General features: G+C 35.8%; 7 protein-coding genes, 2 long non-coding RNA genes, 1 other non-coding gene and 1 pseudogene across 14 annotated transcripts; 3 read left to right on the top strand and 8 right to left on the bottom strand.

Moving 5' to 3' along the window:
• Window positions 1–8066: 8066 nt before the first annotated feature.
• LOC114524223 lies at window positions 8067–10191 on the top strand. 2 transcript variants are annotated; one of them, XM_028545365.1, is made up of 2 exons: window positions 8067–8521; window positions 10137–10191. In XM_028545365.1, the coding sequence occupies exons 1-2, from the start codon at window positions 8128–8130 to the stop codon at window positions 10181–10183; spliced, it is 441 nt and encodes a 146-aa protein (XP_028401166.1). In that variant the 5' UTR covers window positions 8067–8127; the 3' UTR covers window positions 10184–10191. The 2 variants fall into 2 exon arrangements, with proteins under 2 accessions (XP_028401166.1, XP_028401167.1); XM_028545366.1 differs by lacking the exon at window positions 10137–10191 and adding an exon at window positions 9757–9839.
• A 2362-nt stretch (window positions 10192–12553) lies between these two features.
• Window positions 12554–17387, bottom strand: LOC114524177. Its single transcript, XM_028545306.1, has 7 exons — window positions 16987–17387; window positions 14789–14909; window positions 14453–14625; window positions 13607–13754; window positions 13334–13399; window positions 12873–13135; window positions 12554–12616 (listed from the first exon to the last, which is right to left on the bottom strand). The coding sequence occupies exons 1-7, from the start codon at window positions 17173–17175 to the stop codon at window positions 12554–12556; spliced, it is 1023 nt and encodes a 340-aa protein (XP_028401107.1). The 5' UTR covers window positions 17176–17387.
• Window positions 17388–18201: 814 nt separating this feature from the next.
• LOC114524288 lies at window positions 18202–18897 on the top strand. The gene is made up of 3 exons (XR_003687092.1): window positions 18202–18338; window positions 18446–18507; window positions 18819–18897. It is a non-coding gene; the product is annotated as an uncharacterized LOC114524288 (long non-coding RNA).
• Window positions 18898–19791: 894 nt separating this feature from the next.
• Window positions 19792–21162, bottom strand: LOC114524236. The gene is made up of 2 exons (XM_028545375.1): window positions 20404–21162; window positions 19792–20215 (listed from the first exon to the last, which is right to left on the bottom strand). Exons 1-2 carry the CDS (start codon window positions 21062–21064, stop codon window positions 19797–19799), a joined length of 1080 nt encoding a protein of 359 aa, XP_028401176.1. The 5' UTR covers window positions 21065–21162; the 3' UTR covers window positions 19792–19796.
• A 1700-nt stretch (window positions 21163–22862) lies between these two features.
• Window positions 22863–23763, bottom strand: LOC114524137. The gene is made up of 3 exons (XR_003687078.1): window positions 23606–23763; window positions 23391–23447; window positions 22863–22899 (listed from the first exon to the last, which is right to left on the bottom strand). It is a non-coding gene; the product is annotated as an uncharacterized LOC114524137 (long non-coding RNA).
• A 23229-nt stretch (window positions 23764–46992) lies between these two features.
• On the top strand, window positions 46993–47959 carry LOC114524221 (annotated as a pseudogene).
• LOC114524220 lies at window positions 47863–49817 on the bottom strand. Of its 2 annotated transcripts, XM_028545363.1 has the most exons (3): window positions 49042–49817; window positions 48710–48898; window positions 47863–47947 (listed from the first exon to the last, which is right to left on the bottom strand). In XM_028545363.1, the coding sequence occupies exons 1-3, from the start codon at window positions 49700–49702 to the stop codon at window positions 47937–47939; spliced, it is 861 nt and encodes a 286-aa protein (XP_028401164.1). In that variant the 5' UTR covers window positions 49703–49817; the 3' UTR covers window positions 47863–47936. The 2 variants fall into 2 exon arrangements, with proteins under 2 accessions (XP_028401164.1, XP_028401163.1); XM_028545362.1 differs by lacking the exon at window positions 47863–47947 and having other exon boundaries at window positions 48005–48898; window positions 49042–49815.
• A 22388-nt stretch (window positions 49818–72205) lies between these two features.
• On the bottom strand, window positions 72206–113265 carry LOC114524194 (unconventional myosin-X-like). Its single transcript, XM_028545330.1, has 59 exons — window positions 113153–113265; window positions 112892–112990; window positions 110729–110887; window positions 108489–108676; window positions 107822–107956; window positions 107361–107485; window positions 106892–106905; window positions 106466–106550; window positions 105861–105964; window positions 105331–105460; window positions 104879–104997; window positions 104351–104497; window positions 103476–103576; window positions 103189–103255; window positions 102749–102841; window positions 102105–102173; window positions 101988–102025; window positions 101865–101909; window positions 101630–101729; window positions 101086–101166; window positions 100736–100860; window positions 100488–100602; window positions 99321–99482; window positions 99162–99221; window positions 98224–98336; window positions 94175–94235; window positions 92782–92940; window positions 91888–91925; window positions 91543–91624; window positions 89007–89130; window positions 88370–88446; window positions 87594–87652; window positions 87228–87338; window positions 86913–87008; window positions 86677–86770; window positions 85924–85979; window positions 85652–85737; window positions 85197–85299; window positions 84856–84942; window positions 84546–84592; window positions 84060–84160; window positions 83139–83198; window positions 82781–82901; window positions 82562–82665; window positions 82113–82232; window positions 81808–81881; window positions 81605–81685; window positions 80548–80587; window positions 79974–80063; window positions 79172–79308; window positions 78860–78983; window positions 78391–78503; window positions 78133–78241; window positions 77680–77719; window positions 74992–75095; window positions 74421–74507; window positions 74084–74193; window positions 73644–73728; window positions 72206–73014 (listed from the first exon to the last, which is right to left on the bottom strand). The coding sequence occupies exons 1-59, from the start codon at window positions 113171–113173 to the stop codon at window positions 72928–72930; spliced, it is 5562 nt and encodes a 1853-aa protein (XP_028401131.1). The 5' UTR covers window positions 113174–113265; the 3' UTR covers window positions 72206–72927.
• LOC114524195 lies at window positions 75102–77673 on the bottom strand. Its single transcript, XM_028545331.1, has 2 exons — window positions 76314–77673; window positions 75102–76135 (listed from the first exon to the last, which is right to left on the bottom strand). The coding sequence occupies exons 1-2, from the start codon at window positions 77001–77003 to the stop codon at window positions 75830–75832; spliced, it is 996 nt and encodes a 331-aa protein (XP_028401132.1). The 5' UTR covers window positions 77004–77673; the 3' UTR covers window positions 75102–75829.
• Window positions 108928–109000, bottom strand: Trnas-aga. The gene has a single exon. It is a non-coding gene; the product is annotated as a tRNA-Ser (tRNA).
• Window positions 113266–118559: 5294 nt separating the features above from the next.
• LOC114524257 lies at window positions 118560–129002 on the bottom strand. 3 transcript variants are annotated; one of them, XM_028545402.1, is made up of 3 exons: window positions 128634–129002; window positions 123003–123372; window positions 118560–119708 (listed from the first exon to the last, which is right to left on the bottom strand). In XM_028545402.1, the coding sequence occupies exons 2-3, from the start codon at window positions 123109–123111 to the stop codon at window positions 118810–118812; spliced, it is 1008 nt and encodes a 335-aa protein (XP_028401203.1). In that variant the 5' UTR covers window positions 123112–123372; window positions 128634–129002; the 3' UTR covers window positions 118560–118809. The 3 variants fall into 3 exon arrangements, with proteins under 3 accessions (XP_028401203.1, XP_028401205.1, XP_028401204.1); XM_028545404.1 differs by lacking the exon at window positions 128634–129002 and adding an exon at window positions 124296–124375; XM_028545403.1 differs by lacking the exon at window positions 128634–129002 and having other exon boundaries at window positions 123003–123706.
• Window positions 129003–144179: the final 15177 nt, after the last annotated feature.

The following is a 144179-nucleotide window of genomic DNA, read 5'->3' as shown; positions in this document are numbered from 1 at the left end:
GTTGGTTTGGTTAGGTGTCTGATACCTACTATCACCGCATATATGCGCCAATTACGTTTCAATTTGATATGTTAATAAGCGTATAATTACGTGTGCATCGGGTGTGCACGAACAGTGTCCAAGTTTGCCAAATCTGTTCGCATGCCTACCTATTTGATCGCGTACATGGTATCCGATTTCAAGCATCTTAAAGATGAGGTAAAGTCCGTTCTGCGCATATATTCCGCGCATCAACACATTCCATCAGTGGGGGAGCAACTTTTGGAAATTGGAATGTTAATGATATGCGATATTAGCGCGTTGTATTACAAACGGCAGTTCGGGAGCACAATTATTTTATTTTATGTCGCAAGGCGAAGAGGCTTGAATTGCGAGTCAGGACGATAACTTATCTTATCATAAGGCTGCTAGAAAAAAGCAATATTATGCTGAAAGGAATGCTCCAAGAATTTATTTGTTGAATGAGACCCGAAATGGCGAGGCTATTTGTCGTCGCTACAGACGCCACCTTCTCGCTTGTCCTACAATTACAAATATATAACGTTATAAATAACGGCCGGTTTATTTACAAGCTTCGCTTTATATCTTCTTCAAAATATAACAATATTTTCTTCAAAATATAATATAAAACAAGACGCCTGTTCTGGCGTTAACTCCGGCGTGGCGCGCACATGCCAGTCTTCAATATAAAGCTTCTGAACATAAACAATACAGTTCATATTCATTTAGATGCCTTGCGAACCTAAATGTTGCTCGATCGCGAAATTCAGAAGCACATCGTACTTTAAAAAGTATAGAAGTTCAATTGTTTAAAAATGTAAATAAACGGCATGATACATTCGTTTTGTCTTACACTTTGCCTTTGGAATTCGCGCTTATATAGTTATATTAAATCTTCAATCCTGTGCAAACTATGACGAGTCAAAGCGCCCATACACGACCACATCATCTTGTTAAACGGCGAAATAGCAGCGATATTACTAAAATAGGACCAGAATCTACATGTATTAAATATATTCTTACCCCAATTCAATCTAAACTTAATCGAAAAGCATGAAAAGAACGGTTAATTTGTTCCTCTTGGAGGAATTGCCGTATCATGCGAGCGAAATCGAATCGCGCATCGGAAAATTAGCCAAAGCTGTGCACCACAACTCTTGGGAGACAAGACTGGGACATAGATAAATCCAATCACATACACATTCTAAATACTAGTATATTTCGTGCCATTTCAGACTTGCGACGACGAAAAAAAAAATACACATAAAAAACAAAAACAGAAAAAAAAATACACATAAAAAACAAAAACAAAACAAAACCGAGGTGAATTTTCAACTCCGTCGCTGACGCCGGAGTAATAAGCATATTCCACCCGATGCACACGTAATTATACGCTTATTAACATATCAAATTGAAACGTAATTGGCGCATATATGCGGTGATAGTAGGTATCAGACACCTAACCAAACCAACTGTCGGAGTACCTAAGATCAAAGCCTGGACACAAGTACACAACAGCTTTGGCGAATTAAATATGGCGCCAGTTCACTGGGTGACTAACTTTTTAAAATCCATAGTTTTAAATCGTTTAAAATCCAACTTTTAAAATATTTGAAATAAACAATGAATTGAGAAAGCCATGTCGTCTCGAAGATGTTTTAAAGCAAAACACATTGTTAAAGTGGTAAGCTTTAAAGACGGGAAAGTCAATCGGAGATCAAAGCTCAGTGTACCCATAAAGTATTCAGAAAGAACTAATGTTCACAAATATACGTCCTCTTCTCTACCTGAAACTTCAGCATGTGGGCAGCCAGAAGTCAGCTTTGGTGGAGATGAAATTGTTGGGCCAAGCTTCAAACCAAAGCGTGGTAAATGCGTTTGAAGAAGAAAATTAAGGCTTATCGCGATAGAAAGATTAAGTTGGGGAATGCTTGGCTTGGTATTCGACAACAACTCTTCTCTGCTTTTCTGGAGCATCAAGCTATGCCTGTCAACCAAGGTTGTGTAATTCCTGAGTGCAAAGAAAGTGCATGTGGTAGATGCCTTGACTGTGGCCCAGCACATTTTATGTGTGAGGAACATATAAACCTTGTTCATGCCTCTGGTCAGTCTTTCCACTATCCTGAGATTTGGGAGGTAATATAGCTGTGTTGGGTGTAATATTTATAAGTTACGGTCTCTCATTTTGGCAGAGGTCATGTGGGCTTTTTGAGGAGCTTATTTCAATGATTCTTTTATACTGCAACCTTAGTGTAATAGTATTGAAGTCATATATGATGACAGGATGTATGTACTGCGTATATGAAGTCATGTGATGAGAGTATGTTGCATTGTAGATTGAAAAGTATATTCAATACAAATTTAAAGAAGTTGTTGGGAGACAAATCACAATTTAGATCATGGTTATACTCGTGATGTTGTCGTCGTTAATAGAAATGGTTGTTTATGGTATTATATTGTAACGTTGATTGTCAGGTGTTTTCTTTTATCACATGAGCACACTTACAATATACATTTATGAATTTTGTATTATTGTGTAAATTCTGTGTCAATTTCCTTACCATACTCTGTCTCTTTACCTGCCAACATGACTACTTCTAAGATTCCATTTTTTCCTATGAATTAAATAAGCAATTACTATGGCTTATATTGATATTTAATACATTGACTGATAATGTGTCCAATTGTATTTTTTTGGAAAATAAAAGAAAACTGAGTCTGAAAAATAAAATCCTGAGAAATCTGGATTAAAACAATTAAGGCTATAAACACAAGTTTGCGACGTTTAGATGAAAGATATGGATTAAAACAATTAAGACTATAACACAAGTTTGCGACATTTGCAGTTTATTACAATCTATCTGATAATAAAATTGAAACATCACAAACTCATGTAAGTAGTATTATGTTAATCCATATCTTGGATTGCTCAGGATGTTATTCATACTCTGTTTTGTCATTTATTTTTTTACACATTGGTCTAGTGGCTATCAACTGGCTGACCAATTAAAAGAGAGAGTCTGTTTTAAATAAATAAATTGTGTGTTCTTTTCAACGAATTTTGTTTAGGTCAGCAGCGTCTTGTGAAGTTTAAATTCTGTTGCCATGAGCCAGAAGCAGTGACATTAATGAAACATGGTTTGTGGCCTTCATCACCCAAGGAACCACAAGCAGCATTTGAAAAAAATCTTATGGAATTGGTCAAATATATCTTCTTGGAATGCCGAACATCTTTAAAGTCGATATGTCAGGCAATATACTGGATTATGCCTTCTCTTTCACCAGTTTATGTGAGTATTTTAACCCAACCTCATTACTTCCAAAGGCTTCCCCTTTTATGACTGAATTTGCAAAGCCAAACTTCTAATTCATTAGTATGTATTAATTGCATATACAGTATAATAATTACTAAAGACAATACTAGTACATTGTAGGGTCTAATTATTAGTGTCTGCAACTTACTTCCAATAGAATAAAAAACAGTTAGACACATAGCATTTAGGTGAATTTAATCTAATTTTTTAGGTAAAGGACATATATCGGCTACTTGTTGGTGAAAATTTTGGAGAATACCGTTACCTTAGCTACATGCTGGATACATTTGGTGGGAAAAATGTGCAGTTGGATAATGTTAGTCAATGCCCTGCATGCCCTAAGGTAAACAGTACATTGTATATAAACAAACGTATATACAGTACTAGGTAGCATTTATTTGGAAATCCTTTATACTTGTTGTCTATACCTTAATGGTTTTGTTGTTTGTAAAGATAATAATGAAAATGTAGTATTGGCTTGAAGAAACTTTATTCTTAACACCAGACAATTTTCAAAGGGAATTTGTGCATGTCATATTTCATTTGCCAAGTTGATTCTGTAGGCTACAGTTAATGGCCATGAATTATTACTGACTATTTAAAGTTTAATTACATTTCTTTCATTTAGAAAAGTGGAAATATGTATGTATCTTTGAATGCTTTATTTGGCTGTGTGAGAAAGATAAGCGCTGGGACAAGTGTTAGACCAGCAAACCATGGAGAAACACTTTTCATAGAGCAAACAAAAGTGGATTCTTTTTTGAAGAATTACAAAGTTACATCATCATTAAAGTCACAAGTACGTACAATATATACATTTAGGTAATGAAATTCTTATGAGTAGCAAAATTCTTATAAATTTTATATTGCAGGTGTCCTGCCATAACTTCCAAGCTGGATCAAATCTCAGATCTAAGGTGAAGACTAAAAAATTAGATGAAACTGCAATATTTGGAGCAGGTTGCAGACATGAAGTGCCTTTAAAATTCTTTAGTCTAAAAAGAGGGGAAGAGTAAGTAAATTTGCCAAAGGTTTCTAGACACTTCACTAATTGTTGCATTGAACAAAACATGTTAATGTAATAAATTTCACTGAGCTGTAATTACATGTTTTAGAATTGGAAATGCAGTTTATTTGCTGAAGTGGTTGAAAGAAAGTACAAACAACAAGAATTTGAACATCTATTTGTATTATGATATAGCATGTACACTGGAATCTCATTTGAAGGTACAGACTGTAGGCATCAAAGTACAGACTTTTGAAATCTAACTGAAAAGTTTGCAAAAGCCTACACAGTACAACCACTTCATTTTAACCTGGGCACTTTCCTTTATGCAGCCAAAATGGTAAAATACCAATATAAATCATGTGAGCTTAAACACAAAAATCCCAGTAATCAGTCTGTAGAAAAATACATTAGGCCCAGACTGGCCATTTTCGGCATTTAAATGAAAGTGCCCCTGTACAGTATCAAGAGAACGGTGGTTCATTAAAATCCTCATTTCAAAATAAACATAAATTCAGCATGTGATGGTACAATATTTCCCGTGAAATAATGTTACAGTCAGTTATACAAGTTATTCCCAAATACTTAGAGAGCGAATTAGATGTATATCTGTATAATTTCGAATTTATTTATTGTGTATTTAGAGAACAAATCAGGAGGCATTATTGGAAAATGTTAAGGTGGCCATTCCTACATTTCACTGCTATGGACATAAAGTATCTTGTCAGGTACCTAACTTTTTGTATTGTATACTTTTTTTCCTTGTTTCTAATAGTTTTTTTACATTGAACTACAGCAGAAATGAAACTTCTAATATATATATATATATATTGTTTGTCAATGAATGTTCTCCGGATTTAAAATTGTTTTTTATTGAGCTTTCGACTTGGTACTTCGAGTCTTCTTCAGAATATCTAAATTATTTACATGTGTCTAGATTTATATATTCAAGTTTCGCGCTGTTCTTTAAGACTCTGTATACGTTGAGAGCGTCTGATTGGTTGTTTTGAAGTTGATCTGATATCAGTGGTAGTTGAGGGATGCGTTGTCATGGTTGACTGCATTTCGTTGTCAGGGATGGTCGCTGTGGAATGATTAGATTGTTGTGTATCAGATGCGGGTGGATTTAAGTTATTATTAGTTATATTAATGTGATTATTGATAGAGTCCTTACGTTTTGTCTTAAGTTGCAGATAGACTGCAGGAATGTCGATATGTCTGTTAATAGTATTGTCGTCTGTACTAAACCAAGCTTCTTTGAATTCACGTAAAAAATAAATATGCCTGGATTACAAATCTTTAAACATATATATATATATATCGTTGAACAAAAGGACAGAACTGTTTAGTAAATGCCGGCATAGATATGGTTTTAAGGTTTGTAATGTTAAGCGCACGCAAACATGCACGTTAAAACTCTCGCGTAATCAATCAAAAACGCGTGTGCGTAAACCGTTGTAAATAGTTATCGCCTGAGGATCGTACTAAAACTAGTACGTGAAACACAGTGTAGCGATGAAATACAATTTTATGATTATATTTTGTTGATTTATTTTGTTGATTTGTTTGTGTTTTTGCTCTACTATTTACTTGTATTGAGCACTCTGGTTTACTACGCACAAATCCAAGATTATATTATATATATATAATATTATATATATTTATAAATGTCTATTTTTCCACGGTTATAATTTTCAGTAGCTACATTGTTTTTCCATGTTTTTGGTGTATGTTAGTGTGATATTAAATTTTTATAATAATCTTTTGGCTGATCAGGTGTCATATAGTGGCCGGAGAATTAATGGGTTTGGTCTAAGCGACGGTGAAGTGATGGAGCGAATGTGGTCTTACCTTAGGCCAACTTCAAAAATCACCAAAGAAATGACCCCGTCACACCGAGTTGATGCTCTGACGGACTTTCTCTTACATTATAGAAAGAAATCTTTAGGGCAAATCGGTAAATACAAAATAATAAGTACTTTTATAATTATTGTATTCATCCTCTAATAATTATTTTTAGTGTTCTAATTCATTGGTATAAGTATCGGTGGTATCTATTTTCATACATTCTTTGTTACGGAATATCTCTACTTTCTGAGCATTTTTTATAATAAACAGTACATTGTTTTAATATCTTGACAAATCTAGGCGAACGTTTGTGCGATCATTTGAAGAAAGCATTGCACATGAAAGCCGACACAAATGAGCAGTTGAATCTGCTTCTTGAAAATCTTAGTAAAAGCGGTTTGTTAATTTTTTCAAATTTTGTGTATAATTGTTACGGGAAATACAAATTCAATCATGTACATATTTGTATTTTTCTTTGGGTATAGGTATACACCTGAATGTAACAACAATAGAAAAGTGGTCTAAGTCTGAGAAAGATCTCTATAGTAAGAAGTCGGAGAAGAGAGGTTAGCGATATAGAGCAGTTTACTCAATTGCTATTGTCTAATTTCACTGCAGGTCGTTCTGTGCCCACTTTATAAATACCCAGTTAACGTATATATAGGAACTTTTATCCACTATATACATAAACGACCTGTGCGATTGCTACACAATGTACGCAAGCTTGAATTGGTTTACTTGGTTCAGCATAAATTATAAGGTACTTAATTTTTTATTTGGATTTATACAATATTTGTAGCCACAGCGAATGTTACGGACGTCACAGAACAGTATGCGGAAAAGTTGAAAGAGTATTATGACACAAGGTTTGACTATTTCCATCATAATTAAATACCAATGTTTTAATGTATACATACGATAATTCATTAGTTACATTATGTTAATTTTTATATAAAGAGCCAAGCTTGCAGAGATCGAGATGGACAGTGAAGAATTTTCAATTTTAAGTTCTAAATTGAACAGGTACGTACAGTACAGTATATGTTTCATTTTTGCTATTTTGTTTCTTAAAAGTTGCTAACGTGAATGTTATTGCAATGTTAGTGAATGTTAAGTTTTCTTTGTTTGAATAATTTAGCAAAAATGAACAACTGAAGAAAATTGAGAACGGTCAGCAGCGTTGGAGTCAAGATCACCCAGCATTCAAATTGTATGTTACCAAAGCGGAAGATACACGTAGAAATGAATTGTTGAGTGATATGCGTGCAAGATGTTTGGAACGTTGGTTTTTGCTGCAGCTTATGAAAAAATATGCAGGTTTATATTATACAATTAATGAAATTACTAATCGAAGAGATTTCCACTTGATATATACTTAGCCACTAGCTCTCAGTGATATATACTTGGCCACTAGCTATTGTCGTTTTGTACATCGCGTGATACTGTACACGATAACTCAAAAATGATTTTATTAATTAACATGATGTAAAACACTGTGAATTTAAATGCATCGAAAGAAGTACTTTGTTTTATCATGGTAACAAACTACTAAAGAGAAATTAAACTTTAAAATAATTTTGGTCAATCCTTTGTACTTTGTTGTGATTGTATTTTCAAAACATCAGAGTGTTGTGCGATGAAATCTAAGTTGTTATATTTGAATTTACAGACGGGCAAGCCATTGCGAAAAAGATCTGTGGCCAAATAAATAAAACGACAAACACGATTAAGAAGCTGGTGAGAGAATACGATAAAAAGATTACCGAACACCACCAATCTAAATATCCTGCCAGTGTTACGTTTGAAGAAATCACCGATCTAAACTCGACTATATGGAATCATCTAGAAGAAGAGGCTGATGCTGATTTCCCAGTTCCATACTACATCCAACGCAAGATAATTGATTTTAACCACATCATCAACCGTTCTACTGAAGAAGTTGACTTAATTAAAAACGAAATGGCCAGAGTTCTTGAATTCTATTCAGCAAGAGTATCTGCACTTGCAACGTGGTCGGAAGAATTAAGAAAAGAGCAAGAGAGTCCTGAGTCAACAGGACTATTGGTGATGGTACTGAGCGAGAAAGACACGCTTGACATCGTGCTGCTGCATCTGAATTCTTTATTTGCACCTTACATGGATGAACATGCAGCATTACCAGAAGACGATGGAATATTTCTGACATGTGATGAGGCAGATAAATTCGAGATGGAGTTAGACGATGATGCTGGAAATGAAGATAGAGAAAGCGAGCTAGAAGAAGAAAATGTGCTAGATATTCTTGTCTCTGTACTGAATGAAGAGTATGGTACGGATTACGAATATTCCGACGAAGAGAAGTCTGATGAAGAAGAAACTTAAAAAGAACACCCGGCGTTGCTCTAGAACGTGCGGCAAACAAAGGTTTAAAACATAACTAATGATTGTGATTCTTTACTATAAATATAATGTGTATATATTTTATGGTAAATCGTTAGACATGAGTTTTCACACTGTTTAATTGTCAGGTGACTCATATAATAACACATGTGTATACACAGGTATATGTGTTTCATTTTGCTATTTTGTTACATAAAAGTTGCTAACGTGAATGTTAGTGCATTGCTTTGTTTGTTTTAATAATTTAAATGGAGTATAGGTATCTCTCAAATACTTTGAAGTAGTTTACTCAGTGACTCCGGTTTTCTCTGCTCTGCAAAATCAATATTATTTAATTTATAGTGAAAGCTTAAAGTGCTGTTTGAAAGCGTAGAGTAATACCCTCACCTCCAAAACCAACTAGGACTGTTCACCTTCTCTTTTGACACAAAGACCATGACTGGCTGTTCACGGTTGGTTCGATTCCAACCCATGGTTTCAATTATTCGGAACGATTCTATATTCTCATTTAATATTTCGGCCATGAGTTAATATCGATAAAAGACTCAACATTGCAAAATTTGAACTAATTTCACCAAGTTCTTCATTGTTTTCCAAAAATGCTGTAGCTTTTGTGAAGACTTAGTAGAGACCTACGACTTACGGCAAACGCCAAACCGCTAACAAAGTTTGTGTTTTAACTTCACTCTCCTTAAGTAAGCGGCAATTTCGCTAAACTGGCAAACGTTCTACATAAAACTTGTGATGTTCAGCAGTAATGTAAGAAAGCAATAGACTATTTCTGATGTATTTAGAAAAGCAGCAAACTCAGCTTTGCCGTATATGTTTCACGTTCGCCGTATAAAATTTAATGCTTGAACGACTGCATACACCCTCAGCCGTTCAAGCATTAAATTTTATACGGCGAACGTGAAACATATACGGCTAAGCTGAGTTTGCTGCTTTTCTAAATACATCAGAAATAGCCTATTGCTTTCTTACATTACTGCTGAACATCACAAGATTTATGCAGAACGTTTGTAATTTAGCGAAATTGCCGCACACTTAAAGACAGTGGAGTTAAAACACAAACATTGTTGGCGGTTTGGCGTTTGCCGTAAACGTCAAACTAAAGGTCTCTAGTATGTAGTTATATACTGGTACCTACCATGAAGTCGGGAAATGTATTTTAATCGGAACGTTTCCATATTTTGATTTAATATTTCGGCCATGAGTTAATATCGATAAAAGACTCAATATTGCAAAGTTTCAGCTAATTTCACCAAGTTCTTAATTGTTTTCCAAAAATGCTGTAGCTTTTGTGAAGCCTTAGTATGTAGTTTATATACTGGTACCGCCCATGAAGTCGGGAAATGTATTTCAATAAGAACGTTTCTATATTTTGATTTAATATTTCGGCCATGAGTTAATATCGATAAATGACTCAACATTGCAAAGTTTCAGCTAATTTCACCAAGTTCTTAAATGTTTTCCAAAAATGCTGTAGCTTTTGTGAAGCCTTAGTATGTAGTTATATACTGGTACCGCCCATGAAGTCGGGAAATGTTTTCAATAAGAACGTTTCCATATTTTCATTTAATATTTCAGCCATGAGTTAATATCGATAAAAGACTCAACATTGCAAAGTTTCAGCTAATTTCACCAAGTTCTTCATTGTTTTTCAAAAACGCTGTAGCTTTTGTGAAGCCTTAGTATGTAGTTATATACTGGTACCGCCCATGAAGTCGGGAAATGTATTTCAATAAGAACGTTTCTATATTTTGATTTAATATTTCGGCCATGAGTTAATATCGATAAAAGACTCAACATTGCAAAGTTTCAGCTAATTTCACCAAGTTCTTAATTGTTTTCCAAAAATGCTGTAGCTTTTGTGAAGCCTTAGTATGTAGTTATATACTGGTACCGCCCATGAAGTCGGGAAATGTATTTCAATAAGAACGTTTCCATATTTTGATTAAATATTTCGGCCATGAGTTAATATCGATAAAAGACTCAACATTGCAAAGTTTCAGCTAATTTCACCAAGTTCTTCATTGTTTTTCAAAAACGCTGTAGCTTTTGTGAAGCCTTAGTAATGTAGTTATACTGCTACCGCCCATGAAGTCGGGAAATGTATTTCAATAAGAACGTTTCCATATTTTGATTAAATATTTCGGCCATGAGTTAATATCGATAAAAGACTCAATATTGCAAAGTTTCAGCTAATTTCACCAAGTTCTTAATTGTTTTCCAAAAATGCTGTAGCTTTTGTGAAGCCTTAGTATGTAGTTTATACTGGTACCGCCCATGAAGTCGGGAAATGTATTTCAATAAGAACGTTTCCATATTTTGATTAAATATTTCGGCCATGAGTTTATATCGATAAAAGACTCAACATTGCAAAGTTTCAGCTAATTTCACCAAGTTCTTCACTGTTGTCCAAAACCGCTGTAGCTTTTGTGAAGTCTCCATCAGAGACCAGGGGCCTGTTCAAACCTATAATATTAATAACCCTGGGTTAAATTTTAACTCATTGTTTTACTCTTTTTTTGAACCACTGTTCGTTTTAAAACTTGGTAAAATATGACTTCTATCGGTCCAGACAATATTTATGAAAAAAGATATTCAATTTTGTAAACAAGCGATTATAAAAATTTATGTAGAGATTTGCTTTAACCACAGTTGATAGAATAGCTAAGAAAGCTCCTCAACCTTGACTTGAAAGATATGTTAATAACAAGATTGCTATTGGTTTATCTGTTGCAAAATACAATAGACATGTGATGAGAAAAGAACAATTTTTTCCATAAATCTACCTCAACATAGTCTCCAAACCATGTATATTTTATAACTGTGCTTTAACCCAGGATTAAGTTAACCGGCTTTTGAACAACCACCCCCTGGAGCCAGACATCTACTTATTCAAGCATTGAATTCAAACAGATCTTGATTAGTTAACCATATACTAAGGGGCTGTTTACATGAGCCCGTTTACCCGCGATTCAACGAAGCGTGAGATGACTTCGAGGTATTGAAATGAGCAGATAACATGTTCCTGGCAGTCGTATAATCACCACAACAATAGCATGTGCTTGTTTGGTGTCGTAATTCATAAAGTCTTATTTCAATACCTCAGAGTCCTCTCACGCTTCGTTGAATCTCGGGTAACCGGGCTCATGTATACAGCCCCTATACACTACTGTTGTTGTCATCGTAATCAAAGAGCATAAGTTCTAAGTTTGAAATGGGGAGGTAATTCACTGCGAGTTGGAGTCGAACCAACACAAAGTCAACCTGACGCAGTTTACGTTCCTGAATCAAAAAAATCATCATTGGTTAATAAGACAACAATGAATATAAGATCATATCAGAGGTTGAATGTGTAACATTTTAAATGCATAAAACTGTTCTCTAGAATACTAAATACTGTAAATCGTACCTCAAATATTTTTATTCAGAAAAATGCATATTGACAAGATACATTTTTCGTTTTTTTAACATAAAGAAACTAAACTACTGAGAAGAAATTTATAATATCAATGCCATGCCCACGTATTAACTAGTTAAGGGTTACTGCGCATGCAGAAGAGCTAATCTGTTACAGGGCCACTCGTAAAAAGCACCTACGACGACACATTCGTCCGTATCAAATGCACCAGGACAAAAAGGAAGCAACCCAGGTTGAATAATGCGGCGAATTTCGACAACAACATTTCCAACTCCCACGTTTCGCCCGTGGACGCGAGTTTGTCCCGATACTACTGCTATAGCCTGTACATCATTACTATTCTTCGCCATCAGACCAAACAACATGTCTAAAATTATGCAATATATGAGAAACATAGTTACCGTACTCGTACTATATGCAATGTTTCAAATTACTAAAAGACATTGGCACTTGTACATAATTCGAAATTTAAACAGGAATTAATATACACCTTTTGGTACTCTGATAGCTTTTGTTTTGTGAATTTCCTGCAAAGAAGCGAGGGTTGCGGGACTTGATACGGCCATAACAGGACTGGAATTAACAGGCAAAGAAACATTGGATGTGTCCGACAAAAGAGGAGAAGAAGTAGATGTAAGACAACTAGAGGTAAGAGGATTGAAAGCAGAAGGTTTTGAAACAGAAGAGCTAGAATTAGGGACATTAACAGAGGCAATAGAAATGCGAGGATTGGATGTTGAAGGAGTAGGCAGGGAAGAACTAGAACTGGGGGAGCTAGAGACAGCAGGACTGGAAGTAAGAGGATGGGAAGTCGAAGGTGTAGACAAAAAGTAGAATGTAAGGCAGTAGAAGTAGGAGGATTGGAAGTTGAAGCGTTGAATTTACAGTTAGAGACAACAGGATCAGAAATAGATTGGAGAGCAGAATGACCGGCATCAGTGTGAGCATTGGAAATAAGATTACTTGATGAAGTAATAGTTAATGACCAAGCATTTCTAGACTGCCACAATTCACGACGCTGAGCCGAACCGTACAGAGCAGGCTTTCGTGGTGTAGTTCCAATATCTATCTCCAGATGAGCTGGAAGTCCGATAAAAGCAATACCATATTCTTGAATTTTCGAATATGGCATTTTCCCGTTTTTCTTTTTCACAACTTCACCTATTAAAATCAAGCAATGTATCTGAAACTTTACCATTACATACAATAAATAAAGGTCTCCTTTTTTTTATACACCCTGTATACACTGTATAACAAACTCTTTATGCTCATGCACAGACATCACAGTATATACAGTGACTATGCCAACTACGCTGCCTGTACTCAAACTACAACTTTCAATACATAACTTGTGCTCACCGTATTTTTTATTAAAAAGTTCTTGAATAGCTTTTACGGAAATATTCTCCTTTCCATCCTGAGAACCTATACAGTCAAGTTTACTTAACGTTTAGTTAATCATAACATTCAATAGTAAATATTATTACTTAGGCCAAAGGGGGTGCAGGAGAGGTACAAGCGAAGCAATACAATATCATCTCATTTTCAAATATTTTTATCAAACTCCCCCTACCAAATCGCGCTGGACCCATCTTTGCTTTAGATCCAACTATATTTGTATCCGAAACTTACACTGCAGCAAATTGGCGAAGTGATGTACCAAATCGTTTTCGCTATCATTCAACATCTTATTGCCGACATCTGTTGAGCCATGGAAAACATGGCCTTCAAAGCCGCAGATCAATAAACAGTGGCCTCCTAAAGCTTCCAATTCTTGAACCTTTAACATAAACATCAAAACATACATATATATTGTATGTGAGGGAAATATAATAAAGTCTCTACACTACGAAACGTCTTGTACCGTACTGTACAATTATAACAACCAGCTGATAGAGAATAAAGGGTAGTTATTTACAGTACTTAGTTAGCTATTCAGCGAATTAGCCTGTATGTATGTATGTATATATGGTTGTTTAGTTGGTTAGTAAGCTATATTTAGTATTAAGCTATATTTAGTAAGCTGGTTAGGCACAGTAAGTCAGTATTTTGGTGTTCATTGACTGTAAAAACAATATATTTCTAAAGAAATGAATAATTATTGTAGACTCTCTGGGCATGGAAATGGCAACATATCGATATTCCAGACTACGTGTACGTTTCAAACCTACAATTATAATAACTCGAAATTTACATAGCGGGACAAAATCTTCGGGCTGGCTACGCCACTGGGTATTGCGTATATAGGGGTGGTTTGTTACAAAATACAAGACTAGTTTTCGGAGTGTACATATGCTAAATAATAACCCATTGCTTTTTGCACGCTCTAAGTTGTTTAAGGTTTACGTTTTTGGTAGGAAAACCCCTTAGCTGTATAGGATAATGAAGGTTTCAATATAAATAAATTTGTGAAATGAAATAAGTAATTACATAACAATAGAGACACGACGCTACATTTTATCGTACGATTTACTGTACCTCTTTCATCATATTGTTTATTATTTTTTTAGCCTTGGCATTGTTGGAAGGAAGGCAAACATCTTTATCTGATTCCAATGCTTTTCTTCTAAAGGTGTCTTTTTGTTCATCTGAAAGGGTTCTCCATTTGTCACCAATGTTTTTGAAGGCATTAGAGGAAGATCCACTGCTTTCTACAAAATAAGAGATAAAGTATTAAATTATACAATAAAGAATTCTGAAAAAGTACTGTAACTACACAACTTACATGGAATATTATGGATGGTTTTGCATAGATTTAATTATTACATAATAAATGAGCAGGTATTTCCAATTTACTATATTTTAAAACGTTACCTTTGAATAGGTTCTCACTGGCAAATACATTAAAGCCAGATCTTTTTCTCATTAATCTGCTTTTTCCTACTTTTCCTGATATCCGTCCACTCGTTTTTGCCCTATAATTACTTATCCAGTGCTGTAATTAACATAAAATATGGTAAATACTGTTCATAATGGCAATTCATTATTTTAGAGCAACATTACCTCGAGTTAATATGAAAGTCAAGCAACTGCAAGTTAACGTGCTTCAATGTAAATGTATAAGTATGTGAATTGAACAATTTATGCATACCTAAGGCATACAGTAGATAATTCAACGATTAAATGGCATGACTCTTTCCATGACAAGTAAAATTGTCTGATATTAGGGTGAACGAATGCCCCACAAGGAAATTTTCAAATGTTTTGAAAGTCAATGGGCTAACAATATTATTAATAATACAGCACCCAGATAACATCCCTCAAAGCACAGGAGAGATCAACTATGTAACTCTACCATCTCTGATGGTCTGGGGTTTTTCCTAGAGATGAGCGATCCAAGTACTACCTTCCATCAACAGTTTTAACCATTGGTAAAAGGCAACATGCTAGCCTCATAATGCCACCCATGCTTCCCTACACCACCAACTACACAATGAATAAAAGGTAAATCACTAATAACAGTACAGAAAATGCCAATTACCTAATAGGTTAAATTGGGTAAAATCACCCAGATTGCATAAGATAGTATGTAACATAATATGCCACAACATGTAGTTAGAGCATATTTATTAATTAATTGATGAGTTTGACTTTGATAGGTTTTAAAATGCAATAGCCATGCATATCTTGGTGTAGGACCTGCACATGGCTATTAAATGAGTTAATGTTTGGTTTTATCACTAAAAGAGTGTAGGTACTGTATAAAGATATTTTATCCCTCACATTTGAGAAATATTACCATTTCAGCAGAAAAAACAACAGAGAAGATATTTAAATACTTAAGATAAAATTACAGTGCATATTCAGTTTTATACAATTAACATAAAAACTATTTAATAATCATGTTCATTTACAGAAGTCTTTTCAAATATCTTGGATGCCAAAACTGATATTGACATATTAGTTAGGGCAAATAGACATTAGTTAGAGCATCCAAGGTATTCCCTAACTAATCACTTCACTATGAAACCAGGGATATGGCAAATGATATTCTTTAGTAATTTGTAGTAGTGCCAAATATCAACACTAATAGTTTATTTATGTTAACCAATCATCAACCAGCTACACAGTTTATATTTAAAAGTTCCCATAGTACATCACATGGATGCTTCAGTTTAAACCTCACATAATCACAGGACTATAGTTATTTAGAGTGGGCCTATATAAGCAAGGGCTGCCATCTCGGGATAACCTTTTCAAAATCAAATACCATAAACCTCCCATCACAAACCCCCCTTATAAGCCCTCTGTGTAAGCCTATCACATTTCTAGTGTTTATACACCATTCCAAATATAAGTCCCCGACCATAAGTCCACTATTTACAGGTATATTGAAACAATAGCTGCATGAACATGTTAATGTTTGATTTTCTGAACACATGTTACCAATGCTTTCCCTGCATGTGAAAGCCCACTAAAAACTGCCTTACAAACTTCATAGGTGCAGGACTTACAGTCAGAGGTTTAATACAATGTAAACATACTAATTTGAGTGACTGGCTCTCAATCAAACAGTTCTTCTGACAATATACAATGAACAGCAGAACCTTGGTCTAGATCCTGGCAATTACTTTTATATATAATTATATTGCTCTGATAATGTTTAGTATTGAGCTTTTATCTGTTAGTCTGCTACCAAAACTATTATCGAGCAGCAACACAGCCAAATGCATTAGATTTTAATCTTTTATTCTTTATGCTTGACAATTTTATTTATCAAAGGATGAGTTTTGCAGCTTTAAAAATGTGTTACTATATGTTGAGGAATTCTTTCCATGAGTGTGTTTATAATGACTCAACCATGCACATTTTAAAGTTTACAGTACATTAAAATTCAATAATCAATACTGTTGGACTGATATACACACAAACAACTATAAATTTAGCCACATAACAAAACTAACTCGGGGGCTTTTAACACAATACATTAAACCACAGCAACTAATTATGTATTTATAATAGCAGCATCTATTCATGTTTACTGTACTTTAAACAATATTATTTATTATCACCTTCACTTGTTGTTCTGTGAGCATTGTTTGGTTTGCACATTCTTTTATAACAGCGAGGTTCTGCTTCTTGGTTGAGTCCATATTTCTGCTTGTGAAGAAAGACTTTAAAATGGCAAGCTTTTCTTCGTCAATGATCAATCGACCTTGACCATTACCATTCCCGCCGTCGCTGCTTCTTTCGTATTCCATAGCTCAATTTGAATATTAAAACTCTTATAAATATTAATGAGATTTCCCAACAACTACCGTATAAAGATCACCTCGAAAGCTGTAGAAAATCGAAGAAGATATCTAATTCAGATCGTTGTTCCCCGACTATTAACACACAAAATGGCGCGAAGTCAGATCAACTCGACAATCGACATAGACTGGTAGTCTGGTACCTTGTTACTCAGTATATGCTGTTAGGTGTCTGATACCTACTATCACCGCATATATGCGCCAATTACGTTTCAATTTGATATGTTAATAAGCGTATAATTACGTGTGCATCGGGTGCATATTCATCACAGATCACAGCAACCTCGTACCCAGGGTCTTTACTCTACTCGAGTAGAGTAGAGTAAAGACCCTGGGTACGAGGTTGAGATCACAGCCGTCGAGCGAGAAGAAAATAAGAAAATTATAACGACCCAGACGTCATGTAAAGATTATATAACCAACGTAAACAAACATTGTTATGCGCAGAATATATGCTCAGAACGGACTTTACATCATGTTTAAAAAATGAAGATTAACTTGTGGTAATTCACAACCTTCGATGAAGCAAATAATCCCCGAGCCGGTGCGGAGCACCGTGCGAGGGTACTAATTCCGCTCGGATATTTACACCCACGAAGTGCGAATGCGAAATCAAAGTCGTCCGCCATTTAACAATAGGGAGATTTAGTATGAGGACGTGAACGTCAAAGACGACGTGAAAATGGCGAGTAAATGGCGTGGCATGTGCATATTTGGGTGCATCACGCCATTTACTCGCCATTTTCACGTCGTCTTTGACGTTCACGTTCTCGTGCTAAATCTCCAGCCTTGTTCCCAGGCGCTTTAAATAAAATAAAATATAGGAACACTACAGGCTTTTTACATAGATCAGTGGCTAAGCAGAGCGCAAGGAGTTTTGGGGAGGACGCAGAGAAAGAAGCGCCTGGCAGAAAATGCATACAACATGGCGGCTCACGATTTATGAGTTCACTTCACTGTTGTTAATAGCGAACTTAAGCAAGCAACGTTTTCACGACGACGGCGACGCCATTTCTCGGTTTAGACTGGGACGAGCATAATTATGCACGTCTTCCCGCCGTCGCGGTCTTGTCCAAGACCTGAAAATTTGATTTTGACGTTGTGGCTAAAACGTGAGTAAATATAATCGTTTTAACTTACTTATGAGTACAATTTTAAAATAATTGTTATTTCTCTGATCGTTTAGAAACGCATTAAAACTAACATGATGGTTTTATAGGTTTTATAGTACCAGATGGCAACCGCAAGTGCTGCTTCGAAGTCCATTTGTACAACAACAAAGTAAGTTCAAGCTTCATTGAAATTTTAAGGTAGCATTGCGGATAGTCATTGGAATAACTTTTTCTATCATACACGGTCATTCATAATTTTGGTTTATCAAGTGAAACAAAAAATCAGTGTTTTCTTTTTGCAATTTGCACTGCACTTTTTATACAGGTAAATTTTTTACTACAAAGTAGTTTAATAAATCGCAAAAAATGTGACATAAATTTGCTTTTTAGAGTCAAAATGGTTGATATACTTTGCCTATAAGATAGTAATAGGAAAACATAGCACTTATTTAAATGGAGACCTAAATTTACCGTTAACAGACCCATGAAATGGACTGAATCACATGATATACTTTTGGCAAGAGAGGTTTTAGTATCAAGTATATATGAGATCAGAAATGCAGTGTGGAGAGAGGAAAAGAGTGGGACAAAATAGTTGAAAACCTCAACGCATTGGAAAGTCCAAAATTCTATGTATCCAAGCGGGCAATACGGGATCGGCTTAATTTACTTATCAAAGGATACAGAGCAAAAGTCAGAGGAAAAGGTCAGTCCAGTGGAATAAGCCCAGATGAGATGAAATTGACTCATTACTAGAGGAAATTTGTGATAAAGAAGAAGAATGGATGCTTAATCCTCCTATTACATCCAAGGTAAAGAAAGCAGAAAATGACAGAGCCACAGCTAATGAAATAAGACTTCAAGCCTTGGAAACTGTAGGAGAGACTACTAAAAGAAAGGAGAAAAATGAAAGGGAGCATACAACAAAGAGAAGAAAGAGTACTGGTGAGGCTATTGAATATTTAAAAGAAAAAGCTAAAGCTGACCTGTCTCTGAAAGAAAGGGAGTTTGAGCTTAGAGAAAAAGAGCAGTCAAATAGTGCTTTGTTATTGCAAAACCAAAGCCAAATGCAACAGGACATGCTGATTTTTATGCAACAACAACATCAAGAACAGAAGAGACAACAGCAACTTCAGCAACAACAGCATGCACAAACCATGCAACAAATGTTCCAACAACAACAAATGCAAAGTCAGGCTTTGATGGCTCTCTTAGAAAAATTTGCTAACAAATAGGACACAAGGCATGTACACTTATGTAAGTTGTGTTATTATTTACATAGCTTTTTTAACTGTTAAATTTAGAATATAAAAGCTCTTCTATTTTATTTTCTGGACAATATGGACAATGACAATGTTAAAAAAATTGGAAAATACAAAAATATTAACACTTTTAAATTGATGTTTGCAGTTCAAATGTAATAAATACAAGTTTGTTAAACTCTTCTGTTTATGGTTCTTAATTCACAGCAAAGTATTCCTCCAGAGTAGGTGGTTCCAAGCCAAAGTACTCAGCTGTTTGGTTGCCATACATGCAGGTCAATGCATTTCGAAGAAGGGAACAAACAACATACATCTTACCAACGCTACTCAAACCAATTTTTAGATTTTTTTTAAAATCTAGGAATTTAAAATAATTTATTATGTCACCGAACAACCATTCGACAGATACTCTTGTGGCGCTCATGTTGGTGTTGAACATCTGCATTTGGTTGGTTAGATTTCCTTGTCGAAATGGTGCCTGTAGGTGCACCCTTAAGGGATATGCTGGATCCCCATACAAGCACATTGGATCTCCCCTTGTTGAGAAAGCTTCTGCCTCTAAGGTCTGCAGCAGTCCTGACTCAGCCAACATACCAGCATCATGTCTTTTCCCCTCTAGGTAAGTTAGTGTTGACAAAAAATGAATATGATAACAGTTATAAAATTTATGATTTCTCTCCTAGCAACATTAGATACAGTCCCATCCATTTTTAAATTACCCTCTTTAAAAATGGCTGAAAATAACTTTAAAACTCCAGTACGTTTATTATACTCCACTCTTCAACAAGGGTATTCATACTAACCTACAGGTCCATAAAGGTTTGCAATCATACCATTTGGAACAACAACAGACTGAAATTTCAGGGAATGTACTTTCTTGTGCCCATTATAAACCAGCCTCTGGTTTTGTCTAGGCCTGCAGATCGGACGGACTGTTCCATCAATGAACCCGAAACAGTTTTGTAACGGGGCACCTTTTTGATGAATGGATGTTGCATAAACTTCTAAGAGGTCAGGGCTCAGAAGGCCGTTGTTCCATTCAGTTATGCGGTGGTGATGAGTTTCGTAGATGTAGTTTAACACATGATTTGTAATCATGCATATTTCGGGAACAGGTCTTCCGAATAAGGTTATCATATCCCCGTACCTGCAAGGATAGGCGAATCGCTTCATCAGCATACACAAGCCCTCCATACCATCAGCAATACTTCGCTGGTACATCTTAAACGAGGGAGGAATCTGCAGAGCATTAGCTAATGAATGTAAATCTTTTTTTTCCACACGAAAATTAGCCTTGCTTTCAGCCTCCAACAACTCGTCGAAATCGAACTTGGGGGTGTCTTCGTAGGTGAAATCTGGATTTTTCGAGTGAAAATAATCGTACAGTAACACAAATTCATCGTTTGAGATAATTTCATCAGCATAAGAGTAGGCTATAATTTCACGAACTTCCCTAAATGACATTTTGTTCACGTCCCCGTTTGTTTTTGCTTAATGATTTGTTTTTCGCGCTAAAACGTCGTCCTCGGGCCAGTCTTTCGCGGTTAAATGGCGTCGCCGTCGTCGTGAAAACGTTGCTTGCTTAAGTTCGCTAATTACTCCGGCGTCAGCGACGGAGTTGAAAATTCGCCTCGGTTTTGTTTTGTTTTTGTTTTTGTTTTTTTATTTTTTTTATTTTTTATTATTTTTCGTCGTCGCAAGTCTGTAATGGCGCGAATCATTCTAGTATTTAAAATGTGTATGTGATTGGATTTATCTATGTCCCAGTCTTGTCTCCCAAGAGTTGTGGTGCACAGCTTTGGCTAATTTTCCGATGCGCGATTCGATTTCGCTCGCATGATACGGCAATTCCTCCAAGAGGAACAAATAAACCGTTCTTTTCATGCTTTTCGATTAAGTTTAGACTGAATTGGGGTAAGAATATATTTAATACGTGTAGATTCTGGTCCTATTTTAGTAATATCGCTGCTATTTCGCCGTTTAACAAGATGATGTGGTCGTGTATGCGCGCTATAACTATATGAGCGCGAATTCCAAAGGCAAAGTGTAAGACAAACCGAATGTATCATACCGTTTATTTACATTCTTGAACGATTTAACTTCTATACTTTTTAAAGTACGATGTGCTTCTGAATTTCGCGATCGAACATTTAGGTTCGCAAGGCATCTAAATGCAAATATGAACTGTATTGTTTATGTTCAGAAGCTCTATATTGAAGACTGGCACGTGCGCCGGAGTTAACGCCAGAACAGGCGTCTTGTTTATTATTCAAAGTGCAAAAGGGGAACTTGTTAAAATATTAATTCTGCCCGACTTTTTAAGAGCGATACACAGAATTATATGCATGGGGAAAATTTTATGCACGAGTGTTTAGGTATCGCACTGTCATCATTTCCAAATAAACAATTTTCAAGCGGGGCAAAAGGCGAATCCATTCGAATTTGCAAAATTCTCCATGAAGAAACAAGAAAATGTATGGATAAGATATTTGATTATCGTAGGACAAAGGTATGCACCTCTATATACATTTATTTTAACTCTTATGAAGTTCTAAAATATATCATTTTTGTATTTTTATTAGAATTTGGGAAACGTCCCTTGATAGTATGCTTTTCTCCTCACTGGACAAATCGAGGGAAGCCATCAACAGTGACTGTTCTACATATACATTTGGATCCATATTATATTCCACAATTCATTTCAAATCTGCAGCCAATCTGTGCCTTCTTTTATTGCATTGGCCACTTGACAAATTATATGCTAGAGTATAGTAGCCAGTAGGTATAATGCATTAATGCATTAAAAAAGATTCTAAAGACATTTTGTGTTAACACCCAAGTTCATTAGAAATGTGATAAGAGGTTATATATCAAGTTGAATACATATATTACAAAATGCTTACTTACATGCAAACCTATTGGACTTGGATTAAAATTTCAACAACATGCAGAGACAGTGGATGTTTTCCTGGTCTTTTATTAACTGCTGACTAGTAGCATCAGGCTCTAGATGTCTTTGAAAAGGTGTTTTAAAAACACAAATATGTATCATAACCTGTTGGACATAACCCATGAGGTTGCATGTAAATGGCAATAACACAAAGAACACTAAATATAATTATTGCCTAGCAATCTCTGTAACCCCTCCTCTCTATCTATGACAGTGTGTAACATCATATATACATGAATTATAATTGTAATATGGTATAATATAATTATTATATAGTGTATATATGAATTATATTTTAAATTAAATTTTAATCTCCATGTTATGGTGGTTTATTGACCCAGACATCCATCTGCAAGAGAAGATAGCTTTAGTTGGCTGCTAGACTACATTTAGAGTATTCAAGCACACACCTCCAGCAGGAGATAACTATATGAAATAGCTTGAAGTTCCTAACTAGCACAAAATCATAAACAAAAAATAGCAATTGTTGCAGGATTTTCATTCTGGTTAAAATGATCTCCTAGGTTGTCCAGTTATTTTACACATTACACATTGGTATATTACAGTGAACATGTGTACAGTATTTATTGTTAAACACAGGAACATGTTGGGGCATACAAATGAAAGACATACTGTGAGGCAAATCAATGTAAATGTCAACTTCAGGTTTGACTGGCAGAGCTGGCCCAGTTAACATGCATAAAAAGTATTTGAAATATACATACTGTATGACATTTAAAAACATAGAAACATGCGCATTTAATGTCAATTGAAAATATACCAGCTTAATGTACTCAGCAGATAGAATAAAATTCCAACGCTTATTACCAACTGACTTACTTGGAACATTTTGTCCCCCAAGCGACGATAAATCCAAATCATCAGAACTTGAAGATGCTATTGTAAGGATAATTTTATCATCAAAATATGATAACGGTCGACAGATATTATTATTAGCATATTTAAGAACAACACGAAAGATTCACTGACAGTCTACTCTAAAAACGTACTAAATATTATATAAAATGCAACCAAATTCTGTAATAAAATATTACCGTCAAATGAGAACTTCTTCAGTGATTGCTCCAGGTCATTCATATGGCCACAAACCACCTAAAACGCAAGAACGCACGAGTGAAATGTCGAAAAGCTCGATTTGCCAGAAATGGCATTTCTGGCAAAAAATATTTGCATTTTCTGCCAGGCGCTCCATTTCTCCGTCGCGTCCTCCCCAAAATTCCTTGCGTGTTCGCTCTGCTTAGCCACTGATCTATGTAAAAAGCCTGTAGTGTTCCTATATTTTATTTTATTTAAAGCGCCTGGGAACGAGGCTGCTAAATCTCCCTAATTAGACAACGAGTCCGAGTTGTCTAATTGTTTTAGTACACACCCTGTACCTAGATATATTAATTTCGAGAAAATAATCAATACACCGCAATTACACCGAAAAATAATTCAATTTTATACGGTCGCGCTAGCGAAATTTTCCCAACCGTTAGTGAACATATCATCTATACTTGTCTTCACATTGTACTATTAATACCTGTGGAGTTTGTTTTAATAAATACAGGGTTGGAAAGAGATTGGGACATTAATTCCTTTTTTTGTCTTTTTCACCCACCGCCCTCTGATATTAGAGAGCAAAATCTGTAATCCAACAAAAAATATTGGTCGGTTGGCCTTTTATATTATTTATTTGTTGTGTTTATAATAGACATCTGCACTAGCTAGTTCTGGCAAAAGTCTCACTGAGTTAATAATTGATGTCAATAAATAAATAAATAGACACATTTTGTGTAGTCGTATGGAGGTAAATTATAGTTTTATATTAATAACTTGTATTAATATTTGGCAATAAATATTCATGTTGTGTGTTCACATAAACTAAAATATATTTTATACTATGCATTAATGCAAACCTGCAGAAAATCTACAAAAAATAAGAAATCAAATTGTAAAAGTAAAAAAATTACGAAGTGGCTAATCGTGCTTGAACAGTATGCCAAAAGTCAAACCCATATATTTATTTAAAAGTTTGTAGCAGCACAGCCCATGAAAAATACTTGCACTTTGCAATTTCTTAGTTCTCATTGTTGTTATCCCGGGATGGATATAACCAAAGAGTAGATATGTATCTAATCATTGATGCTAAATTATTGGAATTTCGAAGAGTGAACCCTCTTTTATATCTACCCTTCGTATGAAATTGTATAGCCGACGGTCGATATATATCACCGATATGTTTATAGCTCCTTATACGAAAGTCTTGAGTAGAAAGTTTTGATATAAATTGATGCTAGAAGAGTTGCTTACCGTTAAGTTAAGAATAATCATTATATGGATTGACGGTAAATAACCAAAATTAAGTCTTTGTTTTGTGTACATTGGTACGAAATCATAAAATATTGAATGCCTAATAGTGTTTTTTGGTACTTTTTAGTGTTTATCTCCCACCTGAATAGTGTTTACGTATTCATTTCCGGAATGGTGTTTCGGTGCTTCCGGTTAGAGTCCACTTTTACTAACGAGTCCAGTCCACCTTTTACTAACGAGTCCAGTCCACCTTTTACTAATCGGGGCTTTATCGGTCCAGTCCACCTTTTACTAATGAGTCCAGTCCACCTTTTACTAGTCCAGTCCAGTCCATGTTTTACCATATGCCGGACTTCACGCCATGGACGGTCTTCTGCGTTATGCGCATGCGCCAGTGTTAACTACTAAGCTCTTGATTGGTCGAGACAAAAATTTGTATTTTCAAACGTCAATGAATAAAATGAATAACTGTCTTTTAGCAAAATTTTGATGAAATTTATAAATTTATACTTTTATAAATATGGAATATATGTATTTTTACTAAATTAGAGGGAAACTAGAATGAGGTCAGGACTTTTCACGGTTTAACAAATAACAAGACCAAATTTTCGACCGAATTCACCGTGCATAATGAAGTCGGAAGATTTTACACTTGATAATATTTCATCCGGCATCCGGCACAGCTTTAAAAAGTAATTCTTTTGTGGCAAACACAACTTTAATATTCTCAAATGTATTTCACTATAAATCTGAATATGTTCTGTGATAAACGACATTATAATTTTATTTATAAACTCCGTTTTCCTAATGACAAAAAGAAAACAAAATGAAAACATTCCCGTACAAAAACCAGTCGAAGCGCTGTATGAGACGTCTGATGTTATATTTCATGGTATTTAATAATTAAAATAATTTACCATAACACTGACTATAGATGAGTAACTTAACTTCCAGAAAAAGGTAAGAATCTTGTCGTATTTTTGCCAATTTTCCACAAAAATATTGTAAACTTTGATTCTTTAAAAATATACGGCCGTTGCAAGTTGCTATGACTACAGTGTTTCCACGTGCGGAGAAATATTTCTATACTTCCCCCAATTTCTATTTCTCAAATACCCTGTACCCTCCAAAAACCTCCAAGGCCCAAAACCACATAAAATTTCTAACAATCATTAACTAATTTTGTTTAACCTAGGCGAGGGGTTGCTGCATGCATGTATTTCTAGTACGGTATTTAATACTGCGCTCAAGACGTAAACGCTTCGCTGTTGAACTTTAATTACCGCGCGAAATGAAATATGATCTCGTCTTGTCCAAAAGGTTTATTTTGGCCGGATAATATCTTCCAGGCCTCCGGCGGTTAAAGCGCCTGGACACAAGGCTGAGCGCAAGGCGTGAAAGAAAAAAAGATGTCATTATCCTTGTATAATTGAGTGTCGTTGGTGACTTACAAAAAAGAGGGGTCATCTCCTGAAAAAGGGGGGTCATACGTTTGAAGCGCCTTCACAGAAATAACATTATAGTCATTTCTATAATAGATAGGCGTTTTTAGTCGATTTCTTCAAATTTTTTACAATTATATACATTCAAGATGAGTAAAAAAATTATGCTCATTCGTATGCAAATTTGCCGCCAACTCTGACAGTAACTGACCAAATTAAGCAATTCCCTTGTGTGGTGTTCATGATCAACAGGACACAGATGACAACAGTTTATTATCTCTTAGACGATTAGAATGCATTTTACTTTTAAACAAACAAAATTAAAACGAAATAATAGCAGCTGTGTGGCAAATGCATGTGAAAGGCATCAGGTTTTTTACCCAGCCTGTACTTTTTTTACTGGAGATATTTTTTCTTTCGTTTTCTGATGTTTTCTGATATAACTCAGCATGTCTAAAGATTAAAAAATATTATATATAAAAAAGTTGTTTACAGTGTCAGTGATATATAATGTACAATATTAAGTAATAAAGTAGTGCTATGTGTTCACAGTCAATAATGACAATATAAATACAGAATTACGACGAAGTTTTATCCGGGTTATCTCACATGACTTCTTCATGGCTAAATGGAATAGCCCTAGAAGATGTCGCACACGAAATTGTAAAGCCCAGTGACAGTGGGTGTTTGCATGACCCGTTAAGCCTAGATTAAACCAAAAGTTAAGTGACTTGAATTGAAATGAATATAAATATCACCATCCTGACACGATAATATTCATCATATTCATGAAGCGGTATTTTAATACTGGAAAATATCTGGCTTTGTTAAATTGCGTGTAACCGGGCTAATGTAAACACCCCCCGTTTATACGAGCCGGACTGCCTGGTTCACCGGATAGATTCACCAGGATCGCAATCCCGCATAGTGTTTTTACATATGTACAAATATATTTGATAGGTACAAATTTGGTATTTCTAATAATGATATTTTTTGTTCGGGCAATTTTCCCAGCTTCTTCGCTCTATAAAGTTGATTCATTTATGGTGGTGGTCTTCACTACCTGATACAGCGTAGCTCACGGCGCGAAACAAACAGTTTCCATCGCCAACTATGGGATAGATTTCTGATGGCGCCAAACTCTTGTCGTACCATTCCCCATAGGTACGGGTTGACATTATTTGGTCAATCAAATTTAAAATGTTAATGGAACGGCAAATGTTTCCCTTTAATATAGAACCAACTGGCACAAAAAGGAATTTTTTAGGTTTGGTAAACTGACAAACTGATTCGTTTGTGTTCGCGTGAAAAGACATCGTATGTCTTCGCTCACCTCATCTTCGCTGTTTTCGTCTGCTTCATCATCGTCTATATGAGAATAAAAAGCATATAAAAATAACATTAACATTACCATAATTGAATTTATATTGCGCATATTAGCATGCAGATATGTTCATATGCGCATTACATAAAAATCTAAGATTTAAATTACAGTTACCATTACCAGAAATTTGCGACATGATAATTTGCAAATATACTAATTTGCATTTAACTTTCAGCATAATGGCCTTCAACATTTACTATAAAATACATATGGTAAATACACAAAATCTAAAAATGCCGTTGACCTAGATCTTGCCCACTGTTTGCCGACCTCTGGATCAATAAAACAGCCGTTTCCCGACGTTTTAATGATCGAATTACTTACCTTAGGTATTTCTACGTTCGGCCAAATGATTGTGAACAAATGGGTATATAGCCTTCGTATTATTCAAGTTACAGATAAGACTGATAATATTTTTTAAAGTGATTGCAGTAAAAATCCGAGCCGTACAAGAAAGTTTATACACAAATACGAAAGACAATATCTTCAACAATTTTTTTGGTACATTATACGTCAATTTATCAACTATCTGAATCGAAATATTCGAATCAATGTGAGCGATTTTAAAAGTTCGTGGACAGAACACGGACAAAACTTTGAGCAATATATCTTTAAATTTGGCAGAATGCAGAAATGCCCAAGCTAAAAAATTCTGTCACCAAAACGTTTCTAAACAGCTGCTCTACCAATCTAGAGGTCGGCAAACAGTGGGCAAGGTCTAGCGCAACGGCATTTTTAAGTTTTGTATAATTACCTAATGTATTTTATAGTAAAAGTTGAAGGCCATTATGCTGAAAGTTAAATGCAAATTAGTATACATGCAAATTATCATGTCGCAAATTTCTGGTAATGTGTATTAAAATTATTTACATCTAAAATTAGAGTTAAGTTCGTAATATATATCAGCGTTCAAAGGCCATCCTAAATAAGTAGGTTTTCAATGCCTTTTTAAACGAATTTAAATTGTCCATATTTCGAATATTTGCTGGCATAACGTTCCAGAGTTTTGGAGCAGCTGATCTAAATGCTCTCCCACCAAGAGTCGTCAAACATTTTCCTGTTGGTGGCAATAGTATCAAACTTTCACATGATCTTAAACTGTACCTAGTATGCCTTCTAATGTCAATAAGATCCATTAAATATTTCGGGGCTAGTCCATGTATACATTTAAAAGTTAATAATAAAATTTTAAACTGAATCCTGTAAGCAACAGGCAACCAGTGTAAGGCGTCCAAGACTGGTGTAATGTGACTGAATCGTGAAATACCAGTGACCAATCTTGCAGCATTGTTTTGAACACGCTGGAGTTTTGTTACATGAACGGCTGGAATACCATAAAGCAATCCATTGCAGTAATCAATCTTACTTGAAATAAGTGCATGCACCAAACACTCCACATCTTGGCGAGTTAAATACTTTCGTATTCTACGGATGTTATAAAGATGGAAGAGAGCAGAGCTACATGTCTTGTTAATATGCTGTGACATGTTTAATTTAGAATCGAACCAAGATCCCAAGTTTTTCGCCACAGATGAGGGCGTAATTTGCCTGTCTCCCACTTGTAGACAATCAATGTTAACCTTTTCCAGCTGCTGCCTTGTACCAATGATCATAAACTCTGTTTTCTCAGGATTAAGCTTAAGTTTTTGAGAAAGCATCCACTGATGTACCTCGGCAATACAAGCTTCCATGGCTCGAACAGCATAGGCTTCATCCAACATAGTCATATTCATTAAAATATCATTCTTTACTTTTAGTAACGCCGTCTCTGTACTGTGATATTTCCGATAACTGGATTGACAAAGAGGAAACAAATCATTTGAAACTAGATAAGAGTGCGTTTGGTTGAAAACAGCCTTTTCGGTCAACTTTGACAAAAATTGTAAATTACTAATAGGCCTAAAATTTCCGAAAGCTAAGTCCAAGCCAAACTTCTTCAGTAATGGAATTATTAAAGCCTCCTTCCATCTATTAGGAAATATTCCTGATGACAAAGAATTATTAATAATAGATGTTACCACTGGTAGCAATTCATCCAAACATTCCTTTACTATGCTAGTCGGGATAGGATCCAAGGAGCATGATTTTATGTTTGACTCTAAAACAAGGTGCTTGACAGCTTCCATCTCCAAAGGTTCAAATTTCTCAAATAATGATATACATGCATGGATCACCAAGATTGCTATAAATACGGTTGTCTACACAAGCCAATTCCGCACGTAGGTTTGTAATCTTCCTTATAAAGAATGACCCCATATCGTCAACAAAGCTTGTCATATTACAATTAGGTGGAAGAACAATCTCGTTACTCTGATTGAAAAGTTTCCTTGTAATTGAAAACAATTTTCTTTAATTGCCAGAGTTCTCACTAATTAAGTTACTATAGAATTCACCTCTTGCTCTATTCATCAAATAGGTTGCCCGATTCTTTGCCTTTTTGCTTCGCGAATGCCATTAGTAAACCAAGGTACTCGAGGTCTAACAACTACAGATCTTACTCGAAGGGGTGCATGTCTGTCAAGAATTCCCTTTAGTGTGGTATTATAACTATGAGTCAATTCGTCAAGTTCCTCAGGAGGTTGTTGACATAAGTCAGACAGACGTAGATCTTCTTTAAATAATTCCATATTTATGCTCTTGAGTTTACGATATGACATCTTCTTCCGGAGATAGCTAGGCCTGATCACATTTAGATCACATAAAACAGTAGAATGGTCAGATAAAAAACAATCAGACACAGGCAAACATTCAATAATCTTATCCATCTTACGTGTAATAATCAGATCCAGCGTGTGACCAGTTACCTGCGTGACCGAATGAACATGCTGCTCAAGGTTCAAAGAATCAAGTAGATCTAAAAATGCTGAAGCATGGAGATCCATAGAATTATCAACATGAAAATTGAAGTCGCCAGTGATTACAATAGGCTCTAGACACATTATTAATGATTCCACGTAAGTAGCAAATTCATTAAGAAATGTATTCACACACGAAGAAGGAGGTCTATACACAACAGCTAATCGCACTCGCCAAGAGTTACTTGTAAGCACGTACTCTCCAACTTCGAAGGATTCCCTTGAAATAACTTCAATTTTCTTTGGCGAGATATTATTCCGAAATACTAACGCGACACCGCCTCCTCTACGATTGAGTCGCGAGTTCTCGAGTAATTTATAACCGTTTGGAATACATTCAGCTTTAACAGCTGCATCAAATTCATTAAACCAAGTCTCTGTCAACGCGATTATATCAATACTCTTTGCACTAATATACTCTACTAAGCAGGCAGTCTTATTTCTTACAGACTGACAGTTCCATACACAAAACTTTACTGGCCCTGTGGGATTTTGTTGACAGTCAGAGGGCAATCGATTCAGATTTATTTGTAATAAATTATTTCGGGCACGAATTCCAGGTTTAGCAACAATGGCTGGCCGTTCACGTACAATAACAGGTATCGACGATGTTGAAGGTATTCCATGAGTGTGGGTTTCAGCCAAACCCATGCCAAGCGAATTGTAAAAATGAGAATTAACACGAAAGTAAAAAGGCCAGCTTCCAACACAATTTCCGATGACACCACCAAGGGACGAAAGTCTCGAACAATTATAATCAAAATTACCAGACCGCAACGTCGAAGGCGAGCCACAAATAAAATTGTGAGCAATATTCAACCTCGTACATACATAAGCGACATTATTTGGGCCTGGATTTCTTGAAATGTCCATACAAACGGTAAGATCCAAAACAAAAGGCCGAGATGCCAAAACCAAACTAGTCGAGCCATGTTTAGTAGACTTATATAATAACAGAATGCCGTAATCGATATTTGTTTGCTAAAGCTCGCCAACGCCAAGATGAAGATTAGTATTTGCAAAATGCCAACGATATTCCACATGAAAGTTAATGTTAGCAGAATTTATTTTCAGCGAACATTCACTAGAACAACATGGATGTACCACAAGTCCAATCAGCCAAAAAATGACAAACAAAACGGCGAAAATACAGAGCGAACGAAACACACGTCCGAACAACATGGCGACTACGGATCACATAAAAATAAATTAAAACGCACGAAAAGCGTACACATAGATTATTAGATTAACTGAACTCAACTCACCAAATCTTACGTCCTCGTTCCCTTGCTTCAGCTTACTCTGGAGGCGCAAATTTATTGCTTTTGAAGCCTCCCGAAAGTTCGATTCTGGGATTACTTCAAAACACTTCCTTTTGGCATCGAAGGCTCCAAGTATGCCAGCTCCTATTTAAGAATAATATATATTGTAATTTTATCCTACGGGTCAGTCCGACATGCACAATTCTCTTCTTAGATTTATTATTATATGATTATCGTATGCAATTTTCCCGATGACTTCACCTTCACATTTTGATAAAACCCATTACCCGGGGTACGATAAGCAGTTCATTATAGACGGTAATTAACTCTTTTAACTGATTCTCTTCCTGGATGATGAAGGTATTGCTTCCATTTTCTGGATGGCAATTGCCCAGCTGCATTGCCCCGGTACTCGACCAATGCCCTACAATTATTGGGCGAACGGCCTGGCTAAATCGAAGACCTAAAAAAATATCCCGATTTAAGATGTCGATTTTAATACACGCCCAATTCCGGCAACGTAACGTCTGAAATTCACCGCAAATACCTTTTGGCACCTTGTTCGAAACATCGACGTAGTATGCCGTTTGTACGAAGTGGAACTTTTTTTCCACTGCTCCCCTTACATAATCAATGTCTTCTGAAGAGAAGTCACCATTCATGATCAAGGCGACGTTGTAATATAGGCAGTTGATTCAACATTCAGCGAGTGGATCTTCATGAACGCCGTTTTGAGTTCATCAATGTCCGATTTCTAGAAAAGTGTACAAGATAAAATATTTACACACTCAATATGATCTGTAGTTATCTTTTAATTATGGCGATGCCTAATACGATGTTTAAATACTTCAAAACTGTATGCAAATTTGTGTGCGTCTTAGTTTAATAAATAAAATGACGATAGTAACAAAATACCTTCTTTAACTCCAAAATGGACAATTCAAATCCTTTGAAATGTGTTATGACCGTTTTCAAGCTTTCTTCCGAAAGGTTTTCAATAGCATGGGAAGAAAGGATTCCAATTTCACCTTTCCTTCCTTCGATAACTTGGGTGTCTTCCTTTTCTCCGCTGATTTGTACACAGGGATGTTGTTGCTCCTTCTCCCACATAATTGCCCTATTAAAGAACTTCACCAATACCTTAGGTGAAATTATGGAAAAAATTCATCAACGTTGACACAAGTATTATTAATTCTCATTGGAGCTTTTAGGGCCTACAGACTACAGGGCAAAGTATATATATATATATATATATATATATATAAATATATATATATATATATATATATACATATATACATACATATATATATATATATATATATATATATATATATATATTTATATTACGTTTCGGGGCACAGCCCCTTCGTCAGACATATATATATAATATTCGTCATACATATATACAGGGTGTATCAAAAAAAATGTCCTAAATGTAAAATTTCCGTTTTGCAGGATATTTTGTAGAATTTGGCAAATTTTTGTGTTCCTAGAGATAGTTAAGACTTATCTGGTATACCTAGGCCAAGTTTGGTTTTTCATTAACAAAATTATGTTACCGGGGGGGTGGTTCCTTTCCACTGATACTGAGAGGGCTTGCGCGCGAAAATGTGAAGCTAAAATTGAGATATTATTTAGCTGTCTAAAAGTAGGAAAGCTTTTTAATAAACTGTCAAATTTTCAGGAAAAATAATGCAAACTGGGAGCAACGCGCGACCCCTAAAAGTGACAAATATTTCATTGCGCGCAGTGGATTAAATGCGTGGTTGATTTTAGCGTGACCGATCTCATGCAAAGCTGGGCAAATGAATAAATTAAAGCGAGAAACTGAACAAGAAGACGAAGCGATTTAATAATAAGATTCTTATTCTTGATGTTAATCCTCAACATTTCCACCATTTCTTTCTAAGCAAACTGCGGCTCGTCTGAGCATGGTAAACACTGAACAGCGAACCACATTTGTCTGTCCTGCCTCGAACTATCCATTTCGTTCGAAATTCTTTCTTGCAAATCGCCTACGCTACCACCGGCAAATCTAGGCGAATGGACAGACAAATGGTTCGCTGTTCAGTGTTTAGTATGCTCAGACAAGCAGCAGTTTGCTTACAATGAAATGGTGGAAATGCTGAGGATTAACATCACGAATAAATCGCTTTGTTTTTGTGTTCAGTTTCTCGCTTTAATTTATTCATTTGCCCAGCCTTACATGAGATCGGTCACGCTAAAATCAACCATGCATTTAATCCACTGCGCGCAATGAAATATTTGTCACATTTAGGGGTCGCGCGTTGCTCCCAGTATGCATTATTTTTCCTGAAACTTTGACAGTTTATTAACATTTTCGCGCGCAAGCCCTCTCAATATCAGTGGAAAGGAACCACCCCCCCGGTAACATAATTTTGTTAATGAAAAACCAAACTTGGCCTAGGTATACCAGATAAGTCTTATCTATCTCTAGGAACACAAAAATTTGCCAAATTCTGCAAAATATCCTGAAAAACGGAAATTTTACATTTGGCACATTTTTTTTGATACACCCTGTATAATATTATATATATATATATATATATATATATATATATATATATATATATATATATATATATATATATATATATATATATATATATATCACATATGCCAAACTTACTTCAGGCAAGGGAACTCTTGAAAACTTGACATCGGTAAAAGATGCAAGTTTTGCCTGATGTGTGATTTGGAAACCGGGCTACGACAGCTTCCCATGAAGTCTCGCCAACGTGCTGGCAAAACGACATTTGTATTTTTTTCTTTCTTTTTATAGAAACGCAAGTTGCTTGAAGCTCTTTTAAATTACACTCCCCTTTTACCAGGCGTTGTAAGACAACTTGCTTCGTGCTGTCATCAAGCCCTTGCAATGGCATTCCAAGTTGTTTTTTAAAGAAAAAAACGAAATTACTCATGGCACTGAATTGAGTTTGAGCGAGTTGAGAAGATAGAATTCAAAGCACATACTTGATTCTGGGTGAGCTCTGCCTTTTTTGAGCCTGGACGTTTCGGTTTGTTTTGACCCGATAACTTTCCCTCTTCGAACATTTCCACCGCCTCTTGCCATAGGTTAAAAACACCACGGGACAGCAAAGCTGTTTGTAATGTACTTTCCAATGTATTCACATTCTGCAAAGAAACAAAAATAAACTAAGAGGGCATGTTACTGAAACAGTGTTGGTATCGTTGAATAACTTATATTTTTATATTTTTTATATAAATACGTCTTTTTATGGAGATTGTTTATTAAAATAGAAATCACAATCTCTATGCCACAATTAAAAAATATCCCGCTGAGAAAACACACCTTCATTGGCTCTACAAACATGGTAATAATTCCATGTTCAGTATACACCAATATACATACAACACCCTTTTTTAAACATCTATTGTATCATATCATATCATTAAGCATCATACTATATCACACCGTATCATACTGCATCATATAGTATCGTACTATATCATACCGTATCATACCGTGTCACACTGTATCATATTGCATCATACTATATCATACTGTATCAAATTGTATCATATAGCATCATACTATATCATATCGTATCATATAGCATCATATAGTATCGTACTATATCATACCGTATCATATTGTATCATATAGCATCATACTATATCATACTGTATCATATCGTATCATATAGCATCATACTATATCATATCGTATCATATAGCATCATATAGTATCATACAGTATCACACCGTATCATATTGCATCATATCGTATCATACCGTATCATACTGTATCAAATAGCATCACATTATATCATATCATATCATATAATATAGCATCACATAGTATCGTACCGTATCATACCGTATCATACTGTATCATATAGCATCATATATATCATACTGTATCATATCGTATCAAATAGCATCATATTATATCATATTATATAATATAGCATCATATAGTATCGTACCGTATCATACCGTATGATATTGTATCATATAGCATCATACTATATCATACTGTATCATATCGTATCAAATATAGCATCATATTATATCATATCATAGACAATCCAAAAGACAGGGACTGGAAACGCTGTGATAAAAGCAGCGATGCTGGCGTGCAATCCGTGATGCGGCTAAATCACGTAGCAATTATCTGTTGCCCTGACAACCTGCCCTAATTTAACCAAAATAATCACAAACCTGTTTTATATTTTTTGCCTTTTGGCATTTTTTAAATTTTTATTTACATTGAAAATTTATATTACTGTAAAAATAGATATTATTCCTCAAGGTATGTATGATTTAATATTTTTTCCTCTAGTTTATAGCAATCAAATCTTAACTTTTATCGGAACCTTTACATCAAAATGGCACACGAAAAAAAATCCGCGAGAGTGTAAATATGTTTCGAACCCTGAAACTTGAAAATTAAGCAATCCCATATCGGTTATATCAGAAATTTGTCGTCTTAAATACACTGTGAGTGCATTTAGCGCATCAATATAGCTATGCGATTCGCCAGTTTGGTAAAATTAAGGCCTTTTTCACGCTACTACTTTTGCATCAACCGGAAATGGATATTTCTGTTTCCCCTACTCCGAACCCTAGAACTCTAGTTTAAATAAAGTTCAGGCTTCCTAATTTACATCTTTTGAACAAAAATAGACCCTTGGGTGCACTTAACCGAATTTTAAGCATACATTGGGTCAAACAGAACTAAAAACTCCCTTTGAGTGCTTGCGTATTGTTTTTGTCTGTAAAAACGTCGCCATTCTTGTTGTCAAAGTTTGTACTCACTTCGAACCCTGTAACTATAGTTTTAATACACTTCAGGCTTTGTAATTCACATCTTTTGAACAAAATTAGACCTTTGGGTGCACTTAACCGATTTTTAAACCTATACTGGGTCAAACAGAGCTAAAAACCCCCTTTGACTGGTTGGGTATTGTTTTTGACCGCAAAAACATCGCCATTGTTGTTGTCAAAGTTTGTAGTTACTTCGAACCCTGTAACTACAGTTTTAGTACACTTGAGGCTTTGTCATTTACATCTTTTTAACCAAAATAAACATGTGGATGCACTTAACCGATTTTTAAACCTATATTGGGTCAAACAGAGCCAAAAAACCTCTTTCAATGCTTGCGTAATATTTTTGACTGTAAAAACTGAGTCGCCATTGTTTTTGTCAAAGTTTGCACTCATTTCGAACCCTGTAACTATAGTTTTAATACACTTCAGGTTTTGTAATTTATATCTTTTTAACAAATATAAATCTGTGGATGCACTTATTTATGTGGATGCAATCTAATATCTATTTGGATGCACTCTATTATCTATTATTATCTATGTGGATGCACTCTATTACTCCGGTTTTTAAACCTATATTGGGTCAAACAGAGGCGAAAAACTTCGTTTGAATGCTTGCGTAATGTTTTTGACTTTAGAATTGAGTCGCCATTGATGTCGCTGCTGTCCGCATCACGGACTACGCGTGAAAAAACAATAGCGTTTCCAGTCCCTGTCTTTTGGATTGTCTATGATCATATATCATATAATATAGCATCATATAGTATCACACAATATCATACCGTATCATACTGTATCATATAGCATCATACTATATCATACTGTATCATATCGTATCATATAGCATCATATTATATCATATCGTATAATATAGCATCATATAGAATCATACAGTATCACACCGTATCATATTGCATCATAAAGTATCGTACCGTATCATACTGTATCATACCGTATCATATAGCATCATATTATATCATATCGTATAATATCGCATCATATAGTATCATACTATATCATACTATATCATACAGTATCACACCGTATCATATTGCATCATAAAGTATCGTACCGTATCATATTGTATCATATAGCATCATACTATATCATACTGTATCATACTGTATCATATTGCATCATACTATATCATACTGTATCATACTGTATCATACTGCATCATACTGTATCATATCGTATCAAATAGCATAATATTATAACACATCATATAATATAGCATCATATAGTATCATACAATATCATACCGTATCATATTGCATCCTTAATTATCGTACCGTATCATACTGTATCATATAGCATCATACTATATCATACTGTATCATACTGTATCATATTGCATCATACTATATCATACTGTATCATACGTACTGTATCATATTGCATCATACTGTATCATATCGTATCAAATAGCATAATATTATATCATATCATATGATATAGCATCATATAGTATCATACAATATCATACCGTATCATACTGTATCATATAGCATTGTACTATATCATACTGTATCATATCGTATCATATAGCATCATATTATATCATATCGCATAATATAGTGTCATATAGTATCATACAATATCATACCGTATCATACTATATCATACAGTATCACACAGTATCATATTGCATCATAAAGTATCGTACCGTATCATACCGTATCATGCTGTATCATATGGCATAATATTATATCATACTGTATCATATCGTATCATATAGCATCATATTATATCATATCGTATAATATAGCATCATATAGCATCATATTATATCATATCGTATAACATAGCATCATATAGCATCATACTATATCATACTATATCATACTGTATCATATCGTATCATATAGCATCATATTATATAATATCATATGATATACGCTGATATAGTATCATACAATATCATACCGTATCATACTGTATCATATAGCATCATACTACATCATACTGTATCATATCGTATCATATAGCATAATATTATATCATATCATATAATATACCATCATATAGTATCGTACTATATCATACCGTATCATACTGTATCATACTGTATCATCAAGAGCACATGGGTTTATATTATCACCATGCACCTGTCAAATACCTACATAAAGGCGTAACGGCGCGAGAACTAAAAGTTACGCCCCTTAGTTGTTGTAACACGTTCACAAATCAGATGAGATATATGATACAGTATGATATAGTATTGTGTATGTACAGTGATACGGGTATTGTATGGATACTATATGATGCTATATTATACGATTGATATTATGTATGCATGCAATATGATACAGTATGATACAGTATGATATAGTATGATGCTATATGACACAGTATGATACGGTATGATATTGTTGATACTATATGATGCTATATATATGATATGATATAGATGCTATTTGATACGATATGATATAGTATGATGCTATATGATACGATATGATACAGTATGATATAGTATGATGCTATATGATACAGTATGATACGGTATGATATTGTATGATACTATATGATGCTATATTATACGATATGATATATATGATGCAATATGATACAGTATGATACAGTATGATATAGTATGATGCTATATGACACAGTATGATACGGTATGATATTGTATGATACTATATGATGCTATATTATATGATATGATATAATATGATGCTATTTGATACGATATGATATAGTATGATGCTATATGATACGATATGATACAGTATGATATAGTATGATGCTATATGATACAGTATGATGCGGTATGATACGGTACCATACTTTATGATGGAATATGATACGGTGTGATACGGTATGATATAGTATGATGCGGTATGATATTGTATGATACTATATGATGATATATTATACGATATGATACAGTATGATATAGTATGATGCTATATTATATGATATGATATAATATGATGCTATATGATACGATATGAGACATTATGATAAAGTATGATGCTATATGATACAATATGATACATTATGATACAGTACGATACTATATGATGCTATATTATATGATATGATATAATATGATGCTATATGATACGATATGATACAGTATGATACGGTATGATACGATATGATACAGTATGATGTAGTATGATGCTATATGATACAGTATGATACGGTATGATATTGTATGATACTATATGATGCTATATTATACGATATGATATAATATGATGCTATATGATACGATATGATACAGTTTGATATAGTATGATGCTATATGATACAGTATGATACGGTATGATATTGTATGATACTATATGATGCTATATTATACGATATGATATAATATGATGCTATATGATACGATATGATACAGTATGATATAGTATGATGCTATATGATACAGTATGATACGGTGATGATGTATGTACTATATGATGCTATATTATATGATATGATATAATATGATGCTATTTGATACGATATGTATAGTATGATGCTATGCCGATGATATGTGCAGTATTGATATAGTATGACGCTATATGATACAGTATGATACAGTATGATACGGTATGATACGGTACGATACTTATGTTGATGCAATTGATACGGTGTGATACGGTATGATGTAGTTATGATACTATATGATCTAATATTATATGATATGATATAATATGATGCTATTTGATACGATATGATATAGTATGATGCTATATGATACGATATGATACAGTATGATATAGTATGATGCTATATGATACAGTATGATACGGTATGATATTGTATTACTATGATGCTATATTATACGATATGATATAATATGATGCTATATGATACGATATGATACCGTTTGATTATAGTATGATACTATATTGCTATATTATACGATATGATATTATGATGCTATGATCGATATGATACAGTATGATATAGTATGATACTATATGATGCTATATTATACGATATGATATAATATGATGCTATATGATATGATATTATATGTGATGCTATATGATGCTATATTATACGATATGATATAATATGATGCTATATGATACGATATGATACAGTATGATATAATATGATGCACTATGATACAATTTGATACAGTATGATATAGTATGATGCAATATGATACGGTATGATACGGTATGATATAGTACGATACTATATGATGCAGTATGATTACGTGGTGTATATAGTATGATGCTTATGATATGATATGATGCTATATGCTATATGATACGATATGATACAGTATGATATAGTATGATGCTATATGATACAGTATATACGGTATGATATTGTATGATTACTATATGATGCTATATTATACGATATGATATAATATGATGCTATATGATACGATATGATACAGTATGATATTAGTATTGCTATGATACAGTATGATACGGTATGATATTTTATGATACTATATGATGCTATATTATATGATATGATATAATATTGATGCTATTTGATACGATTGATATAGTATGATACGTTATGATACAGTATGATATAGTATGATGCTAATATGATACAGTATGATACGGTATGATATTGTATGATACTATATGATGCTATATTATACGATATGATATAATATGATGCTATATGATACGATATGATACAGTATGATATAGTATGATGCTATATGATACAGTATGATACGGTATGATATTGTATGATACTATATGATGCTATATTATATGATATGATATAATATGATGCTATTTGATACGATATGATATAGTATGATGCTATATGATACGACATGATACAGTATGATATAGTATGATGCTATATGATACAGTATGATACGGATTACGGTACGATACTTTTCTTGATGCTATTATGCGGTGTGATACGGTATGATGTTTATCTATATGATTGCTATTTATATGATATGATATAATATGATGCTATTTGATACGATATGATATAGTATGATGCTATATGATACGATATGATACAGTATGATATAGTATGATGCTATATGATACAGTATGATACTGATGTTGTATGATACTATTGATGCTATTAATACGATATGATATAATATGATGCTATATGATACAGTATGATACGGTATGATATTGTATGATTACTATATGATGCTATATTATACGATATGATATAATATGATGCTATATGATATGATATGAGACAGTATGATATAGTATGATACTATATGATGCTATATTATACGATATGATATAATATGATGCTATATGATACGATATGATACAGTATGATATAGTATGATGCTATATGATGCTATATTATACGATATGATATAATATGATGCTATATGATACGATATGATACAGTATGATATAATATGATGCACTATGATACAATTTGATACAGTATGATATAGTATGATGCAATATGATACAGTGTGACACGGTATGATACGGTATGATATAATACGATACTATATGATGCAGTATGATACGGTGTGATATAGTATGATGCTTAATGATATGATATGATGCTATATGATACGATATGATACAGTATGATATAGTATGATGCTATATGATACAGTATGATACGGTATGATATTGTATGATACTATATGATGCTATATTATACGATATGATATAATATGATGCTATATGATACGATATGATACAGTATGATATAGTATGATGCTATATGATACAGTATGATACGGTATGATATTGTATGATACTATATGATGCTATATTATATGATATGATATAATATGATGCTATTTGATACGATATGATATAGTATGATACGATATGATACAGTATGATATAGTATGATGCTATATGATACAGTATGATACGGTATGATATTGTATGATACTATATGATGCTATATTATACGATATGATATAATATGATGCTATATGATACGATATGATACAGTATGATATGTATGATGCTATATGATACAGTATGATACGGTATGATATTGTATGATACTATATGATGCTATATTATATGATATGATATAATATGATGCTATTTGATACGATATGATATAGTATGATACGATATGATACAGTATGATATAGTATGATGCTATATGATACAGTATGATACGGTATGATATTGTATGATACTATATGAAGCTATATTATACGATATGATATAATATGATGCTATATGATACGATATGATACAGTATGATATAGTATGATGCTATATGATACAGTATGATACGGTATGATATTGTATGATACTATATGATGCTATATTATATATGATATAATATGATGCTATTTGATACGATATGATATAGTATGATGCTATATGATACGATATGATACAGTATGATATAGTATGATGCTATATGATACAGTATGATACAGTATGATACGGTATGATACGGTACGATACTTTATGATGCAATATGATACGGTGTGATACGGTATGATGTAGTATGATACTATTTATATGATATGATATAATTTGATGCTATTTGATACGATATGATATAGTATTATGCTATATGATACGATATGATACAGTATATATAGTATGATGCTATATGATACAGTTGATACGGTATGATGTTGTATGATACTATATGATGCTATATTATACGATATGATTAAATATGATGCTATTGATACGGTATGATACGGTACGATACTTTATGATGCAATATGATACGGTGTGATACGGTATGATGTAGTAATGATACTATATGATGCTATATTATATGATATGATATAATTTGATGCTATTTGATACGATATGATATAGTATGATGCTATATGATACGATATGATACAGTATGATATAGTATGATGCTATATGATACAGTATGATACGGTATGATGTTGTATGATACTATATGATGCTATATTATACGATATGATATAATATGATGCTATATGATACAGTATGATACGGTATGATATTGTATGATACTTTATGATGCTATATTATACGATATGATATAATATGATGCTATATGATACGATATGATACAGTATGATATAGTATGATACTATATGATGCTATATTATACGATATGATATAATGATATTGATATATGATATATATAGTATGATGCTATATGATGCTATATTATACGATATGATATAATATGATCCTATATGATACGATATGAATATCATATATATAATGATGATACTTGATATAGTATGATGCAATATGATACAGTGTGACACGGTATGATACGGTATGATATAGTACGATACTATATGATGCAGTATGATACGGTGTGATATAGTATGATGCTTAATGATATGATATGATACAATAGATGTTTAAAAAAGGGTGTTGTATGCATATTGGTGTATACTGAACATGGAATTATTACCACAAACATTTCCTGGCAATCTTTGCGCCATTTTAACGATGACGGGGGAACTTCGTCAACGTCAATGTTTTTTCCTTCCATTTGGAATCGCCATTGACGACAGGCACGGACCCTTTCAACCCATGTTGTTCTTTTGCTTCCAACGTTCGTCATGTTATGCAAAGCCGCCAATCGTTTAATTTGTCCGTCTGTTAAATTATGGTCGTACAGTTGTATTCCAACTTTGGCAATTTCTTTCTTGCTAAATGACGACGCCTGAGGGAAAGATTTTTTGATATCAATTTTTTTAAGATTTATTGGATTGCAACGTCCCAGACTCATAGGCGTACGGGCGCAACTTCGTTTTAGCCACGTAACTCTTTCAGTTTACCCGAATTTTCAGTTCAAATGATTCTTCTTGAATTTGCAAGTGTTCCCTCTACCCCCCTAACCCGTACGCCTATGTTCAGACTTGCTCTTTCTCGTCGTTTATGCCTTTTTTCTCTATACACACTATCAACATTTAATTAAATTTGTGTTTTGCATTCGAGTGTTTTAAATACGTTGGTGTTGTCAACGATGAGCGCCTCCTAGTTAGAGTAACAACGCAATTTTATCTGAAATCGTACACCAACTTACTCTTTCATACGCTTTTTTCCGATGCAGTCCACCGATAAGCGTGACTTCGCAACCTTTTACGTCGGCGGCTTGCCGAATACCGTCCCTTGGTACTTGACAAATGCCAAGCCAAAGTTGGTTATTAACCATCGCACAGGGATTCTCCTTGAGTATGGCAACTAGCTCTGCCACGTGATGATCGTCGTCGATTGGGCGATCAAGCCATTTTGCCGGTGGTTCTTTAAAAGTTGACCATCTCAATTAAAATATGCCTTTCAAAAATGATAAAAAACATGGATTATATGTAGTTACAACAATCTCGAATCGAAATTAGAAATAGGCATTTACCTAATCGATAAGCATCCAGCTCACTGTCTTCTGTTCGTGGAACAATCTTTTTTTTTCCAGGACTGACTAATTCTTCAGTTTTATTGTCCTCATAATTGAGCTTTCGTTTGCCTGATTTTTTTCGTTTTCCGTGCGCAGTAGAAGTGGAAGGTACGCTTGTTATAAGCGCTGAGGACGGTTCCTTCAATGTTTCAGGAGTCTGTGGACGCGAAGATATGTTCCACTGTTTTTCAAACTGAGTTGCAGTTTTGCAGACACTGAAGACATCGCTAAACTTATCAACACCATAATATTGGTAATCTTTTAAACTATATCTGATCACACTCTTGCCCCTTGGTTCCTGAAGATTACTGAATATTACCTTCACAGGAACAGAACAAAAAATGTACAGTAGTCCCCCGTTAACTCGAACTCGCTTAACTCGAACTTCTCGCTAATTCGAACTAAATCCAATTCCCCTTGAATTTGACAGTGTTTTTTATAGTAATTTACTCCGCTTAACTCGAACTCGCTCAACTCGAACTCCTCTCTAATTCGAACAAATTTTGTTTCCCCTTCGTCAAATATATCCGGTTAACTCGAACTTTGGTTTCGAATCATAGATCAGCGAACGTTAAAATGTGAGAAGATTGAATTTTGACAACTGGAAACTATCAAAATAACAACAAGTTAATCAGTGTATAATTGTATATAAATGCTTATAAATTTTAAAAGATTTTGTGTGGTGCTACGGTCGTTATTGATCTAACTTTTTTAGTTCCTTTTGTATTCTTTCGATCTTTTTAATTTTCAGATGTCGTCCACTCTCGCTGACCATTCATAATGGGAGGCCTGGTATCCCTTGATGAATAATTCGATTGGATTTTATATCTTATTGTATTACTTATATAATAAACGTAATCTGACACCAACTCCGGTTAACCCGAACCCCCGGTAACTCAAACAATTTTTCTTTCCCCTTGGGAGTTCGAGTTAGCGAGGGATTACTGTAGCATGGTTTGTGGGTGTACAATATAGAATTTTTTAAGTTTAACATACCACAAAAATCCGTTGCTATTTCTTTTGCAAGCTCCACTGAGTTGACCAGGCTGGAAGCACTGATAAAGTGGATGTTGCTGAATTTTGAAATCTCTTTTCTTGGTAGGGATTCAAGAAACATGGAATAACTCTCCAAACGATTCCATTTTTTCCTTCGGTTCCCGCTCGTCTCGTCAGAAAAAATGACAAGTGTTAGAGTCAATTTTGGTTTACCAGCAGCTGCTATCTTAGTTGGATGCATGCGGTCTTTCCATCTCTTCCACTTCCTAGGTTTAACGAGAACTGTAAAACCTACTTTCGATCTGCGAGGTGAATTATATTAGCGCGGTCGCTTCTATGCTACTGAAGCTTGTGGTAGCTTACTTTTTTTTCAGCAAAAAGCGAAAATTGTATTGAAAATATTCTATTTTTTCACATTGTCTGTATTAAAATGGGTCATTGTTTACTGCCGACACTGGTATACATAGAAACAATCCATTAGGCAAGGCGCACACGACGCGATTTTTGTCGTATACCATTTTAGTCGACCGATCCTAAACAACATATCAAACTTTTCATATAATCCGCTTGTAGTCCGCCGACTAAATTCTAAAATCGGCCAAAAAATAGGCCAGGATTTACATGTGATTATGAGCATAAATTCACTGGTTCCAAGATATCATTGCTAACCAAACTGGTAACATTAACAACCATAGGCATGGGTTAATTTTAGCAATTATTTTTTAACAAAATATTGTGCCCTTATATATGATAGGATTAGCATCAGAATTTTCTTAATATATCTTAAAGTGACTCCATACAGTTTCTTGAATTTCAATAAAACTTCATGTAATAATGCATTATTATAATAAAGGCCTATTATCTATCTGCCTGCTGAAATATTTAACACTTATTTACTGCGACCGAAGGAAACATTGTGTTTTGTGGACCCGAGACCTGTCGATATTTCACGAGGCGAAGCCGAGGGTCCACTAAACATAATAGGGACCTTAAGATCTACGACGTCAATAATCTACGACGGCAAGCGGAAGTAGTTTTGCAATGTTTGCAGTAAATGCGCATGCGTTGGCTTAGACCTGGCGTCGTCGAAAAAGGTCGAGAACGTGAAAACAAGTAGTTTGGCGTCCCAGCTACAACGTGAACGCTTTTTTAAATTTTCTGGTCATTTTAGTTGCTGTAAGTATCATTTATCAGTATTTAAAACTTGTTTTTAATCACTTCTATACAAGTAAATAGATAATTTTCATACTTTTTTTTTCTAAAGACAAAAAATGCTAAATGACAGCTCTTTCATTTTTTGCAGTCGCAGACACGACTTATCTGATGGAATGGTCAGATGAACACGATGTTTTGCTGGGCCGGGAGATACTTTTAGTCGACCCATTTAAAGCTAAACCCCGAACAAATCTCCGTGGTCAGTTATGGACAAAGATAGCAGATTCTTTGAACGGTTTGAAGGTTCCAAAATTTTCTGTATCTCAGAGATCTTCGTGATCGTTTCAAACTTTTGGCTGAAAAATTTAAAAAGAAAATTTCAGCTGAAGAGCGCGGGTCTGGAATATCTCCAGAAATGTCAGAGTTAGATGTCTTACTGGAAGAAATCCTTGAACTTGAGGAAAAGTATAGTGAAGAGTATATGCAAGACACAGCAGAAAAAACAAAAAAAGACCAAGAAGACAAAGAAAATGCAGAAGATATGAGGTTGAAGGCCATGGAGACTTTAAAAGAAACACAGAAGAGAAAAGCATTAGCTGATGGGAATGAGAAAAGAGAAAAGAGAAGAAGCAATGGGTCAGAGGCTTTGAGTTTTTTACGGGAAAGGATGGATAATGAGAATGAGTATCGAGAGAAGGAATTAGACATGAGGAAGAAAGATGTTGAACTGGAAGAGAAAAAAATAGAGCGAGAAGAAAAGCAGCATCAAGATATAATGCAAATGATGCAAATGCAACAACAGCAAATGCAACAAATGCAAATGAACTTTTTCCAGTCACAAGCCCAACAGCAGCAGCTTTTGATGGGAATCATTGAGAAACTGTCAAAATAAACAATTGAAATATGGGTAAGAATCTTTTTAATGTTTAAATGTTACGGTGTTCTACCCAACTGTTTGTTAAATTATAACTGTTACATAAGGTAAACAAATTATGGCCTTTCACAAAGGATTTCTGATGGATTTCCCCCCCCTTGTCTAGCATTTTCTGAATTGGTGACCCCATTCCCCTCAAACATCTGCAATGTTTGCAAAAAGGTATGCATGCACCTTGTATATCTCAGTGGAAAAAGCTATTATTTCACAGCATTGTTAAATTCCTCATTGAAGAAAAAAATTAGTTAAAATAATAGAGTTAGAAATTTTAAATGGAGGCAAAATGATTGCTACACCCCCTATGCCTGCATTTGTTCTGACCCATGACTTGAACATTCTTTGTGAAATGGCCCCTAATAACAATCTTGAAATAACAGTAATAATAATAAAATGAATGTCAGCCTGTTAGGCTATCATATCTATTTGTAAGAACTATGTTATTAAACTTTTCTTGATGTTTCATAATGTATTTCATGAATTATTCCTCAGCAAGATACTCTTGGATTTTAGGTGGTGGAAGGTCGAAGAATTCAGATGTTACATTGCCATACATACATGTAATGCAATTTCTCAATATACCCGATACAATGTACATTTTTCCAACAGCACTTAAAGCAATTTTTAAGTTCTTTTTAAAGTCAACAAATTTAAAACTATTGACAATGTCCCCAAAAAGCCATTCTACAGAGACACGAACACTACTCATACTTTTGTTAAATGCCTCCATGTCAGGATTAGGTTGTACTAGTCTGAATGGAGCTTGTAGATGAGTCCTGAGTGGGTATGCAGGATCCCCATAAATGCACATTGGTTGCCCATTTGTGCCATAGGCATGCTCTTCCAGCATTTCCATTAGCCCCGAGTATCGAAGCATGCCAGCATCATGTCTCTTTCCCTCTACAAATAAAAAGAAACAGATTTTACACTTTAACACTTATTGCCTGTCCCCCCAGACTGGATAAATGCAAAGTAACCTTTAAAGGGATTTGTTAAAATCAAATTCAGAATAAAAAGACCAGGTTAAAAATGCACGTACTTACCCACAGGCCCATAAAGGTTTGCTATCATGCCATTTGGGGTTACCACAGATTGAAATTTCAGGGCATGGTGCCTCTTGTGGCCATTGTAAACATGTTTTTGGTGTTCGTCTGGCCTACAAATCGCTTTCACAGTCCCATCAACGAACCCAAAACAATTTGTAAGTGCTGCTCCTTTGTTTGTGATAGCCTCTGCATATCTTTCTAGTTGTATGGGGTTTAGCAGCAGATTGTTCCACTGTTTAATACGGTGGTTGTGGCGTTCGTAAACAAACGAAATCACTTCGTTAAAGATCATCGATAGCTCTGGCACTGGTCTGCCAAAGCGCGGAACCAGATCACTCAAACGGCAAGGATAAGCCAAACGCCGAAGCATGAGACAAAGGCCTTCTGTTCCGTCGCATATCGTTCCTTGTGGGCAGTAAAACACTTCAGGAATCCTCAAAGCCGCAGCTAGATCTGGAATGTCATGTTTTCTGAACCGAAATTCAGCAAAACACTCGTCTTCCCCCAATTCGTCAAGCTTGAATCGCCCATATGATTCGTATGGTAAATATAAGTTTTTCGGCGTGTACAACTGGCTTAGAATTGCAAACTCAACGTCGTCTATATCTCCGAGTGCATAACAAACTGTTATGAGTTCAAGCAACTCTTTAAAATTCATTTACATGATGAAAAATACCTTTTTTAATTGAAATTTTTTTAAAAATTTGTTTGTTTACAATATGACGTCAACGTTGTCAATTGCAACGTCGTGAATCTTAAACGGAAGTAAAACGACGCTCGACCGCGTCCTCGTCCTAGTGCTCTACTCGGATATGAGGTTGACGTCGAGGTCGACGTCGTAGATCTTAAGGTCCCTAATGTATATTGCTGTGAGCTCGAAAATCGCGAAGCTTTTTTTAAAAACAAGATCGTAAAAGTTTTCTAGTATTCATACTTAAGTTGCAAATCGCTTCATCGCAGCGCTAAGAAGTGAAAAGTATACTAAGTGGGTCTAGAATTTTTATTTTTCTTCAGTTAATTATAAAAGCTAGACTCGAATTGTCCAAGAACGCGGCATAGCAGAATTGTCCTCGCGACATAGCAGAACAGTTCAACGACAACACAACTCCATCAGTCAGTCCTTCTACGCCATTTGATTGCACCTTGTCAGAGTTAAATTTTTCTCCTGCTGATATTCTAGCTGCTCTCCTCAGCCTCGATACCAACAAAGCCACAGGTCCGGATAAAATACCACCAAGAATACTGAAAGAATGTGCTCACCAAATTTCTACGTCATTATGTCTGTTGTTTAATCGATCACTCCAAAATGGCTCCTTACCGCAGGAATGGAAACTCATCCCCATCCATAAAAAGGGTGAAATCTTCAAGGTTGAAAACTACCGTCCAATTTCGCTCTTGTGTGTAATATCCAAAGTCCTTGAGTGATGGGTTCTAAAAAAGCCGAGAGACCATCTGATGTCCCTGATTAACTCTTCCGAACATGGTTTCATCCCTGGAAAGTCGTGTACAACCCAGCTAGTTGAAGTCTTGCACCACATTGGATCCATTTTAGGCTGTGGTAAACAAACTGATATGATTGATATTCATGGACATGTCAAAGGCTTTTGACAAGGTCAACCATGCAGTCCTGGTAAACAAACTCCAACAATATAACATCGACGGATCTCTTCCTCAATGGTTCACCTCGTATCTTCATGACCGCCAACAGCGCGTCACAACTCTTGGCGCCACTTCCTTCCAAAAACCAGTGTGCTCCGGTGTTCCGCAAGGCAGTATCTTAGGACCAATACTTTTCCTCCTGTACATCAACGACTTACCAGATGTTGTGACCAATTCGTCAGTTGCGTGTTTTGCTGATGACACGAAAATCTTTCGCAGAATTGACTCCATCTCTGATGCCATTTTACTCCAAGACGACATCAATAACCTTGAATCCTGGTCCAAGTCAAGTGGTCTCGTGTTTAACGAAGAAAAATGCAAAAGTCTTAGCATCACCAGACGTAGCCAACCAATCAAACATCCATACAGCATCAAAAGCAAAGAACTTATACCTACCTCCGGACAGAAGGATCTAGGGCTCTGGATCGCGAGTGATCTAACCTGGTCGAAACATGTTTCTGAGCGATGTGCCCGAGCTAACAAACTTCTCGAACTTGTAAAGCGCTGTTCTGGAGAAACAAGCAACGTGTGGATCCGCCGGAATCTGTATCTGTCCTTGGTCCGCTCAGTTTTTTGCTACTCAAGCCAGGTTTGGTCGCCTAACCATTACCCTCATCCAACGTGTGGAGCGGGTCCAAAGGAGGGCGACGAAGTACATTTTAAATCTTCCGTACATGTGCAGGGAGAACTATCAGGAACGACCAGCCAGTTTGGGCCTCTTACCACTATCTTACTGGCATGAATACTTGGATGTCTTGTTTTTTTTCAAAGCAGTGAACGGCTTGGTAGACGTGTCCCATGACGTCCTCCCTGAAGTCATATCTCAAACCAGAACGACCAGATCCTCCCACGGCAACCAAATCTCCTTTCGGCCAGCCAAATGCAAAATCACTACCTACCAACACTCCTTCTTTATTCGTGTAACTAGAACCTGGAATTCCTTACCAACCACATTTGAAAATCTCCGGGCATTAATATTAAGCAACTCAAAACTGCTTTACTAAATTATTACCTGACAGCCCTGATTGAATGCTTCAATGAAGAAGATCCGAGGACATGGAAGACCATTTGTCTGAAGTGCAACACTAGCGGTCTCTTACATTCTAAATTAACTTGTTGTTTTTAGACTCCTGTCATATTGTATATTATGTTAATTGTGTGTATTTTTGTAAAAAGGTCCCACAGTAATTGGTTTGTTTTTGTCCAGACGCCTGTTCGACGTCCTGTCATTTGTATTGGCAAGATTGGGCTAGATCATTTGCTCGAATTTGCTCTTCACTCATACTTGATCTCAAGTTCTGCAACACCAGCTTGTTTTGGGCATGTCGATGATTAATTATCTCACAGCGCATATCGTAGATAGATGCTCCATTTTTATTTGCTGGAGCGTCATCATTCTGATGGATGATCTTGCTTGAGAGATTTTGACAGATGGTCTTTGAGTTCTCATTTTCTTCATCGCACAGGTCGGAGAAGATAGGTATTCCAAGACCCCCCATTCTCGTCGGCAGTGACAGTAACTTCCTCTCATGGATGGAAACACTACGGTTGTCTAGGAGCGCTGGCAGGAGCTTCAGGCTGATGGAATCATCTACCACTCGCATCGCAGCCTTGATACCTGGAACAGTGCGCATATGGTAATAAAATCTGTGCCGAAACCCTGATACAAATGCAGCATATGCAACTTGGGGCTCAAATTTAGCAATTTCACTTAAAACGTGGAGTTGCTGACACCATTTACTAACTAAAGCCGAAATGTACTTATCTTTCCCATCTTCAGAGCCAAGATATCCTTCAAGGTACTTATGTCCTTCAGTTGCTATACGAACACCAGTACCAGCAAACATCTCTTTGGCAGTCTGCTCCAGGTGCGGCTTCACAATCAACCAGGATTTGTCAGCACGCGGATAGTAACCAAGACGGAGACCATGAATAGCAATGTTCTTCCACCAGGAACGCAAATGAGCAAGTCTACCAGCACCACTAAGGTCATCAGCAAAGGCAACTTGTCGAACATCACTAGCTTCATCAGATTTAATCAACTGCAGCAAGGGTGTAATGGCAACAGCATACAGCGGCATGGCTAATGGATCACCCTGTGTGGTACCTTCTGCAGAAGTAATTTCTTTCCCTCCTTGGACAAACAATCTTGATGCTGTGACATAACAGTTGAAGGTGTCAATTGCCATGGCAGGACAAATGTACTGAATGTTGTGCAACATGATTCTCCGGTTAATTGAGTTGAATGCGTTTGTAGCATCCGCCAATAACACAGCATCCGCCTCATCTCCTGCAAAGATTTCTGACATGGCATGAACTGCCGCCTCACTGCCAGCTGGTTGTCCAGCACAAAGCTGAACATCACCTGCACTTTCCATGATTTGAGGCTTGATTGCAAAGATAATTGACTTCCCGATGATCCTACGAAGCACTTCACCAATTCCGATGGGACGAACACCTGGGTTCTTATCCAGTGGTATTAGGCGACACGCCAAAAACGCCTCCAAACTTGTGGTCTGATCTGGTTCAAAGTGTAAATTGCCATGGCAGGACAAGTGTACTGAATGTTGTGCAACATGATTCTCCGGTTAATTGAGTTGAATGCGTTTGTAGCATCCACCAATAACACAGCATCCATCTCATCTCCAACAGGTATTTATAAAAGCCTTCTGTTTTTTTGTTTTCTGTGTCTTCACGTTTTTTTTTCTACTTTTCTTAAACTTTAACTTTACCCCCGGATGCTTGACATGCACACTTCATTGGTTATTTTCTTGGCCAATCAGATTCGTTGCTCAAACCGCATTTTATGTCTTGCATGGTCCCACGATATTTTTCGGCAAATAGGCAAAAGTTTTGTACATTTTTTGTGCATTTTCATTTGTTTTTTAAAATTTTTTAATGGAATAATGTTGTTGGAGTATCTAAAATGTATTTGTGATAATTTATTTGAAGGATTTTCGTTGTTTTGATATGAAATTTTGCGAGTGAACTCAGTGGCGTAGCCAGCATCGATAATTGGGGGGGCCCATATTCATATATTCATGTTAACAGACTGTAATTGATTTGAAAAGAAATCAAACCTGCGCATCACGAATATATGAATATGGGCCCCCCCAATTATCGTTCTGGCTACGCCATTGAGTGAACTTCGTATGTATGCTTATATTAGTACAAGAGTTTCCATCCTTTTCAATAACTAATCTTATATGGTTCGCGATCAATGACCTCACTGAACTCGCAACGTAACTGGGCTATTTACTTATTATTTCAAAAATATTTATTGGGATTCCTATGGTATCCCCCACCAATATTGGGCCGAACTCCGGCGCATGACAGGATATTCAGCTCCAGGTTCGTGGCTCCAGGTTCGCAAATCTGGAGCTGGCTCCAGAAAGCATTAGAAGTTGATGTAAGTCACATAAAGCAGATAAGAAGTTGATGTAAGTCATGTAATTGTTTTCTCTGGTATTTTAATTTCATTGACAGTATTGTGCTTCTGACCTCTTCTTATATAATATCTCATTTACTGTTTTCCACGCATGTTTTGGACTCGTTTTGTTATTGAGGAATTTTGTTGCATAGTATTCCCTTTTGGCATTTCGCAAAGCAATGCCTAAGTAAGCTAGTGCGCGCAATATAAACTGCAAAAAGCGGAGCACAGAAATGTTTGCACAATCCCATACTTCACAAAGAATACTGACGACACCACAGAAGATTTTTTAGTAAACCCAGGTAATTTGAACTCGACAGGGATGACAGCTTCAGGCAATATACGCATTTAGCGCAAGTCGAGAAGTTTAAGCTCGGAAGAGCGCCGAGGAACGGTCAGGGCAAGCAAAATAGTTAACTTCTGCGTGAGCAATTTCAATGACAAATCCTAATTTCGAGGAAGCAAGCGCAAATAGATTAAGATGACGTCAACGCTCCATGTCTGCTGATAGCGTAGAACACCCTTGAGCAAACGAGTAGGTGTTGTCCCACCGGGAAGCCGTCTGGTCAAGGGCATCCAAGGCAATGGCTATCGGGTCTGGCTTCCAACTGAGGAACTGGGGCAATTGAGCATTCAGTCTTTCGGTGAACAGATCCTTGGCACAAGTTCCACGAATCTGCATCAGAGCTCGAAACACCTCTGGGCATAGCTGCCAATAGCGCCAAGTGACGAGAATGTCAATCCGCTGTGGCATGGAGGCAGCCGGAAAGGTGTTCGGCACTGAGAAAATGTTCCGGTTCAAGGCCCACTCAGGGCAAGTGTCGCAGCTCCTCGCAAGAATGGTTTTCATTGGCTGAACAATACATTTCTGTTTCAACGAATAGCATAGTTTCGTTCTTTAGAAAGCATAGAAAAGCATTATCCAATTGGACGAAAGCTTCCGAGACCGACCACGGCGACATGTCCCCCACAGAGCCAGAGCCAAATTGGACAGGACAAGAGTGTGCCCCACTGGACGGTTGACATAGGCTACTGCCGAAGTGTTGTCCATGCGAAACCGTACGTGGGCATATAATCGATCTTTGGCTGAAACTCTTCACTGCAAAGGAACCCACGAGAAGCTCTAGACAGTTGATATAAAGCCTCTGCTCCATCTGAGACAAAAGCCTTCCGGTTTTAACCCTCTTAACACAGCCCCCAACCCTGTCAGGAGAAGGATGTAGGATTTCGGACCCGATTCCTTTCGTATTTTTAGTTCTTTTACAAAACGATTTGGAACTGTACCTTTTAGTGTTGTTTTCCAGACTTGGAAACCGTGCTTAGTATTCATGACCGGGGATTGTAGCTTTGCCTTTCTCGGGCTGTTGGCGAAAAAGCTCGAACTGTTTATAGTTGTTTTTGCCGTTGCCATTTCCTTCGACAGTTTTAAATCTTTGAGAATGGCTTTCTTAAACTTTTCCCATAGGCAGCCCAGAAATCTTTTCGTTCTCGTGGCGTTCTTCGTAAACTCGAGTACACGGGGGAGCGCCACGAGAACGAAACATTACTAGGCTACCTATGCTTCTTCCCGAAAAGTTCGGCGGAACCAGGAACAAACGGCTCTGGATCATCGACTAGGTCTAAGCAATCTGGTGAAACTTTAGCCAATAGGCCCTTTCTTCGATCTACTAAAACACAATGCGATGCATTACCGATCAAGGAGAGTGCTCGGCGACAAGCTTCGATAACAAAGGCCGGGTCCACTCCTGGAGCCGGTTGTATCAAAGCCGGATAGCAATAAGCAAATATTCACCGGATGGTGATTTTTTGAAACTTCATAAAACTGTTCGTTGTTCAGTGGTATACCTGGATTAAATCTTATATTAGTTATAAATTGACGTTTCTTTCATTTAATGTGTGATTTATATCCGTAGATTAAAGCTTTTAAACCATTTTATGGGTGAAAATTGACTATTCGGTGGATATAGACTTTATAGTGCTATACTGGCCTTGATACAACCGCCCCTGACTCTGAGCCTTTCCCGGCAGCTGAAATAGCCGTTTGCCAAAGCTGAAAACGAGGGCCAATCGCGTCAAGCAATCCGCCAGCCGCGTTCAACTGACGGCGATCCATGGCGGTTTTAAAGTTCGCGCCCTTGCACTTCAAAAATTTTTCGACGAAAGTGTCAACCTTCCAGTTTGGACGCAAGTCCGGGTGGAAAATCCCTAGGATTTCTCCTACCATCGCGTTCCAGGCAGATTTAGATGACCCCAGCTTGAACACAATGATCGGCTTAGCAACCGACATAGCCGAATCATTTGGCTCCAACAGGCTCGACTCTTCTTATCCAAAGAGCTTGAATCACTGCTTGATGAAACCGAAATCGAGGACGAGCTAGATGAAATGGAAAAGAAAGCATTGTTCGTGTTACCGAGTGTTGGTGTCAGATTACGTTTATATTTACGTACATTGGATTGCCGCAGTTAATTGCTAAATAATCCTGCTTTATATAGTTTTATATAATAATGAAATACTGATTAATTAAAGTTAACTGAAGTTAGAATACGTAGAGATGTTACAAAAATAACAAAAAAAGCGAGATCAATAACGATCGTGCCACTACAGATAATCTTTTAAAATTTAAAATCAATTATACATTTATACACCGATTAATTTGTTGTTATTTCGATAGTTTCCAGTTGTCAAAATGCTATCTTCTCACATTTTAAAGTTTGCGGATATATTCTACCAAGGGAAAACAACATTTATTCGAATTAGCGAGGAATTTGAGTTAAGCGGAGTAAATTACTATAAAGAGCATTACCAAAATCCAAGAGGAATGAAGAGTTCAAGTTAAGCGAGTTGGAGTTAGAGGGCGACTACTGTATATCTTTTTTATTATTTCAAAAGTATTTATTGGGATTCCAATGCCAGAACTCGAAGACGAAGTTCCGTGTTATCAATCACATAAGCTGGCGGGGAGAGCAGTGCAGCGTACGTATTGCTCTGGGATTGATTGCATGTGTTCCTTTCCGACGAACAGAGTATTTTGCGCACTAGTGAACCCAAAGAAAGGTAATCCTACAGATTCTTAGGACAAGTGTGAACCAGGATTTAGCCATTTAGGATCAATCGCATCTGGGATATCGTTTTTATGAAAACCAGCTTTTAATGTAAACATTAAGTTATGCGGATTTTCCGGCTTTTATTCTATTGTCTTTACCACCATGCCTCACTTAGCTTGTACGTGTAAGTACATCGAGCTAGCTTTACGACGGGGTGATATATTGCATAAAAGTTAGGTTTAGTTATAAAGACAAGGAAGAACCCGCACTTGTGACAGTCAAAATTAAGTCAAAATTAAAGGTTGCGCGTTCGTACGGAATGTGAATTCCTGACTCCACCGGCGAAATTTTTCAGCGAAATGCGAATTATTTTTTTATGCGAAATAATGATTGTATGTATGCGTGATAAGACGAATGGGGCATTGAAGTGAACAGAAGTTCATTTTGTAAATCACTAGTAAATTGGCAATATTGAAGTCATAATCAGTCGACACCGCAGAAATTGGTGTTTAAGACGTTTCAACCCGAAAATCTAATCGCTGGTTCACAATTGTGCATTTCTGTATCGCCCTATCAAAGAGAAACCTTTTGAATATCTTAAAAAAGTTCAATTTTTCTTCTGAATACGCATTCTGCAATCTTTTGACAGCTCATCATACACATCTGACCGCTGTGAAATGGCCATTTTGAGGCTTAAAGTATACACAAGGTTATTAATTCAGACGATTCGTTTTTACCGTGAGCAAGCTTCAAATCTTTTGTGCAAGACATATTTTCTTGAATATTTATAAATCTTTTTCCTCACCAAGTTTGAAGTCTAAGTATCGAGAATTGCGGCTAAGCCTATACCAATTTCCGCGGTGTCTAATCAGTCATATTGTGCAGATCCCACGCGATAATATTAGCACGTGAAGGCCAGTTTTTGAAATTTGAACCAATCTCCTTGCTCTCTTTTTTAAGGAAAATTGTTACAGAAAAATTGTTTAACTAAGGATGGAATAGAAAAAAAACGCATGTGGTTTTTTTTGCATATTTATACCACGCACATTTCGTCAGCTTTCTATCAAATGCTCGGCTTTGAAATCGATATGTAGAAATTGAATTATGGATGTAAGCATTTGATATGTTAATCAAAACAATATTATAGTATTTTTTCAATATTATATATTAATTATCGGAGGATTTAATGAAGAACTTTTAAAAATAATTTCAAAATGATCTTCCATATTTTTTTTAACTTCCATTCTTTTTCTTCCACTCGATATGAATTCCAATTGTAAGTAAAATACACTGATTGCTGATAAAATCTGTTGCGAGTTGCCGCCATCATACCCCAAGTTATTGGATATTTGTGATTGGGTTCATTGCTATGGCAATAGAGCATAAGATAAATACTCTGGAAAACTCTGGAATCATTTGTACGTGCGACGTCACGCAGTAATTGCCGTCGTATAGTGGTGAGGCATGTATGATCAATATTTTTTGGCAAATTTTACTATCTGTCCATATTCAGTTGCATTGGATGCCTGGCGGTTACAGTCACATGCATTTTCAGTATGTCTATATATTTAGTTACTCTGGAACCATTTGTACGTACGACGCCATGCAGTAATTGTCGGCGTATATTTATAATGTCGTATATGTGTATAAATAATATAATAAACTAGTAGTAATCAAAGATTAGGCAAGTGCGTTCGATTTTTTATTACCAAATGATTTTTGTACTATAAATTTTCTATGGACTTTTTCTTGCTAATATACGGCGAGATATATATAACTCTAGTCTAGTGCATAATTATGGCAATTGCAGCGACAATGAATATAGGAGTAAACGAGACGACTACAAGGCTAGCGTGAAGTGTCTTTAAGGCGAAAAAAATACGATTGCAGAAAGACTGCAGACCATGTTGATTATAAACCGAGATGCAATATATCAACCTGTGATAAAGCTTTCTTAAAGTGTGGATTCAATTATGTAGGCATTTGATATTTTAATTAAAACAATATTATGATATTTTTCAATATCTTATTGTATTGATTTATTACTTTGAGAACTTTGAAAAATAAAGTCAAATTGATCTTCCATTTTTTTTATCTTCCATTCTTTTTCTTCTCCTCGATAAATTCTAATTGTAAGTTAAATACACTAATTGCTGATAAAATCTATTGCTTGGTTGCGGTTGCCGCCGTCATACCCCAAATTATTGGATATTTGTGATTGGGTTCATTGCTATGGCAATAGACCATAAGATAAATACTCTGGAAAACTCTGAAACCATTTGTACGTGCGACGCCACGCAGTAATTGCGGCATATGTTAATGATCAATATTTTTTGGCAAATTTTGGTATCTGTCGAAATTCAGTTTGATCCCTGGCGGCTACAGCCAGTTAGCCACATGCATTTCCAATTACTGATGTATAAACTGGTATAAATTAAGCGTAAAAGCATGCATTATAACTAAATGTACTCCATGTGGATAATGATGAATATTTTGAGGGACAGCGCTGGCCCTCTGCATGTTTTGTGTAAGTGACTAGAAATTTTTCCGAGTCAAAGCGATCAGCCAAAGTACTCATATTTTCAGGGAGTGTCTCCTAAGTGATGAAATATAGGTATGTATGAAACGCGGGCGTCAGTAGAAACGTTTTTCTGTGAATGAAGCTTCTCGATTACTGCCGAAAACGGCAATTTAGAGTGCTGGTCAGAGAAGATATTTATTATTATCCACTGTAAAATCAGTAGCACCTTACTTAATTAATTTTGTGCTCTGAAGATTATTTGCTCTGAGTAGTACATAGAGACAAGGCTGCCGAATCGATGATTGGGGTGTATATAAATCATGCATATAAAATATGGTTATGAAAGCAAATGCCGAGTTGGCAACACCGCATGTGTTGAATCTCGAACAGTGAACTCAAATAAGACTGGAACGCTCACTCTCTGACTTTCCCTCATTAATGAGTGAAGCCGAGATGGCGGATCATGAAGCCTTTTTGGGGGTGTAATATTGATAAAATTACAGCCACAGGCGAGTCGGTAACATACTTAGCACACATAACCAGGTTTACATGCACTAGCTAGCATTGGGGTGATTTCCTTTATACGGTAAAAACGGCCAGACCGGTCCTGTTAAATTTCAGTACAGACATATTACAGGTATAATGATATGTCTAGGGTGTTTCAAGAACTATATATATGCATCAGTCAAGTATATTGTTGTTCACATCTGCCTAGCACGGGTATATATGAAGTTTCGCCGCTTTATTTTCAACGAAATGCTCTGTTTGACTATTTCAACTGATTCAAGATATGACCGGTTTGACCATTCTGATCGCTTAAAGGAAAGCGCCCTGGCATTAGCATGATCTGTCAGTTCCAGTTAATAACTTGATTCCAAGATTTAAGATTCAAATCTCATGGACAGAGCAAATATTTTGTCTTTATTTTAGCTACATATAGTCATAGACGGCTTGTCTTCCACCCCCGCAGCCGGTTTATAACGACAGAAAACCGAGTTGTAGTATAAAAAGGCTATAAAGAGAATGTTGTTGATAGGTATTCTTGATTTTGTACTAAACAAAGGTGCAAGGGTGGTTGCCCTTTAGGTTTGCTGCGAGAATCGTTGCCCTTTAGGTTGCCCTCGACCACCGTAAATTTTCGCGCGTTCCCATTTAAATATAACTAAATATTCTAGGACAATTTGTGTACAGGTTTGCTCTCGTGAGACGGACTAGTTAAAGGCTGCTTTCCACGTATACAGTACGCTTTTTTTGCGCGCGGAAATTTATCACCTAGCTTTTTCAAATATGACATATATTTAACAGTTATTCTGCGAACTCGAGTCATATCGTCGCTTAATTCCCCCAATCTTGCCACCATTTTACGTTTCTCTACTAGACAGATATGACCAGGGCCGTAGCTAGACCGCTTAATTGGAACAATACGGTGGGAACAATAGCGTGTAATAGAAATCAGTTGGGCATAAGACGAATATATGAATATACCCCCCCCCCAATTAAGCTTCCAGTTACGGCCCTCGATGACCTTGCGTATATAATAAAAGGATTTAATTAGATTTTCACGTGCGTTGCGGATAAAAAAACGCGTAAGTGGAAGCATTTCGAAGCATTTATTTGAAAAAAAAATTGATGTTACTCTTGGGTTAACCAATCGAATTATCGAAGGGGTTTATAATTTGGTTTGTGAATGTGTAAAACAAAAGAAAAATATTGAAAAGGAGGCCTCTACCGCGTGACTTCGAGCTAATGACTTATGACTCGTTTTTTTAAGCACTTTTTTTAAAGCAAAATCCCGGCGAAGTAAGTAAACTGCCTTTAAATTAAAAGCTGCGTTGCAAGATGAAATTTTTCTTAGAGATGATGAGATTTTTCTTTAGAGATGTGAAGTTTGGCAACTACGAAACTTTTGTGTTACACGTTTCCTGAGGGTGGTTTTCCACTATATCCTATAGGCTGAATTCTTCGATCGAACGAAATTTTTTGTTAGATTATCTTTTTTTTAAATTTCATTCCATGGAAAAAATTGAAAATTGAAAAACCCAATTGAAAAACATATTACTTCGGACACTCGTGTAACGCGGCTTTGAGAGATTAATAGAATAATTGTAAATAATTGTAGTTGTAAATATAATAATAGTAATTTCTCTCCATGTCACCAAATTAATGTCCTCAACAAGCCGGTAATGCAACACGCAGTATGCCGGTAATGAAGAAGAAGAAAGGTAAAATACACATTTCAGCAATCGTCATTCAAGCTGTTATTATAAGCAAAGTTTAAGAACAATACTGTTCTTCAGCCAAAATCCGAGGGTTAATACCACGGAATATTTATATGTGGGCGAAACACAAATAGACAATAGCAATACCATCGATTAGCGCAGTGGCATGCGAGGTAAAGTCACAGTTGATTCAATCCATTTGTTTCCATTGTCATTGGATATAGCTGCATGCTTATGTATTTTGCGGGAAAGTGAGAACCGACAATTAATCGCGAGGTTACGTGCATAAATTTATGTCATGTACATGCATAAAGCCGGTTTTCCACTAGCGATATTTTTCGCACGAAGCGACATTTTACTTTTGTTTCAGAGCTCTCAACTGCAACCATCTGGAACAAATTGCTCAAATACAAAGGAATAAAGTCGCTTCGCGCGAAAAATATCGCTAGTGGAAAAACCGGCTTAAAGCCTCAGTTATCATATTATGGTATGGCATCTTAGATTCGATTTTCTGAAATAACGATAAAATGCATTTGATGATAAAATCTTCAGAAACACTTAGCTATACACTCTCATTATATGGTATAGTCCTTTTATAGCTATTTATTATATGCTGCAGTACATATGCAGCTATGCTTCTCGGGGGGAAAACGGTCTAGTGCCAATATCAAAAACTTTGATATATTAATTTTATCACCATTTTGTACTCCGGTCAGTTTTGATACATTTGCGTGGCCATTGTTGTTTCATGGTAATCCGTATAGATATGAACAGAATCGCACTTGAAAATATCTGTTAGAAATGACATCTCTGACATCTCTCAGTTCGTTTTGCTAACTCGTAAGATGTCATTCTACTCCTAACACTCAAAATAAATTTAATATTTTCGCGCACCCATGTCGTAAACCCTATTTACATATTTTGAAATTTTATGATTTTTATCTACAGCGACAAGATGTTTCAGGCTAATTATTCAGGTATTTACAAACGCGTGGTCGGCGTGGGCAGAAGCCTCGCGGAAATACTTCGACGTCAACCACAGCGCGCACACTATTGCACTCAGCATGTCACTCATGACAATTATTACTTATACACGTATTATTATTCCTGGTCTGCGGAAAATCCAATTATCAAATATTTCTATATTTTCTAAATATTCACGCGTGATAGTTGTTCCCACTCTCCAGTTGCCCTGAACCGAAATGCGATTAAATCACGCATTAGGGAATATGCATGCAACCAATGCAAGCTTACACTTACAAGCATACATATATGTAAAGACAAATTAACGCGGTAAAGTAGTTGCAGAAGCAAATTTCAAAAAAGTAAACCGTAGATATTTGGTGCGGATACCCATGCGTTTATTCTCTCATAAAGTCGGATGCCCTTTGAGCACGTCTCCTTGAAGTACATATAAGTGTGTCCTGTGCGGAGTAATAGACAATAGGGCTGAGACAAAAAAAATATATAAAAAATCGTCGCTTTCGTTCTCCAAGCAGTTTCGTTTTTCATATTTCTTTCTGTAGTTTTTAATGCGTTTAATTATCGTTTAGTTGCACAAAGAATTGCCTGAAATTAATCAAATGGCATACTTTGAGCAGGCTTTGAGACTTGAGTTAACTACAGTTCTACTGTTCTAACTCTTCAGGTTGTACATAGCTGATAGCTATATCAAATGCAATTAGCATTTACAAAGTATCAAGTTTTGCTGGATCACTGGATAGCGCAGCGCGATCTATTACGCATGAGGAAATGTGGCCAGAGTCCAGAGAAATGTTATGATGGCACCAAGGTTATAATGGCACCAACTGCTCAATGAACTGAGGAAAACTGATCAAAAAATCATAGTGGTAATTACGAGCTAAAAATTCTCCACCAGTTGAGTACAACACATGGTCGATATAAACATCTGATTCAGATAAATGAGACCGTACGTGCGCGTTGAAAAAAGTACTGTACAAACGCAATAAATTTACCATGTCATCAATTTAACGCAGTCCGCAAACTTGACCGCACTTGTGTTGCAAACAACATGTTTGGCAGCTGTCATAATCCATAACTTGTAAACAAACGGACGAAGAGTTCTGTTTGCGTGCACGACTTGCTGATTTCATAACCGAAACAGATTTAAGGAATCTAGAAGTTATGTATAGAGGATTAGCTCACTGAATAGTGACGCATCAATTCGATCATGCAACAAGCATCATGGTATCAATTCTTGTTAAAATTATAAAGAAAAACCTCTTTTAATTTTTGAAGCCTGAAATTTTTAATCATGTGCTTTCAGCCTTGAATACTCAAATATTACATCATGATCATTGGCGATGTTTGATGCAATCGGACCTAAACGACGCTATGGCAACCTACAAAGCAGCAGGGAAGTTCCTAGCTACCGTTCTTGAACCGGAAGGACGCATTAAGAATTCGGCAATCAAAATTACCACCCATTCCTTGCGTGGGCAGTGTATGTATGTGTTTATAAGTCGTAGCCAAAGACTTAGCATCATCTTAGCTCTCAGATCTTTTAGAGTCACTTTACGCTTATCCTCGTACGGTGCAACTATAATCCGGAGTAACAATGACTTTGTTCTCAACACGCAAGCAGGAAAGTCTTCTTCGACAGAGTTTTTTTAATCGTTTGAAAATAAGCGTTTTGAAAAACGACGGTGCAGCCAAACACAAAGAAAAAGTACACCGACGTACGTCCGATTTGTCAGAAATTGGCGAAAGAGAGCGGGCATGGAGTCTACCCTCGGAAAGAGAACTTACGAAGTATTTGGGACCAGTGGATGAGAGTTTGGTGCAAAACGCAGAAATTGCAAGACGGAATCGCAGAAAACGAACTGATCATAGGCGATATTCTATGCAACTTGAACCATCTGCAACTTTTGACAGCGAGCCACGAAGAGCAAACATGTCCCCATCAAAATATTTTTCACCAAAGCGAACGCCGTTTAATATCGTACGTTGTAAATGGTGCGAACCAATTGAGCAGCCTTCGTCACTAGAACACAACGACAGTGATGATGAGACATACATCGACGATAATGGGATATACACCACTGTGCTTTGTTTTACTGAAATATAAACACCCAACTCAAGAATGAATTGTATAGTTGATTCTATAATTGTTCAACTTTGAATATCCGTCATACGTGGCTATACGTGCAGGCGGTGCAGCACTTGGAGATGAGTCAACCTTCTTTCTTCGTTCTCAGACTTGGTTCACTTGATATTTACAACTGTGCGTGAGGTCAATGGAGGTCGACAACTTGACTGGTGATTGAATTAACCTATGAATTAACTCGAACAAACACTTAATTAACTTATTAAAAGGGCATTGTAGATATTCTGTATGATATGTATATGTTTATGTTGATAATGTTATCAGACGCGCTATAATCTCGACTTATATCGGCATGCAGACCAGGTATAATGATCCATATAATGTATTTAATTTATTTTTATGCCAATATATGCAATAAATATTTTCAAGAACAATATTGACAAATCTACTGAGTGATTAATGTTTTATTAAATTAGTTTCTCAGATTCCTAGAATTCTATCACGTATACGACACATTAATTGATTTTCCAACTCACTCGAGAATATGCGTGGAATATTATTAGACAATTTAGATTTGTAGTCTGAAGTAAACGAGTGGGACAGACTTTCCACCGCGACATGAATTTGCGATTTGCCAAAAATAAAATCGAATAGAAAATCTCCCGGATAATTTTTAGCCGCATGGCAAACTATTATTCCTTCCTCAAACATGTCGCATATTCTGCTTTATCAAACTTTCCATTTTCCCATGCAAGCGTGTTGTCGAATTATATCGTTCTTTTAACGTATAACGTTAGTGATGCGCGGTTATTTATTTGAATGGATTGCCTCTTTCTTTGCATTTTCCGATCTTATGACACGGTCAGAAGAAAATTTCATCAGCTTTTTAACGAAAATAGAGCATTATACAATATTCGAAAAATTTAAACATAAATTGTTCGAAAATTGGGGTGGAGAAGTTAGCTAAACAAAGTGCTCGACAAATATAACTTGACTGTTGTCATATATTTGAAGGCGATAAAAATCACTGAAACTGCATGTGGAACGTGAAAAGAATCAGAAGAAATATAGGAGAGTACTCCAGACTAGGCAAGGTAAAGAGCTCATCAGATTACTGACGGTTTAACCTTGCAGTTAGTCTTCTATCATTATATGCAGATTTCACCTTGCCTAGCCGGAATATCGCTCCATATAAACCAAACAGGTTTTATAAAATATCAGTCCAAAGGACTTTACCTAATATTAATGCCATAGCCAATAAATGCATGCAATGCAACAATAGCTTTCAATACGCTTATCTTCCATCAGAATTAATCCTATATGCCTTAACTGATATTTTATAAAACCTGTTTGTTTTATATGGAGCGATTTATTCCGGCTAGGCAAGGTGAAATCTGCATATAACGAAAGACTAACTGCTAGGTTAAACCGTCTGTAATCTGATGGGCTTTTTACCTTGCCTAGCCTGGAGTACTCACTCCATACAAACAGCCCTATAAGAATGATATACTGAGAAAAGGCAGAGCCCTGGCTGAAACTATTCCAAATGGATAACTGGAAGTCAAAAAAATTGTACCTGCATGATCTTTATGGCACTTTGTCACTCTCGTATTGTTTAATATATATTTCTCCTGATTCTTTTCACGTTCCACATGCAGTATCAGTGATTTTTACTGCCTTCAAATATATGACAACAGTAATATAAAGTAAGTAAAGTCATATAAAATGCGAAGTTTGATAAAGCAGAATATGCGACATGTGCATGGGGAGGAAGAAATAATAGTTTGCCATGAGGCTGAAAATTATCCAGGGGATTTTCTATTCGATTTAATTTTTTGGAAATCGCAAAGTTCATGTCGCGGTGGAAAATCTGTCCCACTCGTTTACGTCAGACTACAAATTTAATAATATTCCACGCATATTCTCGAGTGAGTTGGAAAATCAATTAATGTGTCGTATACGTGATAGAATTCTAGGAATCTAAGAAACTAATTTACTAACATTAATCACTTAGTAGATTATAGTCAATATTGTTTTTGAAAATATTTATTGCATATATTGGCATAAAAATATATAAATTAAATGCATTTCATGGATCATTATATCACGTACTGTATGCCAATATCAGTCGAGATTATAGCGCGTCTGATACAGAATATCTACAATGGCCCTTTTAATAAGTTAAGTGTTTGTTCGAGTTAATTCATAGGTTAAGTCAAGATGTCTGACCTGCATTGACCTCGCGCACAGTTGTAAATATCAAGTGAATCATCTCCAAGCGCTGTACGTATAGCCACGTATGACGTGAAGCGAAATAGAATGTAGTCATAGTCATTTCTCTTCCAATGGCATCAACTATTTATGCGGAAATCGCTCGTTTTTACGTGGAAACCTGTTAAATCTATACAAAGTGATACGTTTTTCGTAGATAGGCTAAAAGGTTGCATCTTTACGAAGTTACATATAAAAATATCAAAGCAAGGTAGCTAAGTTCAAGTTCAAGCCAGGTAAGCAAACGGTTGTAAAAAACGCGAAAATCCTCAAAAAACAAAGCACAGTTGAACTCTGTAGACAAAATTAATTGACAACCTGTTAGTTGTTTTTGTGTGCTCACCGGTGAAAATCGACTCTTTCACGATTGTCGCTTTTTCTGTAATTTTTGTCTGTTCTGCAACTTAATGCCGAACTGGGTTTGGCATTTTTTTGCCTCTGTGTGCTAATAATTGACTGTAAAATATGCCTTTACCCAAAATTTTAGTTTTGAATTAAAAGTTTTTTTGACAGATTTCTCACTCTTCGCAAGATTCAAAATGGCATATTATAAGGGCACGGCATGAAAAAATCTGGGACATCGTGATTCTATGTATGATTACGCATTCTATGTCTATTATTTCTATGGTAAAGTCCAATTATGTTCGCACATACGAGGGCCGGAGAATATCATCGAGTCTGCGATACAAACAATATATCCACCACAGATCCAGCTAATCTGAGATAATGACGTCATGACAAACCGAGTTATCACGCGACTGGAGTAATTAATTGTTTTAAAGGGCAAAGAGTTTAAATTCTAATTTACAGTTGGCAAAAAAGTTGTTTCCGCTTAAAAATGATAGAATTACTTAAAATTTTCCAGTGCCGAAGATATACTGTATATATATTTATATAGGCTATACAGTATATAGCTACGTACCAGCTATATAAACCATGTCACTTAATTGTTTTTGACTCAACGTTTAAAGTTAAATGCATGCCTTTATGCATGTTTGAATACTTAGTTTCACACGGAGGTTTAGATTCTGAGAACAATCACACATACATTGAATTATAGTCTATGCGCGTAGGTTGCTGTCAGACTTGTTTAAAAAATAATGCTCTTATGCCTCCCTCGTATAGTCATGCAGTTGGTAGCGAGCTGCGATCGCGAGCACGAATATCATACTCATTATACTGGCGAAAAAAATGCATATTATGATTCAGTCACAACTGGCGAGTCTAAACCAATAACTATGAATATGAAGGTTATACCTAGGGTTTCTATTGAGTTTTAGTGGATTCCAAATATTACAATCTTGATCGACGTACGATCAATCCCAGTTTTTTAATCCAGCAAGTCTGCAGCACTTAACTTGTTTTAAGGAAGCACATGTGGTCTTACATTTCAAGCTGTCACAGCGGGATGCATCACAAATTTGTTCCTTTAATTTTAAAGTTCAATCTTTATTAATAATAATACCTTTTGTAAAAAATATATACGAAATGCGTACATGTAGGTAGCCTCTAAAGCATGCATTGGCTGCTATAAAGCGATGCGTTGGCAAAGATCTTCAAGTTGTGTTCAATATCAAACGATCAGGCTGCAATAATGGCGCGGAAATATCAACTGATGCTTAGTTTGACGTTCTAATCCCAGATGGAAAGGCAAAAATGAGCTAGTTAGCTAGTTGGATACAGTTAACTAGCCAAGATGACAAAGTAAAACAAAACCATTTAACAATATTTTTCATTATATTAAATACATTTTAACGACAGAATACATTTCAACGACAGAAATATATATATAAAAGTATATTTACAAAAGATAGGAAATGCATATTTTTAAGAACAACATTAGCTGGAGATATTTGTATGATTTCATAAATTCAGCAGGAATGTATAGGTAGTTTGCAATGTTGAGTACCGATATCTTATCAGCGTAAATTTCTTGGAGATAATAGCACCTGTTCATGGATCCAATAAGACAACGTGGCTTAGTTTCATTGACAATAATTTCTTAGCGTTGTAATCAGTTAACATTGAATGCCATCATTCATCACTAATATAAACGCGTATTGTTGAGTGGTAGTTACCAGTGATCTATAGTAGTTGTATTCTAAGTCTAAAGCTAAAAGCACAGTGACATTTCGTCGACTGTACGTAAGTTTAAACTTCGCTGTTGTGAACCCAACACAATAAAAATTTGATTTATGTTACAACGCCAATCGAGCACGTCAAAAGCCACCGTTGTGAATACAGTGAACTCAAATAAGACTGGAACGCTCACTCTGTCGGAAGTTTAAAGCCAAGATGGTGGACACTGAAGCCTTTCTTGTAGGTATGATCCAGGCCTCCACGCGGTAAAATGGCGGCAAATATGATTTTACCTTAAGAATAATCAATGAAATAGCTACCATTTCTGGGAATAATTTATCTGAAAGTTTATACCGATCAGGCTGAAAAAAAAATCGGCTCTGCCCAGTCTCTTTCGTAGATAAACAAATTCGGCGGACAGACATGCATCTTCGCTCATCGTTTTTTGCGTATCAGCCCGCGAACGGGCTACCCACAAAAATTCGAGAAAGCATTTCCCGTAACGCATATAGTTTATAATTTATTATGGAATTTTGTTTCACGTATGCATGCCTGAGCAGTTCTACGGGAGTAGGCAATACTCGAGGCAATAAACGCTGTCAGTGGCAATAATGCATTTTCTACACGACTATGCATGTCTACATGTTGATTATAATTATTCATTGTTTTTCCATCAATGCGATATAAACATGATGAACCTATCCGATTAGCCCCCGTTTGTTTTTCTTCTCTGCATGGGACCGTTTTGAGGCACAAACGGAATTGAATCCTGGAACGGGGGCAGTTGCGAAAGTTCATTTTAGCTATAATCAGTTGTCTTGTTTTTCTTGCGGAGATTGAACCTTTGACCTTGCGCTTTAGGTAAAGCCCCACAGCAAACTGAACTGCAAAGCCGAGTTGCTAAATGCTGAACGTCATTTGTTGATATCTAATAGGGTTCTGGAAAGGAGGTAAATATCTAGTTTTTGAAGAGAATCTTGTTCGCCAGAGAACTATGTAACACTTGAATAAGTTTCTATTTTTCCCAACTGCTCCTTGTTGAAGTTCTGTGCGTTGCTCAGAGCATGTTCTCGAACTGCCTCGAATTTTTTTTCGCCAGGATTAGGATTATAAGCTGTTGAAATTGCGTTGTTTCAAATCTGATTAGCAAGGAAAAACGATAGTGTGTAAAAGGTGTGCTGTGACTGTATAATTATTCCTGATTCAACTTTGAACGGCCCAGTTTGTAAACACGGGCAAAATGATCAAATGTTAACAGTTTGAAGAAATGAAACTCTGTGTGATTTCTACGCGCTGAATTCGAATTAGGTAGTAGAGCGGTGGAACCACTTTTTCTCTCTGTCTGTATACATGTTTATACATGTGGATTCCCGTCTAATTTTAAAAATTTGACAAAAAAATTCCACTCCCCGCGTAATCGAAATTAATAGACTTTATGTATAGGAGCAATGCACGTGAACTTTCCACAACTCTTGATATTAAAATAAGAGTACAACTGATACCTGCTATCCAATTAACTGCGTTCGTAATACGTTTTACCTGTAAGCTACTGAGTTATAAGTACACTTCAGGCCTTCAAATGATTATACAACAATTAAAGGTATAAAAAATATCGGTACGTCATGGAGGCCTTACCTTTGCAACACATCTGAAACCCTTATCTCTGAAATGACGGCAAAGTCGGCTGGAAATATAATGGCCATACAAATTTGCGATTATTCTCACTTCCGAAAATGCTGGAATACTTTTGTAGATTTTTCTAAGCTTTCAAACTATACCAAAACATTGAAAGTTCCCACGTTTGTTATTGAGAAGTAACAACCGAAATCCCACTCACTACCCCAACGTCCATATGACTTTTTGCAAGGACGGCGGCTCACTGGGCCAGCAGCGGCCAACCTACACAGATCAGTGGGCGAACCTAACTAAAGTTTTTTTGTCATTTTTTACATGCGTGTGACGTACCACGTACACGACCCAGACGATGCAGACCACGTCTTGGGCATGCGTTGGGTACAAACGCCAGCTGTCAGAGATTTAGAATGTATGTTTATTTTTGTTGAAAGATATAAAAATGAGACCATAAGGTCGATTACCTAGATTGTCAGATAAGAGCCTCAGAAAAGACTCCAAACTTCTAAATATACCATTAAATACCCTAAACTTTGGCACCGATTTTCGTACATAATCCCCCAAATTTAAATTGATACCCAAGTTTGCACCACTCTTGCACCCGGCTGGACTAAGCTTGAGGGGTTGCGCACCCCTCCAGCCAGTAAATCCATCCCTTTAGCATGTACTGCATAGTACAGAACAATCGGCAACCTTTGGAGTCACCGCATCATTTTTGTGATTCGTGTTTGTTTCATTTTCGGACCAAACCTTCCCTCGATGGTGTATTTAGGGCCTCTTAGGGAATTTCGAATGGGCGGCAAGGGGCTTGCCAAAAAGGGACCTCGACGCCATGTTATCTACTTTCCCGTGATAAATAATTTACTACCAGAACGAGGTGGACGACGCCTGGTAGGTGTTAACTCGGGCTGTAAATACATTGCACTGAAACTGAGCTATATTGATACACTGTAAATAAGGCGACTGTCCGCGCGGAAGACTAAGCCTGCGACAAAAAAAATTAATCGCGAAACTTAGACTCGGCTACCACAGTATAGCCCGAGTAATAATAAAATACTATATTTGCTGAAATAGCATGGCACCGCTGTTTATACCGGGGCAGTGACTACCTATTTGAGTAGTCCCGGTGAGTTTACACGACAAAAATTAATTATGTTCCTCAAGCCCAATTGTGGTCCGTGCCAAAAATTCATGTCGTATGATTAATTATCCTTGAACAATTACACGTCAACAACCAGTGATCTTATAAAAATCTATTGCAGTTACATATTAGTTAAGTTACAATTCGTCAAATTCTAAAATATTTTAATACACATTTCTAAAACAATTTAGTCCGCAATAATTAATTCTTGTCGGAAGAAAAAAGTTTATCGTTCAAAAATGTTATGATTATACTCTTAGGTATAACGACATGCAAGAATTATCATGGTACCTGCGTGAAAACATATGAAGTAAGAACACTACATTGTCGTTACGATAATAAATAATTTTCCTGCAATTTGCGTACTTCTAATTACATCGTGAACGCACGAAAATTGTCGTATCATTAATAGAGAAGGAAGATAACAGTAACTCAGTAAGTGCGCCTATTGCGATGCATCACCCTATATTTGTGCATAATCTTAGTGAAACCACATTACTGGGTGTATTGAAGGTGATACTAATTTCAGATTATTTTCAGATAATTTTCCAAAACGAATTCGTCAACAAAATATCTTGTGCAGTAGCATATGTCGCATTTAGTAACCTACGAACCGAGGTTTTCAAAACACCATTATGTGGACTAATAATTCGGCATATATAGTAGCATATGTATAGCTAACATTAAAAGTTATAAAGCTAGTAGTGTTTTTAGACAGATATGCAAAAAACACCGTAAACGATCTAGTTGTATAGTTAAGCAAAGATTATGAAATCGAGCGGCAGTTCACGGATACACGAGGCCATTGTAGTTTAAATTTTATCCTTTCAATTGCTGTTGCTGCCTGGTGCGCCTTCGCACAATTTCGTTGATGTACGCTTTCATCAGCTTTGCTATTTCCACCACCTGAGAAGTTAAAATACAAACACATTACCAACTAATTAGCCAAGAGAGAAAGATTTTTAGGAGCGAATTTGCCTCTTTTAGTCATGGGGTGTAAAAAGAATAGAACATTCAACGTTGAAATGCATGGAAAGTACTATCCATGTCATAGATGAAATCAGATCTAATTTCCCTATGATGCATATTATGCATGTAAAATGAGGGACCGACTTGCAACAAATGTAGCTTCTATATTTCCTTATATAAAGCGTTTACAGAGTGTATAATTTGTTACTTATATATATATTCAGATCTGCCTTGTAATCTATCCAGTGAACTCCATGTGCACTGGAACGATAACTCCGCCGCCATCTTTGAAGCCGAAATGAGTAACAGTGCCAATCCCTTTCTACTGTTTTGGTCGTCACGGTCGACGATCGCGCCGACAAAAACAATAGAAAGAGACTGGTACTGGTACACATTTCGGCTTCAAAAATGGCGGCCAAATAACCATCAGTTATCGTTGCAGAGTTTATAGAGTTCGCTGAAACTATTTCACTCATAAAAGAAATCCATCAGACAGAACTGAATATATGAGTAAACACCCCTCCCCCAATTATCGTTTTAGTTACGCCCATACTCCATATTCGTACCTGACTTGTTTCAAATACCATTTCCCCTTTTTCCTCAGCAACAATTTTGTACACGTTGCCTTTTGGAGCACCGAATGTCAAGATGCTGTAAAAAGAAGGCGATAATAAAAACGATTTGGGAAGTTAGCAGAATTTTGAAGCACAGAAGGAGCGCCTACGACGTCCAAATGACATGCTGCTATACATACAGATATTTTGAGTTGTTGCCCCAAATTAAATAAGATCGAGTGAAAGTGATAAGCAAAATCGAAAGGATGGTAGAATGAAGATTAAATCTAACTCCTGGAATTGACTTTGTGCAAAGTAACATAAACAAAGAAACTGAGCATATCAAGAATAAACCGTCAGCCTGGCTTAGTCTACGTCGTAGCCTATGAATCCCCAGTTATAAGTCGGATATGTAGGCTAGCCTGGCTACATTACTGAGATGTATTACTTACTATTCATATTCACACGTCATTATTGCTCTGGATTCGTATCGTTTATAAATCGCGATTCCATCTAGACTGACTCCAAGCCATAGTTCCGGAGGGAAGTTGGCATTTGTTGACTGAAGAAGAGAAAGTTAAGAACATCATGTCATTGTAAAATTAAAGTTCAAAATAACAGGACTGGCTTACTGGCAATATAATGCTGCAAAATTGTCATTAGTACGCGTGAATGAGCAAGAATATGCACTGACATATTATAATGCTATCCAAAAAAAACGATGTTACGTCGTTCCTTGATAAAAAGGGGAAGGAAGCCCAAAGAACGATTTTTCATTGAAGCATTTACCTTTACATCAAACAAGGTTGAGGTATAACCAGGCCACTTCTGTAAGATTTCAATGTATTGTTCTTGAGCTTCTTGACATGTCATTCCCTGCGAAAGAAATGAGGTTTTCATCAGTCGAATGTTTCCTAAATATAGTAAAAGCACAAACGGCAAAATGGGAGTCATTCAGGCCTTGTTTGCATGCTATACCGGATTCGCATGGTCTCGGCATCAAAATTAGCCATGTTAAAGCGAGTTTTACTCCTAAAAGTATGATAGCATCATTGTTTTAACATGATCTACAGAATGAAAAAGTTCTGTGGAGAAAGATACTGTAAAATAACTTAAAACGATTTCGTGACCATGCGAATCCGGTATAGTGTAAACGGGGTCTAAATCACAGCTGCTTACCTAGCTTGATAACGTGGGGGCCTATATTCATACATTCATTTCACACGTCACAAACACATCAATAATTTTAAAAACAAATCGACAGTGCAGACTAGAGGACACGAATATATAAATATGACACTTTCTTTGAAATTTTTATAGAGATTTGCCGGAAGTATAGTTCAATATTACAATAACGAACCTTGTTTCCTTTCCAGTAATCACAAATGGAACTCTTTATAAATGATGACTCCGCTTTTTGTTCAGCTTCTTCGATAGCTTTTTCCTCTTGTTCTTCGCTTAAACCTGGATAGTATTAAAAAAAACAATTGACAAATGATTAAATATCAAATATTAATGTATTGAATCTTCTCAATTCACTGAATAATATGTTATGCGACATGTTAAGATGTTTAGATACGTCCTTGCTGCTGCAAACAAAGCACCTAACTATCTCTTTGGAAACGCGGTTTTCCACCAAGCTGAATATTTTCGATCGGAAAATGATTTTCTTTTTGACCGTCAAGAGAATCCGCTACGATCGAATTCTAAAGTGCATCGTCTGATCGTCATGGAAATTCGAGAAGGCAAACTTCTTTGTAAAGAAAAGGCTGTATTTTGCGCAGATTTTGCTCGTTAATGTTTCAACAGTAATCTGTATTGCTGAGTGCAATATTTGCCAAGATGGGATCACCGGTCACGCCCCATGGTGCAAAAAGATCACGTGGACAAGTTTGCATAAAAGTAAACAAAAAGATAGAACAAAGATTTCCCCAGGCTCCAAGAAAATAGTTTATAAAAGAGAATGTCTTTTTATATCAAATAGCAAACAAACATTGAAAAGTAGCACACATTAAAGTCACAAAGAAAAGTATACACGTGGGATTATTTAACATAAAATCTCGAAATTTTGTTACCCTTACAACTACTTATTCAAAAATATATATATATACAGCACAGAAATTATAGGAGTAATCAACTATAAAACGTAACACTGACAGTACTTTGCAAACAATATTATCAGCAGTCAACGACAATCGTCACGATGGGCCAGTGGAAGGACTACTCGGATATTGAATGCTAACTCGACGCCTTATGGTGGTCAAAAGTCGACGCATTTCTTCCAGTTTTTCTTTCATGGCTGTGTTATTTGTTGGGTACGTTTTAACCACGGCCACGTTTCTGAAGAGAAGGCTGTTCTTAGGTTGAACAGGTGGCTGTTTCGCGCTGTCGTTGACTTCTTTTTTGACTTTGTTTTCTTGAGGAAAATCCTGATCAATTGTTTCAGATTCTTGGTTTTCCAGATCATCTATAGCATAAAATCGTGGTCTTGCAACACGTAAAAGCTGCAAAAGAAATACATTACAATTGTCGGTGGTCATTGTTGCATAAAATGCTTTATCGAAAGAAACGACCAACTATCACTATGGATCGTACAGTACGGATATATATACCAAGTTATAAGCAGTAACATGCAGTGGTTGAAAAATTCTGTGTTTCGTGCCATCTATAAAAAAAACGTACCGAGCGCACATTCAATTGACGAAAGTCACCTTGAGTCGTCTCTTCATTTTCGTCGCTTGAAAAGGATTTTTCCGATATTACGTGCTCCACGTCTTCAGCGTTTTTACTTTGACCACTGTCACTTGCACTTGAAAGTTCGGTTAGTGATAACCCCACTGTGGGTGAAAACGGGACTCTTTCAGTCTTTGTATACAGCCATTTCATACATTTTTTGAATGCGGTTTTCAATGAAGATTCTGAGGTCTTCACAAGTTGATGCAAAATACACACAATTTTGCAGAGAACGTATACCAGGCACGTCACATAGAGACTGAAACATAAAGGACCAATCAAAACGGGGAAAAACACCAGTGCTACGAGGAGTCCACAAGCGAAACCCAGCGATATAATCATGCCAAGGGGAGCAGCGGCGAGTCCAACAAGAATGTATATGAAAACGCGAGAATACGACGTCCTATTAAACAAGGTCTGCACCCAATATGTGAAAAAATTGGCATGTGAATTTTCTTCACTGAAAAAGAAGATAAATTTATTTGAATGAGACAATTTCACGGCAATGATTATAATTCCAGATACACAAATCACAATACGTACAAAATGGTGAAATATTTTTAAATTCACCTTCAAACAATCGACTCGAAGAATGTATAGTATATCAATATAGAAATGCATACAATAGTGACGAAACATACCTGTTTTCCGATCCGATATTTCTCTTGTTCTTTTTATCGCCTTTCTTCCCCATACCACAACGTATTTCAAAAAAACGTCACAGCACGTCGTGTATCTGTGACGTCACACTAATTGCCCGCATACGCCAGTTTACAATGTCGCGTCCAATCACTGAGCTGCGATAAAAGCGCGCGCACACGATATGTATGTAGTACACGAAATATATGTTCAACGAGAACGAAAAAATTTCTTTACGCAGGCATATTCTTGGGCGTGTTTTATCTTATGACCCAGTGGAAATTTTTACTTTATATGTCAGTGCCGCTGCAAATTAGCATACGACAAATCAGTTCTCGCTATATTAAAACTGTACGTATTATAATCTTTTTGTAAACGAAGTTCACTTAATTTAAAGAAGAATTTAGCAAGAAATACAGACTGAGCCGTTTTCTGTTGCCGCGAACACTCAGCGATTTTTGGTGCGATATTCTTCGTTTCCCGGATAAAATGGAGTAAATAGTTATGAATGGTATAACTACATACAAGTGCCTTATTCGAACATCTGTAACATATTCAATCGATCATATCTTTAAAGGAAGAAAACCCTGAACTTATAATCGGAGCAAAAATTGCTCGTGTGAACTGGCCTTTTTATGCATATATTTTATTGAGCGATCTTAAACCGTTGATTTACCTCGACTAACAAGTGGTGATACAACTTTCCTGATTGATCCCTACATTGAAACAAAGAAAATTCCGTTTACTGCGTAATTCAATCGAGCAATATGCAGGGCCCTTTAACAACAATCGTCTATATAACGTGGTTTTATTGGACTAGAAATGAATGAAATACTACTTATGAGCAATTGCACAAAGCCTGTCATTTATTTATATAATACACTGCGCACAAGAAGCCCCATAGAATACATAAGAAATGTGGCTGATATCATTATAGTTAATATATCATTACATACAGGGCGGTGCGACAGTAGACCTTTCATTGATCGACATGTGATTCAGCAGTTGCCTGGCGCGAGTTTTTTTCCTTCTGTGTTTTCACAAAGTTTTTCGATATTTTCGCTCACTTGGAATAAATATATATTAAAAACAATTTTACAGCATGCTCATCTATCACCTGTCAACATACCATGAGAGTCCCGGAAACTTTTTCACGACCCAGGCTGCTTGCTTTCGATACACTTCTATCTCTGAGTCTTTTAATCTTTTCGACAGGAAATACTGACGACATGTTATCGCTGAGAAATACAAGAAGGTATAAACCATATGCATATCGTATTAAAAAAACTTTGTTGTGTAAACTAGCCATTCTAGCTGGCTATTTCATCATGAACTTTTGCATGCATGGTTACACAACACAGAAATGGTGTCTTTTTGCAGTACTTACACCCAAGCTCCTGCTTCGTAGTCTCCTTTTGTATACTGCAAACGTAATGAAGCTAAACGACACAGAATGTTTTCAGCAGCAGGAAACCTCCCTTGCGCGACATTTTCACAAAACTAAAATTAAATAGACAATTGTTGACCAGACAGCACTGCTGTGAGGCAGGGATGAATCCAGTGCTGGGGAGATAGTATAATTTCTTTACATATCCCCCCAAAATTTGAACAGATACCAAAATCTGCACGCTTTTGAACTCCCTCTGGTGATCAAATGCTAATGAATTTAAAGAAATAACTCATTAACATTAATATAGGTTCGGCACATGAAAAGTTCTACGTCTGAATACAGAGCAAAAAATAAGCAACAGAAATGGAGTCGACTTGTAGCATGGGTTGGGTTCATTCAAGTAAAATTAAACAAAACGTCGACCTGTTAGAATCCTTCGTGGAACTTTAGGTCAGCATATACCAACCTGCTCAAATAGGAACATGCCTTCCACCGAATCAGTCGCGACTTCAGAAGGATTGAGAAAACAGAAGATTTTGAAGAACAATTGCCATCTTTGTCCTTTTTCGTGAAGACGCAGTGCTTTGTACCTACAAAATCACATTCGCTCATGAGACGTGACTACAATCTTTTCTACATGCTACTACTGTCAAGGACAATAACAGAAAAGGTAACCGGTAATCCTCTGGTTTGGAATTGGTCATGCACACGATCATAACACAAAATGACTGCAATGAGACTATTTCATGCGTTAACGTAAGTCTCAGCGTTGACCAACCTTTCAAATTTGGCAAGCACGTCAGCGACAACCGTCCGTCCTTCAATGTGTTTTTCTACGGTGCCACATTTTTCGAACAGACCAAACAAGTTGTCATCTTGTGTGATGTTAAGTCCTTTGCATAATTGGCGTACAACCTGAAATTAACAATACGTCTTTCGTGTCGAAATGTCTTTGCGTATTCTGTGTAGTGGGAGAATTGATTATTGAGGTAGACTTCATGTTATACAAACTAGAACATGAGCGAATACGTTAAGGAGGGTGTTTCCACAAAGATTATAATGAATTATTGCAAATATACAAGATCTAAAATAATGCCCCCATTTCAAGCTCAGCAATAGCTAATATTATTTTTTTCCCTATACAGGGTGTCTCAAAAAACACGAAAACCTTTGAAATCACGCATAACAATGTAATTGTTAGAGTTTGAATGACTAAGCACCCTGTTGGCACCCACAGGTGTGCAAATGTCTGCCATAAGCATTTTTATGCATGCATGATGCAGTAAAATTTGCTCGAACGCGAAAATGATATTTATTAACAATATTTAAATGTGCATCTCAATAACCATGACCTTCGACATGTCCCCTTTCTCTAGCAACACAAAGCATTTAGCATTTTACTGAGTTGCATTAAATCCCCACGGGCTAAAATCGTGCACACGGCATTCAAATTTTAACAATGAGTGATTTCAATAGTTTTCGTTTTTTTGAGACACCCTGTAGTTCATCTCTCTCGGTAACGATGTTCGCAATTCACAAACATCAGCTTGACAATAAAAAGATGATGTAAATCTGCTTACAGCTCCAGCAGTCGTGGCAGAATTGATCTCAATTTTACAATAGGCTCCTTCGCCAAAAGTGTACACAATAGTCGCCAGATCACGACGACCCTATAACAAGAGATAGAAATATTTGAATGGTGGAAGATGAGGTCATCCAGTTTAAATAAAGGCCGTTAAACGTTTTTTGCCTACAGCCTGAAATTTGGTCAAAGTAAATTATTCTGAAAATAACGCTGAAATTAACTATAAAATATCATGATTCCCAGGATGCAAAAATAGGCATGATTTGCTGAATTTTACGTATTAGACAACTTTTACACGATATTATTGTCCACTTTTATATGCCGAACACAACTGTCAGTTATTTTTTGTCTGTAAAAATAACTTAACCAAATTGACTTTAATGTAAACGGGACATATTATGTTCCAACCCAATTTCTGGTTCTAAAGGGCCTGATTCTGCGAAAAACATTACGCGTAAAGCAGACTGGTCATTTCTTATTGTTCAACTGCGAACCACAAGACTCGCAGATATTCATAGGCAACATCCATGAGCCAAAAATTGAATGGATAAACATGGTCAATAACTTACCAGACAAGCAATTATTTCAGCTCTAGAGGGGGGAAACTCTCTAAGCACAAAAGCAAAAAAAAACAGGATTATGAGGAATGTTGTATTTTAATCTTAACACCTGTATTCTAAAAGCTCATTCGCATAATTTTGAACGCATTGAGTACGAGATTAAGTAGAATCACACTTTAAGCGATTTCTTTCGGGTGTTTTCACTCGAATAAGAGCTTGATTTTCATGCAATATATGTTTTACTTAAATCATTCTGTTGATCAAGAACCATCCAGTGAACTCTAATAAGACTGGAACGATAACTTGGCCGCCATCTTTGAAGCCAGCACTGATGGCCGCCATGAGGGCCAAGAGTTGAAATTACACCACCAAAACAACGCCGGTTTTTATACACAAATCCATCTCATCTGATCATGAAGAAAAGCTTAAAACAAGCATTGACACTTAGATTTTATTAAAAAACAAGTTTTATGAAGGTGAAAAGGTGCAAACCTATTTTTTTTGCGAGTTGAAGGCGAAGTTTTTTCCGGCCCGTTAAAATTCTTTAAATATTTCAAGTAGAAAGCTGGTACCTCGCCGGTTTTTACAGTAAGATGATGCGGATTACTTAGGTCTATCCAAAAAGGGTAAATTCGTTGTTTAAAGTTGAAGTGGTCAAATAAAAATTGCACTTTTCTGTCAATTTTTTGCCAAAAAATACGATTTTTGCGGAATTCTCACTCTCTCCAGTTCTTTTAAAGGCTTGATTTGCTCGCGCGGCTTCCGCCTTAATCAGCAAATTATATTCAAATCGCCTTTATCCAATGACTAGTCTTTATTGTTGAGTTATCGTTCCAGTCTTATTAGAGTTCACTGGAACTATCTCAATCAACAACTGTAATAACACAATTTCAATGTCACACTCAATAAGTTTAAGTGTCTCTTGTTGTAAATATTTGAAATGGCATCGGGTAGATACAAAAAAATTAAATCGGGTAGGCCTTTATATCAAATATTTTAAAAGCATATTTTCCACTAAAATGTATTTCCCACTGAAATATCCGTGAATGAACAATTTATCACCTACCTTGGACGAGTTCTCTTAATGCATTCCAAGCAGAATGTTGCAAATTTGGCCATTTCTGTGTCAGGATACTGATCTCGACTTCTATATAAATACAGTTTCGTATAAATATAGTAAGACTGGGAGGGCATGTAAAATGAGGAATTAAAAAAATGAAAACGCAAAAAGTTCCAGTAACTGACGCAGCCGATATAGAAACTGCATACCGTCGCAGGTGTGATCTCAGATATCGGAGAATTTTCCTTGAAGGTATGAACGTACAACACATGCACACAAGAACCTTAAAAAGAACATTGGAATATATAGCAATGTACGAGAGGGAGTCTATTATTCTATTTGAACAATTATGAGGGTTTTTAATCGCGAGCAAATATATACCTCTACGTATATATAGGTATGTGTGTAAACAAGGATATATACCTGTATCTTTCTGAAACGTATGTTGAAAAAGCTGTTCATGCAAGGGTTTATATAGAATCGTGATGTACAAAAGCAGATTAAGTTCACTTACTTGCCAGTTCTTCAAATTCCCAATCGAATCAATATTTGGAACACTTGTTGTTTGCTTCAATAACTGACAGAAAACTTCATCACGCAGTGGCTTTAAGTCATGACACGTTTGTAAGATGCCCTAATAAAAAAATAGAAAAACAGAGTTTAGTTCTACGGAGACAAGATGTGTTGGGTAGAAGAATTTGGAGGAGGCGAGTGCGATAAGTTAGCGACAATTCAAGTATAGCTGCATTTCAAACAAACATGCAACTGGTCCCAACGGATATTAAACGTGGTCAATCAAGGTAACGAGTTAGATGCTTAGAGAAATACTAATATACTGCATGGTACTGCACAAAAATGTCATCTCGAAATCATCAAAAAGGTAGATAATTGATATCGCGAGTTTTATTATATATTTCGAGACTGATTGATATCTCGAAATTTGAATATTTTATAGCGCAATACCTGTATGACTGGTATTGGGTCAGCAACGGATTCTTGCTCTTGCAACGATGAAAATATTCTGATAGCTTCCTCGTGGAATGTCCCATAACCTTTGTCTTTTGCTCCTGAAAAATCGAAATGAAATAATGTCATCAATATAGTGGCAATCGACAGTATTGAAAATTACACAGGGTGTTCGAAATATATAATATATGTGAATAAATACGACATTGTTCGTACTTATTGAAGTTGAATGACCATAAGGCAATGCCAGCAGCGGCGCTCGTAAAGCCAATTTTGTGTATCGCAAGATTGGATTCCTCTGGTATAAGTTGTCTACTTCTTTGCTGTCGTGGGCATTCTGCAATACATAGAGATCTTTAATAAAATTATAAAGTCACATACAGTTACAAACATAATATATAGAACATATATAAATTATAAAATTACAGCCAAAATAGTTTTGTTTAAGTATACGTTTGTATCAAAAAATAAAAAAACTTTACAAGTTGCTGTACACTTATCACGACAAAAAATTACCTATCAGGCTAAATATTATACTACGCAGATGTACAATTAAATACATGCAATACTGTACCTTCACTTCCACCATAAGTTTTGCAAATGGAGTGTCAATGGGCAGTTTGGAATCGATCACCTGAAATAAACAAATATTAAAACGTCAAAATATGTACATGTGTACAATATAGAAATAATATTACACGGTATCGCGGAGGCGTGGATTTTATGTTCGAGTGGCAAGAACAATCTATTATATGGACGGAAAATGCTGCGCCTGGTCCCGAATTTATTGGCGTATGAGTCTTACGAGTGTTTTAGTTCTCAGTAAAATACCCTTGTCCATATAATAGATACAATTATTTATCACGGGAATTATTGTTTACTCGGGCATTCTCTACTTCTTCCTATAAACGTAAATGAACGTGCGAATAATTTCTATCATATCTATAAAAGTGGTTTGCACGGAAAATTAAATCAACTCAATTTTTTTCTTTAGAAAAGAACACGTTAATTTTGTAAAATCAACCACGAGTACGACATCAAAAATCTGCAGTACCTACTACTGCATAAAAGGTTTTCTCGAGCCATGATTAAGGACTTTTGGGGGACTTTTCAAAGACTGAATTCAAGATTTCCCGTGAATTTTCTCGACCTTACACACTACATTATTAGGCCGTGTAACTTGGACGAAGGCTTTTTCGGTTGATTTTGACAAGAATTTTGTGAAAACGCATGCAGAATATGAAAAAAAATTCAGCTGCGAAGACACATTTAGTTTTACTTCAACTAAACGAAACCCACTAAACCATCTTAATATTAATGCAGCCGTATCGGAAATGAAATAAATACCATAAGTAATTAACACTCTCGAGCAACTGGTATTTTAAGTATAGAAGGAATCTAGGAATACCTTCATTAATCAAGTCATTTAAAGAAAATGGGACCGAGATTAAAAGTGAAAATTTGCATGAAAACTAATAGATTTCTATATACTTACGTCTTGTATAGCCGATGTCCATTTTGTGGCTTCTTCGAAAGATTTTGCATGAATGACATAAGAACGTTTTCTTCCATTCACAGTGAATATGATTAAGTCTCCTGATCAATGGGGAACAAATGGATTTCAAATTAGAAATGCGTAAGTGTGGGATTGTAGGCACATTTTCTGAAACGAATGGGGGAAAGTGCCTGTTGTATGTTTTAAGCTGGTGAGACATCATTAGTTGAAAGCACAAGTACGACAAACTTATTGCGAACGGTTATTGCAACAATGGGTTCAAGGTTTTTATTCAGCCGACTACTAGAAATTCTGAGAACTTCACAAGCTTCCGCAATATTCTCTAGCCAGATTAGCACAATCACAATTTCTGTCTTCGTTTGCCAGCCCAACTTTTGGACACTTCGTCAGAAATGGTTTTTACAGTCTACGAATATTGAATACCCTTAAACCCTTTAAAATGATATATAGTTATTTAATACAAACCGTCTTTTGAGTCATCCTGGGAACTTGGTGGAATCACTGAACAAAGGCTATAAAATATAAATTGTATTACACCTATGTACAATAATTTCACAAGTGGGACTAACTATCTACTACAATCAATCAAAATATATCACTTGGCAATCTATACAAAATACCATGCACCATAGGCAACTATAACAATGCAATTAACATATAGCAGATATATCATTTCGCAATGTAAACAGCATATACCTTCGACGATGCTCATAAAATAAAAAAAATATGTACCATCTGTTCACTGTATCGAAGCCACTGATTCTGTTGTGCATACCTGTTCAAAATGATCGAACCGAATCTGGGACTGCCTTTTACGTAGGATTTGAAGTAATCCAAAGAGTTTCCAGTTAGAACAAACCACCTGTTTCATACAAGAATGTTTGATTACTTAAAAACTTTGGCAGGATACAACAGGAAATAATGAAGCGACAATTAATATCACTCATAACAAGTCTCACTCGTCAGGGAACGCTAGAAAACAATATTGCTTGTGGCTTGGCATTTCTACCAGGAGGAAGCAGAAATTATTTTATGAAGAGCCATAAATTTAAGGCATTTTTGCCACGAATTAACTAACACACGCATATTGCAAATAATTTCAAATAGTCCATCAACCTCTTTCGTCTGGAATCGTTTGGTCCTTCTTTGACAAGCCATCCTTGTTCAATGACGTCAGCTAATCCTTCTTCAGCCTCCCTTTCTTTCGTCTTTTGAATTGCTACAATAACAAAACAACTTCAGTTGTTTGGCACATCAGAAAAAGTTATAGGACTTAATTGACTTAGCGGTGAAAGAATATTTGGACATTTTTCTGCATGATATTCAGAGCGAACAAAGCGACTCAGAGCGATTATACTCGGGTGATGAACAAACAAGAGTAATGTACGGTATATATTTTCCTATACAAATTAACTTAGCCACATCGCTCATGAAGCAACAAAATTTAATTTCATTACAACGACAATGTCGTTTTAGAACGACAGGATAACTAAATTAACTTGGGCAACAAAAACTGAGAAGTGCATTTGCTATGATTAATGCATCAAAGTAAAATCTGAATGAAAAATTACCATCAACCCAGCCGTCTGCTTCTTCTGCAGTATCAGCACAGAAACTTAGTAAGCGATTTGCTGTTATGATTGTAAATGAATTTGGCCTGAAAAGAAGTAGCTAGTTAGTAACAGTTGATTCCGTATTGTAACATTATAAGAATTTAAATACAGCGCATGACATGGATAGCGTTTTAAAAGGAGAATGTTGTGAGTGAGCTGTACACATCATGCATATAGATAAAGCATTCATAATTTGTCAACTAAAATATATGAACGATGATGTAACTTACTTCCCTGGTACACCCCCAAGAGTACATGATTCAATAAGTGGAACATCAATAGTGCCCTAAAACACGAAAATTATGTGAATTGTAGTGAAAAGAACTGTTTATTCAAATGAGAATATACTGTGAAAGCGATATATCTTTTGAACATATATAAACATCAATCAAGTGTCTGTATATTCGATATTTTAGTCACAAGTTTTTCTTTCATCCGACGATAAAAGAAGCAAAGACTATAAAGATGACATTCCCGATGACCTACAAGGTTTCCTCCATACCCGAAACTATTAAAACGATACAGTATATTCGCTTTGACACAGTTCGAGTAGAGGACTGGTTATAGCGAGATTGATGAGCTTTCTGTTAACGTCCCTAAAACAGCGTTTAAGTTCTGATTGATACTACAGCTTAGGAATTGTCAATTAAATATATAACATTTAAATGTTCAATTAGCAAAAAAATTATCGCATATTGAGACGTTAAAAACAAACAATGAACTTTTATAGTACCGAACTTTATTTCTCTTCATTTTAATTGTATATGTTCCAGGTTACATACTTAGAGCTTTCGAAAGCTCAAAGGAAGTTGAAACTTAAATTCAGTGAACTGAGGTTTCCCAGTCAATCTAAATATTACCATCTGAATAGGTAAAGACGACAGGTAGAGTTAATCGTTTGAAAATATGCCGACGTTTATTAACATGAGTTATGACACAACGGACGTTTTGTTTGACTACTTACTTAAGAAGCAAATACTTACAATCGCATGTTTGATGTTGGCCGATTCTTCTTTCATATCACGAAGTTCGTGTTCGGATGCTCTATGAACTCGGTTTAGGATATTAAACCATTGGCTGAAATAAAAACAGGGAAAAAATAAAATCACGGGGCCATCACAAGACCGTATACATTCAGTTTAAAATTCGGGAAGTGGAGCGTATCAACGTAAGAGTATAACATGCTTCTGAGCAGAGGATGTATTAACAGAACTCTTACTTCCAGTCATGCGCTGACTCAGCAATAACATGGTACGTCCTTCCATCAGTCACAATACTGAACGCATTTTCTTTTTCCCCGCTGTCCAAAATTCTCCTGAAATACGTATTGCTACATGTTCAATACCAACGAACAATAAACTATGTTTGGAATCTAGGACTGCGATGCTAGCAACGCCTATGTATATACACAGAGGTTTCTCGGAATTGTGATCTCGGAGAGCACGAATTTCATTAATTAAGGTTTGCCAGGCTCAGTGTAATCAGGTTACAGCTACATAAATTATGCTGTGTAAAAGAACTTGTGAACACTCACTGGCAATTCTTCAGGTCGACGCTACCCAGTACTTTTGCTCCTTCAGCGTCATTTTCGTGATAAGTCAGTATTGTATCTTTCAATACAAACCATCGCCTCTTCCAATTTCGTCTGAAACAAAATAAAGGATATATATATATATATATATATATATATATATATATATATATATATATATATATATATATATATATATATATATATATATATATATATATATAGCATACAGGGCTGATGTGAAACGGTGTATGATAAAAGACAACAAATCAATAGGATTTACAATGCTTTGCCGATTAATGTACTTTGAAAGCTTTACATGACTTTTGAAAACAATTCCAATAAATATAAGCTGAGGAAACAGATTACCTTGATAATGTTCCAGTGCCACCACCTTTCTTCAGCAGCCAACCGGCTTTCAACGCTTCCTGCAGGAGAAAACATACGATAAGTTGCATCACAGCAATATGTCATGTAATGTTTCAGAAACCTTTTGCAAATAGGCTGAATCAACACACATTGTTTGAAAACTATCATACTAGGCGATTGATTGCATGCAGTTGTCAAGTACCTGATATACGTAGTATCCGTTATTACGTTACGAATTAGTCTCTGTTGCAAGCATGCCAACTAATAATGCAGTTGACGATCATGGAGCGATGATCTCCGCGCTCAATTGTTGTTAAAGAGACGACATTGAAGTAATTAGATCTACTAAGAAATATAGGTCTTTCTTGTTTATTCATGTGACGTTTTTTTGTGCTCATGTGGGCCTGCCCACTTCTGCCGGTACGCCTGTTTCTTTCACGATGAAAAAAGTGTTTGTAATGCTCCTAATTGCTATTGATGTTATTTTTCTGGCTTCCAGACTCACAAAAGACATGACCAGGAAACCGAATTCAAAATGCCCTTGATATAAGCTTGGGTTTAATGTTGAGACAGCTTCACCATGTACAAATAATTTGAAATTAGGCTATCTCATTAGTACGTGATGATTCAAGTGACGACGTAACAAAGTTATGCCACTAGACAATTGGTTCACTTCATTGTGCTAGATCAATCTCATTCACCGTACACATGGAAGATTGTATAGATACTAAAAGATAGAACAAACATTCTTCTATGATGCATCTAAGCCTACTTACCAATTTCCCACGGAACCACATAAGTGTCTCATCTCGTAAGATACACCAATGTCTCTTCCACAGATTCAAAAGACCACCTATATACAGAATAAAGGGATAAGGAAAAATTTCTCCCGAGTATTTATTATTGATAGATTTTAATTAAAAATAATGCTACTTAAATCTAATATATTCTAAACTAAAATTGAAATAAGTCGGCGGTGCAGAGACCATTAAAAAACAAAATTCCGAATAAAGAGGACATTTTGAGAATCAAAATATGAATCAAACAAGACACAGGTTGAGACTGTAAATTTTCGACTTTATTTCAAAGTCATCTCTGCCTGTTTTTTCGGAATTTGTTTTTTTACTTTACCTTTTTAAATTGTCAGCTGGTCATGGTTTTTTCCAAAGATCAGAGACCGGTTGTATAAAACACTTTAACTGCATCTTGCATATAGTTAAATCCTAGTTAACTCAGACATAACTCAGATTGGGCAATTTGGACCTTAATAACTACAGTTATAATAAAGTTAACTAGTCTTTTATACAACTGGCCCCTGAAGATGAAAATCTTAAATCTCTTTAAAAAATGAAGTCGCTGTTTTCCGCAGATCAAATTAGTACGAAAGAAGTCGCTTTAACTACATGCACATACCTTCTTTCATAGTGAGATAACTTTGCTTGTATGGTAATTCCAATGATCTATCAACAATACTTGGTGAACGTTCGATGAAGGCTTCGTCGTCTTCTTCTTCATCGTCGCTCAATTCTTCTGTCTGCTACATGATGAAAATATATGCGTGTGAATGAAGAAAATATCTATTGCAATTCTAAAACACAATCCTTTACACTCGTAAGCAATGAGTATCAACCTCCCCCCCTCCAACTATCATTTATATACGCAATCCAAATGTAATTGGCAATGCGCTTGCTAAAATTTGCATCCATGCTTTAGCTAACTTTACGAACGTTGAACCCATGCAGATAAACTTGACATGGCGGCACCAGTTTATAACAAGGTTCTCGATTGTTCGAGAAAAATCACGATTACATGCATAAATCGTATAGTCTATCCCCTCTCCATTCATCACGTCATAGTATAGATCCCTAATTTTTCATTATAAATTAGTGTGAAGTTTGATATGGTATATCTAATAAATGTGACAACAAAGATCAAACTGCTTATAGTATCGCTCGTACAATTAACTTGTACACGTAATACATAACATGTGTATTGTGACCAAAAATAAACAAATATGAAATAGTTATATTTACCCTATGTAAATATAGAATGTTTTCTTCCATTACAAAGATAGTAAAAGCATCGCAAAAGCACTCATTTTCTTCGTCATATTCATATCAGACATTATCAAGAGCGCGAGTGTTTAACCATGGGGCAGAAACAGAATTTAAAAGGCATGAAAAGGCTAAAAGACGCAGCAATCACTAGCTGAAACTCTTTCACGAATGCAAGTATAGATGCTCTTTTTGGCAGAGCCACGAAGGAATTTTCTAGCATATAAGTATATAGGCTTGCATATCGACATAATTTTTTATATTGCATCACATCCGCAGTTAGCCACTTAAATTGGAAAATTAATACTTGAAAAATTATATAGGATGCATAAAAAATAACAGCTTTAAGTTGTTTGTTTTTTTGTAGTTCATTTAGTAGTTTCTTCTAATGTATATATAAGATAAATGAAATATAGTATAATAGTATAATGCATGGATATTTGTAATGAAAAACTCGTCTCTGCATGCATGGATCGAGTTATACCTCTCTTTCGAAAATAATGCAACAGACTTAATTAATAGCGGTAAAAAACCGCGCTTCTTAAACAACATTTTATTGCAGGCAAAGAAACTTTATTAGCAGCGCGACTTTGATGAAAGCATAAAAACGCAACGAATGTCGTGGGCCGCTTACAATTTATGACTATATATATGGCTATTTTTAATAGTGAAAATTATCCTTAGGAAAGAAGAGTTTCTTTCGTCTGTATTACTCGACAAGAACTGATGACTTTAACACAAAGAAATTCGTTCTGGTTCATGAAAATATTTTTTCTAAGGGGCCGCTTATATATGGAAGCCGGCTATCGAGATCTCGCCACTAACACATTTCTCTATAAAAACTTCTGTGCGTTTATATGGACATGCAGGCAGGCTGGCCCGCTTGGTGAGATCTTAGCGGGATGAAAACATTTTCATATAAACGCTCCAAGCGGGCTGGCCCGGGTGCCGAGGTAGAACCAATCTTTATGATTTTTGATGTTTCTCAGCGTTTCTTTTTATAGTTTGGTGGACTTTAAACGCAAAGCCAATAAAGGCGTTGTTAATAATCTCTGTCCCAGCATACAAGCGGGATGAAATGCTCTCATATAAACATAAGACAAGTTTATCCCGTTTACCGGGTTGTCTCGCCAACCGAGCCAGACTCCCATATAAACAGCCCTTTAGTGCAAACAGTCTTTGATTTTCATGCACTGCCGCCTCTATATTATACACGAATCAACGCACATAAAAGTTTAAATTGTTCATGCAACTAAAATGGATATATGTTTACGGTTTAGGCCTGTGTGAGAGTACTATATGTGAATGATTGTGATTCAATTGTTCTGTGTGATTTTCTAGCACCTCCATTGCCGATACCGTATTAAGGGTCTTGACTAGACGACTTTTTGCGTGGAGGGGGCTAAGGCTAAATATCCACATATAAATTCGCGTCGTATCCACTATATAAATAAAATGATACAGCTGGCACGCGAACATCTTCATGCATGGAGCCGAAATTTTCTTTTATATACGCGAGTTTTCTCCCATGCAGACCACTGGTAGCCACGCGTACTTGCGCGGCCTATACTTGTTTTTTCATGAAAGAGCAAAGAAGTTTTGAGATGCAATTATTGTACGCGTATTTCTCGTTTTTTTTTATGGAACTGGTAAAGTAATATCTTATTCGGCGAAAGAAGCCTTCCATTCCAGTTGCCTGTGTCCGTTTCATCACTTGAAACTTCGACCATTTATTACATTTTTAAAACGATTGTTGAATATGATATACACAGTACACCCCAAAAATCTATCTTTAAGTTATCGCTATGACAGTATAAAAATCTAATTCTTTTCCTACAAGTCATACAGGACACTCTTAAAAAGGTTCAAATTGCAGCAGTAAGTGGCTTCCTTACCTTCAATGCATTGTCCAATTGTGATATCGCGTCCTCTTCAGCCTCTTCTTGTATTCGTCTTTGCTCTTCCTCAGCTTTGAGCCTGACAAATAAGACAATCAAATTTGACAGGTTACACATGCAGCATTCCTCTTCAACTCTTTCATATGACATATGCCTTTTGATGTCATGAACACGACAATTTTCAGACGCTTGACAAGCGTACGTTTAGAATAATATGCATGGACACAATGACTATATAGCAGGATGTTTCTACCGGGTGTCCCAAAAAAGTACCACGTATTGAAATTATTCTTTTGTTGTTAGGGGTACTTTTTGGGACACACAGTATACACTAGCTCTTACCTTTCCTCCTCTTCAATTCTAAGCCGCTCTTCCTCCTCCTATAAAGCGGGTGAAATATTCAGAAAAGACGTGCATAGGAGGGTTATTGGCGAAAGCAACAAGCTTATATACATTAAGTCTACAATAAAATTTATATCAAGGGTCTCAGTATGTAGGTGCCAAAGGTTGAAAACTTTATTAGCGACGAGTCTGGGCAAGTTTGACACACATTGCAATAAAGTTATACTGATAAACTTCTATTTCTTGCTATATGATGTCTCCCCAAACAACTTCTTTAATAATTAAAAATTCCTTTAATGCCAATTGGAGGCCGTTTAACGATGTAAATATTCTTTTGAGATCCGACAACAATATCGCTGTCGTTAAATAAACTATGCTGTAGTTTGCCAGACGTGATAGAATATTCACTATTTCTGCGATTAAGAAACTGTATGATTAAGATCGACAACCCTTCCAATTTATATAATTCTTGTATTTTTACATCTTTAATTTTATAGTTTTTCAAGTATGTTTAGCTACATCGGATGAAAAAATTCGCTACAAAATATTCTGCAAATTGCAGCAATTTGGCTTTATACTACAGGCACAGGCCTCCGCAAAAAGTAAAGCATATGTTTCTGGCTTGAATTTAATTGGATTGCGTATGAATTCAACTCGAAATTAAGTCCATTGATTCTCTGCATTTTCACACATTGCACCTTCGATAACAAGAAGGAATTTCGTTTTAGAACGATCAGCAAAATTTGTTAACAGTAGCCCATTCAGAATGCACAAATCGGACTACTTCCGGTAAAAAGGTACATTACGTACATTTTATGTAAACGTATTCTGATTGGCTTTGCCCGATATCCTTGTTACTTTCGATATTGTTTTGGGAAAATTCGCTGTACAAACCTGTCTACGTTTAGCCTCTTCTTCAGCCTTCCTCGCCTCTTCAATTCTCCTCGCTTCTTCAATCTCCCTTGCCTTTGCCAACATGGCTTGCTTCTGTTCCTCTTCTTTTCGTAGTCTTTCTTCTTCTTCTTCTCTCTTTCTTCGAGCCTCCTCTTCTGCCTGCATCACACAAAAATATTATCCAGATGTTAAAAATGAGGGTCAAGTGTCAAATACAGATTACTTCAAAGTGAAAATATTTTGCAAAAAATTGCAAACGTTTACAAATCAACGTCTAGACAACTATTTATAATCCAGTCCGTAAACCACCTCGGTATTTAGGACTTAATTTGAGTTCAACTTTTAGATTTTTGACAACACTAGTCCAGTCTAGCAACATTTTATACACCATACAATATTAGGCTTGAGTGAAAGTATGTTTTTGAGTGCAATAAATTAAGGCACTAAATTAGGCCACATCTGGGTGCATGGGTTCACAAGAGACACTAACAGATAGTTTTGTTAACTCATTCATTGGCAGTACTCTATCACAGATGAGTAAAATCATTTTTACAGACGTCAAAACTGTACGAATATTACGTAGGACGAGCGCTATTTAGCATCTTTGAAAAGCTCACTCAGTCATCATTAATATATTTCCAAATAAATCAAGTGAATTATCATCGAACCGAATCTAGATCGCTCATTAAAGCGGGTAAGGGAGGGTGCACTTTCAAAAAAATAGTACCGGCAAAAACTGAACATATGAATATGCACTGCTTCTAATTATCGTGTTAGTTACTACATTTCTAGTTTCTCTATTTCCACAAGTCCGTATGATATGCACAAAAAGAAAAACATATTTCTCGAATTCTCTCTGTGAAAGATTTCTTAGGGTGGTTCCCTAGGGTTTTTTCTCGTCAAGTCAACACTGGTACGTAAATATGACTCCCAAACTATTACGCGATGTGTGGAAGAAAGACATTTCAAATTAATTAAAAGTTTTTGGAACACGTTTCTCCTATATTATCCTTGCCATTTGAGGATCTCGCTCGGTGAAATTTTTTACGTTCGTACGAAAGATATTGCTTTTATTAATATGTTTTAATATCAATTTTAAGCCTATTTGTTGATTACTAAAAACATATAGTTTTATTTTTTAGGGTCGGGCAAAAGAACGATCATAGAGCCTACTCTACGAATTAAAAAGAAATTTCTTCCGCAAACCGTAGGTGATGGTTTGGGAATAATTAACACTTATATTTATCCCGACCGAAGGAAACACTATGTTTTGTTTCACGAGGCTGAGCCACCTTAAATGAATCGCTTTATTTCGGCACGAAGTAAAGTATTCTTTCATCATGGAATACGAAATAATTACGGACATTTGTTAAATGTCGGCTGAATACATTACCTTTCTTCTTAATTCTTCTAATTCTGCCATCCTTCTTTCCTGTTCCAACCTCTCCATTTCTCTGAAAATAACATTAAAGAATATCATGAGAACATGCTCCCTATATACAAGCTATGTCTGCCGATAGCAATAGTTAGCTTCCAAGAGCCCGAAAACAATACTTTAATTTGTTATGCTCTGCAGTCAATTCCAATTCCTACTAATTTGTATAAAATATTTCGCCAAAGGTAGAAAATTTGTCTTAATCCATGAGAAATTCTGAGATTACAAACAAAGGTCATAATCTCAGATTATTAAGTTATACGTATACGATTGCTGTCAAGTATCCGTATATTATGCCTTTGGCAGAATTGCTACCCAATAAGGTGACAGGCTGAAAATACAAAAAATGTGGTAGGTTACCGCGCCTGTAACTTAAAAAACACAATACATGCAGTGAGCATTAAAGAACATTCGATATTTTCACAGGGACTTCATAATTATGCATTTGAAAAATGAATATGGCATTAGTAAATGTATAGTGGTGCATGAACCAATATAACAGCCGGTTCTCACGAAAATAGCCACAATTATAAGAGGAAGCCAATTGCGAATTTTTAAATGCAATTAGGAAAGCAATAGTGAAGTTCTCTCAAGGAGATCTTTATTATATTAAGTAGACAGTCCAATCTATAGTACACCTAATTATCTCCAAAACTCATCCACAAATATTCTAACAAAATATTTTTAATATAATAAAACGATTATCTTCAGTAGCATGAAAGTAGTGAGGTTCTAAAATCCCAAAATCACAAACTTTTATTCATGCATGCCCATCAGTAATGGTGATAAATTGCATATTAAATATAGTAAATATATTAAACTATAATATCTATAACGACATTCTTTAATATACTTGAAATCAAAGACTGTATTGTGTCGCAATTGAAAAATGCAAGCCAAATTTAAAAAAAGCGTGCGAGTGTGAATATACATACCAAGCCGAAAACTATGCCGTATAATAACGTTCAGCAACCGTTGCTATAGCAACAAAGTGTACTAAAATGGACGCTATATAAAAGTTAATGTTTTTTTAAATTTTGTATTTATATCGCTATAACGCGGCGATATATATAATTCTATGGTGCAAGATGTTTTGCAGCTTGTAGATAAAAAAAGGATCATAAAGGAGAAACCTTGTTTCGGTTTCTTTGGTTTAAATTAATTTAACTCCTCAGTAGCCTCGTAGCCATCCATAAATGAAATATTTATAAGTTTACAAAACGTCGCTGAATATATAGATTAACGTTCTGAAATATTGTTATTCATTCTATCAAATATATATACAGGAGGAGAAAATTTGTTTAATCTGATAAAATAAGGTATTCTTGGAGATCCGAATGATAGAGTCATGTGTTCTCTACTTGTACACTTCGCTCATCATCGTAACGTACAGTACACATTATAACCATACATAATAGAGTGACAACGAAGGCTAAATTTTCAATCTTTATTTATTTATTTATTTTATTTGTCAAATATGACTGGTGACCCCAACAGGACTTTATTGCCCCATTGACAGGCACCCAAATTTATATACATATTAATTAAATTTACTACATAAGTGATTTGCTGCCCTCAGAACATAATCTGGCAAAAGAGATTTAGCGAATTGTATTGTTTCTTATCTGATCATTACTAACATATACCGTATTTAACTGAAGTGAGAAGTAAGAGAGTTTCTGAGGTCAGCAAATGAATTAATTACAACACATTTTTTCACAACACCAGACAACGGACGACAGGAACGACATTTAACAAACACAGTTTTATAAAACAATCTTGCTTTATTCACAAGCTTTGGCAGGAAAGATTGCGATATTTGTTATTGTTTACGTGCTTCTTGGTTACCTAGTAGCTAGATCAAACCTCAGTACATATTTGAGGATAGAAAGAAGGAAATATACCGCAAGCTAGTCTTTCATATATGCTGCCACACGCAAATCTTGAATTTGTTGAAGCGATTTCATTTAAATTTTGGCTACAGGCTGTTTCAAAGAAAACTATACAATATAAATGTGGAGGCATCAACCGCAGCAGATGATAGCCTCAAGTTATTTTACCTTTTATTTGTTTTTAATTCTCACGACGTTTGAAATAGTGAAACAGATCTACAATATATATTTATTGCAACAGAGAAATAAAATCACAAGTTAAAAAGTAAACCCTTACATCAGTCCCTATTTATATACGTGCATATTGGGTATATACTACCTTAGAAACATGACAGTAAAATTGCTTCGTATTACAGCTTTTCGGTAAGGTTTCGGAATCTCCATTTCCAAAATAAACTAAAAGTCAATCCCGTAAATTATCGATGCAAGAGTCCGGATAACTTCCAACATATATTTCTTTCTTTTTTCTATATGTGAATTTCTTGTATTTCATCATGGCCAAAGTAAAGTATATTGAACCGTACCCACAAAACTACTTAACAATGTGCATGTTTTGACATTCGCCCGTGGGTCGAATATGCCCCGTGCATGCAATGTTTAGAATTCCACAGATAATCATACAGAGAAAATGATTCAAAAATGACAAAATGAACAAACTATGAGTTTTCAACGATACGTTCGCCCAGGCATGCAAAGACTAGAGTGCATGTGCAGCTGCATTTATAGCTAGGAGATTATAGCAACACTACGTCATTCCAAGCACATTTTCCAGTTGCCCTCTAGCATGTACCGCGATGAGAACAAAATTCTGATCCCGTGACTACAATAGGAGCTGTATGCATGGAAGATATTGCCCGTGGCAGCCTAATTCGTCTAGTGAAAGGGATGCTGCCTGCATGGTGAAGACTTTTCCGTTCAAAAGTTTCAAATCTGAGTCATTACCTGCTTGCATGGATTTTACTGATCGATCATGAAAATGCTATAGTAGCTATCTTAGCAACCATAGGCAGAGCCACCAGGCACTTGAATTTTTGCAAAAAAGCAACAGATTATCCTAAAACTTATGCCCGTGAACAAAAACTTTGTTGTAATTAAACAGCCATTTGACTTCAAGCTAAGTAAAATATTTAAAGATGGGCATCTGCGGTATTAAACTCCATAATATTTAGAAATACACTGACTTTTATATTTTATCTTTCGAAACATATCGCTCTCGAAATTGAAAAAAAGCATGGTGCAATTAGCAATTATACCACTCGGTCTACAGGGGCGATATATACAGTATATATAGCAAAACCGTTGCCATGCAAACATCTATAAATGTCCACAGAATATACCTGAGAGATATCACGTCTGCATGTCAAAGTGCACGTTTACAGAACACAGCTATTGTATACATTCACAACGAGAAGACTGATATTCTACGGACACTTTCTGGACATTAGAATGTCTGTAGAAGGTTTCCAAATTTGTATTGAAACCTGACAGTAACACATTCTCATCTGTATCAAAATATTCGAACTATACTGCATGCAGCATATAATTATAAATACTGTACTATACTATTTTAAAAGGCATGCAGTTTTCTCAAATATAAAACATATAAGTTTTTTACTTGGCATTTAACACAAAATCGAGTCGAACTATTTTTTTAAAAACAGTTTGAAAGTGACATAATAAATAGTTAAATAAGAATCTATAGATCACGTGCATCATGCATTTCCCAAAAATTCTAGGAATTCACTCTTCTAAGCCGCGAAAACAGGCCATAAAATTTAGGGTAATGGCAAAAATCACTCATTAAATGCATTGGAACTTTTTCTATTCAATACTATCAATAACCAAATTACTATCTATTTACACTAGGAAATCACATTGGCTTCAGCGGCCTCAAATATAGTGCTGCACAGAAACACCACAACAAAAACAATTTAGCTTTTGCTGCTTAAAAGACAGATCCGCCGAACGTTTGGTCAAATGACAATGAGAAAGCGAGCAATGTGCCATGCAGCGAGCTTCAGCAATACCGTCACTACACTTGGCCATGTATATTCTACTTGTTCGCGAAAAGGGAATAAACACTTAAGTTTTATGATAGTGAACTGAAGAGTGTACCTTCTCTGCTCTTCCTCTCTTCTCCTCTGTTCCTCTCTAATCCTCTCTTCTTCTATTCTCTTCTCTTCCAATAGCATCTTCAACAATTGTCGAGCGGCTCGGCCGCGTTCGTACTGTGGAAGGACAGAACACATGATTTATTATTATTCGAGTCGATATACTAGCTCTCATCAAGACTCTTCTGGATATATTGCGACCTGAATAAGCGTGCAATACGTTTAAATGTCTAGAGTTTGCGGGGGTGTGGGTATACGTATCACACAGGAACTTAACCCCAAAGAGATTCTATCCAACTACAAGCAATCAACAAGATAAAAGGTTTCTTTCACATTGTGAAATGTGCGACATTTTCAGAATGACTTCAGGGCAATTTCCTTACAAACAGACCGAGAAGAGCTTCCTGGCTTTTCAAGATGGAAAAGCCCCTCCCCCCCCGGCTGGATGGCTACAAAACAATATATTAATATAAGCATTTAAAGTGTAGAAAACCAACATGCAAAAACATCAAGAGCCTGGCTTTCGAGGTTGGCAAAAACATTTAGTCAAAAACTAGCATCACCAAACGCGTATGTACAGTTACATTAAAGGACAAATCCTATCTCAACGACATAAAAAGACAGGAAACGACATGATTCTAAACATAATTCTGCTCGTTCCCAATTCAAAATGGCGATTATTTCAAAGACGCCGAAAGACATGAAATGACAGCTAACGACTGAATGGAAACTAGCCTTAACACTCAGTACCGCAATGGACTACATCATTGACTTTATAGCAGGGCTAGAAACTTCAGCTAGATACGCTAAGTTTAGCAAAAAAAGTTTCTTTATTAAGTTAACTTGGATCGAAGAGTCTGTTATAGTGCGAAGGTGAGAGGAAAAGCGCGGCAAAGGAGATGTATTTATCATGTATATAACTACAATGGTACCCGTGCCTACCTTTTGGAGTATAATGGCTGCCTGTCTCATCCTTAAGAACTTGTTGTGATAAAAGTGCCCCTAAATTGTTTTAAAAAATGATTTAAATACCTTTTACATCAACGCGCTGCAGTCTACTCCATATTTTGTATAGCACAAATATCATTCCACGAAACGTACCTTGTAAACTTTCTGTATAAGTAAAATAGCAGCTCGCTTTTCCAAGAACCGTTTTCGAGCAAGATAACCAATAATACATCTTTTAATAACTTTAGCAACCTCGCGTAACTCTTTATCGCGTCTTTTGTCAAGCAAAATCTCCAGCTCGTCCTTTAAAAACATCTGCATGAAAAATGAATGAAACGTCTTGAAAAAACCTTCGTATATGGATTGAAATGGAAAGGTGTTGAGAATAATGCAACTAATGAATGAGGTTGAATTATCAAGCGAAGTTTGTCCTGATCAATTTTTCATATCCTGGAATGACATAAAACTTTATTCGCTCGCATTTTTGTCGGTTTCACATTCCCGCTCCCTTGAGACTTGGGATGTCTTTGCCACTGGTGTGACGTGATAACGTGGGATACGACTGTCACACGTTATGACGTAATTAGCGTGCATATAAAAACGTATATAAAAGTCGTACCCCACGCTATGACATGGACATGACGGTCTTACACATAGCCAATCAAAGGCTGTGAATTATTTTAAATGAATATAAAACAATTTAATGTAAGTATACGTATAAAGCTCAGACGGGACAGGAATGCTTAAAAAGGTAAAACGAGACATTGGGGTTAAATGACACAACCTGAAATTATGCGAGTTCTCGGCGCGTATTAATTACGTGATTACGACAGGTTTTTTATTTTAATTTAAGCATTACGGGCCCATAAACAAGCATTGAGTTATTCAACGTGTTGAGAGCCAATGAGAGGTTCGAAAGCTATTTTATAGCGAAAAAAATTTTTGAGATCAATCTGTCATTGCAATCTGTCAGTAAATATTAATATTTGTAGAATGGTTCGAAACTACAAACCGAAAGGCCAGCATATACCGGACGCAATTCGCGAATTTTCAGTTTTCAGCTAGAAGCAAATAAGTTTAATTCTAGACGCAATTTTCAAAGCTATCGGTACCAAACATATCGAAATGTTTTCGAAGCAAAATTATGTCATTGTCAAATTGATCTCTGATAGACATTTAATAAACAAATTACTTCAGGGTCGGCTCGTTTGTAAGATTTTTATGCACTTGTTGTGAAGGATCGCAAACTCACTCGTTGCGTCACAACTCCTGAATAAAAATTGTACAAACACGCCAGTCATGGAGTAATTTATACCATACCTTTGTTTTCCCCAATTTCCACTTTTTTCTAGTTGGTTCTATCTCGTCCAGCAAGAGAGAACCATCTTGTTTTGGATCACCGCTGATTGGCTTTCCTCTCAGTAAAACTTTGTAGCTGGCGAAAAAACAAAAGAAAACAGCGTTACAGTGGATAATGTATTTACCTTTTTACCGCCTTTTTTTCATGTAAAATTAAGTGATTCAATCATCACGTTTTTGCCAATCAGAAATCAATAATTCACTCTCACCTAAAGGCAAACTCAGCGTATAGAATTCGAACAGGATATCCAGCCCGACGTATTCTAACAGTTTCCAACATGCCCGAATACCTCAACTGATCAAGAACCAATTTTGGATCAAATTTATCAGGCAGCTAAAGAAAAGATAATATTAAAAGGTGTTAGAAAATAATACTAAAGCGCTAAACCAAGAAGCTGCACTTCATGCATGCAGCTACGTTTTGAGTCTGTGAGAACTACTATACATTGCTATATATTTTAAAGGTCTAGCGTATATAATCGAGGTACAATTTTTCAATGATAACACTATCCGACTTTAAACTAAAACGATACAGACAGTTTTAACAGTTATCATATACCTTCGATCCATTGGGTTTGATACATCTCACAAAATAAGGATGAGCCTGACTGAGAGTAGTCATCAATGATGTCAGTGAAGTCTGGATGAAAAAAGTAAAGCATATAGTCCTTAAAATGCATGTGTCATACGTACACTGTAGTTTCATTCATATAAATTTTGCTTGTCTTACTCCTCTTAGGAGAAGTTGAACTGTAACCCCAAAGCTAGTCTACTGTAATAGCAACGGTGGAGCTTCTGCTTCCTGCATGTCACCGGAGGCAGCAAAAAAACGATCTGGAACTCAACGACATCAAGAAGTACTAACATATTCGCCATTGTTTCGTTGGCAGCCAAGAAATGTTTTCGTTCTCGTTCTCGTTCTCGATACGCGAGTCTACTATTCTGGGCTGCCTATGATCGTTTTCAAGAAAAGGTCCAAATCGACGCGACGAATTGGCATGTGTTGAAACGTTGTACGTACGTGAAAAGAATGTCATGCATCATTCTGAAACCTGGCTAGAGAACAATGTTTTAAACAAGCCATATAGAAGCAGTTGACATACCCGAAACTGAGAACTGACGGTCGGTCGCCGTTTAGCGGATTTACTGTTAGCCCCAGGTGTTGGTTTCATATGTTCAACTAAGTCGTACACAAAGTCAGATCTAAATTAGAAGAAATATGGCCAATATTATTATAGACTATGATCTCTAGGCAATACGTCCGAGTGCATGCGATCTATTCTCGGTCGAAGAGAACGGGTCACTTTCTGTCGTAAATTTATGGTATAATTAACCCACCTGCTGTTTTGAAGTATGTTTAATAAATCGTCTCTAAACGTGTCTCTGTAAAAACAAAGTTGAAAATGTATCTTTCTGTTAGTTACGGCTCTTAAGATTGGTAGTATTATTCTAAGAGTGTACCTGTTTTTCTCTAAAAATCCAGAGGTAGTATAGTGAACCTACAGAGCACAAGATTGAAGGTTGAATGAAGTCAACTATTTCATGGAAAAAACAACATCAAAAATTAAAGAGACTTACATCTCCGGCATAATGCCTGATACCAAATTTCTTATTAGCAACTTTTGGCTTTAAGTAAAACTTGTTCCCCTAGAAGAAAGCATACATGTTATTTTCAAATAAAATAAACGAAGAAGTTTTTTGCTCTCCGCTACTAAAAGGATGATCGTAAAGGTAAAATATCTTACAAAATGCCCCTTTCGTATAATCATCGCCAGTTCATTGGGAATGTTTCAAATCTCAATATATTTTTGCCACTTAGCTACTTAAAAGAGCTTTCATATTTTATATAAAATTCCGTACTCTCTGTTAGTCCTCTAACCTATACGGTCCAATTATGTTTTGAGTTCGATTTCGTAAGCCGAAGGTAATTTAAAAAGGCGTTAACACCACTCTTTTTTAGGCGACATCATTTAAACTTTGGTTAATCGCTATTGAGGTAAAAAGTAACTCAATGATAGCGAGAAGTTAGTAATTTTTCAGTCATATTTTATTATGAAGAAGTCTAAATTGAGGCGAACTTCAGATAAAACTTTAGAAGCCTTATATATAAGGAAAAATTAATTTTGCCCATACCCAAAAATATAAATTTGTTTATTGGAAACACTAAGTTGGCAATTGATCCTTCTTGTTCACAGTGCAGATAATACAATGTTTTTACAAACCTCGTGACTGTTATGTAATTTCTCCAACAAAGACGCATCGGTTCCTTTCGGAAAACGGCTCTCTTCGTCAAATAACGACAGAACACCAACTTTCTGAAGGCAGAAATTATTATTGCTTAACTAATAATGTATACTCATCATCATTTGGCTGGCAAAATTGCCTGCCTCCCGTCAAACCAATATAATTTTCCGTATTCTCCAAAATTGTATTTACATAATGCCTAATCAGTGGATGCAGTATGCAGTTTCTGGCTATCAATAAAGATGCATATTGTACCCAGGGCCGCCGCTAAAAGCTTAATTGGGTGGTGTATATTCATATATTCATGTCCAAATAAGTGTAAAAACAACACTATCAAAAGAAAGCAGTCAGGCATTAGATGAACATATGAACGTACACACCGCAATGAGGCTTTTAGCGGCAGCCCTGATTGTTGTACCTTTTCAATCAAATCCAAGCATTCTCCGTTGTCAACCCAGTCAATATCAGCCCACTCCAGTCCTTCCCTGCAAGAAGATAAAAAATTATTTTGTCGTAGACTTTTATACTATAAACGACAAGATCCGAAGCATGCTAAAACATGGGATGCATTCATGTGACACGAGTCAGGCGTTTGATGTCTATTGAATTCGTGAAAAAAAACAACCCAGCTTCCACTTGTGCATTGGATTGTATGTAACATTGCATAGCAGACTTTAGAACTTTCGATTGATATGAAACCCTCACCTATTGTATTCATGTTGCTCCAGTGAAAATATGTGTTTGTTAAAGAACTGTTGAAGTTTCTCATTTGCATAGTTGATGTTGAACTGTTCGAATCGGTTGGTCTAAAAATACAGAAACAAAAATGTTGTCGTAAGTGTTCGCATTGTTATCGTAAATACGGGCGGTTCATATAATGACGAAGAACACACACGAGTATTGAATGAATGGACAAAATTGATTAATAGAGCTAGTAATATAGTGTTCCAGCACTGAATGCTCTGTATTTAGGAAATGCACTGTATTCAGCCATCAAACGTCGTCACTCAACAAGTACCAACGTAATAGAAGCAATCACCCCCTGCTAATATTTAAAATTGTGCAATTTCAAATATTGGAGTTGTCTTTCTGATGGGTGTAATTATGTGCTTACAGTATAGTAAACAGGAAAAACGTAACTTATTTCACTGATCCTCCCGACATTTAGTTGTAAAATGCCAATTTATGAAAAAGTAACAAAACGACCATCGTTTGATTTCACCACAAAATATTCAACTACCAGTCAGAAAACAATACTAAACAAGCTCGCGGCAAATGCATGGATACATGATATTAAAGATTTAAATTTTCTTTGTCATAGTTTGTCTCATTAACTTATGCCGTCCTATTTTTGGCAACGCAAACGTACTGTAAACCCGGTATGTAAGCGGAAAGATATTGACATGTGGAATCAACATGTAGCACAAAAGTTCGTCGAAATGTAGTCAATCATTCAATTTGTTATTTTAAACATTTAATGTGACATTGCTACAGTAATTTGCAAACAATTGATTTTCTTATCAACATCCTTTATCATTGCGAATCACGATTACATATCGAGTGCATTAACAAATACTAACCTCAAAATTCTCAAAACCAAAAATATCAAGAATTCCAATGGAGGCGTAGTTACTACTTCCTTTAATGCGGGCGTTAATTCGTTCTATGATCCATTTGAAGGTGCAGGCGTAAAGTGCCATCGACATAGCGTCTCGTGAATCTTCAGCCTAAAAAGGAAGAGACCACACTACTTTGACAGACACGGTTAACTTTTGAAAGGTGGATAAAGTCAACCACTGGATAATGATTTTTTTAACCGTCGTAAAAATGTTTTAAAAAGCATATGTCAAATTTATAATTATTAATAACTATATATTTTAACTTCAAAATTGTGAAGTTTAATCTTTGCGATGCAGAAGGGTAAAACATTTTTTAATGTTTGAAATCATTACTATCAGGTGGATAACAACCGGCTCCTGGTCTGAGGATGATTAACGGCCCGCCATTTGGGAGAAAGATCATGCAAGATTACAAAAAAAAATACTTCAACCAAATCACTGTCATATGCATTAACAGGCAATCTTGAAAACTTGGTTTCATTCGTATACCTGGGACACTGTTAAAGGTGATTTTATCTCTTCTCCTCTCAAAACCATCGACTTCTGGGTCAGTGCATCCTCGAGATCATAAATATCCAACTGTAGTAAAGCTGCGATGTCTTCCAAAACTACACAACGAATTTGAAAGTATTCAGTTTACTTGCAACATCACCCAAATCCCAGTGGTGAAAAGTGCCTTTCTATTGCTTTCTCAGATTACATACGATACACTCAAGAACATCAATTTAAAACAAAGAAGACTTCATGGTTGAAATTGTGACATAAAGATTAGTCCCCCTAATTGCATAGGCAAGTCAATTAACTTTTTGCGGAAAAACGCCAGCACGGCACAACATTTTGTATATTCACACAAGCAATGGGCCATGGCGAAATTAAATTATAAACGCTTTGGCATAAACTGTATAAAATGTACCAAGTGCATTACTGTATTTGAAACGTACCAAATTTTTCATTGATCTGAGCGCCATTTCCTGAAATAAAGGTCACGTTTCCCAAGTTAAGGATACCGGCTAAAACCTGAAGAACGTCCGAAATGTTTTCATCTTTAAACCTCATTACTCTCATCGCTTCCTATAAACGAAGGTTATGAAATTATCAATAAGAGGTTCATGGTGATAGACTTTTCGACCACAGAGCCTCGCTCTTATGGTTTGCGAACAACCCGCCGAGTTGCGTACGTTACTCGCAATTTAATGTAAGATTTATTTGCATAAGCATAAAGCAGTTTATTTAGAGAGCGTATTAGAACAGCAAATGAACAACCTCGCAAGTGAGTTATGGAGAGCATGCACGCTCTGGTCAAATTTTGCGAAGGGAAAGTAACCATGGGTTCTGATAAGAAAAATATTCTCCCTTAATTTTCGTAGCGAGATCAAAATGTACCGAATATCGTGGATTGACCATGGATAGCCCAAGATGATATTCCACGTGTATCTAATTTATGATGTGCTTAATGTAAAACATCGCTCACCAGAACCCTGAAGAAGTCATTCTTGTCGTCAATCGATGGGTCGTTGATACATCCACTTTGATTAAGATAATGATACTTCTCAGCAGGCAACAGACGGAGCTCATCTGAAGAAAAACAAACACTGTTGGCTTCAAAACTCATTTGGGATACTTTATATGTAGTAAATTGTCATGTATTGTCTCTGCAATAATAACTTATCACATAATTAGTCCTCTGCCTTGGGTAGGAATGACGTTTTAATCAAGAGATTGCTACAAACCCATGGAAATTTACGCCCTTAGGAAATGACCTACAGATTTAATTTTCTATAAATAATTCTTTAGCGCTACTTTAAGTTGACTTTTACTTAATAATTTTGGCCACCAAAAAACCCCCTACACATCTCAAATTCAAGCCAGAAAATGTGTCAACTATATATGTATGATTCCTGCAGGAAAACCGATAGTTGACACATTTTTCACAACTGCATGTTCGTAAATTTGAGATGTGTGATTTCCTCTTAACCTACATGAGTGAAGTGCCACAAAATCGTAAATGATTTACTAAATTGGCCAAAGGCTACAAATACGAACTATATGACGTTAAAGTAAAGTAAGTAAAGTTACTTTTTTCATTCTCCGAGACGCCAGCAAGTAAGGCGTAAAATATGTGATAATTTCTTTCATCTGGATTTTGCCTTGCTAAACGATTCTAAACAATGAAAGGAATGGAGTAAGACGTGAAAAACACGCGTGTCTAATATTTATATTCTGCACTCAATTGTGCTTATATCTGTGTCACCCGCTGTTCTTGCAAGGGTCTAATGTCATCTAATAACAAATGAGCAGATGAATAAAAAATTATCTAGACGAAACAACTCGCTATTAAAACATACATTTATTGAAATGCGTACACGATGTGGTTAATAATGGTAATAGTTTTCATGAGCTTTCTATCATTTTCAGTGTTCATTAGACTCTAATCGTAAAAGAATACTTTTGAAAGAGGTAATTTTTGTAACTCTAATTATAGTAATATTGCCAGTCTCTTACCTTTTCTAACAGAACTAAGATTTAAATATATGAAATATGATGTCAAGGAAGCTGTACAGACGTTGTACATGTACTGTACCTTCGCATATACTATAAGCTATACCAAGTTGTATTATTTTATAAATCAAAAATCATCAATCAGATGTATGCACGCATAGCAATACTGAATTATGGAAGATTGAACCTTTGTGTTCTCTACTTCATGTGTGAAACAATAAAAATACATTTCACATGCAGGTATTAAAACAGGCAATTCGACACAAACTGCGTATGTTGGACGTACAGTATTTGAATACAAAAAACTTCAATAGCTCAACCTAATGCTCTACATTACAAGCTATCCAAAACTATTATGTTGGGAGATGTAAAGCAAACTAGTATGCGGCACATTGTATATCTTTATACGCTTAGCTGCATGGACGAGGGATTAACAAAATTCTTGTAATTTTAATTTTTTTTAAAAGGATACAGTCCGATATTTTACCACCAACGATTCTTCCTCTCTCGTTAAAAAACAACTGAACAAATTTTCCGAATCTACTGGAATTGTTGTTATAGACAGTCTTGGCGTTTCCGAAGGCTTCCAGTATAGGGCTGAATATTAAAAAAGCAACAGTAAGAGATTTATATCGTTGTGAACAAATACGTGTACTAAAAAGATCACCTGCAGATTAATTTAATTGTGTAGTCCTTTCGGTGGAAAAGCGCCTTGATGTAGACGGCCATATTTTAAATTACTATTGTCATACAGAAAACACACACGGGCTAAAAACGGTTTGAGCCTTCAAGCATATGAAACATGACAACACAAAATATTTAACCGTGGGAATGCACAAGTTTTATAATTATGATAACCCGTAGAGCGAAGGAAATTTAGTATTTGTACTTATTGTATTTATACTAATAATATGTACGGTGAAAGAAAGGCACCTGCTTTTAAGGATGGCATCCTCTACATTCAACGTATTATCGACCTCTCCTCCACCTTGCACTGAAGAACTGAGTTCTGATAAATAATTCAACATAAATTTCGTGGATTCTGTCTTTCCTGCACCAGATTCACCACTGGCAAACGAAATGAAAATGAAAATAAAAATGAGTGAACTCTATTGGAGCTGTTAAGAGGAGCTAGAGCGAATGTAAAAATGAAAATATTTGTTTCAAAAAGAACTTAAAAATCCCGATATGATTCACCATGCATTCTTTTGCTTAAGTGCAGTTGTTTTTGTAATTTCAAAACATTTATAATTCATTATAGCTATTTCACAGACTGAGTCCTAAAACTTCCACAGCAAAATACATTATTTAATAGCAGTTTCTCATAAAGCTTAAACTTATATATAAACTTTTTATCATATTTTCACATATTAAACATTTAATTCGGCCTTTAGAAATGAAAGCACCGTAATGCAAAATGACGTTTTTATGAAACATGGTAAGAATATCATAAGGGCGATTCTCTGGTCACACACGTGACAATGCTATTCTATTTTGTTACATGTAAAAATATGAGGCCTGAAGAAACAGCAATGTCACGTGTGTGACCAGAGAGAATCGCCCAATCACCCGAGCTAAAGAAGGAAAATAATTTCTATACCTTATCAGAACGCACTGACTCTGTCCTTTCTTGATCATTGAATAATAACATTCGTTAGCGATTGCAAAGATATGCGGTGGCTTCTCTCCCAAATGACATTTGCTGTATTCTTTCATGATATCTGTCGTGTAAAAATCTTTAATTTGCCGGTATGGATTAACGGCTGACAAAATGGAGCCAATGTATGTCTGAAAGATATAGAAAACATGCAAAATGTGTGTGTTGAAAAAGCCCGTTCATACACTGCAGAAGTACTGTATATATATATATATATATATATATATATATATATATATATATATATATATATATATATATATATATATATATATGTAATTTTGCTCTCAATTGAGCCATGTGTTCACTTGTGGATATATATGTAAGGTGTATTTGTTCTTCTGCACAAGTATAACCAACCGGGCAAGCAGAAAATTCTACTTGACCGCGGTGGGAATCGAACCCGCGACCTTCGCATTTCTAGAACGATGCTCTACCGTCTGAGCTACAAGGCCAAGTTGGGAACGACTGTGATTTTACTTAAGTTGTTATTGACAATGCGGAGTTTCGTCCTTTTACATGTCGTTATGCAGTTACTTCTGCAAATGTTGATATATTTGTAATTTTGCTCTCAATAGTAACTGCATAACGACATGTAAAAGGACGAAACTCCTCATTGTCAATAACAACTTAAGTAAAATCACAGTCGTTCCCAACTTCGCCTTGTAGCTCAGACGGTAGAGCATCGTTCTAGAAATGCGAAGGTCGCGGGTTCGACCCCCACCGCGGTCAAGTAGAATTTTCTGCTTGCCCGGTTGGTTATACTTGTGCAGAAGAACAAATTCACCTTACATATATATATATATATATATATATATATATATATATATATATATATATATATATATATATATATATATATATATATATATAACAACGCCACAATCTGAAAAAACTCAAAACAACACGCAGTTTGGGGCTGTCATTTTTTTAATATGACTTTGATATGAAATGTACAATTACAATCTCCGTCTTGTTTTGAAAGATATAAACCGCTAATTTCAAGTGACTTGATACTTCGCTCTTTTTCGCTTCCGCCTTTTGGGATGCAACTGGAGCAATGCGGGTTACATTTTCGCTTGTGTTTTCAGATGATTTTTAAAATTCCAAGGATTTGTGAGTGCCAAACAAGATGGAAGAAGAAGAAAAGAAGAAACTTTATTTAAAGAGCATTGATTACTGTGCGGAATTGTTTTTCGATGGGTGAGTCAAAAAAAGTCCCCCCTATTGAAATGAAGCTTTGTTGATTTGAAATGCAGTAGTGTGTAAATAGCTTATTAGGTTGAGGCATCGCGCTTTCGGCATTAAGGTTCAGATTCTAACAAGGCTTTATTTCAATAGAGGGGACTTTTTTCTGACTCACCCTGTATTTAGATTTAGCTTATATACTGTATTGTAATCACTAATCTGTGATTGTAGTGCACATACTTCCCTGTTAAATTCTTAAAAACATTCATTAAAAGCTAATTTACTGAATTACTGAAGCTTAACGATAATCCTATTAGCAAGCATACGGCGTCGCTACTTCTTTCGTTTAAAGTCGGGCGAAACATTAATTAATGCATACGCAACAAATGCATAAAATAGAAAAACAAAGATAAAATGCTCTAGAAATTGTTCTTTAAGAAGCAATAATTTACATAACTGTAAAATGTGCGGTAATAAAACGTAGTTATAGGAGTTTTATTGCACAAGCGGTCTTAGGCCCAGCTGCAGCGAAATCCAGAATGGACTACCGCTAAGACAAAATTAAGAGAAGACCGAAATCCAAGGCTACAACTCGAAAGAGTTTGTAGCAAAATGTCGTACTGTAACATGTCAGAAAAATATGCGGTTGATAAATCTCGTAGCTAAATTTTTCAGGAAATTGACGAAATTCGTACTTCTCGCTTTAAAATAATCAAATTTTAGGCTAGGCCTATATCTGGAGTCGTCTGTATATAGTTATATATAGCTATAAGGTTTTTGCTTCTCCGAATAGCTAGATTCCGCGTAGGAGGAAACAGATGTAAATGCTGATAAATTGCACAGTGCAAGATGAGATACTTGTACAGTATGTAGTCATATGCAAATGGTGTAGACTATAGTATTGCAAAGCAGGTTTATGTATTACAACAAGAGACAACAAACTAGTCGGAATCCGTGAACAGATCAAAGGTTATGTTTAAACATAAAATTCTTACGTATATTTGATCCTTCTTGTATCTGACATGAAGGTTATGTAATATCCCAGCTTCATGAAGATCCTCCAAATGTGCCATGTCCTCCACACCTTCCACGCTGCTGCTGTGCATGATAGACGCATTTTCTCGGGAAAGCGAGCTGTGATCCTTGGTGATCGCCTATAATCATTAATCAGTGTAGAAAATGTTACATAGTTGTAATACGAACAAAATACATGCAATAGACGCTTCACGCTTAATTGATCAGAACAGTACTACAGGGAACTTCAGTAGGGAACCGAAATTTGCTATTCCTATAGTAATAACAGGTATGTTAAACGGTAACACAGACAGCCGCAATAACCCTCGCAAGTGCTGAAAAAAATGTCCAAGTATTTTCAAGAAAATCATCCGCGTTTGGGCTCTTTTAATATGCTGCACATCAATTATGTTAAAAAGTATTAGTTGAGATCAGTGATAAACAAGCTCCAAGCACTGACTTAGATTATATACATACTCACATAAGGCATTGCATAACAGCATAAGGTGTAATTCCTGTTGAGACTGTTTGTATTTTTGTACTATACCCAGTTTGGTAAATATTACCAATTTTTTACTTCATTCTCCTAACCCACAATTACCTAAGATACCACAATTACCTATGTCAGAATTACCTACCATTTCAAAACATTATTAAAGTTTTATTTAAAACAATCAAGAGCCAAAATTCTTGTTAGGTTTAAATGGCCAGGCTACAATACTAACAGCTTTTAATTGACAGAGTCAATGAAACTTACAGGATGAAATTTTGTTTAACAACTGAGCAACAGTGCAATAATTAACTTTAGTATACACCCGACTATTGTCTTTTACAAATCCTACATTCTGATTGGCAACTCAACCAGTGTCTATTTGTGATGGTAAAAGTTTGGGGAAAATTTGCTCGCGCGACCGTATAAAATTGAATTAATTAAATTATTTTTTCTGTGTAATTGCGGTGTAAATAGATGCAAGATAATTTACTAGGACTAGTTGCATAAAGAGTCAGTTAATTGGCCAATCAGAATTGTGCATTTCTAAGTTAACTAACTTTAAATAATTAAAACTACATGCAAAATGCATATAAATAGGAATTCTACAGACCTTTGTAAAAAGCCTACATTACACTTGACATATAGGATAATTACCAATGGCAATCAGGAACAATATACTTCATCCACAAATATGCACACAGCTCAGAATTTAAATAATAAGGTCTATAAACATTCACCCAAGGGAAATACTCTTGTATTTCTCATCTCGCCATAATATTTTAAACTGTATTTTACACGCTAATAGAACAAAATGAATTATGGATAAATGGTAACTTGATAAATCTGTCAAGCAGTTTCCCTGTTAAGAATAAAGTAATTATATATATATACCTATTCTTTGCAGGCCCTAACATATATACCATAAAGTTCTATTCGAGACAAGTTATTTTCATACAATATATTTGGTGTCTGAGTAGTTTATCTGTAATACTTCCTTTTTCCTATGCTTACATAATGAGACCAGGCCTAACGTGATTAATAACTTAGAAATAGTCACAAGAACAGAGTAAAGGGCCATTGCAGAATAATGAAATTTAATATTTCAGGAATGTGGATTTTGAGTTATTTACCTAACCACTTCTGATTTTTTAGCATGAACACTGATGTCAAGCCTAATTGCCCTTTCAAAAACACAAATGAAGAATTCTTCAATCCTTTTCTGGGTTTAATTTTTGGTCAATTGTCGTGATTGATAATTGTAAAAGAACTAGGAAAGCCCGTTCGTAATTAGATAGCCAATAGCAGCGTTTTTAATATACTTGGTGTATCGCGCGGAAGTGAAATTCTGTTCCGACAACGTGCTATTGGAGAAAACAAAACGTGCAAATATTAATTTCAAAACGTAAACACAAAAGGTCTCCACCTGTTAGCGCTTTTCCGACAGGATCAGACAGATATCAATTCATACCTTTTGTTTCTGCACACAAGAAAGTCTAATGCAGCCAAGGGAAAGGACAAAGAGCGCATTTGCCGGGAATACATATACTAATACAACTAAATTCCCCTAACATCACACTTTGAAAGAAAATATACTCACGCAAAGTATGTCATTTCATTATACTATGCGACCCTAGCGTGTATATATACACACCTTGCCATATTCGGTTCGAAATGTCACTTTCCCATCTTGTACTGTCTCTACCACAGAGGGCAACCATTCCTTGTTGTCTAAGACCCAAACGCGACTGCCCTAAATTTTCGAACAAGTTTAAAGACAGCTATTGAGAACACGCCGGAAAATGTCTTCTATATTGAACATGTTTAAAATAATAAAACGATAACGAATATTCACACCGGCAGTATAAACTCTCATACAAAATAATATCAATCCAATTTAATTTTAGGATCATACCACTTCAAAGAACGATTCCATGGCCGTTTACAACGGCAAACTGTCCCAAATTTGCCAATATTTCACCCTTCCAAATTTTATACACACGATTTGAGGCTTGTTGCTTGTTACTGCAATTGGAATCTACAGGAAATGCATCAGAACTTCCGTTCTCGCAAAGCTCGCATTCCAGTTAAGTGACCGGAACAGCTGCAGTTCAGTAGAATTTCGATTCCTCTGGCGAAACGAAGGCTCTGGAACAGCTGGTTTAGGCTCTGGGATAGCCAGAAATCCTAGCTTCTTGTTGTAACGGTTTTTTGTATTTCAAAATTGAAACGGCGTGAACGACCAACAAAATAATTTCTGATTTCGATTATCCCAGAGGCCTGGACCTGGTCTAGGCCACAAAATCCCCGGCCAGCCCAACAGCAGAAGGTGGCCAGGACGGCCTGCACCTGACCGAGGGCAAGATTTTGGTATATGAACAGGCTATACCAAGTCACAAGTTTTGAACTTAATAGTGTGATTTGTATAGGATCCATATAGTATTACCACTTTTCGGCGTGTTTTGGTCCTGTTCCAAGTATTTTGTCAATTACTTTGGCTATCCGATATCATCAATAAGGATTAAGGAAGACAGTGTGAATGTAGTACATATTACCTAGACTTGCCCTAGACCTCGTCCAGGTCAGGTCTAGGCCTGAAGTGTAAACGCGGCTATACTAACTATAAGAATAGGGGATCCATTGTATTACTTTTCGATTGTATTCAAATTATGAATAAATTTGAAAGTTGTTTTTATCCAGCGCTTGTGTATACATATAGTAAAATTGAATCTAGTGAAACTGTGAAAGCAGAGATACCGAACGAGAAACCGTGTTAGACCGTGTAGTCGTGTACTGAAAACGTCCATGCCACGGTAAGTAAAATTGAACTTTTTAATCTTTTATTTTAAACCACGTGATCAAAAACAACCAATCAAAAGACATATTTTAATATTAAAATAAGGGCTCTTACACAAACAATGCATAAAGACGCCTAACACCCTAACACCCAAAATTGAAAAAGATTTGCTTTCAAATTGCCTTTTAATTGATCAAAAAATATATTGGTATATGACGGCAAATAGTTGCATAGTAATATAAGTTGCATATAAGTTGCATTCATACTAAAAAAAGCTATTTCCAAAGAAAGTCAACATTCCTTCGCCAAACACGAATGCTAACAAGACGACAGTATTGCATAGAAACCGTTTGCATGCGTTAATCATGCATAGAAATTGTAGACATAGAATGCGTGCTTGGTCGCGTAACCAATATAACTTTATATTGGTCGTGTGGCCAAAATAATCTTAACATTGCCGTTCGTCTTGCGAAAAAGTCAAGTCCTTATCAGTAAATCGGCCATTTTGAATAGGTAATGTGGCTTCAATTTGTTCACTGAGAAGGTACAAAAGGACGCATTCTATGTCTATCATTTCTATGGTTGTAAGTCTAGCAAACTTTTGAATACCGTGTTGTTGGCCCAAAAATGTTGGGGCTAGGGTCAAACCCGCCAAGGGTCGTAAGGATGTTGGTGTGTTTGGGAAAAGCCCGAACGCCAAGTTGTCAACCGTATTGGTGTAAATCATCAAGAGTACCAGTTGATTTAGCTTTTGTACATCCTTACACATGCCACCTAGTGCATGTCTATCATCTCGTCTATTGACGAAAAAAAATTGAAAAAAACAAACCAGGCCAATGATATGATTTTACTAGCCATTTGCATACATGTATTTATAGCAAGCGAAAACCTACAGGCCCTGTTCGGAGGATATCCAACAAGATTCACTTAAATGGATAATAGTCCGTAAAGATTCAGTGGTGTAAAAAAATATAACGCATTAAATCGCGACTTGGTGGTAAAGACAACAGCATAAGGGAAACTCGCATAAACGGTATTTCTAGAGGTTTGAAGTATTTCTTCTTTCTCTTTAAGAGTGGGAAGGACTTTATGCCTACTAAAATATATAGGAAAGTTCTTTGCTGACAAAAATATTTTATATAGAATATTGAATCAAAACTTCACTAGGAAAACCTTGTGTTTGTTATAGCATATGGTAGGTTCAGTGCATGGTTAACAATTTTAATCATTTTATGGCTGTTAGAGGAAACGATTAACTATTTTTGTTTAAATATGTAATACTGACTAGCGGTTTAAAGTTATTAGTGGTTTCTGTTTTTACAACTTATCTACACTTCATCAAACAACGTTTATATATAAATCAAATATAGACAATATAGTCTGCGATCATAACGCTATTTCAGTATTATATGAACATGAGAGCAGTATTCTGCTTTTTCTCTGCAAGTGGAAACCCAGCCAATAAGTAAAAGAACAGAGCTTGAACTAGGTGGCTTAATTATAGAGTAATTAAAAATGGCGTTTTTTTATACCCGTTTTCTCTAGTGGGCGTGAGCGAAATTTGACCAACTGAGCAGCTAAAAAACTGACGTTTGTTGCGACAGAAACAATCGCCCATTATAAAATTATTTTAGAACTCTGCTATCGATAAAGCATTAAAGTGTAAACTTTTTGATGAGAAAGAAATTTGGATAAGTTTGGGGTCGTCGAACTCCTTTGCGATGATAATTAAACACTGTATTTGGCAACCATTTTGAAAAATCTCTATAGCTTTACTCTTTCAGAAATGTTGCCTGACTATAAAAAACATGATCGCTCTCAAAAAATTGTCTCTCTTACTAACTCGTACCTTGAGATTCTAGGTCTAATTTTGTTTGTGTTTTTACTTTGTAAATTTCACACTTTTCGATGTCGGTATATGGGTTGATCTGTTGATCTGTATAAATACGTTATTTATCAAATACTGCATGAGTATTCACAAAACTCAAAATTCACAAAAAGACCTCGGTCCGATATTTCTCGGTAAAGACCTCGCGTTCGGTTAATAAGAAGTTAGTATTATACGCGAGGGTCCTCGGTGCGACCAAGCCTATAGGCGGTATTTTTTGCAGGAATCGAGCTATCCTAATACCAGTGCTTTCCAAAATCTTGGTTTTTCAGACAGGTTTCGAAAATTTCAAGAATTAGTTTCTTTCATAGAAGCCAAATTCTCAAATTTAATAGCTATCTACATAGGTGCCGGATTTGTTTGTAACAATTACTCACATGCAAAATCACAAACTGAGATAACAAAACCTTAAAAATAGAGCTGATAAAAATATAAAATTCGAATCCAATATATAAATCTAATATCTATCTTGGCTGAAAAGAAGTGCTTTCAACAAACTTTTAATAGCTCTTATCGCAAGTTGTAGCAGGACGCTCGCTAAAAATGCTAAAACGCTCGAGATTCTCTATTGACATGCAAAGGTAAATTGAAAAAAATTCTCCCATAACTCAGTTTAAAAAGTGCACCTTTTCTTTACGCAAAATCGATTTCAATCATGCATTTTATTATTCACTATATATAAAATTTACGTTTTGACTGGTTAGCCACCTACAAATAATTTCTGGTATTCGTAACCATGACGTCAAATTGACAAATACAAATTTCTGGTATTCTGTAATTGTGATCTAATATCTAGAAATAATAGTTTTTTTTTTAAATTTCTACAATTGTTGGAGCCAGCACTGAGCCAGTTTTAAAAAATCAATAATAATAAAATAACTGTTGGTATCTGAAGGTAATTATTAGATTTCAAACCTGCGATCAGGCTGGACTTGAGGGTTGAATCAATGTTTTTTTAGCTTGAATGTAAATTTGGGGCTTGAAGTTGAATGGGCCTTGAATGCAAAAGTGTTTTCTTGAATATAGATCATATTTTTGTTGAATGTGCGTCAAATGCTTGAAAATGGATAAAAGTTTATGTTAAATATGAATGTTAACTGTTAAATATGAACCAAAATTCTTTGTTGAATTTGTTGAAACAATTCGCTAACCATAATAGAAAGGTCAGTATTTTTGTACGGTAGGAGTGGTTCCATCACTTCCATGCACCAGTGAAATTTCAGCTCCAACCCTATCGCAAGGTGTATGCCGGCAACGTTGTACTACGCTGTGCTACCTTTCTGCACAGTCTGCTACCTTTATGTACGCTTTGCTAGCTTTATGTGACGCTGTGCTAGCTTTGTGCGACACTGTGCTAGCTTTGTGTACGGTGTGCTAGCTTTGTAAACGATGCATGTGCTAGCTTTGTGTACCTTGTACTGGCCTTGTGTACGACGTGCTAGCTTTGTGTGACGTTGCACTAGCTTTCTGTACGCTGTTTGTGTAGGCTGTGCTAAATTTGTACACAGCTGTGTTATATTAGCAAGCGGTGTGATACATATTGATATTTATGTACGCATTGTGCAAACATTGGGAACACAGTCACCGAACACTGTGCTATATTCAAGGGTTAGAGACTGTTGTAAGTGTTTTGTCCACAAATAAACGCACGCACTGACCATACAATGAACTAGAAATTTCAATATTACAATTTTGAGTTCATTGTATAGTCAGCAAGTGCGTTTATTTGTTAACAAAACACGAACATAAAGTCTCTAACACTTTTAATATACAATCTGAGTTTATTGATTCCTACATTGAAGATCCAAGCTTCGTTTCAGGTTATTGCGAATAAATGCCCATGATCTGTCGCCAGGCAACAAGAAACCACGTGATTGATTTTGACCATGCAATCGCGTGATAGATTTAGGCCAATGCACGAAGATTGTATATTAATTCATAATATTGAATTGTGCGTCCGTGCTGTTCGGCATACTGATGCCGCTTTATAGATAACAGGGTGACATAAAAACGATATGTCCCACTACAATAACTATGATGTCACTGATCTCGCTTTTTGTCCCGCACTCCCGCTCCAGAAATTCAAGATGGCGGCCACGTGATTGTGTAAAAGCAGCTAAATCCCGAAACTTTACAGTTGACGCCATCTTGAATTTGGCCGCGGAGAGGCGTGGATACTAGTAAGGGTTAGGGTTAGGGTTAGGGTTAGGAAGTAAACTTACTAGTATCCATGCCTCTCCGCGGCCAAATTCAAGATGGCGTCAACTGTAAAGTTTCGGGATTTAGCTGCTAGTTGATTGTGTTGACAACCAAAATTGATGTTTACTGGTTCAATTATAGTGATGAAAACCCAAATTAAGAACATGAACAGCAGAATAACTAAACGAAGAACAAAAAGGACAATTTTTAAGTCACAAGACTGGCTTTTTGTATCGAAATTGACGATTTTCGTGTACCATTAACTAAATTTGTATTAACATGCATGTCACACGTCAAGGTAGGAACCTGGCGTTTTTTTACACTGAAAGACATATTGAGGTCCATTTATTCCGTTCAAAAATTCCCATAAAACGTTTAAAATCAACCAAAAGGATTTGAAAGCTACTGTTATAAACTAAAATGATTTAAAAACTGATATAAAGCTGAATATGTGTCATATTTGAAGCCCGAACTGAATAAAAAGGCACAAGTATGTGATTAACAGGTTATCACATGATTGGCTCGGTTGTATAAGTTTTATCGCCCTCAGGACAATTTGTGATATTGTCCCTCGGGCGATAAAACTGATATCATCTCAGGCTCACCCATCATGTGATAACCTATATATACATATCACGCTCAATCTCCTACAAGGTTCAATGTATTACCATTCGTAATAAGATATATCTTAGCAGTTCGTGTAATATTTAACATAGGGTAATACTCTTGAATTAAATATCCTTCTGTTTTGATATCCTTTGTTCCCAAAGAACTTGACAGGATGCAAGAACGTAACATCTCTGGAGAATTTAGGCCAAACGTATTTTACATTGGAGAAATCCTGGAACCCGAATATTTCAGGCAAATAAAGGCCATTTGCATTCTCCCACGACTTCCAATCGTTCAGCATACTTAAAATGGTCGGAAATGCTATTTCTAGAAACACTTTCTTTTCGAAAAATATCCTTGAAAGTGCCTCGAATTCTCGACTTAATCTCCCAGGAACGTACGCGAAGTCCGACCAAGTTCGAAAACACATGGTTCTATTTTTACCATTACGATAATGAGTGCGTAGTAACCGAGGTACATCGATGTTTAAAGATTCATTTCTTGCATCGTTCAATTTTTGGAATACTTTCTCGCAATTTTTCAAACCATTTTCTTTCCTCCACCACATCCAATCATTCCTAACTGGTCTTTGACTTACTTCGTGGGCAGCACTTTGATCGATCTCTGCTCCTTTCCAAATCTTATCCTTGTCTAGTTTTGCAAAATTCCACCAGTTCACAATCATATCATCATTTACAAACATGTAGCCCCTGTAACCCGGGTGGATGCGCATAGCTTTTCCCAGGCATTCGAAGCTATAGTAGCCACGCGGTCCAAAATCAACAGCTAAAACCTCGAATTTGGTGCTGGCTTTGGGTCCGCAAACAACAATGTGGGGAAAGGCTTCTTTATACTGAGATTGGATAAAAGGTAGGGTGTCGTAGAACGCATAGTGATACACTACAACCAACAGAACATCCTGGAAGTAATTCTTCAGACATTTACCGTCGTTCGTGTCTGCATAGTTTCTGTATCCCCCTGAAAAGCGAACGATATTTAGTATTAATATTTGCATATGTTACACAACGTAGTCGCCCCCCTTTTTAAACAAAAGCTGTTCAAATCTAGCTAGACTACCCCCTCCTGGTTTAAATGTGATAATGAATAAACAGTTGGGCTATGTGTGATCCGACCCGATGATGCATACTGTCGCAACGTTTGATTGTGTTTAGTCAAACGCATGATAAGATATAATAAAAATAAATAAAAGAATAAAAATATATGATAAAGAATGAAATAAAAATAAGATAAAAATAGAATAAAGTCAATGTCAATAAATAGGAATATATCTTCAAAACAACTTGGAGAATGTAGTTATTCCTAACTAAAACCACGCATATGAGTAAACATAATTTTCGACCACTTTCAATCATTAGGTATTTCTCCTATATATAGGTATATTAGGCTGATAAAAATCTAAGTGTTAATTTTTTTGTCTAAAAATCTGTCATCTTTAGGTTAACCATCTAGCGTGTTCTTGACAAAATGTTGAAAGAACTAAGGAACGATAGGCTGAGCACTTAAGCTCAAAGCTCTTGTGTCAATCATTTGGATGTTTATTTCGAGCAGTCGAGCATTTTAAGCATCACGTTACAAAAGGCTTAATTCGATAAAATTATTAGTGAATTCAGTTTACAGGTTTCAGTTTAAGCTATTGTTCAGTGTTCACATAGTAACTGTTTGTAGATTTTCCAACAATAAAGCCCCGTTTACACTACACTCAAATTATTGGCATGGTACGGCTAAAATGCGTACCTGCGTTTCGGACTTTGTATTGGTTGTCTGAGGACGAATAAAATTGGGTGCGCGTACCCATTTTAGCTGTGCGTCACGATGCTGTGTGCACGTCACGATGCTTAAGTTGATGATAAATTTTAGTTGTGAACATTAAAGTGTTTTACACCATACCCTTGCCCTTTGGCACTTCGCTTCTATACGTTTCTATAATCTCATTACTGACATTAGCTGTATATTTCAAAAGAAATGTTGCCACCATCTGAGGCACCGCGGACCACAGTAATTACTCCGGCGTCAGCGACGGAGTTGAAAATTCGCCCTGGTGTTGTTTTGTTGTTTTTTGTTTTTGTTTTTTTATTTTTCGTCGTCGCAAGTCTGAATGGCGCGAAACATTGTAGTATTTAAAATGTGTATGTAACCGTATTTATCTACGTCCCAGTCTTATCTCCTAAGAGTTGTGGTGCACAGCTTTGGCTAATTTTCCGATGCGCGATTCGATTTCGCTCGCATGATACGGCAATTCCTCCAAGAGCAACAAATAAACCGTTCTTTTCACGCTTTTCGACTAAGTTTAGATTGAATTGGGGTAAGAATATATTTAATACATGTAGATTTTGGTCCTATTTTAATAATATCGCTGCTATTTTGCCGTTTAACAAGATGATGTGGTCGTGTATGGGCGCGTTGAACGTCGTAGTTTGCACAGGATTGAAGATTTAATATAACTATATAAGCGCGAATTCCAAAGGCAAAGTGTAAGACAAAGCGAATATATCATGCGGTTTATTTACATTTTTGAACAATTGAACTTCTATACTTTTTAAAGTACAATGTCCTTTTGAATTTCGCGATCGAACATTTAGGTTCGCAAGGCATCTAAATGCGAATATGAACTGTATTGTTTATGTTCAGAAGCTCTATATTGAAGACTGGCACGTGCGCCGGAGTTAACGCCAGAACAGGCGTCTTGTTACGCTTAAATTGTTCTCGTTTACACAAGTTGCGTCTTAAAAGTCGCGATCCCGCAGCTTGTTTTAATCAAACTATTAATTGGGGTTCGTCTTAATTACAGACAGACCGTGGCTTAATTCACTCTGGGACAAAATAGTCGTATATAAATGAGGCTCTTGTTCCCGACTTCTTTAGGTCTGATTCACATTAGCTCCTTAGGCCTGGTTCTCATGTCACCAACGGTTGGTATGGTGGCCATTGTCGGTGATCACCGATAAATTAAGTGCTTGTTATTCTGAATAACTTTTCTTGTCACCGCCATTGCATGTAATGCATCATCGGCTGTCAGTGACATATGAGAAGCAGGCTTATTAAAGAATCGGGAATCCACTGTATTATTTTCCGATAGACAAAAGATTTTGCGCAACAGTGACCTCAGAGGCTCACACTAAGGGAATCCAAGATTCTTACGACAAGTCTAAACCAGGCTTTAAGCCGCGACTTATTCGGGCCGCGACTAATACTTTCGCAGGGATAAATAGTCTTAATATGTCATGATATTAAATATAGCACATGAACAGAAAGATCACGACCCTGAAACGAGTACTTACAGTAAGATATTAATTAAAAATTTTGAAGGAAATCATATGTCATATATATAGCACATATGTTGTTACATAGCCTGACGTATCTGAAATTTCCAAACGCAATTAGTCATATTTCGTATACTGTATGTTACGATGGATGTTATACTCGATTGATTCGCCGTTCGCGCCGGATAACGACTCTCGAACGAGTATAGTTACAGCGTGTTGTCTCGTGCTTCAGTATAACTTCCCGTGCAATTTTTTACGTATTAATATGAAGTTATATACTGTGTTTTAGGCCAAGGTAATGTACTACTCATTTGTTTGAAAGTTTTCAAGCAAACCTTCAAAGTTTTCTCTATATTTCACGCGATTTTGAAAAGAAACGTGTTAATGCATGGTCGCATAATACGTTGCAACCACCTACTGTCTAAAATATTACTACGTGATATCGTACACTTATATAACCGCGATTTTCTTTAGTCTTACCAATGATCATTGTAAAACACCTGTAACAACTATAGCCAGACTATCATTACTGTAGTAGTTTGTCAAATTTACGATATGTAAAAAGAAAGCATTAAACACAATAAACATTCACAAATCCCAGGCAATATATATAACTGATTATGTCAAGTATTAACTTGCGTAACCCAATATATAGTTGTTATTGAGTTCTAACTTGCTTGAGTAATTCGTCAAAACGTTCGTCAAGATAAAGATATCCTGACTTCTTGTGATTAATTGCAATTGCTCACAAACAAGTTGATTCGATGAATCTCGAATCAAAATTGCGTCGTATAGGGCTACAGCAATTAACCAAAGTTTTATCTCCATCATTATAATCTCCATGGAACGTATGATGTCTGTCTCAGCGTGAAAATGTGCATTGAAGCTTATTTTGTTACTTTAATTTTACCGCGTGTATCAATTGACATCTACTTCAACTTACTCATGCGCATACAAAGAACTAGAGGCAGAAAATTGTGTATACATCCCGGCGAGTGGAAGTAACTTCTTTCATATATCCTGACGTACGAAATAACCGTAAAGGTAGCGACAGTCACAAGAAAACACAGTATGTGACACAATCTTTGCGTCAACATCTCCTCGCATCATAACAACACAAACAAACTGGGTACTTCTACTGTAAACGTATTCAGTTATATGTGTCGAATGACAGTTCGCTGAATTAAATGTTTTCTATCGCTTCTGATAGCACTACGTGCGGTCACATCAATTGATACACTGATCAGTGCACGCATTTACCATGTTGTTTTTGTTGCCTTTTCCTCCGTAAAACCGTGTAATCAGCGACTCTCACTCAAATATAGTTTTTTCAACATAAGAGCACCAGATATCCCCGTCTAAAATGGTAACAGCATTGTTCAATTTAGTTGCTTTCTGCGATTAGTAATTTCTTGGCAGAGTGACAGAAACCACACAGCATGTAAAGCAGGCCAGAACTTGGGTTTTGGTCGAGGGTAGAAAGTCGAGGGTCGAGAGTAAGGTCAAGGATAAAGTCGAGGGTAAAACCGAGGGTCGATTTTTATCGCATTTTTCGATCGGCAATGTCGAGAGTCAATGGTAGAAATTCACAATTCACCCTATATTAATATGTTATGCTATAATATTTTCTTCTATGCAATATACAAAGCGATACGGCGCAAGCTAAATAAATTACATGTATAAGTATACGTATATACAATTTATGAATTGAATCAGGCGGGAATCCTTTTCATAAAATTAATCTTTGGCATTATATTTTGCGAGTCAGACTTCCAAAACGGCTTAAACTTATTAATTAATTCTCTTGCATGAACATCTTGCCATCATGCGGTCTCACTTCTTTGCCATCTTGCAGTCTCGCAGTTCGTCTTATGTTCTTTTAGACGTATTGAGAGAAAAATATTACCCTCGACTTCACCCTCGACATTGCCGATCGAAAAATACGATAAAAATCGACCCTCGACTTTACCTTCGACCTCAGTCTCGACTCTCGACCTACCTTCGCGACCCTCGACCAAAACCCAAAACTCACACAATATCGGTCGGTGATAAACACTTAGTTAAGTTATACCCGCTACATAGCAGCACTGCAGCAATCAAGCAGACGCGCTCTACAGGCAATCGATATGTGCCTAAGATATTTAAATTAAAGCTACAACTTCATATACATGATATAAAAACCGAACGATTTCGCTTATATTTAAAATAATTCTTAAGCTATGGTTTATGGTTACGATAACAGTAGGGTGCTAGCTTGTGATGCTTGCAAGCATGTAATTACCATCGACGCTTTCGGCTTTTTGCCATGTAATTAGCTAATTTTCCCAGTGCCAAAATATCTTCTTTATATATATATATGTGGAATAACAACAGCCTAAAATAGACAAAACAGTTCTCGACGTTTCGACCTGAGGGCCTTCGTCAGGAGAGTTAGTATTAGTTCATACTATAACTCTCCTGACGAAGGCCCTCAGGTCGAAACTGAGGGTAAAGTCGAGGGCCTTCGTCAGGAGAGTTAGTATTAGTTCATACTATAACTCTCTTCTTGACGAAGGCCCTCAGGTCGAAACGTCGAGAATTTTTTGTATATATATATATATATATATATATATATATAATATATATATATATATATATAATATAATATATTATAATATATATACAATTAAGTAAAGTATCCAAGAAGAAAGAGTGCTCGATATCAAATTTTAATAGAGCGATTGAAATAAAATCAATGAAATATTACAAAATTTTGAATATATTGTTCGCTACACTCTGTGTTTCACGTTTCTTCTGAAACGATCATCAGGCGAATGATTACTCTACAGCAGTTAAAGTTTGTGTGATGACGTCAAAAACGTCATCACACACAACTTTAAGCTGTAGAGTAATCATTCGCCTGATGATCGTTTCAGAAGAAACGTGAAACACAGAGTGTAGCGAACAATATATTCAAAATTTTGTAATATTTCATTGATTTATTATATATATATATATATATATAATATATATATATATATATTATATATATATATATATATATATATATATATATATATATATAATATATTATGTATATATATATACGTGAACTCTCATTCTATTAACGAATTTTTTTCACATTCCGAAAGGTGAAAAATGAGCAAATAAAAGGAGAATTTCGCTTCTGAATAAACTACCCGCATACGCATATTATAAGTAGTAATAAATCACATGAGGAGAACATTCCAAGCAAATCGGCGGCGATGTCAAATTTGTATCGATAGAGATGGTGGTCAAGTTGAAGGCATCGGCGTATAATCTCTTATTAAAAAGTGCATGTATATAAATGTAAATGTATTAATCATGTTGTAAAAACAGTACAAGCTGTGGCATGTTCGTGATTAATTGTTTTTTTTTTCTTTATTTATGTTGTTTTTTTCTTTATTATGCACTGCTTTAATTAGGCTCAAACGTGGAAATATGGGATTGTGACTAACATATTTTATCAGCCTCGTATATCTGTGCTCATTTTTTAATACAAGATATATCCACAAGCTAGTGAATATAGGGTTGCTCTCATTGCAGATGTTAAAAAAAACATGACTATTATTTCAAAAACGCGCGTTGGAACAAATGTCCAAATATATAAGGCCCCTACATTCTATGAATATCATGTATATATAAGTATACCTGGTCACTGAGAAATATCGTGGGAGATACTGGAGATATATAATAATTTTAACGTGTGAATTCGGTCATTCTTGCCCAATGGTGGCTTGCAATATAAAAAATTAAACCGGTGTAGAAAATATGCCTTGTATGCATGCATGGTTGACCAAAAACTTGCTTGATCTACCTCTTGTTTGGATATACCTCTGTTCTTTAATAATGTTTTTAAATATATAGGCAATCATGAAGCCGCGTATTTAATATTTTAAATGTGCACCATATTTTTTTGAGTTTCCAGTGTGATTGTATTTGTATAATTGCAAAATATTTCGGCTCCCTGTGTATAAACCAGCTTTTTTATGCATATATAGAAAAGTCGAGATACATTCGTAACTTACCTGAGCTATCCTTGTGAACGGTATAAGCCGTGCTCGAGATTGATTGTTATACATTTTGAACTGTCAACTGTCAGTTGCATAACGTGATGACGGTTGTGCAAATAATCTGTTAGATAATCTAACATGGTATTTTAAGGGCAATAACAAGGTTATTATTCTTGCTTATGATCGAAAGACCTTTTGTTGCCTTTTTGTAATAATTTCTTCAAGTATTAATTGATCTATTGAAAAGATTGTGATTATCCATGAGATCGGAACCTCAAACATTCGCAAATTGATCAATTCATCTAATTGTCGCTTAATTACTGTACTAGCCCTGAGGCTAAGGCCATACGCTTGAATAGCTTAACATATACTATATATTCAGATTGATATTGACGATTTTTGGTAAGCAATATACTCCTATATCTGTTCTATCTATATGGTATTGAGCACTCTCTAGTATTTCGTAAACCAAACGACATTTATATACAGATACATTTCATTTATATCAATGTATACGTATGTATCCGTAAGCAAAGTGATTCCTGTCAAAGCTCTTTAAAACTAAAGAGGACAAGTTTTAAAGACCGTATTACATAGCGCGCATAAGAAGACCTTTTCGGTAATTACGTCACAACATTTTAACATCACAAAGTTTTAAATTTGGAACCACCTTAAATTAATTCCATGGATTTCAAATTTCACTCTCACCGAGTCACGTGCAAAGATGGAAAACATCCTTCTTCAACACATGCATGAAATATATTTTTTTGTTTTGACAAATAAATGTGGTAATAAGCTATAACACGAGAACGAGGCTTAGGGGCTTAGACCGCGAGCCTTGTTCCCGCGTTATGGTTTATTCCCATACTTATTACTGTCAAAACGAAAAATTATTTTTCAAGTTCGGGTTATAGAAGGATGTTTTGCATCTTTGCACATAGCTTGTGAGAGTAAAACTTGAAATCCATCCCATTTAAGGTGGTTAATTCTAAATTTAAAACGATTTAATGTTGTGATATAATTACCATTTAAAAAATATTCGCTTTTATAATGGTCTTCCGCGGCTGATTTACTTCTTGTTTTTGTGTGAATTATTTATTTTTTTGACTTATAATTAGTCCATATAATAAACAGAAACATTTCAGTATTTTCTAGTGCAAAAACAGTATATATTGTTTTTGCCACTCGAACATAAAATCCAAATGTACTTGCAACCGTGCAATATCCAATATTTATTATATGGCACGCGGTCTCGTGACTAAAATGGCGTGTGCTGATTGGTTCTTTGCCGGTCTGGAATCCCCCAGTATTAGACCGTTGCCGTAGTAACGGTCCAACTCTCATATTTTTGAACAAAAACAAGCTTGCACTTTCATTTTTGACACGAAAAATATCGACGAAGAATGGACGAAAAAGGACATTATTTGGTACATGTGAATATATATATATATATATATATATATATATATATATATATATAATTATATATATATATATATATATAATATATTTATATAATATATATATACAGCATGCTAAAACCTAAGAATGCGTAAGTCTAGCAAGGTTTTACCTAACTTTGACAGCCCAGTAGACAAAACTATATCAGTCAGTTAATTTGCGTGACCAATGTCTTATATACCGTTGTGAGTCATTTCCTGGTATTGTGAATGGACATAATTTTATTCAAATGTAACCATGTGGCTTGGCGTATGCGATTTTTCAACTGCTATATCATGCATCACTCAATAATAATGCATATATATCATATATGGCCGACTATAACTTCGCTTATCGCAATCGCCATGCTTCTTTGTGATACCGTATTAACTGTGTTAGACTGTTAGTTCCATGTAGAATGTGAAGGCTTATGTAAGGCATTTGCAATATTGCCGCAGAATTCGATTGCATCACGACACATGATTTGGTATAGAAATGAAAAGTCGGGTCGCTGGTCAGTACGGGTAGTCATTATGTACGTGTGCATGCATGTGCCCTATACTTATCTACAAAACCTCTGTCACGTTTCAAATACCAGATACGCAGTGACATACTGTTATTACAATCAAATTTCGTCGAATTTTATACACACTACCGTGAACTGTTATGACAACTGTTGTAAGAAAAACTCAGTAGGGCTTTCAATGTCTGTAGTTGGGGAAAATCTGCACTTAGGACATCTGGCTTAGCCTTTACATGTAAAATACACAAACTACTTTTTTATGCTCTTCGCATAGTCTGAGAGGTGTAGTCTGTGATTCTGAGTAATAAAGTATTAAAGTATATATTGATAACTTAGGCTACGGCCTACGGGCTAAGAATTCGTTACAGAACATAATATTCTTCGCAGTTGTAGCTAATTTCATCACCAACGTGGTATATAAAACGTATAGTTGTTTCCGCATTCGTCGTCGATTTCTCATCGCCGCTGAGCAATCGAATTTTCCCTTTCGCACTTAACGCCAGTGTGAGATTAACGAACGAATCCGTAATCGGAAAAGGAATAAACACTTTATCACTAGCCCGGGTTTCATGCACGAGTTAATTTGAAAATTACATTTACAAACAACAATCCTTAATCCTACCTTAGGCTTCGACGTTGATAAAAGACAGCAACAAATTGGATCTTTTCCCCAAGTTTTCTGTCTGTTCTATTCAAACGGACTGTCACTGTAAACAAACGCACAATACTCACACTGAGTCTTATTTGGTTTACAAATTCAGTGAGAAAATTCAACATGACAGGTGACGTATTTGCATATCTAAACAGTTTAAACAGGAAGGCAGCTTCTCCATATATATTGCCAAAGTATTCAGTTACTTGCTGACAACAGCAAATACTCTCAATACTGGACGAATATTCGCCCTTGCCAACGCTGGCAAAATAATCCATCCATAATATTTCTGACTTAATCAGCAGTAAAACGTCATGTGAGGTCGTGACAACTCAGTGCATGTAGGTCGGAAATTTCGGGCCCTTGAAAACATAGACTTTATTACCGGTCTATAAATTATAGCGCAACGTGAGTCCAATAGACTTAGCTTGACAAAAGGCAATATGTCAGATATGTTCTTAAACAACAAAGATAAACATGATCTTATTCGCATCGACATATTGGTACGATGGTTCTTCATTGTCAGCCCTATGCATGCCTCCTACGCGAGAATGGTGAAGTAACACAATAAGTTTGTTCAGGCGGTTTAATTTAGGGGCTGTTTATATGAGCCCGGTTACCCGAGATTCAACGAAGCGTGAGATGATTTTGAGGTATTGAAATAAGCAGATGCATGATCCTGGCAGTCGTATAATCACCACAACAATAGCATGTGCTTATTTGGTGTCAGAAAGACTTATTTCAATACCTCAAAGTCCTCTCACGCTTCGTTGAATCTCGGGTAACCGGGCTCATGTAAACAGCCCCTAAGAGATATACTATTGCTTGAGTCAGGATTCAAGGCAGGACTCGAGCCAGGACTCGAGTCAAGGACTCGAGTCAAGGACTCGAGTCAAGGACTCGAGTCAAGGACTCGAGTCAAGGACTCGAGTCAAGGACTCGAGTCAATTAACCTTTCTCACGCAATGCGACCAATCCGCCATATTTGGATGATATATAGTTGATTTTATAATAAATCATTTTATGAAATAAAAATTGGGGGTAACATAACTCGTAACCAACAGGTAATTGCTGTCCAAAATATCGGATGCAAATCGTTAATTTTCATTTCTGACCATGGCATGGAGAATAAAAACACATTGTGTTTCTATTATCCATTGTTTTAACTTTCAAATCTTCACGATTTAATGGTGCATGCACCGTAATGGTAAAAGAATTGGCCTTTCTAACGCTATGCGACCAATACAATGTTGCTGACTAACTAGAAGCTTTGCAAAGTTCTGTTTTTGAATTCATTTAGCGATTTAAAAATTGTGGACTCAAAAAATGGTATCATAAATAATCACATTTAACGAATTCGGAAAAATTCTAGTCTACTTAAAACCTGCCGCACACGAGAGCAACTAGCCGAGCTAATAATCACTCGTGGCTGTTGGCGTAAGCAAATTTTTCTCTTGTGCGGACAAATTTTAAGCGCTTTTGTTCATTCGTGGCACTTTATTCTGGAACGAATGAACAAAAGCGCTTAAAATTTGTCCGCACACGGGAAGAACCATTAAACTGGGAAGAACCCGCTTATACGCCAACATGCAGGCACGCGGGAAAGACGGCAAATAGAAGTTTCCATCAGCAAGACGTAGATGAGTCATTAAATCGGAGCTTGTCGGCTCGAGTCCTTGGCTCGAGTCCTGACTCGAGTCCTGGCTCGAGTCCTGACTTGAGTCCTGACTTGAATCCTGCCTCGATATTTAGGTACCCTCTTTAATTTAGTGTAGTTTTGAATGTGTTGTAATAATGGAATAATGGGAGTCATTTGACAGTATAAACATGCATGCATGCGTTCATTATTGTGATCGCCGATAACAGAATATGCGATGGCATTCATCATTACTGTATTGTTTTCTAGACAAGTTTTATTTATACTCCTGCACTGTGGCTGACGTGGTTGTATCTGTTCCACCGACGGAACTGGCTGGGGCCGTTGGGCACATTTTTTGCGTTGAAGATACAACCATGCAGAATTTAATCGAAATTATCTGAAATTTTCTGTTGGTAGAATGAGGCACTGTAGTTGTCATAGAAAAGATTCGTAAACGCTCTTGCCTGTAGAGGCGTAGAATTGTCTGCATTCCCATGCACCTTGTCGCCTAATTGCCCCGAACAAAAATCGAAGAGATTCCTAGGACCTCCCAGACTGCATTGATCGTTGTACGGCAAGCCATTCAAACACTTTAGGAATAGACCTTTTTCATAATGACGTCAAACGCGGAAAGTGTGATGCTACACGAAGTTTGATTTGCTCGATAGTTTTGTGGAGCCAATCAAATTTCGTGTAACATCAGACTCTCCGCGTTTGACGTCATATAAGAAAGGTCTATTATCAGCAGGATTGACCACTTTAATTGATTCAACAAATGTTAGCAACTCTTTCAAGAAGTTCGTGTGGATTGAATCTGAGGAAATTGCATGTTTGTGAACTTTGGCATCATATATGAATGGTGGATGCTACTGAGTGTCTTAGAATTTGGGTGGAATACTTTACTTTCTTTTTAGTAGACCCATTTAGGTGGATATGTTGGTCTGATAACTTTGGACAGCAACGAATTGTCATTGTTTTGCCCCTTGACATACCTTGATAAAGTATACCAAAGTAAAAGTTGTAATTTTTCAAGTTATTTCTGACAACTTTTACAATATGGGTTGGGTATAGTCTTTTTTATTTGTATAGAACCCAATGTTACTGCCAATGATCGTTGTGTTGTGCATTACTTTTGTAAGAATGGTTAACGTGGGTTGTTTTTGAATACCTGCCATACAGACTTGTATATAAAGGTCAGTGATCCGATACGTCATACGTTTTTAACCAATAAGAATGTCGCGAGGTGTGAAACCCACGCGCACGAAATACAAGCCACTGTCACAGAGGAGATATGGACAGAGGCTCGTCTCTTCCGATTTAATAGAGAGTTTACGATTCACACGCCGAGGGGGACCAGAAACTTGCGCGGCCAAGTCGTCTTCATTGTTTCTACCTTCCAAAACGCTATTTTGAAAACCCTACATCGTGTTGACAACGCTGCATTTTTTAAGGTTAGTTATTGCTTTTCTCGCCATTTAAATATCAAATTCTACAAGTACAATTATTTTTTGTTTTATTTCTGTTCCCTTTTTCCAAATTTTAAATTGTTTTACAGTCCTTTTTAATTAGCCTATAGATATATTAAATGTAATTAGTTAAATTAGTTGAAATGTTAAAACGATTGTCCCCGAATTTTCCAAATATCACGTCATTCTCACGTCATTTCCACGCGCCATGCAATCACCCGATTCTCTTCTGGTAAGCTCCTTCGGCCAAATTTCAATATAAAAGTATAGAGAAAACGCTGTTCGAAAGGTGAAAAATTGATTTTCTTTTAACTGGGTCGGATTATCTTCATTTTTGGAATAACATTTTGGAGATTAATGGTAAGTTGTTTGTTTTGTGGAGTTTAAATGATCGTGTTGTTTTTAAAAGCAATATTAAATTTATTGTTTTGTAAGTGCGATCTGATTGGCGAAAATGGCTTCCAGAACCTGGGCAAAAGTTTGACTGCGGTGTAACTTTCAATTTGAGCTACCTGAAAAACGCATATGACAAGATGGACGAATGGTTGGCCTTGCGAGAAGAAATGGATCCAGATCAGATGTTTGTAAACAAGTTTTGGAGAGGTATCCTAGAAATACCAGAGAAAACAACGACATCCAAATTGGTATGAACACTCTCAGCATGCTACGTTTTTGTCACTGCTGTGAACGCTTAAACGATAACGTATATAATAAAAAATAGAAAAAAAATTTGTCGTTTTTTATTTCAATTCAAGACAGAAGAAATTAGTTGCAGTGGCGTAATACAACTTCTAGGGACCTCCGCCAAACAGCCATTCTTGGCTCCCTCTTTGCTACTTGGCTAACATTTTCTGCATGTTTATTAATCATTTTTGCAGTGGGAATCATATAAACTTTGTCAACCAAAAATCGCGCAACGTGCCTGAATCGCGTCCGGGCTGCGCGAGCCTTTGACAAATTAAGCGTATACTATATACGTTTTCAGTTGTGTGGCAGTATGCCTAGTCATTTATTACAACTAACTTGCCAATCGTCATATTCAAACAATCGATATTTTTAGACAAATAAGTGAAGAAATAATAAATTATCGAACACAATAAGTCATAAATGAAAATTGCACTTTCCTATTTTGTCACGTGCCACTGATTACTTGTTTCTTCCGTTTTCTATTATATCAGATGCAAATAAAGTAAGTATTTTGGTCATTTATATCATTTTCGAACTGAAAGTTTAGATACATTCAAATATCAATTAGAGTTGTATTTGGTTTAGATAATTTTAAATAAGTAATTAATGTGATGATTGAACTGGTTTTACGTTTATAACATGTTACATTATACCTTTATATTTCTTATGTCTGTATACGGATTAGACACTAAGTTAGCCTATAATAAAATGCTTAGAAAGCCTTTCATGGTTGTAGTAGTTGGGTACATTAAAAATGAAACTAAAATTTGAAACTGATTTGGCTTGCTGTCGCGAAATATGGTAGTATTTGTATACTTTTGTATTACGTGTGGAAATGTGTAACTAAATTAGTTACAAAATTCCGGCCGTAACACAAAAGTATACAAAATTCGTTAACTTCGCTTGGTTATATCTTCCGTAATTTACAACAACTACCAGGCAAACTTGGCAGTTTTGCTAATTTTAGTAAGCTCTTTTAGAAAATGTCCTTTTTATCGCCAATGTAAAAAATTAGTCTAAAGCGCAAGTCGTCCATTAAACGCTACGAACACCAAACTTGGACAAGTGGTATATAATAATAAAAAATATGGGAACGAAGTTTGAATTTAGAGCCACCTTAACTGAGATGGACTTCACGTTTTACTCTCATGAGCCAGGTGCAAGGATGCAAAACATCCTTCTTCAACGCGTGACTCAACTATATATGCACCAACATTATCTTAATTTAAACGCGTATAGTTCATATTGTGCTTTTTTTATCCACGTTGGCGTTGCATTTTCATATTTAGTACAGAATATAACGTATATATTACAGTCGTGGCAATAGAAGCGTTCCGAAAAATATCGAGTAATTCATGTGCTCAAATTTATCAGTTGGATCACCGAATTCATCAAATATTTGAAAAACTGCTTTAAAAACTCCTTGAAAAACTCCTAACTTCCGGTTTCGAATTGACCAATCTCTAATCCTATTGGATAATGAAATAAATCGACGCATTTATGATTGTTCAATTCGAAACGGAAGCTGGGAGTTTATTTGATGAGCTCCGTAAGCCATGCAACTGATAAATTTGAGCAAATGAATTACTCCATATTTTTCGAAATGTTTTTATTGCCGCGACTGTAAATTTTGAAATTAGAAGTTTTACTATAATCAACATTATACAGAAAAGCAAACAATGTACATCATTTAATATGAAATCTGGCCCTTCAGTCAGGCTGCAGGAAAAATATTATATCGAATGGGGTTTATGCGCGGTGCATCTTTCTTATTTACCATGCATGATTGCAATTGGATTTGAATGTTATGGTATATAAAATAAATACGAACGTGTTATACCTTGTGTTATTTCCTGTTCGGTAGGCTATCATTCCATCGGGCATTTTTTAATTTAAAGAAACTGTTAGGGGCATGAACAAAAAGTGTTAACCAGAAATTGGTAATTTATAGAAACGAGAGTTGCAGGACGGTGTAATCCCGCTGAACTGCCAATTAATTCCTGTACTGCCAAGCCAATCTCTGTACTGCCAAACTAACCTCTGCACTGTCAAGCAATCCCTCTACTGCGAAGCAAATCCCTGTACTGCCAAGCCAATCTCTGTACTGCCAAGCCAATATAAGCCTGATGTCCATATTTTTTGCGGCTGAAACCATTACTCGTAATAGGCTGCGGGAATAATCTATAAGATGGAAAAAGCGATAAAAGATAGAGAAAAAGATAATTGGTTTCCTAAAAATAAACCTCTATTTTCCACTGATCATTTCCACACAAATCATGTTAAAGGAAGTGATTTTCTTGCAGATTTCTATGACAAAAGATTGGGAGAAGGCGTATATAGTGTGCATGGCATTATTTATATTTGTGGTTTTTTGCCGTTAATTACCCTCAGATTCGTCTACGGCCGTATCGTCTGGAAACCTTGGCATCCGGTCAAACAACTGGAGGAAATTCATAAATAAATGAAATAATTCATTAATAAAGACTGCTTTCATAAATAAAAGATTTAACATAAGGAGCGCAATTATCCGAGATTGCTGAGATAATTGTCCACCTCAACAGCCCGTAGACGCGTCTGTGATATAAATAAAATTAAATAGAATAAGAAATATGCCACTTTTTTATTTCATTTCATCGATAGTCCACATGACTGACATGAGCAGTAAAGGCCCGTTTACACTGGCGATGTTTGCTGCGATTTCATGTGCGATTTCTCAAATAAGAGCTCTGACTTACTCATCACAGCATTCGTAACAAATCAGTCGTTCACATCTAACAAAAAAGAAAATCGTAAACGGGCTTTAATAATACTAAAACTAGCATAGTGGGTTTATTATTAGATGCCATGGAAATGATAGAAACCACACGATGCGAAATGAAGAATGAAATCAATAATGAACCGAATTTAGTCTAATAAATTACATACCGACATTATTGAAAAAAAACAGTACTGAATTAGTCTGAATTTGCACTCACCTCGGCAGGATTTTTTTTACACAATTATTTCGAATTGTAGTGCCGCAGACTGTTAAACCCCCCTTTCCAACATCGGAAAATTAAATCGTTGGACTTAATATTCTTATTGCATTACGATACGTTGAAGTGGCGACTGATTTCGTTCAACTTTGAGAAACCCTGCAACAATAGAAAATTATTCCATTACGCAAATCTGCCATAATTAGTTTAATTATTTCGTCAGCCAGCTGAAAAACAATTAATATCAAAAGATTCGACATTCTGCAGCAAAAATCAGTCAGCAAAAATACCTATAAACAAGACATGCGTGCATGCAGCACGCCATTAATGAGTTTCAGTTTCGGTGATTAAAATCGCTCTGTGGTTTTCGTGATGAACTAAACGTTTTGTCAAAGCAGACGATATTTTTTGCTGAAAAACAATAATTAAAACATATTGAAGGAAGAAAAGCTGGTGGGAAAGACAAGACAAAACCAATTCCAAATTTTAGCACACAAAATGTTATTGGGTTTTTTAATCAACTTTTTAAAATTACACATATACAGCACACAGCGGGAGTTATATTGGCTTCTGCAACAATTGACAATATTACTCCCTTCAAAAATCGCTATTCTTTCATGAATATAATGTAATTATTACGGGCCGAAGAGTTTTAAAAAACCTTTCCACGAGTTGCGCAAGTTAGGGAGCTATTTTAGCGTATAAAATTTCATTGATTACTTTTACATTTACAAACTACATTTTACTGTAGTGTAACATATGCCTGACAACAGTGCATTAATAATGCAATATTGTATATAATTGTTAATTTAGCTAATTTCGTTTGCCCCACTTGCCACGATGTCTGCGGATTTTTCCATGAACATCATTTGTATATACTTATAAATATATATATTTATATATAAAAGCCATAGGAAAAGCTTCAGTGATGGTATTGGGTTTGATTTCGTTTTAAGTTTGACTGCCTACGATGCCGAAAGCTTCGTACAAATATAACAAACGAAAATCGAAAGTGCTCCGCCTGTTTTTGCTCATTTTGCTGTTGTGTGTTGTTCACATATACATATGTTCAAGCGAAGAATTCTGTTTCGATGGCAATAATGAAGGTAAGGCTCAACATGCATATCGCAACAATATATTGTTATATTCTTCCCCTAACATTTTAAAAACCTAATATTTTAACCTAATGTTGAATATTATGCACGAGAGCGAGTAATTTATGTATTTTTTTAATCGAGACCATTTAAGAAATTAATATGGCACTGCTAAAGTGTATAAATTCGAATTGTGCAAAAACGAGTAGATAGATTCTTTGCCACCACCTCTACATTTCATGTACGTTGCACAATTCGATTTCAATGCCTTCTTCCAATATATAGTATAGTCGACTATATTAATGAATATAATGAATATCTATACCGGCAAGAGAAAAAATGACTTGCTCAGTATAAACACTATAAATAGTAAAATATCTCAATGCAATAAAAAGATACCTTTATATGTAAGAAAAAATATAAGTTCGATTATGCTATAATAGTGTGGATAAACAAAGGCTAACAATCCAATCGTATAATTTGCGCTTATTACTGCCATTGAGATCTAGATGCATGCAGTGCTAATTAGATAATTTGGCATAATAATTATAACCAAGGCTTAACTAGAGAAAGGAATCGCTATATATATGAATTGCAAAATTAAAATTTCCATGGTCAGGTATTTCAAAATGCTATTTTAACTGTAGCAGGCTAAAAATTTTGCTTTTTTGATTCAGAAATTCAGCCCAGTGAAGAACAGGCATGCAGTATGGGTGAGGCCGTAAGGGGTGTTTATTCATATATATTTAGTTCTACCCTGAGCAGAACTGAACTGCATGCATGAATATATGAATAAACCAGCTTATTTTTTCTTTCATCATGCAAGAGATATTTTTACTGCATTGAGATATTTTAATATCTCACGTTTGTTTATATTGAGCACGTCATTCTTCTTGCTTGTATAGATATATTATTCATTAATATAGTCGATTACTATATTTCAAGCAGGCAACTGAACTCGAATTGTGCAACGACTCTCCCTATTTAGCGACTAATACTAATGGCGAATTTTTACCTAAAAACTTTTGCAGCTAATTGTTTTCTTACACAGTTTTTACTAAAACAATTAAATAAATTACTCTCTCTCGTGCATAATACACAATTATTGGGTGAGGCGGAGCATGATATTAAGAATTGCTCAGACCGATGTCAAGGTTATCTGCCAAAGCGAAGCTGAGGAGGATAACTTTGACCGATAACTTTCCTCGTTTAATGTGGCGAATCTACTGAACGGCATGATTATTTAATTACATGATTACTTAGTAATCATGCATGTTGGTTTCAAACGCGTCGTGCTCTGCCGTATTTGAAGCATTTATTACGAGCGCTCAAAGCCATTGGTCAGCAGAATTTACCGCGCAATTTTTAAAAATGGTAAAACCGGTTTTTCTCAGAAGGCACATTTGGCTGGGCGCATGATCGGTTCGACGTTTGAAACCACGTCGCGCTTTGTCGTGTTTGGTCGTCAGTTAACAATGAAGAATTTTTAAACAAAATTTAAATTTTCGCTAAAAATACCACACAAACTGTTTCTACTCATTAAAAATGTGTTTAGAATTGACCAATTCTTAATATTCTAAACATTGTTTATCAGCATTCATAACAAATATTAAAATATTACCCTGATAATAATTAGCATGGCTGTACTGTACAGGCTAAATCAACTATATCATTTATAGTCCAGGGACCTGGATCTACGACCTGGATAGTCAACGGGAACATATTCGGTGTATTACCATAATTCGGGGGACGATTATAATTATTTGAAAAATATTTATACGGTATATGCTTTTACAAATTACAAGTACCTTTGCGTGTTCATTTCGTCATGCAATAATCCTTTCTGCTTCATAGAAGTTGTGTGAATATTACGTAAAATTTACGTAATATTACAGTGTGAATATTAAGGCGGATTTCCACTTACAGCGAAATCGTTTGCTGGCGAAATATTTGCATATTTTCTTTTGAATTAAGAACGCTCAAGTCGAACTTATTTATTTATGCTGTTTAAATTCAAAAGAAAATATGCTAATATTTCGCTCGCGAACGATTTCGCTGTAAGTGGAAATCCGCCTTTACGTAAATTATTCATAGCCGCATACGAAATAGCAGGAGCAAAGGCTCCTCTAGTTGCTCTTTCAGCCATTCTTGCAAATCATTTCATCGAATTAAGGGCAAAACCTCAGACCTCATTGGGCAAAACGCTTCGCTTACGCGCGCTTTGAGGCATTACTGCTGACGGCTAACAGTGGGCACCGAGGTTATTTATCACAAACTTCAGGACATCAGTTTATAATAAATAAATTTTATTTAAGCTTTGCGGCTTAAAATACCATACAAACTCTTTGGTACAAACGCGCGGCAATGACATAGATATATATATATATATATCCATTTTGTATCCAAAATGTATCCATTTGCCTGATGATCGCCTTGAGCGTGAAACACCGTGTAGCGATGACAATATTTCTAGATTAAACATTTATTCATTTGCTCTATTTATTGATATTGAGCACTCTTTGTTCAAGTACGGACAATATTATTATTATATATATATATATAATATATATATATATATTATATATATATATATATATATATAATATATATATAACATATATATATATTATTATATATATATATATATATATATATATATATATATATATATATGTATATATATATATATAGACATTCACTTTCAGCACATGAAATCTTTCGGACTCGCCAACCATGAAGTAATCTCTATTCATCTATTATGTCTATTGTTTCAGATCGTCGTTTAAACAGCACTAGTGTGTTGCAGCGGTTGCAAGCCAGTTCAGGACCTGAATGCGTTTTGTTGTGTATGCAACGAGACAAATGTTGTCGATCAATAAACTTCAGAAAAAAATCAAAATGTGAACAGAACTGTGAACTTCTTCATGAAACTGCGGCGGAGCAATCTGACCTTTTAGTGTCTGATCGTGATAATGACCATTATTTTTTGCTACAGCCAGAAAGGGTAAGTGTATATTATAGAGCATTAGGTTGAACGCTTAAACGTTCGTGTAATATTTGAAATATACATTAGCATAGGCAGCCTGTCGATTTGTCCCGCTATGCTAATATTTTTGACTTTTTGGTGTCTTCTGACTGTGAAAACAATACATTTCTAAAGACATTCATAATTATAATATCTTGAAATTTACATAGCGGGACAAAATTGTCAGGCTGGCTATACGCCACTGTAAATATATAGTTACCTTTCTCTATGGTGAAATTTTATTCGAAATGTTTTGCCAACTATGGAGTATACACCCGCTTTCACATAATTATAGGCATGGTTCAATTTTTTAAATTTGAACTTTGCTTCGTCTGAAGCGTTACTAATATTATAATTGAACCTTGTATCCACTCCCTGGTTAATCTTCGAAATTTGTTGTTAAGAAAGTGATCGAAGGGGGTTAATGTAGTTAATGTAACTGAAGTCATTTCTTACCGGGCATGTGTCCAAACAACTATTAATATAGGTCTACTTTAAGTATATAGCCCGACTCGCTGCCCGAGTAATATGCTATACGACTATATTTTGTAAAATAATCATCCTGATTCATGATTCATACAGGAACAAACGAAATATTGGTGCCCTGATTCTCGATGCCTAAATGGCGGTATCTGTAAAGGCGGATGTGGAAAAAATAACTCACGGTGCATATGCCCTTCTCCTTACAGTGGAAAATATTGCAACGAGTTCTGTAAGTGTAAATGTGTATAAATCAATGACCATGCATGCATAATAAAAAACATATGTTTTTCGTAAAATTAAAAAAAAAGTGACGTTAAGGCTTTGATGTATATAGTAATCATGCGCGATGGGCAAGAAGAGGTTTGAAGAACACGAGAGAGGTTAATTTGTAAAACACCTGTACCACGCGTAACCCAAGTGTTCTCCGTAACTGAAAGGTTTTCGAATATTTTTATACATAGCTATCGGCACAGCATGCACGGCGAGAATGGGTACCCATGCATTGCCATTTTATCCGTGCCCGACCTTTGTATTGTTGGACCAGGAACTGGTCCCTAACCGCTGCTAATCTTGTTGTTGTTGTTGTTGTTGTTGTTGTTGTTGTTGTTGTTGTTGTTGTTGTTGTTGTTGTTGTTAGGGGGCGACGCTTTTTAAAAAAACCCTAAGGCTCTAGCATTACTTGTTTGATCGGAATGAAACTTGGCACAATTATTCTAAGCAATATTCCACATCGATTGACGGAGTTCGAATTTTTACTTTTGACCTTTGAAGCAAGGTACAAGCAATTCTTGATATATTTGCAGCAAATAATATATGCATGTCATTAATATTCAGCCTATATACAGGGTGTCCCAAAAAAAACGAAAACTATTGAAATCACCCATAACAATGCAATTGTTAGAGTTTGAATGCCTAAGCACTCTGTTGGGACCCACAGGTGTATAAATGTTTACCATACTCATTTTTATGCATGCATATGATGCAGTCAAATTCGCTTGTTCGCAAAAAGGATATTTATCAACAATATTTACAATTTACAAATGGATGTCCTTCGACATGTCCCCTTTCTCTAGCAACACAAAGCATTTAGCATTTTATAAGTTGCATTAAATCCCCACGGGCTGAAATTCGTGAACGGCATTCAAATTTTAACAATGAGTGATTTCAATAGTTTTCGTTTTTTTGGGGACACCCTGTATAAGTAAACGCAAACGATTAGAAATACATTGTCCTCTCCATTGTTATAAATACAATGCAGTTCAGAAACTAAACTCGGTTACGCAGTCCTGGTCCACTATACAGGGTGTCCCCCAAAAAAAGAAAACTATTGAAATCACCCATAACAATGTAATTGTTAGAGTTTGAATGCCTAAGCACTCTGTTGGGACCCACAAGTGTGTAAATGTTTGCCATAAGCATTTTTATGCATGCATATGATGCAGTAAAATTTGCTCGTACGCGAAAATGATATTTATTAACAATATTTAAATGTGCATCTCAATCACCATGACCTTTGACATGTCCCCTTTCTCTAGCAACACAAAGCATCTAGCATTTCACTGAGTTGCATTAAATCCCCACGGGTTAAAATTCCTGCACACGGCGTTCAAATTTTAACAATGAGTGATTTCAATAGTTTTCGTTTTTTTTGGGACACCCTGTAGTACGATCGTACTTGTTAGCCTGAGCACTTATAAAATTCGGTACGTGTTCCAATTTAGGCTTTGCCGTGTCAATCATTTGACTGTAGTGTAAACGGGGCTATAAACTATGGTCTATAATTATTACAACAACTATATTTGCAGCACTAAATTTAAAAGCATTCCTTTTTTATTCACATTGTTTATTGGACTCTTGTTTCGAAAATTCTCACAATTTGTTGACATGTTTGATATCCAAGGTGCTGATGCGTTACAATTTCGTGGCGACAACGTTTATGAATACGGAATCCTGGACGCGCCGTCAACTAACTTGAGTTCATTCACCATAAGTTTTTGGATGAAAACAACCGGAATATTTGGCCAATCAGTGCTATCGTATGCATATAAATTCGGGGAAGAAATTCTTTCTAACGGAATACTTATCAATTCTCGAAAGGAGGGTTTTGAGATGTATTTCCAAGCACCCGGCGAAAAAGTAACAATAAGGTAAATGATATATATCGCGTTGCTTTTACTTTTAACTAATAATTTATATACAAAAAAGTAAGACTTACAGGGGGTGGTCAAAAAGAGCAGCCCCCAACGAAATGTGGCACACCTGTATCTTTTTACTGTAAATGAAGGTTAGGATAATAAATATTATGTGTTGGAGCATATTTCTTTAGTTTTACGAGCCGAATGATAAAAATTGTCATTATAAACTCCATATTAAAAAATTCAGTACATTAATTACTATAATGCCAGGTTTTCGCAATCATAGATGGCTGCCTTGTTATGATAGAATTATATAGATAGATAGATAGATAGATAGATGGTTTATTGACTTAAAACTTGCAACTTAAAGCTTAACTTACTTAACAACTTAATTTGAAGTTGCTTTAATTTCAAATTTTGTCTCGTGCCTTATATAATTCTATGAAATCATCGCATTATGAACTTTTATGGTAATTAATGTCCTGAATTTCTGGTTATGCAAGATGGCCGTTTTCAAGCATGCATGAAAATTATGTAATTGTTTGTCAAACAACTGTCTGATTCGCAACAATCATTCAGAAATGCAACCTACAATTTGAACAATGAAATGACTAATTAATAGAATTTGATTCATGTGTAAAAATGACAGAAAATAGCCCCTCTGTACTTTGGGTGTTTGTATGGTAATGCGAATGTACTCATAACCCATGCATCTAATAGAGAGTTATAGCTACCTATACATCCTACGATATATATCTACAATTTATTACCTTTTAAACAAATGCAAATGGTGTGTCCTTAGGCTGACCATGTTTGCTTTTTTTATATGTAATAACAAATGAGTTTACTAATTAGTTTAAAATTGGTTTATTAGTAAGTTACTCTACTTTATTTGACCACCCCATATGATATAGATTTCTGTAACAAGATTTTTTGAACTATTACACATAAGAAAACTAACCCAAACGTACCAATAGCGGGATAGCTCAGAATCAAGGTATAGAACCTTACTTTACATATACTGCTCAACCGTCTGGAACGAACGACGGGAATTGTAATAATCTCTATAAAATGCAAAAATGTGCTGTGTTATTAATTCAAACTATGAAACAAGGTCAAAAAGACTTATAGAAAGCTCAAATGGGTTACAATTAAATTTACCTTACTAAAAGATAAGAAGACACATTTTTATGACATTTAATGCTATTCGTTGTGTTGCGCTCCAGACTACATTAATAACATGTTCAAAATATATGTAAAGGCTGTTTTCCACTTACGCGTTTTTCATACGCACGTATACACGCACGTAAAAGTCTAAATCCTTGTACATGCTACCTTTGAAAAAACCAAGTGAATAAATCGAAGGAACTTAGTTTTCTGTATATTTTAGTATGTATTAGTTGACCTAGATGTTAAATAATAAAATTTAAAAGCATTTAAAATTTTCCGTACGTGTACGTGCGTATAAAAATCGCGTAAGTGGAAAGCAGCCTTAACAATGAAAATTGTCAAATGCGAAGTAACAGGCACAGGCTCAAACAAGATCAATTTATCCTTATAGGAATTTTATGAAAAAAATCGGCTTTCATACCAACGAATAAGTTGCTACTTTAAGTTTTATGCAACAAGCAATCATCAGGCAACTAATTTATACGGTTAAGATGTCACGTATTACTATATCCGTATTACCCTTATTATACCCGTATTTATTACGTATTACTATATTTCATTCTATATTTGCTAACGCGTGTTCGTCAACTGTCCAGCGTGGAACTCCAGCCTTGATTGAATTTGCTAGGGAAACGATGGACCATTTAATATTAAAATATTTTTCATTTTGCTTCAAGCTCCAAACATGCTTAGAAAGTTCCGTTTGCTTTTCGTATCTAATGTCGTGGAATGACCTCTTGTGATTTCTGTATCTTTCTTTGAATGTTGTCGCTGTCATACAAATGTACATTTTGGTATGCTTGGAGTCTTCGGTTTCCACTTCGGCTTTGTAAACTAGATCT

This window comes from Dendronephthya gigantea, unplaced genomic scaffold (genome assembly GCF_004324835.1).
Source record: "Dendronephthya gigantea isolate DGI-Jeju-01 unplaced genomic scaffold, DenGig_1.0 000030F, whole genome shotgun sequence".
NCBI classification, from domain to species: domain Eukaryota; kingdom Metazoa; phylum Cnidaria; class Anthozoa; order Malacalcyonacea; family Nephtheidae; genus Dendronephthya; species Dendronephthya gigantea.
The sequence above is the reverse complement of the archived record's forward strand: the minus strand, read 5'-3'. Positions and strand labels throughout refer to the sequence as shown.

What these genes read in the sequence shown, in the direction of transcription:
- LOC114524195 (XM_028545331.1), bottom strand. Translation starts at nt 77,003, where the DNA reads ATGTTTCGTCACTATTGTATGCATTTCTATATTGATATACTATACATT. An exon ending in GTCAATTGAATGTGCGCTCG is followed by an intron (nt 76,136 to 76,313) that starts GTACGTTTTTTT and finishes TTTCTTTTGCAG; the next exon opens with CTTTTACGTGTTGCAAGACC.
- LOC114524236 (XM_028545375.1), bottom strand. Translation starts at nt 21,064, where the DNA reads ATGTCATTTAGGGAAGTTCGTGAAATTATAGCCTACTCTTATGCTGAT. An exon ending in AAACCTTTATGGACCTGTAG is followed by an intron (nt 20,216 to 20,403) that starts GTTAGTATGAAT and finishes TAACTTACCTAG; the next exon opens with AGGGGAAAAGACATGATGCT.
- LOC114524220 (XM_028545362.1), bottom strand. Translation starts at nt 49,702, where the DNA reads ATGAATTTTAAAGAGTTGCTTGAACTCATAACAGTTTGTTATGCACTC. An exon ending in AAACCTTTATGGGCCTGTGG is followed by an intron (nt 48,899 to 49,041) that starts GTAAGTACGTGC and finishes TTTTATTTGTAG; the next exon opens with AGGGAAAGAGACATGATGCT.
- LOC114524194 (XM_028545330.1), bottom strand. Translation starts at nt 113,173, where the DNA reads ATGGAATCGTTCTTTGAAGTG. An exon ending in CAGCCATTATACTCCAAAAG is followed by an intron (nt 98,337 to 99,161) that starts GTAGGCACGGGT and finishes GTCCTTCCACAG; the next exon opens with TACGAACGCGGCCGAGCCGC. An exon ending in ATTACTGGAAAGGAAACAAG is followed by an intron (nt 74,508 to 74,991) that starts GTTCGTTATTGT and finishes TTTCTTTCGCAG; the next exon opens with GGAATGACATGTCAAGAAGC.
- LOC114524177 (XM_028545306.1), bottom strand. Translation starts at nt 17,175, where the DNA reads ATGGAATACGAAAGAAGCAGCGACGGCGGGAATGGTAATGGTCAAGGT. An exon ending in TAAACAATATGATGAAAGAG is followed by an intron (nt 13,755 to 14,452) that starts GTACAGTAAATC and finishes TTTATGTTAAAG; the next exon opens with GTTCAAGAATTGGAAGCTTT. An exon ending in CTTCGCCAATTTGCTGCAGT is followed by an intron (nt 13,400 to 13,606) that starts GTAAGTTTCGGA and finishes TTGACTGTATAG; the next exon opens with GTTCTCAGGATGGAAAGGAG.
- LOC114524257 (XM_028545402.1), bottom strand. Translation starts at nt 123,111, where the DNA reads ATGTTGACGCAAAGATTGTGTCACATACTGTGTTTTCTTGTGACTGTC. An exon ending in AAGTTACTTCCACTCGCCGG is followed by an intron (nt 119,709 to 123,002) that starts GATGTATACACA and finishes TTCGCTTTTCAG; the next exon opens with GGGGATACAGAAACTATGCA.
- LOC114524223 (XM_028545365.1), top strand. Translation starts at nt 8,128, where the DNA reads ATGGCCAGAGTTCTTGAATTCTATTCAGCAAGAGTATCTGCACTTGCA. An exon ending in AGAGAAGTCTGATGAAGAAG is followed by an intron (nt 8,522 to 10,136) that starts AAACTTAAAAAG and finishes AATATTTCAGCC; the next exon opens with ATGAGTTAATATCGATAAAA.